The sequence below is a fragment of the Xenopus laevis genome, chromosome 1S, assembly GCF_017654675.1.
Source record: "Xenopus laevis strain J_2021 chromosome 1S, Xenopus_laevis_v10.1, whole genome shotgun sequence".
Lineage (NCBI taxonomy): Eukaryota > Metazoa > Chordata > Amphibia > Anura > Pipidae > Xenopus > Xenopus laevis.
The window spans coordinates 2,825,486-2,969,664 of record NC_054372.1 but is presented as its reverse complement, the minus strand read 5'-3'; the positions used below and the strand labels follow the sequence as shown (position 1 = coordinate 2,969,664).

Sequence of the window (144,179 nt, the reverse complement as noted above, 5' to 3'; positions counted from 1 at the left end):
GGCGCCAAGAGGAAGCTCAGTGGGAGGCGCTGCCTTATAAGGTCGTTCCTGTGAACAAGCGCGCATGCGCACTGCGCGATGACGTCACCCCCCCGTTCTTGCGCCTGCGCAACAACGCCAGGCGCCAAGACGCCAGGTGCAAACACGCTGGCGAATTTTCGCCACTGTTTAGAAAGGGGAAATCCCCCTCCCAGTCAGTAGCGCTTTCGCTACTTGCTTCAGCGCTGCTCAAAATAGGGGCCGACATTCCCCCATTGTCAGAGCCCATGTGCTGGACAAAAAACAGCTGTGTTAGAGTTAGTATAGGTAAATCTAAAGCTGTGTTAGAGTTAACAATGAATAACAATGGATCATTGCATACATGAATTAAAAACTTTGCTAATGCTGTGGATACATGTCTTTCACTTCTGTTGATGGATCTCATCATTATCCCCCATCCATCTTCCCAGATCTCCCTCAAAGCCTCCCCTCCCCCCTCAGCCAGTCATATACCAGAGTGACAGGGTTAAACTTTAACTCCTTCCTAACCATCTCCAGCCCATCTTGCCACAATCCCTGGGATATTGTGGTCTAAATGATGTTTATTAGTGCTTGAATGTTATTATTTACTATTTATTGAAATGGAAATCATATTCTCAAAATAAACTCTAGTTATTTTAGTGTTTTCATGGGATGGGGGTGTTTACTGAAGCGCATGTTTCTGCTTCTTTGCTGTCAAAACCAACAGTCTTGTCTTGCTTTATGGCATGGGTTGTAGATAAACTCTAGTCTTACAAGGCAATAAAATATATGGCAGATATTGACAGTTTTATACACTTTGCTCCCTGCCTGGTAAGTTCTAAATGACCCCTCAGTTCTTTAATCATCTGCTACATTGGTTCATGAGTGAGAACTAAGAGTGCAGAGAATCTAAACAGCCAAACAGAAACTGCATTCAATAACAATTACATGTATACATAACTAAATAAACCATTTAACATTGTAGATTTGCTTGGAACAATATTTCTTAAATAGACAAACTTATTTGGGGTGGGGGATCCCCTAAATGTACATTTTGTGGTGGCTGTGTGGTTTGTTTCCGTTTTTCTCGTGCCATTTCTGCACTACAATGATTTATACTGAAGATAAATAAGTCACTAAAACCTGGAGCAATTCTTTAGCACAGTCGCACCATATGGCTCAATTCTCCTTGCACTACATATGGCTTCATTATATTATCCCATAATTCTCCATATTTATCTTGTTTGTCTGTTAAAGGGACACTGACAGAACATGGCAGCACTCGCACATACATTTGTTGTGAGAATGTGTTCAGGAGACAGAATCACTCAGTATAAATTGTATCACAGGGGAGAAAAGCACAAGGTTTCAGCAACAAATAAAATTGGCCTTAAACAACCTGCTGATTTGGCCCCTTCAGACCAAGTTGGTAGATGATCCCCAATGGGCCTGACCAACTGATATCTGCCTGAAAAGTGACCAAATATAAATGGAGCAGGTTTGAAAATTCCATCAGCTCATTGATGTGGTCCCCAACCAATGTGCCCAGTGGTGAAAACTGGATATTACTGGGCCCCAAATGGTTTTTCAGGCCCCCAAAATGTCTAGAGGTTGAACTATTTTACCAATATTTATTGAAATCACAGGGCCCCTTTACATTCTGGGCCCCCTGCAGCCACAGGGTCTGTTTCCTCTATAGTTACGCCCCTAAATGTGCCCCAGTAGATAATCCAGTTGTTGACCCTAGGACCAACAATGAGGTGAGCTTCATTTGACCTACAATAAGGGTGGCCAATCTGTGCCCAGACTGCTCATTTGTCTACCTTGCCAAATAAAGGAATCAAGCTGTGTCACATAAACCTGGTCCTGGGCTGTACATAGAGATAACAACTCCCTTGAACTAAGCACAATTCAGCAGGAACAGCCCCTAAGTTTGCTCATAGTCTGAACAGAGAGATCCCATAAAACTATGGCAGCATAGGTATTCCCTGTACTAAGCACAATTCAGCAGGAACAGTCCCTAAGTTTGCTCATAGTCTGTACAGAGAGATCCCATAAAACTATGGTACATAGGTATTCCCTGTACTAAGCACAATTCAGCAGGAACAGTCCCTAAGTTTGCTCATAGTCTGTACAGAGAGATCCCATAAAACTATGGCAGCATAGGTATTCCCTGTACTAAGCACAATTCAGCAGGAACAGTCCCTAAGTTTGCTCATAGTCTGTACAGAGAGATCCCATAAAACTATGGCAGCATAGGTATTCCCTGTACTAAGCACAATTCAGCAGGAACAGTCCCTAAGTTTGCTCATAGTCTGTACAGAGAGATCCCATAAAACTATGGCAGCATAGGTATTCCCTGTACTAAGCACAATTCAGCAGGAACAGTCCCTAAGTTTGCTCATAGTCTGAACAGAGAGATCCCATAAAACTATGGCAGCATAGGTATTCCCTGTACTAAGCACAATTCAGCAGGAACAGTCCCTAAATTTGCTCATAGTCTGTACAGAGAGATCCCATAATACTATGGCAGCATGGATTTGTCTGTGTCAAATGCAGCATATACTATTTTAGTGCATCTGGCACCTATTTCATTGTATGTGGCACAGGCAACCTGTTACTACTGTGCAAATAGTGCAATTAAAAGGTAATGAATACCCCCCTGTACATTGAGTAGCCAAAGGGCTACTGGTGCACTTACAAGTGCCTGTGGGGATCAGCCTATGGGATATGTTACATGGCCTGTATGAGCAGGTTATTACTTTCCCCATTTTACCAGGGAGCAGTTTGGGTCTGAATTACGCACAGGAGACGACCACTGGTTTCAATGGAGTGTGTATTTCATTGTCACACTGCATCTGGCGCAATAGGAAAACAGTCTCTGTTTATGAAGTTAAACTTCAAATCCCTCATGAGCTCAGTTCCTTCTGACAGGGCCAATAATAATTAACTTCACCAGCCGACCAGACGTGATTAATGTTATGTTCAGGGGCAGATATACAGCCAGAGAGGTACAGAGAAGCAATGGGCTTAATTCATATGTCATTCTACCTCGTCTAAACCAACAATCCATATCATTACTATGGGCCGCTAAATGGGGACAATTCAAACTTTCTGTCCCAGCCATTGTGGTACATGAGAGAGAAGAGGCCACATTAAATCACCTCCTTTTCTATGCTGGAAGCAGATGCTCACCATGTATTATGGCTCCAGGGGCAAAATCACATAGAAAATGTGAAGCATTTCCAGCTGTTTAACACAGGCCTGTAGCCCAGAAGACAAATCCTTATACCAGACTCCTGTACTAGGTAAAGCCCAGGGGAGAATCCCTTATACAGGAGACATACTAATCATCATCAGTGATATGCTGCTGTGCATGTGATCTGCATATAAAATAGACATCACTTTTTCGAAGACTACAGTAAAAAAAGTGAATTCCAGTGTCCAAATTACCTTGAAAACTGGTAGAATATTTGCTTGGTTTTCATTGGCTGCCACTGAAGACTGTCCGTAGGTGCTGGGAGTTGCCTTTGAATCCCATTGGCTGGATGATAAATAGGACAAGAACTAAACAGCAGTCAAATCAAGGCTATTGGGCTGTTATCTGGTTATCTTGTCAAAAGCAAAGAATAAATTAGTATTAAACTAATGCAAGGCAATTGATAACTTCTTTTTTAGATCGCTTTTTTACTTCCCCTTAAATTTCATAGTTAACGTTATTAAACTCAAGTGCAGATATGTGAATATTATCTAGGGAATGTGTCAGAATGACTCATGATCTTTAATTTAATATACCATGGTACTTTGGGGCAAATCAAACAGAGACAGCTTTTTCTTCTACGTATATTTTCTGTTGATGGATCTCATATTTATCCTCCATCCATCTTCCTACACCCTCAAAGCACCCCCCACCCAGTACAGACAGTCATGTACCAGAGTGACAGGGTTAAACTTTAACTCCTTCCTATCCATCTCCAGCCCATCTTGCCACAATCCCTGTTCTGAAGGCCCATGCAGAGACTGGGTAAATATTTAACTCATATACAGTAATGGGATACAATTCCTACATATTCCCTGTGTTCTACACCCCAGTGACAGGGACACTCATTAATCAGCGTCTCCTCAATGAGGAGCAAATAGTTTTGTGGCTGATATAAAAGAAATAGAAGTTGCCACCAGTCAATATGCCCCCAGTCTGTTGTGTCAGTTTCTCATTACAATTTTGTGTGAGTCTGTGTGTCCCCCCGTGTTGTTTGTGTACAGCTCTGGGGATCGGGCAATTATCTCATTAGTAATAGTCGGTACTTAATGACTCTGTACAATGCAAATGATGTGTATTTGTCTTTAATGTACATTGTTCAGAGGTGCCGTTGCCATGAGGCAAGTTCAGAAACTCATCTCAGGTGCCAGTGGCCCAAAGTTACCAGTAGGTTAGCCACCTTGTCTGGAAAAAAAAACGGCCTTCCTATATTTTTATGATTTTCCACTATAAATAAAATTGACAACAAGAAACATTTTTACCGGCCAGGCCTATAAAATACTGACCATGTAGCAACCCTAGTTAGCAGGGGAGGCAACTCCTGGTAACTTTAAAGCTGGCCATAGATGCAACGATCCAATCGTATCAATCCTCAAATCCTCAAATTGTCTGGCGGAGATCGGCCGTTTGGTCGATGGGACAAGTTTAAAGATTTCAGTCGGCTGCTGATAATATCTCTGTGTGTATTGCCGATCTGATAATATCAGCGGGAGACTGTCACCAGCTTTTGTCGGACATAACTTTCGTGCGATTCTTTTACTACTTTATTTGATCTGAATGGTTAGTGGCAGGTCTGGAGATGGGAAAGTCCGATCGTTCGAGGATTCAAATAATCGGATCTTTGCGTCTATGACCAGCTCAAGAGACAAATCAGTGGTGATTAAACTGGAAATTCGTCTCTTCCAGTGCAGAGAGAGCAACTGTCCCACCTGGCCCCGCTCCTGCACAAAAAGTGGGGCACGGAATTGTAGGATCTGAAATCTCAGATACAAACTAAAAGAAATACTTCAGACTGCAAGCTATAAGGCAAACACACGATGCATAGCAATAAGCTCTGCTAAAGTTCTCTTAGAAATGCATTTTTGCAAGCCACTCCCACTTACCCATCATTCTATGTGTCACTAGGGTTGCCACCTTTTTAAAAAAATTTTACCGGCTGCTGGGGGGCGGGGACAGAAAGGGGCGGGCCGTGATGTCAAAAGGGGCGGGCTGTGACGTCAAAAGGGGCGGGGCCACACCGCGGACGCTTGAAGAAGTGAAGAAAAGGTAAGTTCCAGGGGATTGGGGGCAGGCCGAGGGCTCCTTTTAATTGTATTACAAATTTACCGGCAGCTACATTGCCGGTAAATTTGTAATACCGGCCCCGGCCTTGGCAGGTATTTTACCGGCTAGGTAAACAGAATCCGAATTATATCTGTGCTCACATATACATGCTAGGTTCCAGCAGCCAATGAATGGGCAGAGCTTTGCCATTTCCCCTCACACTACTTCCTGTTACAGATGGGACCTGCATTATTTCCTGTCAGGTGATCTGCACACAGAACATCACAAAATGGTGGCTTGCGAAGAAAAAAGACATTAAAGGGCAATATTTACTAATAGTTATGTCAATTTCAGTTGTCAGTTATTAGGATTTAACTTATTCATTCAGAATGTTCTAATTTAGTCAGGGAAGGCAAAACACACTTAGATACTAAGGAAGGCCTCATATCAGCTGCTAGTTACAGGCCCCTCCCAACTACCCATCATCCAGTGTGTGTGTCACATGGTACAACTGCACTAGTGAAGTTCAAAATAAGGAAGTTGATAATAATGGTGAGAGGGAGTGAGAGGGTCTGTGTGTGAGTGTACATATATAATACAATATAAAACACCATACAAACCATATTCAGTGTATAGTGAAAGGCCCGCGCATCTAGTGGTAGAAATGGAGTAGAAAATGTCACGTTCAGTCAGTGAATACCCACCATGGCTGCAGGTCAGTACAATGGTACAATGATACAATGATACAATGATACAATGGTATTGTCCAACCAGATGAGAAGTAAAGGTGGCCATACACAGGCACATTTAAGCTGTCGATATTGGTCCTTTAGACTGATTCAGCAGTTTATCTGCCCACAAATGGGAGCGTTCTGACGGCCCTCCCTGATCGATATCTGGCCAAAAATCAGACTGATATTGATCTGGCAGATTTGATTTTCCTTTGCGATCGAGGACTGGATTGGCTGGTATATGTTGTCCTCATTGTGTTGCACGCATTGCCATCATTGTAATTCAATTGTTTGACCCCAGGGCCGAACAACCAGATTAGCCCAGTATCGCCCCTGCCTTTGGTGGGCATATTGGGGAAAGATCTGCTCATTTGGTGACCTCTCCAATCTTCTAATGTATGGCCACCTTTACATGAAGAAGGCTAGTGGGGAAGATCTGTGCCAGATTCTCCTTGCCTTTCCAGCTGCTCCATCTACCTCCCATGATCCCTCTAGTTCCCATTCTGGCCTCACAGCCTGCACCCTGGCACGGGGCCTCCACACCACTCTGGTTCTGTAACTGATGCCCACAGAGCTAATATGTGCACCAACTAGCCGCCAGGCACCTGGGAAGCTGGAGCAATAAGTCCAGGAGGTCCAACCTGCACCAACATCCAGCTGATGATGAACCACATGCCCCAGTAGCTCCTGAGAACCTATTTACTGGGCGTCTAGGGATTCCTTTTTGTCTAACTTTTCCAATTAGAATGTAAGCTCTTATCTCAGGAATCTTGTCATCTTGTTTTTTTTTTATATCCTATACATTCAAATGGGCTTATAACTGCCATTAGGACTTATTATATCGTATGTCAGATTTTCAGGCAGCAAGTACAGCAGGTTATACACCCACAAGTACTGATGGATTGAGGTTTTGGTGGGTAGGACTGGTGTGTGTGGATCTAGTGGATCTTTCTCCTAATTAGCAGGACTCACCCACTGCAACATCTCTGACAATGTCACTGACATGACAAATGTTTAACTCCCCAGAGGAACAGGCAGTTCTCTCCTCACTTGTCTGTCTGCCCCTGACACAGTAAATATTTAACAACACCAGACACAGTCAATCCCAGGGATATAAATATAAACAGCAACACAAGCCTGTACTTCCATATGGGAGCAGGAAGGGCAGTACATTGTGTTTACAGGATTTATTCAGTGTATCACTTGGTCAGAGACTGGCACCTTACACAACTGTTGGACATCTCCCACTCTCTGTGTGATGCAAAATTTTAAAGGTCACCTGAACTCCCAATAGCTGTACAGATTTAAGATTTTATTAGTCATTCCACTGTAATTTATTGTAAGGAAAATAAATTCCTGCAAAAATTCCAACCTTTTCCAGCTTTCATAAATTGCACTGCTGCAGAGTGACACCATATATATATATATACTGTAAATATATTGTATGTGGGAGTATGGCAGGACTGATAGGCAGACAACAGTCTGTAATTGCAGATGGAGAAACTGAGCAGCCAGTAGAAGGACTGGGGTCTCCTTGCACTCACTTCATTTTTCTTTTAGGCAAATATATTTTACATAGATCTGTAACTCGGCAGAAAGATAATGGGGCTCTGGCAAATGATCGATTATTATGGGGGGTATAACAGTAGCATGCGCAGTATTCTGTATGGAAAGTACTGACGGTCAGTGGAAGGTTGTGCACTGAAGTGATTCAACATCTCAAAAACTAATGTCACTTCCTAAACTGGCAAAGTGCATGGGGATGATATTTTGGAAACACCATGGGAAAGCAAAGTATTTTAATAATATAGTAAAAAAAAGTCTAATTTCTCTAATAATGGATCCCATCATTATCCCCAATCGTCTTCCCAGCCCTCACTCACAGCCGCCCCCCATACCCAATACATAAATTCATGTACCAGAGTGACAGGGTTAAACTTTAACTCCTTCCTAACCATCTCCAGCCCATCTTGCCACAATCCCTGTTCTGAAGGCCCATGCAGAGACTGGGTAAATATTTAACTCATATACAGTAATGGGATACAATTCCTACATATTCCCTGTGTTCTACACCCCAGTGACAGGGACACTCATTAATCAGCGTCTCCTCAATGAGGAGGAAATGTTTTTTGTTTCAGGTCAGCAGCCAGAAATCTGTTTCCAGATTCCAAAATGACTTTGCACTATTCACTAGTATTATGTATAATCACCAAAATACATGGTACAGGTATGGAATGCACTATCCGGTGTGGAGAGAGAGAGAGATGTGGAAACGGAACAACCCCAGGACTCCTATCATCAGAGACACATACCCGCAGAGGAACAGATGACCAAAGAGGTAAAAAAATGTGGGTATTAACCTATCCTCTTACGAATTGTTGCACACAGAACTATCTTTGCTCAATAGAGGACTGGGGTTCCTACCAACATACCAAGTGAGCGTGGAGGACTGGGAAATAGAATTTCTTAAGCTAGTACGCAAACTGAAACTTGAATTTTTATTCCAAATCTAAAGAGCCAGTTATGGTCAACTAGTTTAATAAACCTAGCCCCTGATGTTACAAATGAATCGATTCAGGCATTTCAACATGTTGTCAGAAATAAAAAAGATGTAAAAAGAGTAAATAATGAAAATTATTCACACAATCTAAGTCGAAATGAACCAACAACCTTAAGAAATTTACAAGCTAATAATAACATTATTATCCGTAAAGCAGATTAAGGGGGGAGCGTTGTGATACTTGATAAAGGAAAATATAATGAGGAAGCACTCAGACAACTGTATACCCCGGGACATTACATGAAAATAGGGTATGGTCTCACTACTGCTGTTAAAAAACAGGTTGATCTGGTAGAAGAAGCATGCTTGAACTCCATTATAGATGATATAGAGAAAGAGTTACTGATCACAGACACCCCGAGAAAACCGACTTGACTTGAAGAAGAAAACCGACTTGACTTGAAGAAGAAAACCAACTTGATTTGAAGAAGAAAACCGACTTGACTTGAAGAAGAAATCCGACTTGACTTGAAGAAGAAATCCGACTTGACTTGAAGAAGAAAACCGACTTGACTTGAAGAAGAAAACCTACTTGACTTGAAGAAGAAATCCGACTTGACTTGAAGAAGAAATCTGACTTGACTTGAAGAAGAAATCCGACTTGACTTGAAGAAGAAATCCGACTTGACTTGAAGAAGAAATCCGACTTGACTTGAAGAAGAAAACCGACTTGACTTGAAGAAGAAATCTGACTTGACTTGAAGAAGAAAACCAACTTGACTTGAAGAAGAAATCCGACTTGACTTGAAGAAGAAATCCGACTTGACTTGAAGAAGAAAACCGACTTGACTTGAAGAAGAAATCCGACTTGACTTGAAGAAGAAATCCGACCTGACTTGAAGAAGAAATCCAACTTCACTTGAAGAAGAAATCCAGCAAAGATATCCTGTAAATAAAGAGACACATTAGTACTACATCAGCAACACTCTGGCACGTCAGACTCCTAACTTGGCTTTAGTGACTTACCTGTTTATCCTGGTTTGTAAATATCCAACATGTTAAGAAGACAGGATGACCAGCATTGAATGCTTGAAGGAGTCTGACTTTGAAGAAATCCAGCAAAGATATCCTGGAAATATTTTCATGCGTTAATAAATATACACTATAGTGTATTAAATATCTGGATGTACACTTTTAAATGCATAATATATCCTATATTTCATTAAATTGTTGTCATATGTATTCCCCTTAGGAAATCATATTAACTCTTTATATATACACACCTGTGCATAAGTAAAACTCCAATGCGCTGCAGCTGTATATACACACGGTGTAGATCATCACTGGCTCGATCCTTTATACCCTTTCCTGCCCAACAGGTCCAGAATACAATGTAGAAACAATTAATATTGTTATTAGGAGGCACATTATGGAAGCCATGCCAAACTGACAGAACATATCTGGTGAGACATGTATTTTAGCCCCTGTACATACAAGGTAAGCCCTTACTTTGTATGTACATGGGCTAAAATAAACAACAAATCACTTATTTCACTCCAATCAATGGGCTGATGGTTTGTCTCTACATTACATTATTATATAGCACTAGATATGTTCTTGGTTTTACAGGGCTGAGAGTATTGACTGTGTGTTATACAAATGAGCACGTGTGTCTGTGTCTGTGTGTTGGTGTTGATGTGTGTGTGTGTCCATAGAGACTGCTGAGCACTAACAAATGCAACACAAAATAGAGTCACACACACAAGTTGCCTTTGAAATAATGATTTGCCCATTTATTTGGCCACAGATTGTGAAAACAAAAAATAAAAATGTTTCCATGTTCACCGTCCTTTCGTCTGACTAAGGGAGTCTTATGGTTTTTATTTATTTCATGTTGTAAGTATTCTATCATGATTTTCCTTCTGGAAGCGGGTCCCAGATATTATTAGGAATTTCAGTGATTCCCTGACCTCATCCGAACAACTACTTCCAGGCCAAGTGCAACGTGTTGATGGAATATACTTTCTCCACCAGCAATTTCTTGGTCCATTGGCAAAATGTCCGATGCTGCTCGTAACTGTCATTGACTTTCATAGCAACCGCCTGTCATTTCATAATTTAATTTCTATGAAGGTCTGAAAACATTTTTATAGAAATGCAACTGCCTAACTGCACCCATGACTATACACATGGAATGTGAAGGGAGGGGGAACACGGGTCATTTTTTAAATTTATAAGTCACCTTCCACCACTGGATACCTATACTGGCATAGTTTTATGCTATTGTATGTACATGCCGTGTTTCATTTTGTAAGCTGTTCCTGCTGAATTGTGCTTAGTACAGGGAATACCTATGCTGCAATAGTTTTATGGGATCTCTCTGTACAGACTATGAGCAAACTTAGGGGTCTGTTCCTGCTGAATTGTGCTTAGTACAGGGAATACCTATGCTGCCATAGTTTTATGGGATCTCTCTGTACAGACTATGAGCAAACTTAGGGGACTGTTCCTGCTGAATTGTGTTTAGTACAGAGAATACCTATGCTGCCATAGTTTTATGGGATCTCTCTGTACAGACTATGAGCAAACTTAGGGACTGTTCCTGCTGAATTGTGCTTAGTACAGGGAATACCTATGCTGCCATAGTTTTATGGGATCTCTCTGTACAGACTATGAGCAAATTTAGGGGACTGTTCATTAGTATAGGGGACATTACTCATTAGTATAGTTTTAGCAATGTGCCAGCTAATTCAGACAAAATAGGTGGATCTCACCACAGCTCAGTGAAGGAAATATGGCTCTGGCTTAGCACAAGTTACTAAGAAATAAAACTCCCCTTTCTCATTATTTCTTCTCTTGTTGTCATGGTAATTTGATTTTAGCTCTGCTATTGCCCATGTTAAATTACTTGTTAATATAAAGACTTTTTTATATTGACTTTATCCTTCCTTCACATTGAACCCACTGAACCCCTCTCCTACTCCAAGTCATACCCTACTTCATGCCAGCCATTTACCCCTCTCCTACTCCAAATCATACTCTATAATTACCCTACTTCTTCCCAAACATGGAACCTTCTCTAGCCTCTACCCTAGGTGCAAGATGGAGACAGTAGTGCAAGATCAAGATACTAGTGCAGGATGAAGACATAGGGGCAAATTTACTAAAGGGCGAAGTGGCTAACGCTAGCGTGACGTCATTTCGTTACTTCGCCGATTTACTAACGGGTGCTGGCGTAAATTTGCTAGCGAAGTGGACCTACTCTAGCGCTTCTTCACACCCTTACGCCAGGCGAAGTTGTGCTATGGCAAAGGGACGTAATTATGCTAATTCACTAACTTGCGCATTTTAATGAACGTTACAAATTAACGGTAGCGCAACTTCGCTACCTTTCATCTCCCTGACTTCAGATTTTAGTGAATTAGCAGCGCCCTGTCGAAGTGCGGCAAAGGCATCGCTAGTTTAATATGATTGAGATATGGCAAGCTTGTTAGTGTAGAAAAATATGGAGGTGATGGGGCATATGGAAACAATATGACTGCCAGGGGCTTATTGGCTCCTAGTGGAGAAATCTGGACCAAGGAGGAAGCTTAGGGGTTCAAGTCCAAGTTTGCAGTATCCAGAGGGGTCAGACGTAAGTGTAGTCAAGTTCAGGCAAGAGCTCAAGAAAGCAGTCAGCAAGAATCATGGTCACGTGGGTCATGGGCAATGCCATCTTGAACGCAGCGCCGCCTGAGACAGAAGCGCTATTGGGTGCTCCTGACAATGAAACGATGGAGACAGTAGGACAAGTTAAAAATAGTAGTGCAAGATTGAGACAGTAGCACGAAAATTATGTCGTAGGACAGGACTTAGACTGTAGGACAAGTCAGTGACAGAATTACAAGGTGGAGACAAGATGGTGACAATAGAGACAGTAGGACAAGACAGAAACAGTAGGGTAAGGTGGAGACAGTAGGGCAAGATAGAGACAGAAGGACAAGATGGAAAGAGTAGGATAAGGTGGTGACAGAAGGACAAAATAGTGATTGTATGGGAAGATGCAGACAGTAGGTCAGGATGGAGACAGAAGGACAATATGGAGACAGAAGGACAAGATGGAGACAGTAGGGCAAGATGGAGACAGTAAGACAAGATGGAGACAGTAGGTCAGGATGGAGACAGAAGGACAATATGGAGACAGAAGGACAAGATTTTTAGGGCCCCAAAATATTTATAAGTTGGCCAATTTTACCAAGATATATTAAAATTGCTAATTAATTAGGGTCTCACTGGGCCACCTACACTCCTGGGCCCCCCTGCAACCGCAGGGTCTGCTTCCTCTATAGTTACGCCCCTGCACAAGAATGATATAGTAGGACAGGATTGAGACCATAGGACAAGTCAGTGACAGCATTACAAGGTGGAGACAGTAGGGCCAGATGGAGACAGAAGAACAAGATGGAGACAATAGGATAAGATGTGGCAGTAGAGCAAGATGGAAAGAGCAGGATAAGGTGGTGACAGTTGGACAAGATGGAGATTGTATGGGAAGGTGGAGGCAGTAAGATGAGATGACAAAACTAGGGCAAGTTAGTCGTATGGTATTACATGGAGATGAATGTGATATTTGTGCCCATAGATTCCATGAAAATGGAAGATATTGCTAAACTTCAGTAACACTGACAGGTGATAGAAACTGCAATTTTTCTTGGAAACAAAAAAGTTTAGTGGGAGTATAATATATTTAATAAGCAGCAGGCTGGTAATTAGATCTGGCATTATTCAGGATTTGAATATTTATATTTATGTGTCTCATTCTGGGAATGGGGGATGGAAAAATACAACTCTGAGCTGTGAAAGGGTTAAAGGGAAATACGCTCCTCTGAATATTTGTATTTACAAGTGTTGGTGGGAGCTACCCTACCCCTTCCCTTACACAGCACTATACAGGGGTTTAGCTTATTATAGAATATTCCTATACAAAGGGTGGGAGCTGGTGCAGTGGATGAGATACAGAATGAAGATTACAGTACCTAGAGCCGAATGCACGTGAGCAGCCGCAGGAATATGTCGCTTCTTAAAATGCACTGTGAAGCGCTAACAACCCAACACACTTTAAATAGAGATTCCTCTAGAAATAGACAACGAGGCAGCCGTCATGTGCATCTGCAGCAACTGAGCCGACAGTTTTCCACTAGTATATCTGGCGCTACATGGGGCCCCTTCTAATGACAGTTTTCCACTAGTATATCTGGCGCTACATGGGGCCCCTTCTAATGACAGTTTTCTGGCCACATCAATAGACTTGTTAATCCTGTTTAATTCAGTAAAGATGGACATAAACTGGCTGACGTGTCCCCTCCAGACCAAGTCAAGATCTTATTGGCCTGTCTATGGGCCTCTTCTGATAACATGCCCCACCCATATCTGGCTAAAAATTGTCAAATTCTTGGTTGGTTTGAAAACGAACTTGGTATCGATTTGGCCCTCCGACCATTGATCTTGATTGGGCCCTAAGCCAATGTTGTGATCATCCTACACATGGGCAGTCAGGGTCTACTGGTTTGGTGACCTTGCCAGACAACCATATGTATTTGTGTATGAACATCAGTACAGCTGAAGGGCCACGGGCAAGACTACTACTTAGATAAGTACATATGTGCTTCTACAAGTGGACTAGAGAGGTGGCCATGTTATGTCAAGTCTTGCAGCCCAATTCTATAGCCGCACCACAGGGAAGCAGCTTGGGGTCATCCACTAAAGCAGAGTCAGTATGGAGAGATGTCTTTAGGCAAGTGATTCCTGCACCCAAATAAGTTTCCAAAGATTTTTACCCAAGACAATCATGAAAACTACCCATGGAGCTGCTCTTGGTTTTCCCCCCAACATTAGATCCTGTACTGTGATGGCAGAAAATACATCTTATATTCAATTTATTCAGCCATCAAGGACAGTCCCAACCAAACTGGGGGTAATGTGAGGGAAAGGAGAGTGCATGACAGTTGCAGGGGAGAAGCTAAAAGGCAGTTATGGAGAAGATAAATGGAGAGCAGATGAGAAATAAAGAAGGGGATAAAAGAGAAAAGGTGGGGGAAAGTGACAATAAACTGGGGACAATGGAAACTTGGATAAGATGAAGACATCAGGAGAAGAGAAGTAAGGGGACAAAACATGGTCCAGGTGGAGTAGACAAGAAATTATAAAATGAAGGCAGAGTAGGAGAAATAGATAAAGGAGGAACATGGAAATGTTTTTTTAGGGGACCTTCACCCCAGCTTGACACTGGACCTTCTATTCTTAATGGTGGTTCTGACATATCAGAAAAGAAAGCAAAGTGTTTCCCATCATTTGCTCCATATTCAGTATTACCTTTCCCAAGGAATAACAATGGTTAACCCCGTTTATTCCACGAGTCTCAGCAAGAGCTTACTAAACGACACCCCGGCATTACACACTGGCGCCTGCATTGGAAGGGCTCCTGTCCCTTTAAGATGCACATACAGTAAGTGTGGAATATGGAATTAGTGGGATCACAGATCGCTCATTATTACACGCAGAGCATTTCTGCTCCAGCAATAGGCTATGACATCAGCAATAGATATAATAGAATAGGCAAATGCAGAGCGGAACAATTAGTCCCCTTATGCCCATTACAAGAGAGCCCCTCTGATTGGACGCTTTCTACTTATCCAGAGATTAGTAATCATGGCTCCCTGCTCGGAGCACTTTAGCTGCAGCTCTTGGGATAATGGTTTCCAGTTCACTTGTATTTCAGGCTTTGTCTTATTTCATTCAGACATGGGGAACCTACACAATAAACTGAGCGGCCCCAATATTGGCTATAAGTCATTTCAGCAGGGCGTGGGCAACGTTTCTCTCCTCAAGAATTCCCTGCACTTTATTCAGAAGCAACAAGATCGTTCATACTCAGTGTTGCTAGGCAGGGGCGTAACTATGGAGGAAGCAGACCCAGGAAGTATAGGGGGCCCCATGAGGCCCTAATTAAAGGGGTGGTTCACCTTTAAGTTAACTTCTAGTATGTTATAGAATGACCAACTCAAACCAACTTTTCAATTGGTCTTCATTATCAAGTTTTTATAGTTTTTTTTTTACTATTTGCCTTTTTCTTCTGACTCTTTCCAGCTTTCAAATGGGGGTCACTGACCCCATCTAAAAACAAATGCTCTGCAAAGCTACAATTTATTTTGTTATTGCTACTTTGTATTATTCATCTTTCTATTAGGGCCCTCTCCTGTTCATATTCCAGTCTCTTATTCAAATCAGTGCATGGTTGCTAAGGTAACGTGAACCCTAGCAACCAGATTTCTGAAATTGCAAACTGGAGAGCTGCTGAATAAAAAGTAGCAAAATAAGTAGAAAACCACAAATAATAAAAAATAAAAACCAATTGCAAATTGTCTCAGAATATCCCTCTCTACATCATACTAACAGTTAACTCAAAGGTGAACAACCCCTTTAATGAGCAATTTCAATATATATTGGTAAAACAGGACAACCTCTGGATATGTTGGGGGCCCTAAAATGTATTTACTGTGGGGCCCAGTAACATCCAGTTACACCACTGGAATGAATGGCCACAAGGTGCTTCCTCTCCCCCAGTGCCCCCCAAGACACCCCAAGACCAGCACTACTTACACATACAATTTTAAAGGAGAGTCGGACTGCCTGTATCACAATGACTTCCACGCAGGCGTGTAACGAAGGAGAAGGGCGCAAAGCATTGTGGGAAGTGGGAGTCTTGGCTGCACCGCTGACTATTGCAACATTATTTAATGGTCATGTAGTCAGAACCATCAGTGCAGACACTAGCGATGAACTGGTAGACGCTGCTTTCAGTGGCATTTACAAATAACTTGTGTAATGAATGTATATAGGGAAGCTGATTAGAATGAAGTTCTCTTTCATTAGACACATTTGTATTTCGTTTTCAATTGCACAGTAACGGGGTTATGTAAGAAAAGGCACTGAGTTTGCCCAGGAGCAGTAACCCGTAGCAACCAATCAGTAGCTAGCTTTCACTGGTCACCTGTTTTAAAGCAAACATCTTATTGGTTGTAACAGGACAGCTTACACGCATCAGCACATTTTTCTTAAAGGAGAACTAAACCCCCTCCTAAAGAGAGTCCTCATCTAACACCCCCTCCCCTTCCTCTCAGCATAGACCAATATTTAAATAATTGTTGCAGAAAGTCGCACAGACCTTCCCATGCAGAGTAGCGCAGCGGAGCTTACGGACGCCATCTTCAGATCCTCTTCTTCCCGTCGGCTATTTATGGAGCCTTTATGTATAGTAAATAGGAAACAGCTCCAACTGCGCATGCATCAAAATGGCGGTCCTTTAGCGAACATATCCGAAGATACTGAAGATGGTACCCTGTAAGCTCCACTGCGCAACTCTGCATGGGGACGTCTGTGCGACTTTCTGCAGCAATTTTTTAAATAGTGGACTATGCAGGGAGGGGGTAAATGGGGGATATTAGATGGGGGACTCTGTTTAGAAGGGTGGGTTAGTTCTCCTTTAAATGCTGTGGTCTTGCTCACTTTGCCTTCATATGATTGTGTTTATTGATTGTACCCTCAATATTCATTCTCTTTGGAAAGTCTCTGATTCCTGTATGAATTACTGTGTATAATACTCCCTACTTTCAGAAATGCACCCCCTTATCTGAACAATTGTAGGCCCTCCAGCAGCCGCCATTATCCAGCACCAGAAGGAGCTCAGTGAGGAGGCAGATTGTATAAATATATAGAGAACTGGTAATACTTGTATGTAAGGGGTGTATACAATGTGCAACACAATTACTAAATCCTAATCAGAAACAAGCACCACTAAATACCAGCAACTCCCCAATTAACTTTTAATCATCCACTTTGTTTTAGGGGGGATTATTTTTACGGGGTGTTCAAGACCAAAGTCCTATCCAACCTTACTAGGAATCCAGGAGATGAAGGGGCAGATTCACCAAAGGGCGAATTGTCGCCAGTGATCGTTTCGCACACATCGCACCACTTCGGCAGGCGCAAATTCGTTACCACTTTGCTAATTTACTGACATGCAAAGGTGCACCCTGGGAGCCGAACACTGGCGACTTTTCTCTAGCGTTACTTCGGCAGTGCGAGCATTTTATAGTGAAGATGCGATATCGTTCATTTGTGCCTGACGAAAAATCGCTAGTGATCTTGCACTTTACAATTTGCATAAAGAACGTAATTTAAAGTTGTACGGACGTCTTTATTATAAATGTTGCTGCTTGAAGTTACCACTTTTTATTACAAGTGTCTGGGGAACCTTAATAAAGACAAGAGAGTTAATATAATGCCCTACACATGAGTCCACTGTAATATAAATGTTCCATATGTTAGAAAAATGTCTGGAGAAAACCGGTCCCCCAAAATAATCTTGTTAGGACTTTTGCAGACAATCCCGCTTCAAAAAAGGAAAAGTTGCCAGCGTTTTTGGAACTTTAATGCATTTTCAGCTCACGGGATATGATGTAAAGCTGCCCATAGATGTAAAGATTTTTAAAAGATCCGATCGTCATCGTGAGACCACGATTTTCTCGAAACGAGAAAAAGACCAATTTGGCAGGAAAACAAAGGGGAGCTGCTTGGCCCTGCAGACATAGATACATTGCACTGGGCCCACAAAGATTTTTTGACCTGGCCGATCAATTTCCTGACAGATGTCGGCCGAAAAATCGTAAGATGTTCGATTGTTTAAATCCCACTAACCACTGGATAATTTCAAAGGATTGGTCGGACTTCCCTAAAATCGCTCGTTCGGCAAAAAGAATCATCGCGTCTATAAGGGGGGTTAAGTGACAGAAGATTGAGGAAGATCTGGCGGCTTTATAGCACTTCATCTGGTCTGAGGTGGTGAAGTCAAGTCCAACGAAAGATGTAACGTTCAGTAAAATCAATGCGGAGTAACAACCTTTCGCCAGAGCGAAAAGTCTCCTGTCGTTAGAGTGCGAACGAATGCTAACGACGTTCTCTTTCGCTAGCGAATTAGCGCCTGCGCTTGTTAGTGAATTGGAGATGTCCCTGCGGTGGTGATTTCTGGCGAATTGTCGCTAGCGTTAACCACTCTGTCCTTTAGTGAATCTGCCCCGAAGTATTTCCACAGGGAACTAGGGTGATTAGCATGAGATCCAGCATCAAGGACACATCGTATAACCTCTAGGCCTATTCTTCTTCCTTTTAGACTCGTTCATTCAAAGACATTTACATTCTTTTTGTGTAATCGTCAATGTTAAAGGGATACTGTCATGGGGAAAAAAATTTTTTTTCAAAATAAATCAGTTAATAGTGCTGCTCCAGCAGAATTCTGCACTGAAATCCATTTCTCAAAAGAGCAAACAGATTTTTTTATATTCAATTTTGAAATCTGACATGGGGCTAGACATATTGTCAATTTCCCAACTGCCCCCGGTCATGTGACTTGTGCCTGCACTTTAGGAGAGAAATGCTTTCTGGCAGGCTGCTGTTTTTCCTTCTCAATGTAACTGAATGTGTCTCAGTGGGACCTGGATTTTACTATTGAGTGCTGTTCTTAGATCTACCAGGCAGCTGTTATCTTGTGTTAGGGAGCTGTTATCTGGTTACCTTCTCATTGGTCTTTTGTTTGGCTGCTGGGGGGGGAGGGAGGGGGTGATATCAGTCCAACTTGCAGTACAGCAGTAAAGAGTGATTGAAGTTTATCAGAGCACAAGTCACATGACCAGGTGCAGCTGGGAAACTGACAAAATGTCTAGCCCCATGTCAGATTTTAAAATTGAATATAAAAAAATCTGTTTGCTCTTTTGAGAAATGGATTTCAGTGCAGAATTCTGCTGGAGCAGCACTATTAACTGATTCATTTTGAAAAAAATGTTTTTTCCCATGACAGTATCCCTTTAAATAGTTTTGTCTGCAGTGGTACTTATGTCCTACAAGCAAGGTTCTCTATGTTTTCAGTGAATGAGAGCTGCAATATTGTTTATCAGGAATTCAACTCCTATTTATCCTCCCCACAAGCAAGAGTATAAAACTCACCCCATTCATTCAGTTGTGCTTTCCTTTGTCAATGCCTCAAGTCAGAGTTGGATAAAGCATTAACAGGTTTACTGGGGGGAAAATGAAATTAAAAAGACTTTGTGAATCTGTGTTTACAGTAGGAATTAAGGACTGATCATTGGTATCTGACTAATTTACAAGCTGGGAATTCTATGATCTGTGTTGTGCTGGGGTTTGACAATATAATGGAAGTGGGACAGTTGTGGATCATTTTCCCTCTATATTTCTTGCCTGGTAGCGAGATCCCAACTGAAGTCTATGGGAATCTTGTGAATCAGTGGCCATTGTTATACCCAGGTGCCCTCCTCTTTTATTTGAACCCATATCATACCGGTTGCTATGCCACTGTCTCTTGATTCTCCTTTCATGATAGTGATGAGAATGTGAGTCACCTGAGATACAGATTGTGATCCTTCTATACACAGTAGATAAAAGTAATATCCTCTATGCACAGCATTGACTTCCAGATCAAAAGAAAGGGGTGGGGATACCCAGGAACGTCCTCCCAGTAGGCGTGTACCATCCATATTCTTCTTCAGTAAAGAACTGGCCCCCACCAAGCATGAATAGACTTATAGAATTAATATGGTAATTAGCACAGAACATTTTCTATTTTGGATGCATTGGGGAGATAATGTGTTGTCTTTAATCACTCTGAATGGATTGCTTTGATCTAAGCACCCTAATTGTATCACGGCATGAGAAATGTCTTTTTTCCCAGTAGGTCTTTGAATTGGTTGTATTATAGGTCATATACCTTTATTTGTCATCAACCAAATTATCTTTGATTTATTTTATACACTGACCCAACTACTTTACCAACCACCCCATGACTTATACAGTGACCCAACTACTGTACCAACAACCCCATGACTTATACACTGACCCAACTACTGAACCAACCACCCCATGACTTATACACTGACCCAACTACTGTACCAACCATCCCATGACTTATACACTGACCCAACTACTGTACCAACCATCCCATGACTTATACAGTGACCCAACTTCTGTACCAACCACCCCATGACTTATACAGTGACCCAACTACTGTACCAACCACCCTATGACTTATACACTGACCCAACTACTGTACCAACCACCCCATGACATATACACTGACCCAGCTACTGTACCAACCACCCCATGACCCATGCACTGACCCAACTACTGTACCAACCACCCCATGACTTATACACTGACCCAACTACTGTACCAACCACCCCATGACTTATACAGTGACCCAGCTACTGTACCAACCACCCCATGACTTATACAGTGACCCAAATACTAAACCAACCACCCCATGACTTATACACTGACCCAACTACTGAACCAACCAACCCATGACTTATACACTGACCCAACTACTGTACCAACCACCCCATGACTTATACAGTGACCCAACTTCTGTACCAACCACCCCATGACTTATACACTGACCCAACTACTGTACCAACCACCCCATGACTTACACACTGACCCAACCACTGTACCAATCACCCCATGACTTATACACTGACCCAGCTACTGTACCAACCACCCCATGACTTATACACTGACCCAACTACTGTACCAACCACCCCATGACTTATACACTGACCCAACTACTGTACCAACCACCCTATGACTTATACACTGACCCAACTACTGTACCAACCACCCCATGACTTATACACTGACCCAACTACTGTACCAACCACCCCATGACTTATACACTGACCCAACTACTGTACCAACAACCCCATGACTTACACACTGACCCAACCACTGTACCAATCACCCCATGACTTATACACTGACCCAACTACTGTACCAACCACCCCATGACTTACACACTGACCCAACCACTGTACCAATCACCCCATGACTTATACACTGACCCAGCTACTGTACCAACCACCCCATGACTTATACACTGACCCAACTACTGTACCAACCACCCCATGCCTTATACACTGACCCAACTACTGTACCAATCACCCAATGACTTATACACTGACCCAACTACTGTACCATTCAGTCCATAACTTTTATACTGACCAAGCTACTGTGTAACCAGGCCATGACTTATACACTGAATCAGCTATGGTACCAATCAGTCCCAAATAAACCTGAATCAGCTACAGTATTAATCATCCTGAACATACACACTGACCCAGCTACAGTATCAATCAAACTTACCCACTGACCCACTAGGATAACCAGCAGCCCAATGATACAAACACACAGTATTGAAAAGACACATGTGGATTTGCAGAGCAGAAGAAACTTTATTTATCTGAAAAAATAAAACACTATGTCATGTATTTGAACCAGATTCTTTGTACAAAATAAAGTCATAAATACAAATCAACAACAAAAGCTTAAATACAGTACAAAAATTCCAGGATCCAGTCTGTAAAAAGGAAAAGACAGTCAAGTCGCCACAGCCCTTGTTTGGGCTAATATATGTATATATATGTATGTATGAAAAGCACCCACTGTGTGTGGTAGAAATAAGTCAAACAAGTCCACTCCCAGCAAAGGTGGAAACAAATAAATGTTTTATTCATTTCTTCTTTTTCTTGTGATTTCTGTACAAATAGCAGCAGAGAATAATACACTGGAGACTAGTTCACTAAAGTGCCTGACAACATTGAGTCCGTTTGTAGTACAAAGGCTTCACTTAGCGATGTGACTATTTATATGTACAAATATGTTCAAGGTCCTCTTCTCATTCTTTACTTTATCTCCCGACAGGCTGAGAATAGAGACGCTATAAGCGGAGGTAACAGTATGTATGGAAGTGTGTGTAAATAGCACAGCTAGTGTCAGTAAGAATAGGCAGCTAGTGCTCTAACTAGTGCTCTAACTGTATAGAACGATGCGCTTTAATTCGCATTGAGGCGTCTGGTATCGATCTCACGATTCGGCTCAGGCAGGAGCTGTCCACAGGGCTTGGTGCTGAAACTCCTCAACTCCAACTTGATGGTGCTGGTTCTCTGTACAATAAATGAAGCTGACAGAGTTGCCTTTGGCAAATAGACATGAGATTGAGCCATGCAGGTAACAGCCGAGCCACAAATCAAACCAGCTCCTTCCAAAGAACAAGGGGCTAGCGTGTAGACCAATTGCAGGGGGAGATGTCCCCCAAGGAAAAGGTGTAACCAGAGGTAACCTCGGTTGGGTTGTTTCACAGGGTCCCAAAGGATAAGCCCACAGTGTAGAAGCCAAGACCTTTCAGCTTCTCCTCAGTCCTGACCTTCTGCTTCATGTGGACCTTTCCATGTCGCTTCTTTTCGTCACTCCTGGCAAACCTTCTGCCGCACAAATCGCAGGAGAAGGGTTTTTCCCCCGTGTGAGTGCGGATGTGGGTGGTGAGATGGTCGCTGCGACTGAAATTCCTCAGACAAATCCTACACTGGAAGGGCTTGTGGCCAGTGTGGATCCTCAAGTGCCTGTTGAGCTCGTCCGAGCGCGCAAAGCTCCTAATACAGCTCTCAACTGGGCACGCAAAGGCTTTCTCGTGAGGTTTTGGGCGAAAGCATTTGGCTGGGAACTTGTTTCTCTGGTATTTTTTCCTTGGCTCTACAGAGGGTCCCACCACATGATTAGGGAGCATGTGTCCCTCAGTAGGAGAATGACCCAAAAAGTTAGTGGAGATGAGAGGAGGAGAAGGGTGGTGGATGACCTCCTCTTGGTTTGTTAGTCCAGGTGCTGCCACCGGATTGCCAAACTGGTATTTGAAATCCCCCATGAGTTGAGATTTTAAGTCCATCTTGGTGTCATTGAAATCGCTATGGGAGGTTTGATAACTGTCCAACTGGCAGGTAAAGTCTATGCTGCTGAAATTGGCAGAATCTTCTGATATTTCCGTGGCATGAGGTTGGCAGCAGGCAGACATCATATTCTCAACCTTGGATTCCAGTGGGTGAAAGACTGGATGGGGGTTATTGGACTGGTGGAAAGAGTCCTGCTGGAAAGAGTCCTGCTGGAAAGAGTCCTGCTGGAAAGAGTCCTGCTGGAAGGAGCTAGTGGCAAAGCTTTGGCCAGTCTGAGCCTCCCACTGAGGGCACGGTGAGCTGAAAGAGTCCATAGAGGGAGATATCGGGGAAAATTCCATTTCGTGTTTGTTTGGGACCACTTTGGAGTCAAAAAAGCACTGGGAAGAGGAAGAGCTTCCCAGACTGGGGGAACTGGGGACCTGGTGAATATCCTCAGTGCTGCTGAAGGCAGAGTATAGTTGGTTCTGGTAGGGCTGTTGCACAGAGATTCTCAGATTGGGTTGGGAGTAAAGGTCCATATGGTTCTGAATGGCCTCAGGGACGGAGTAAAGGGACTCCTGCCTGTTTAGCTGCTGAGGAGCCGAGATGGTGGAGATTCCCAGAATTCCAGACATGATGCTGAAGAAAGCTTCTTGGTCTTGAGAATGCTCTGGGTTGGCCTCGATGAAGAAGCTGCCCGAATAATTGAGCGGTAATGGTGGAGAAGGCTGACTGCTGAGGAAGAAGTAATCTGAAGTCTCACCGTTGTCAGCGAAGTCACCTGAAAGCAAAACAGATCTTGGTCACTTACAAGTTTGTTTTTTTGTGATTCCCAACTATTGCCAATCACCACAATGTGTCATATATCCAAATCAGCCCCAACTCCCTCCTAAATGTCATTTATCCAAAACAACCTCAACTCCCTCCTAAATGCCATTTATCCAAAGCAGCCCTAACTGCCAGTTACTCAGCCTTCACAAAAAAGCTGTTTTAGGGAATCCTCAACAGAAGCATTTACACCTCCCCCAAAGGTGCAATTTTATTCAAACCGAAGTACATTACAGTCAATCTATTGCCCTTCAGCTAAATTGACTACAACTCCCAGAGTCCCTGCTTCATGTCTCAAGCTGATCAGTTGCACCATTTATATAATCAGTCCAATTGAATTACAGCAGCATCACAACCTCTGCACATTCTATCCGCTCATTTCCAATTACAAATCTGCAAATCCAGAGGGTCTTTACCTGAGCTGAGTGGGCCACTTGTCTGCTCCTGTTTCCTTTCATTGAGCTGCTGGGGGGCTCCAGAGTCTGTGCTTTGCACCCCTTCTTCTTTCAGCTCGGGGTCCCCCTGGTATTTGGGGTAGAGTGAGTCCTGGCAGGAGAGGTCCATCGTTATTAAGTAGTGAGCAGCTGCTGGACACTGGTTCCTTATAGAAGTGCTAATGGGAAGCCTGTGTGTATATGGGGCTGCGGCTGCTGCTGCTCCTCTCAGTGTCGGTGGGATTGTGTCCATGCTCCATGCACAGCCCCTTATATTTATATTCAGCTGGAGCTGCCTCTGATCTTCCGCCGCCTGGGATCTCTCCATTTCAGGAGTCTCCAGTGATGCTGCGTGATGTAAATGCCCATATATGGACACAGGATGTAGCTTGGGGACACCCAAAAAGGAAATCTCTTATTTTGACGCCTCTTTTGCTCCTTTCGTCTTGTTATTTGGTTTGTTTGAAAAAAAGCTTTAAATAAACGCAGAGCCAGGAAAGTTGTGATTTCTCAGAGTCTGGGGGGAGGAATTACACGCAGCCAGTGGTTGAGGGGGGTTCATTGGCTTCATTAACCCTTTAAAATGAAATACTTGATTCTCAGCTAATCTGTCTGGGGATCAGTGAGTTTAACAAAACATAACGATCAGATTAGGGATATTGCTTTGCATAGTGGGAGTGAGCATCTCCCCTGTCCCCTGTCTATTGGCATGTTCAACCCCCCCAGCACTGCACATTATTAGCTTTGTTATTACAGTCATTTATATTATATTATTATATATTATTATTATTATATACACTGCTGCCTTATTGCTGCTCTGCCTCTGGGTATTGAGTTTATAGTTATTACATGTCCCATGGCACCAGGGACAGGGGTGTTACATTGTTACATGGGTTTTACTATTCATTCTCTCTCTCTCTGTCATCTATCTATCTATTATCTACCTATCTATCTATCTATCTATCTATCTATCTATCTATCTATCCATCCATCTATTATCTATCTATCTATCTATCTATCTATCTATCATCTATCTATCTATCTATCTATCTATCTATCTATCTATCTATCTATCTATCTATCTATCTATCTATCTATCTATCATCTCTCTCTCTCTCTCTCTCTCTCTCTCTATCTCTCTTAATCCATCCCTCCATCCATCCCTCTCTCTCTATCTATCTATCTATCTATCTATCTATCTATCTATCTATCTATCTATCTATCTATCTATTTGTCTGTCTGTCTGTCTGTCTGTCTGTCTCTCTCTCTCTGTCTGTCTTTCTGTCTGTCTCTCTCTCTCTCTCTCTCTCTCTCTCTCTATCTATCTATCTATCTATCTATCTATCTATCTATCTATCTATCTATCTATCTCTCTTTCTATCTCTCCGTCTCAGGGGTGTTACATTGTTACACCGAGTTCCCAAATTCCTCTCTTATTATAATGTTACCCCTCCTCTCATATAATCCATGCTCCGCAGTATCTTGCAGCAGTATTTTTATTATACTAATATTAATATTGGCAGGTCCCATTATTTCCTATGCACTAGTGACTCTGTCTGTAACTCTGCCCCTCTGACTATGTGTTTGGCTTCAGCGTCACCCCTATAACAAGCCACGACCCCCATAAGAAGCTCAGTACAAGGGATGGAACATAACAATCCCGAGTAGATAAACCTCTGGCATATAACTAAGGCTTAATTACCTGCTGAATAACATTGGGTGTCTGTATCTCTTTACTAAACACTGAGGTTTAGATTAATGAGAGTCCTAGTGACTGTGTTTAATGAGAGTCAGACTGGGGTTTATTAGGGACCAGGGAATATTTTGGGGGCAGGAATATGGAGAAGGGAACCCGCCTCCTGTCGTGTGTTTCCAGTGCACTTGTAGCCTTGGTAACGTGAATCCCCACGTGGCTCGGTGTAGGCTGCAGCAGTCACAGCTATTACTTCTATAGCCACAATGTACTGGAATGGCCAATGTTGAAATTGGGCAGTCGCTCCCCCCCCCTCTGTTGAAATACAGTTATAGGTTAGGGCAGAAGCCATTTATCTTGTTGTGTTCCTACATCATTGTCATAAATGTCTCCTTCCAGCTTCCCTCCTGGGCTTCTGGGATTTGTAGTTCAACAACAGACAAATGGTCACAGACTTCTTCTATTGATCTCATGTCTCTGGCTTTGCCCTGATGAGAAACAGAACAACACTAGCAACAGCCTATAATATTATATAATAATATTAAATAATAATATTATATAATATTATCAGCCAGCAGAGTTGTTCCCTCTTGCTTCACTCAGTAGGCCAGTGCTTTGTGGGCTGAGGCAGGGAAATAATAAATGATTTATGTGTAACACGGCACTGTACAATGTGGCATCTGTTTGTTCTATATGTTGTGATTGTGTAACGCATAGGAAAGAATGAAAGTCTGGAGACTGGTCACAACTCTCTATAGAGCTGACAGTTTTGCACGTGTCTCCCATAAATCAGCCACTATTTGCTCTTCATTCAGGAGACGCTGATTAATGAGTGTCCCTGTCACTGGGGTGTAGAACACAGGGAATATGTAGGAATTGTATCCCATTACTGTATATGAGTTAAATATTTACCCAGTCTCTGCATGGGCCTTCAGAACAGGGATTGTGGCAAGATGGGCTGGAGATGGATAGGAAGGAGTTAAAGTTTAACCCTGTCACTCTGGTACATGACTGTCTGTACTGGGTGTGGGGGGCGGCGGCTGTGAGTGAGGGCTGGGAAGACGGATGGGGATAATGATCCATCAACATAATTACCCAATATATTAGATTTGCAACATTTCTGACATGAATATACATACTAGTGATGTGCCAGTCGAAAAAAACTTGTCCCGCTGTTCCTGCTGAATTGTGCTTAGTACAGGGAATACCTATGCTGCCATAGTTTTATGGGATCTCTCTGTACAGACTATGAGCAAACTTAGGGACTGTTCCTGCTGAATTGTGCTTAGTACAGGGAATACCTATGCTGCCATAGTTTTATGGGATCTCTCTGTACAGACTATGAGCAAACTTAGGGGACTGTTCCTGCTGAATTGTGCTTAGTACAGGGAATACCTATGCTGCTATAGTTTTATGGGATCTCTCTGTACAGACTATGAGCAAACTTAGGGGCTGTTCCTGCTGAATTGTGCTTAGTACAGGGAATACCTATGCTGCTATAGTTTTATGGGATCTCTCTGTACAGACTATGAGCAAACTTAGGGGACTGTCCCTGCTGAATTGTGCTTAGTACAGGGAATACCTATGCTGCCATAGTTTTATGGGATCTCTCTGTACAGACTATGAGCAAACTTAGGGGCTGTTCCTGCTGAATTGTGCTTAGTACAGGGAATACCTATGCTGCCATAGTTTTATGGGATCTCTCTGTACAGACTATGAGCAAACTTAGGGGACTGTTCCTGCTGAATTGTGCTTAGTACAGAGGAATACCTATGCTGCCATAGTTTTATGAGATCTCTCTGTACAGACTATGAGCAAACTTAGGGACTGTTCCTGCTGAATTGTGCTTAGTACAGGGGAATCATTACTAAAGGTCAATCCCTATGTTAATGAATTGGTTTATTAACATTACTCCTACCTTTACAATTTCTGTATAGGAATAGGAAACAGAGCATTCCATGATGGAGCAGCATCTCCCTCTACTGGTGGCACAAAATAACTGCCACTGCAAAAGAACAAGTAACATGGCAGCTTCCTGACTTCTTATCACTCATTATTTATATAGCACAATTATATATTGATTATAAAGAATTGGTTATCACTCCCATCAGTCCCAGCAGAACTTACAATCTAAAATCCCAATCACATTCACACACACTATGGTGCTCCATTGTTCTTTCTTTTGCTTTATACTAGTTATAGACATTGTATAAGAGCAATAGTTGCGCAAAGCACAGATCACATAACCCTGATGGATTTACAGCTCTGCTGCCTGGAGACATATGTGAGTGATTTAGCTAGCAGAGTAACAAACTTAAGAAACCTTAGTTGAATCAGAACAAACAAAGCCACAGAATATACGAATATGTGGAATATGACAGAGCACAACTGAAGGTTGTGTAATAATGGGGTTATTAAAGGGGTTGTACACCTTTAAATTAACTTGTAGAGAGGGATATTCTGAGACAATTTGCAATTGTTTTTTTATTTTTTATTTTTGTGTTTTTTGAGTTATTCAGCAGCTCTCCGGTTTGCAATTTCATCCGTCTGGTTGTTAGGATCCAAATTCCCCTAGCAACCATGCACTGATTTGAATAAGAGACTGGAATCTGAATAGGAGAGGGATGAATAGAAAGATGAGTAATACAAAGTAGCAATTATAATAATTGTGTATCCTTACGGGCATTTGTTTTTAGATGGGGTCAGTGACCCCTATTTGAAAGCTGGAAAGAGTCAGAAGAGAAAGTCAAATAATTAATCAATTAAAAAGTTGAAAAAATCGAAAAAGTTGCTTCCAATTCTATAGCATAGAAAAAGTTAAGTAAAAGGTGAACAATATACATATAATAATATTTGCATATCAATAACAGCTGCTTTCATTTAAGGGCTGGTTCACCTTCAAGGTAACTTTTAGTATGTTACAATGGCCAATTCTAAGCATATTTTCAATTGGTCTTCATTATTTTTTTTATATAGTTTTTACATTATTTGCCTTCATCTTCTGATTCTTTCCAGCTTTCAAATGAGGATCACTGGCCCCATCTAAAAAACAAATGCTCAGTAAGGCTACAAATGTATTTTTATTGTTACTTTTTATTCCTCCTCTTTCTATTCAGGCCTCTCCTATTCATATCCCAGTCTCTTATTCACATCAATGCATGGTTGCTAGGGGAATTTGGTCCCTAGCAACCAGATGGCTGAAATTACAAACTGGAGAGCTGCTGAATAAAAAGCTAAACAACTCAAAAAACAGAAGTAATAAAAAATGAAAACCAATTGAAAATGTCTCAGAATATCCCTCTCTACATCATACTAAAAGATAATTGAAAGGTGAACAACCCCTTTAATATAAAAAATAATAAATCCAACTTGGGAATCACTGTGATAAAGAGGCAAAGATTCAGAATCATTGGTCGCTTCTTCTAACCCATTTGTCCCACTGTTCCAACTGTAACATACTAATTCCGTTATTAACCACTCCATTAATAATGAGCCCAGTGCAGAGCATTTCACACCATAGTAAGTAAAGCTTGGTGATATCTGTGGCTCTGTCTGTAATCTCTGCCCTGTGTGTCGTGTGCAGCAGAGTCTTATCAGTTGGACAATACTCAGATCAGTACAGAGATGAATGAGCAACAGGTGAGACAGTGAATTAATTAAGAATGAGCAGCTCTAATATAGAAATGAGTCTTATTCCTCCTCCTCCTTCATTACTCACAGGTCTGGGGGGGGAATAAACCCTCTGACTGTAACTTACTGTGCAAATTGTGTCTAGATGGCAGTTGCTGAGGGGGTGTGACTGCACCAGAGGCCACACCCCTTCGGGGCCCTTTGGTAGTTCGCGAGTGAGTGAATCCGCCTCAAAATCTTTTTGGAGGGGAGGGGGGGAGCCCAGTTGCACGGCCTGTACCCGGACCCCATGGGGGGAGGTTCTATTACTGTGTAGTGTTTCTGATTCCTATTTATCTGTTCTACATGTAATGTAATGTAGTTACACAGTTACATAGTTACATAGTTAATTACATAGTTAAATTGGGTCGAAAAAAGACAAAGTCCATCAAGTCCATCAAGTCCAACCCCTCCAAATGAAAACCCAGCATCCATACACACACCCCTCCCTACTGTCACATAAATGATATATCCCCATATCTATACTAACTATAGAGTTTAGTATCACAATAGCCTTTGTATTATGTCTGTCCAAGAAATCATCCAAGTCCCTCTTATAGTCATTAACTGAATCATCACCCGGCAGTGCATTCCCCAACCTCACTGTCCTCACTGTGATGAACCCCCTACTCTGTTCCTTTAAATGAAACTTCTTTTCCTCTAGTCTGAAGGGGAGGCCTCTGGTACGTGATTCTCTTTATGGGTAAAAAGGTCCCCTGCTATTTGTCTATAATGTCCTCTAATGTACTTGTAAAGTCTAATCATGTCCCCTCGCAAGCGCCTTTTTTCCAGAGAAAACAACCCCAACCTTGTCAGTCTCCCCTCATAATTTAAGTCTTCCGTCCCTCTAACCAATTTAGTTGCACTTAGTCTCTGCACTCTCTCCAGCTCATTTATATCCCTCTTAAGGACTGGAGTCCAAAACTGCCCCCATACTCCAGATGAGGCCTCACCAGGGACCTATAAAGAGACACAATTAGGTTTCATCCCTTGAGTTAATGCCCTTTTTTATACAAGAACTTTATTTGCTTTAGTAGCCACAGAATGACACTGCCCAGAATTAGACAACTTGTTATCTACAAAGACCCCAAGATCCTTCTCATTTAAGGAAACTCCCAACACACTGCCATTTAGTGTATAACTTGCATTTATATTATTTTTGCCAAAGTGCATAACCTGCATTTATCAACATTGAACCTCATTTTCCAGTTTGCTGCCCAGTTTCCCAGTTTAGACAAATCACTGTGCAAAGTGTCAGCATCCTGCATGGAACCTATAGTTCTGCACAATTTAGTATCATCTGCAAAAATAGAAACAGTACTTTCAATGGCCACCTCCAGGTCATTAATAAACAAGTTGAAAAGCAAGGGACCTAGTACAGAGCCCTGCGGTACTCCACTAACAACACTGGTCCAATTAGAAAATGTTCCATTTACCACCACTCTTTGTAGTCTATCTTTTAGCCAGTTCTCTATCCAGGTACAAATACTATGTTCCAGGCCAACATTCCTTCATTTAACCAGTAACCTTCTGTGTGGCACTGTATCAAATGCTTTAGCAAAGTCTGAGTAGATCACATCCACTGCCATCCCAGAGTCAAGGTTCCTGCTCACCTTCTCATAAAAGGCAGTTAAATTAGTCTGGCAAGATCTATGACACCTAAAACCATGCTGGCACAAACTCATATATGTTCTATATGTATGTGTTCTAAATATAAATTATGACTTTGTTGGGCTCCACCTCATGCTTCTATACAATCTTTAGGATCAGGATTACCTGCCTGTACTTATTTACAAGAGTTTCTGCCCCACATTCAAAGCCACTTGCCTTTATTTGTAGAGTTGAGATTTCAGTTCATCAAATAGTGATGAGTTTAGTGGTTAGAAACCAAAACCAGCCATATCCCTGGAGTAGAAGTCCTGTCCCTTTTTGTTTTCCAAATCAGGGGGCCTTGCCAAGAAGAGAAAATAGTACACCTCCTAGAGCAGGATTTGGATTTTTTTTTTTTGCAGAAATCCTACTGTTTAGGGTCAGCTAAAAGCTGAGGAGGGTCTCTCTGGAACAGCAGGAATGGGACACAATAAGAGTTGATTGGGTGGTGGGGCAAGCCAAGGAAAGGGACTACACACTTTATATTTTTTTTTACCGGCATGTACATTGCAGGTACATTTATACTACTAACTCCAGCCCTTTCTGGTGCTTTACTGCCCGGGTGTCAACCCCAGGCCTGTGACAGGGTGAGGGGGCATAAATCAGGGTGACTCCCATAAAATATGGGTGACTTGAAATGTATTGTGAGTACAGCAGACAGGATGTGCAATGCATACATTAGACAGGAAGTGCAGTCAATACAGCAGGCAGAATGTGGAGACAGTTGGACAATGTGAAGACAGCAGGACATGATGAAGACTGTAGGGCAAGATGGAGACAGAAAAGAAACATGGAGACAGTAGGACGTGATTGAGACAGTAGGCCAAGATGGAGACAGTAGGGCAAGATGGAGAGATTAGGACAAGATGGAGACAGTCAGGTAAGATGGAGACAGTAGGGCAAGATGGAGACAACAAAGAAAGATGGAGACAGTAGGACAAGATGAAGACAGTAGGGTAAGATGGAGACAGTAGAACAAGATGAAGACAGTAGGGTAAGATGGAGACAGTAGGGCAAGATATAGACAGTAGGGCAAGATGGAGATATTAGGACAAGATTAGGACACGATTGAGAAAGGACGACTAGATGGAGACAGCAGGACACAATGAAGATAGCAGGGCAAGATGCAAGATGCAGTAGATGAAGATGGAGAAAGTAGGACATGATGGAGACAGTATGGTAAGATTGAAACAATAAGGCAATAAAGAAACAGCAGGACAAGAAGATGACAGCACATCAAGATGCAAAAGTAACTCGTTATGTCTATGCTGTGTAACCTGTGGCCCTTCTAGTAAAGCAACATCAGCCCCATTTTGCTTTATGGCAGGGATTCAAGATGTACCATTAGGGTCAGGGCAATCCCCTCACAAGTTTCTTAACCTTGGGTCCCCGGATGTTGTAGAGCTACATGTCTCAGCATTCTTTAATTTTCATTGTATCTAGAAGAATACCAGGAGGCAAAATCCAACATCATCCAATTGTGACAAAAACTCAACGACACAAAGTTATGGTTTAAATGGAATCAGTAAAAGGGGGCCCTTTAATTATTGGCGTGGGTGTGGCCCAGCCAGGTGTCAGTACTACAGTACCTGATATAAACCTTCTACTTGCTGTTACCTTCAGCCCAATACTTTGCATGTTGTTGTCTCCAGAAAGACTAATGTAATGCCCACAGTTGGCTGCAGCCTGTCTGATGAGTCACCCTCTCCCTGCAACATCTCATCTGCACCCCACAACTCCCTGCTCCCCCCACAACTCCCTGCTGCCCCCACAATCCTCTCTGGGCCGTGGCACACCCAGTCTCATACCAGAGCACCAAGACAAGGGAAGACATCAGCCGCAACCCCTAATATGAGTAAAATCAAAACTTCCACATTGTTTTCATCAAAATTGTCAGATGGCAGATGATGATGATGATGAGTTTCCATGGTGACTAACTAAACGACACAAACATTCTTTTTAGTCCAAGCAAAAAAAAAAAAAAAAACAACCCTAAATTTAGATTATTTCTCTCATTAGCCTATTCAGCATTCATCGTCATTTGTGTTTATCTCCTCGTTGTCACCAAGACAATTAATAAGGGGTCGACCATAACTATAGAGGAGTCAGGCCCTGCCATTGGGTGAGACCCAATATATATATATAAATAGATATAAAGGGCCCAATGGGACACTGACGGATCAACTCTGCATGGGATCAGTCTCCCTGAAAACTGGATGGCATTAAACAAAGTACTTCTGGGGCAAGGTTATGGTCTTACAAGTCACGTGACATAGTAAGTTGTACTACAAATGGGCTTTAAAAGAATATTCAAGTAAATGGTTCAGCCTCTTTGCTTCCTCTAACAAAGCAGCAGTCATGTCCTGCTTTATGGCAGCTGAGATTCTAGCTATCTGTATAACAGAGCATTCTGTCCCAGTGGCTGCACAGATCCTATCTGATCCCCATTGTAAGCAGCAGTCCTGTCCTGCTTTATGGCAGCTGAGATTCTAGCTATCTGTATAACAGAACATTCTGTCCCAGTGGCTGCACAGATCCTATCTGATCCCCATTGTAAGCAGCAGTCCTGTCCTGCTTTATGGCAGCTGAGATTCTAGCTATCTGTATAACAGAACATTCTGTCCCAGTGGCTGCACAGATCCTATCTGATCCCCATTGTAAGCAGCAGTCCTGTCCTGCTTTATGGCAGCTGAGATTCTAGCTATCTGTATAACAGAACATTCTGTCCCAGTGGCTGCACAGATCCCATCTGATCCCCAGTGGAAGCGGTGGTGTATCAGTGAGCTCTGTAAATGTCTGGAACAAGCCCAGGCCCTACTAGGGCTGGTCAGGCTACCAGGAAAACTGAGGCTTTGGGTCCTAGCCATGTGGCTGAAATCTCAAGGCCAAGACTAAGATCCTCATCTGCTGGGACCCCAACAACACCTCGGGGGAAAACCAGCAGTGAGAGTGAGATGGAGGTGGAGAAGTTTGTGGCTGAGAGCAGGAGGCAGAAGCAAAGAAGCGCAGCAGCAGCTGGTGCTCAGGAGGTGGAAGGCCGCAGAGGTGCCCCACAGGGAAGGATCAAACCCCCTGGAGCAGCAAAGACTGAGCTTCTGGTTAAAGTGGATGGAAAGCAAAGTAAAGAAATGCAAGGAAAACAAGGAATGGCTACTGATGAAGGATTAAAGCACAAAGGTATGGAAACACAATCTGTACCTTTAATTGTAAATGAACTGCCAATAGTGAGTGTGGATGTGTCTGGGAAACAACCTGTGTCTGTATCACAAACTGATATTAATGTAAAGAATAAGGAAACTGTGCAGAAGAAATTAAACTTTTGCCAAAATCCCCCCCCCCCCCCCCCCAGAAGTGTTTGACTGGGGCCTGTGAGCAGCAGGGAATCCAGGGCTGTGCTGAGAAACAAGCAGAGGCTCCACTGTGTGAGCTGGAATCAGTTGGCCAGGTGGGGGGAGGAGTCAGGTGCAGCAATTAACCCTCCAGTGTATGTGTTACAGCCGACTTGCCAAGAGACTGAGACCCCAGCTACAGCTGCCAGACCCTGCACTGGTGTTGTACGTAAAGCACAAGAGCCAGTACAGGAGCCCAGTTTATGCAAACTCAGCAAAGCTCATAGACTCTGTGAAGAGAAGGGACTGTCTCTTAAACGTACAGACACAAAAGAACCAAAAATTAAAGGCAAAGTTAAAGAAAACCTTACTGCTGAAAAAGTAGCCGAAGCCTTAAAGGAACTAGCCACCTTGCAAAATAAGAATAAAAAACTGCAGTTGGCAATCAAATCTGTAACTCATGTGTTAGTAATGTCTGAAGGCGACATGAAAGAATTAAATGCAAGGAAGAGAGATGAGTTAAGGGGTGAACTTGCTGATATTGATTTTCAAATAAGTGAGCTGTATAAAGATGTCGGTCCATGGAAAGAGATCTACCAAAATAAACAACGATTTGAAACAATGGGATCTAATATCCGTGGTTCTGTATCAAAGACTGTTCTGCAGAAATCCCACCAAGCAAGTACATCCAATAGCCCCGGCTCATCCGAGAGTGAAACAGAGTTTATCAAACCGTTACCCCCAAAAATGCAAAGGAACAGACGAAAGGTAAACTGGCAAAACATGGCTTTTGATCAGCAAGATGTGGATAATCAGGAAAAGAGCAAATCTGTAATTTGTAATATAATATATAATAATGTAATTAAAACCTTTAAAGTAAATAAACCGAAACAAGATCTGCCAATTGAAAGAACTTTAGAGTTATCATCGGATCAAGATTTTCCAGATTTACCAAAGGATAAAGGCAAACTTAATGTGAAGTCACCATGCAAGTCTGCTTCTGTGAGAAGTGAGAAACAGCGTGAAGGAGTCCTGGAAGCAGGAGAAGAAAGTGGAATGGAAGTTTCAACAAAATCATCTCTAAATGTGAAAGAGAGTGGCGCGATGGAGATCGGCGCAATAGAGAGCGGCACAGTGGAAAGCGACACAATAGAGAGTGGCACAGTGGAGATCAGTGCAATGGAGATCGGCGCAATAGAGATCGGCGCAATGGAGATCGGCGCAATGGAGATCGGCGCAATGGAGATCGGCGCAATGGAGATCGGCGCAATGGAGATCGGCGCAATAGAGATCGGCGCAATGGAGATTGGCGCAATGGAGAGTGGTGCAGTGCAGAGTGGTTTGAATGATGTGATGGGTGAAGGGGTGCAAGGAAGGAGCTGTGAGAGTGAAAGAGTGGAAGTGCAAGTGAATGGGAATGCAGGTAACCCTTCTACTGGGGAATTAGCAGGTAATAGACAAGTTCAGGTGGATCAGGCGGAGGCAGCTTCTGTAGAAGTAGAATCAATCCAAGTAGGTGGTGATAGTGTACAAAGAAACCAAGAAGGTTGTTCCCAGTTCCAGATTTGGCAAGAGCTTGTAAAGTTCTAAAATGTGCACTTTGTAATGCGACAGGCCATGAGGCAGAAAGCTGTGACCGAGTGAGGTGCAATTTGTGTAACAGAATGGGCCATTCCCATAGAAGGTGCCCTGAAGAATATCACAATATTGTCAAGCTGTTCCCTGAGATAGATAGGGAAATGAGAAGGGAAATGCAGCCGGTGGGAGGAGAAAGAGAACAGGAACAGGACACAGAGCCGCCCCTATCACAGGAAGGTGTTTCCAAAAAGCAAAGACCTGTAAATAGTCAGAAAAGAGGAAAGAGGCCAGAAAAGGAGGTAAGAGGGAAGGAAGTTAAGGCTGCAAGTGAAGAGAATGTGGAAGGAGAAGGTTGGAAAATCTATCAAAAGAGAAAAACAAAACAAAAATATGCCTTGATCATCAGCTTGATCCAGGAGAAGGTGGCTCAGAGGTACTTACAGTCTCACTCAATACCGGGAATAAATTCTCAGTGCTGGACATTGAGTCCTGGGGTGATAGGGCAGAAAGGGAAGAACGAGAGGAGTTTGAGAGGTTGGAGAAGGAAGAGGGGACAGAGAATGAGGGAGAGCAAAGAGAGTTGGAGTCTGAGCTTATGGAAATCCAACTGGCTTCAAAAAAGAGAACTAGAGAAGGTGGTGAACAGCCAGTGAGTAAAAAAGGTATAGGAGGCACTGCAGATATTTACCAAAATCCAGTGGAAAGTTTAGCTGGTGGTGCAGATGAGGGACAGTTTCCCTTTGGGCCCCAGGTAAAAAGATATGGAGACAAGGCTGATTCTTCAGCAAAAGAAAGAAGGACTAAAATGTTGCCAAAAGTTCATGATGGTGTAGTCTCCAATTAGATTTCTTGCCTCAAATGTTTGTAGCGTTAAAGTCCAGAGGTCTAGGTTTCTGGCTTTTGAAAGTTTGGCAAACTCAAGCGCAGAGGTGTTTTTCCTTCTGGAGACCCGACTTATTTGTATCATTTATATCTTAGTCTGTGTGAATGCAAAGCTTTGTGTATGGAGAAAGGGAGGAGGGTGGTGGGACGGCCTAATAATTGGAAGTCGGACTTGGGACTTTGTGGTCGGGTTGAACATCTATTTCATGGACAGAAGGACTCTGAGAAAGTTTTGTATGATGGGAAACCAAAAAAATGATTAACTTTTTATGAAAATGGTCTGAATATTTAGTTTCTTTCTGAATTGAAAGTAATATTGTATTTGTTAAGTTTTCACTAATAAAAAAATCCCAATCTGATCCCCGTAGTGAGCAGACGTGTGTGAGCTCTTATGTGTTGAAGTTTCCCCTGGGACCAATAAGGGTCTAGGGGGGGTTGGAAGTCTCCAGTCGTGCAGGAATTATACAACCCTGCAGGATTTTTGGCCTTTCATTTATAGGCTTTATTTTTACCTGATATTTTTTCTCAAAAGTGGAGGAGATGGGGAGAAAAGTTACCTCAGGTGGAGGAAAGCGCTTTGGAGTTGGAAAGAAGGCAACAAAAAATAAAGCTGTTGAAAGAGGAAAGTACCAGTGTGGCCCCTGAGAGTGCAGAGGAAGGAGCCCCTATGGAAGTCAGTCAGAGAGATGCTGAGCCCATTTCTGTGGCTGTTCCTGTGTTGGTTACTGAGCCTCCAGCTGTACAAGGGAATGCAGCCTGCACAGACCTGAGCCCTGATTCACCTGGGAACCTACAACACCTGTGTGGGCCGGGGGAGGTGCACATGGAGACTGCAGTGGAAGGTAAGGAGGAGAGATACCGACAATGCTGAGACTACCGGCCATGTTGAGACTACTCCAGTGTGTGCAGTACCCTGGGTTGCATAGGGGGAAGCACTGGGAGACCAGGCTGGAAGCTGCAGAAGGAGTGAATGGCCAGGGCAGAGAAGCTGGTGCAGGACTGTGAGAAACTGGCTACTGAACTTGCTGAGGGGGCTCTGGAGGAAGGAGAGGTAAGGGCCACACATGGTTATGCTTAAGACTCTGATAATTCTGCTGTTGGCTTGTGTGGAACTGTACGTTGATCCAGAAGTAATAGTAAAGGCTCTCAATGGTATGGAGAGACCGAGGAGCAGGAAAAGAGAGCTGGATAGAGACATTGAGAAAGGACTGAATAAGAGTGCGCAGGATTAAAGTGGTTGCAGCACTGAATAGAGACCTAGAGGTGGTTGAGGAGGAAATAAACAGAACGGTGACTATAATTAAGTCCTGGGAAGAGATCTTTAGTAATAGAGACCGCTTTCAACAAATGAACTTTGCTGAATCTTCCAAAAAATCCTTTGAGTCAATTTAAATGGACTTTGTGCTAAAAGGGAGCAGTGAGTGTGTCGGCAATGCTGGTCCATCCCATAATATTTCTGATGCTGTACACTATAGTGAGGTTGTTATAGATCATGTTCTACCTGTTACATTACCTGTTACACACCCAGATAGTTGTGATACTATACAATCACATGTGGCAGTTACTATGGGGAATGTTGTACATGATACATCCCATAATATGTCTGATGCTTTGCACTCTAGTGTGACTAGTGAGGAGGGAGAGGAGCATGGGGAGAATGAAGGTGCAAAAAAGCAGGTTGTGAATGGGGGCAAAAGCTTCTGGGAGAGGAGGACGTTTTTTACAAGGCAGGAGGGGGGTTTTGTGGACTCCCCAGTATTTAAAAGGCGTAAAATCCAGTGGATGGGGGAGAAGGAGGAAATGGCAGGAAGCAGATACATTTGCAAGAAACTAATTAAAGAATCAATGGGTTTTACTGTGGATAATATCTTTGCCTTTGTCATTATTTGTGATGTGGAATATGAGGTTCGCTTTAAATTGTCTCAAGGTCTGGATAAATTCTGCAGCCTCTATGAGGGGAAAAAGGCCTCCCCTGAGTGGAACGGCTTTAAGGCTTTCCCAGTGTCTAAGCCTGAGGTTAATTATGTGACAATGACCTTTAAGAATGAGTCTGTCCCACCTGAGGACGTCATGGTTTGGCTTGAGAGTCAATTAACTGTCCTGTCCCCTCTCACTCGCTTGTACAATGAGGAAGGTTTCTGGGTGGTGGGTTGGAAGGTGCAAGTCCGGCTGAATGTCCATTATAACGTTACAAACCATTTGCCTAATTCATGTTTCATTGGGAAAGAGAGGGGCGAATGTTTTTATGTGGGGCAACCCAAAGTCTGTGTTAAATGTGGCTCCAAGCAGCATCTGGCAGGGACCTGCTCCCTAAAGTTGTGTGTCATGTGTGTGTCATGTGTGGGGCCACAGGCCATGTCAGTAAGGAGTATGACAAGGTCACGTGTAATCTGTGCATTCGACTTGCTCACACACATAGACAATGCCCAGAGGCTTGGCACAATATTATAAAGAACTGCCCCAATGTGGAAAGAGAATTTCCTCAGTCTGATGGTCAGGAGGAGAGGCAGGGTGATGGACAAAGGGTAAGTGCAGTTCTGCCTTTAAATGAACCACCTGAAGAGAACCTTGTTAGGCATCAGGATCAGACACAGACTGGGGATAAGGAGGGTGGTCCCTGGAAGACAGTTGGCTCAATGTCACAGAAGAGTAAGGAGGAGAGGATAGTACTGAGGCCACACCTGGAAATCTCCAATAGATTTGTTCTCCCAGAGGGGAAGAGTTGGGAGGATTTGACTGATGAGGAGGAACTGAAAAGAATGGAGAAGGAAGAAGGGAGGTTGTGAAGATAAAAAGAAGGAAGAAAAGTAAGATAAAGAAGGTTTCCTCTGCAGTTTCATTCCCAGAAGGGAAAAGGGAGGGGAAAATGCAGGACAAATCTATCCAGGGTAATTCTAAGGCTCCATTAGAAGGAATAACAGAGGAAAAGGGAAAGAAAAGGGAGGGAAGGATAGAGGATGAGGAGGAGTGGGAGTTCTTTGGTGAGGAGGAGATTTTATATCAAATGGATGAAGGATGTTCATCAGGTTTGGGGAAGTTTCAGTATAAGAGGAGTGGGGAGGAAGTTTTGGGGAAACAGCCTAAATCCCCACGGCGCCGTCACTGACCTTCTAAATAATGGTCCAAGACTGTATAATGAATTTAATATCTGAATTTGTATAATAAGCAAATGTAATTGTCTTTTGTTTGTTGTTTATTGATTGTATGTTCTTTCTTGTTATTGATTTTATTATTAATAAAAAAAAAATCCTACCTGATCCCCATTGTAAGTAGCCGAGCCCACAGTAAGCAGCAGTCCTGTCCTGCTTTATTGCAAAGACAATTTGACCAAATGAAAATTGCTGAAAACACATTTCCTCTCATCCTATTTCTGTTACTCTGAGAAAAATATAAGTAAGCAGCCCGTCGGAATGGCAGCCATCAGTGGCGAGTGCGTAACACGTATTTATGTCGCTGGAAGCAATTACGTTGAATTTAATGTGACATACTAAGGGAGTCATACGCTCTTTTCTGCTTTTATTCTGCTCTTATAGTGAGTTATAAAGACGCGCATGGAAGGAGGTGCTGGGAGTCGTAGTTGGGGACTCAGCGCTATTATGTGTCGCACAATGGAGTGCTCTGCACTTAACTTCATTCTCTTCTGTTATTACTTAAATTAGGAAACAATAAGCAGAGATATTCTAAGACTAATTACTGTCAATTTGCTGAGATTTTAAATAAATGTGTCTTCCTCATAATAGAGCCTTTTGTTTGTAAGAGAAGGTCATTAATAAATATTCATTGGGCCTAATTAGCCTCACAATGAAAGCTGTGCATTACTGACTTAGGCAGTGGCATTGGAAGGTATTTAAAGGACAAGTTAAGTCAGTGGGATCATGTCACCCCTACTTCTTTGTGCAGTCAACTGGCCCTATTCATATTTCCTACATCTAAGAGCCCTGTTGTGAGAAACAATGAATAATTAAACATATTAGTGTTGATTTAGTGAAACGGGGTGCTCCCTGTGATTTAGGGTGCTCAGTGTCCCTCCCCTATATAACAGAGGTGTTCCGTATAACACAGCAAGACTGGCAATCTGAAAGTGTGGCAAATACAGAGGGGCTGCTGTACTCTACCATACACTGGTGCTTTATATTGGGACAATGTGGGTCTGTTTGGGACTTTGTGTACAGTGTCATTTTGAATCTCAGTCACAGGGGGTACAGCTGTACCAGGCCTGGGCATAAAGGGGGCCCCCTTGACACCACTGAAGTCCAGAAGAGCAGACGATCCGAAGACCCAAAGCCAAGAAAAGACCCAAAGCCGCGAACGGAGATGAAGCCGTAAAAAGAGCCAAAGCAGCAAAACGGAGCCAAAGCCGTGAAAAGACCTGAAGTTGAAGTCCTGAAGCCGCGAAAAGATCCAAAGCCACAAAAGGAGCCCGAAGCTGAAGCCCAGAAGCAGGAAAAATTCCCCCTAGTGCAAAATCCTTGAGGAGCAGGTGCTCAGCAGTAATTAACCCCACCTGCCACGGGTCACGAGAATCCAATACAAAGTCCAATGACTGCAGCACGCTGTTAGTTGTAGTTCACTTTCAACATTGTGATTTTATTAGCTCATGTGCAGGTAGACAAAAAGGGGGGGCAACGTTTCGGGCCTCACAGGGCCCTTTCTCAAAAGGAGGAAAAAGACTTGAAGCCAGGAAATTAGCCTTTTTTAACTTAAAACGGGTCCTGACCACCAATGGCTTTTTATAACTTGTGTGTGGGGGAGGGAATTACCATTTTTATCTCTAACAAACGGTGCTCCCTGCTGCGTGTCTGTTCTTTATAACCCAGGGTGCTGCGTGTCTGTTCCTTATAACCCAGGGTGCTGCGTGTCTGTTCTTTATAACCCAGGGTGCTGCGTGTCTGTTCCTTATAACCCAGGGTGCTGCGTGTCTGTTCCTTATAACCCAGGGTGCTGCGTGTCTGTTCTTTATAACCCAGGGTGCTGCGTGTCTGTTCCTTATAACCCAGGGTGCTGCGTGTCTGTTCTTTATAACCCAGGGTGCTGCGTGTCTGTTCCTTATAACCCAGGGTGCTGCGTGTCTGTTCCTTATAACCCAGGGTGCTGCGTGTCTGTTCTTTATAACCCAGGGTGCTGCGTGTCTGTTCCTTATAACCCAGGGTGCTGCGTGTCTGTTCTTTATAACCCAGGGTGCTGCGTGTCTGTTCCTTATAACCCAGGGTGCTGCGTGTCTGTTCTTTATAACCCAGGGTGCTGCGTGTCTGTTCTTTATAACCCAGGGTGCTGCGTGTCTGTTCCTTATAACCCAGGGTGCTGCGTGTCTGTTCCTTATAACCCAGGGTGCTGTGTGTCGGTTCTTTATAACCCAGGGTGCTGCGTGTCTGTTCCTTATAACCCAGGGTGCTGCGTGTCTGTTCCTTATAACCCAGGGTGCTGTGTGTCGGTTCTTTATAACCCAGGGTGCTGCGTGTCTGTTCCTTATAACCCAGGGTGCTGCGTGTCTGTTCCTTATAACCCAGGGTGCTGCGTGTCTGTTCCTTATAACCCAGGGTGCTGCGTGTCTGTTCCTTATAACCCAGGGTGCTGCGTGTCTGTTCTTTATAACCCAGGGTGCTGCGTGTCTGTTCCTTATAACCCAGGGTGCTGCGTGTCTGTTCCTTATAACCCAGGGTGCTGTGTGTTGGTTCTTTATAACCCAGGGTGCTGAATGTGGGATGTCAGTACACACCCTATAGCTCAGGAGGCTGGAGAGTCTCTCCTTTATAATTAGGATACTAAACATCAATGGATGAGCTCCGCTACAGTCATAGGTGCAAATACATTTCCATTTCTTGTCTTTAGGTCAGTTGTTTCCAGCCGAGGTGTCAGTCCCACGGGGAGGCCTGTAAACCCTGAATATCCCAAACTGAGACTATTGCTATTGCCTTTCATTTTTTATTATTTGTGGTTCTTGACTTATTTAGCTTTTTATTCAGCAGCTCTCCAGTTTGTAATTCCAGCCATCTGGTTGCTAGGGTCCAAATTCCCCTAGCAACCATGCACTGATTTGAATAAGAGACTGGAATATGAATAGGAGAGGCCTGAATAGAAAGATGAGGAATAAAAAGTAGCAATAACAATACATTTGTAGCCTTACAGAGCATTTGTTTTTAGATGGGGTCAGTGACCCCACTTGAAAGCTGGAAAGAGTCAGAAGAAAAAGGCAAATAATTAAAAAAAATATAAAATAAATAATGAAGACCAATTGAAAAGTTGCTTACAATTAGCCATTCTATAACCCCCCCCTCACTTTAAAACCCAGTGTGAAACCCATAAAGCTCAATAAACCGCAGTCTAATTTGGATCCCACGTTACGGGCCGTATCCCTGGCTGCAATGTTCATCTCTACCTGCAGGTGTCGCTGTGACACACAATGTACGCGCCGATGCGCTGCACTTCCGCTTCTGTCCAGCAGATGTCTCCCGCCTCTCCTCGCGAGCTTCCGCTCCCCGCAGTTCCCGCTCATACTGGCGCGTCCGTAGTAACGCTCTGGGGGCGGAGCCGGAGAGGTGAGTGAGGTGTAGGACGGGGCATGGAGGAGGAGGAGACGGCCGCTTTGGAAACGGAGAAACCGGAGGTACCGGACGGAAGTAGCGTAAGTGGCGGGTGTGCTGCTCTCTAATATGGGCTGTGTGTGAGGGAGACTGTGACTGACTGTGACTTCCGGGGTGTGTCATTGAGGGACAATTCCCTCCCCTAAATCCGGTCTGTGTGTCTATTATACACTGTGTGTGTCTGTAGCGCAGAGCTTGCACTCTAATTGCTCCCTCTGTCTCTTCTAATAAGGGGACTGGCCCAGGGAGCTAACACTCTGCTGTACAGCCTGTCTATATACCAGAGGGGGAGGGGCTTGCACCTCATTTACTGCTGTGTCTCACTAGATTGTAAGCTCCTGGGACCCTTACTGTACTGTCTAAGGGAATCAATATGGCACCTCCTCCTCCCATATGTATAAATACAAATATACAGAGAAGGAATGTTCTGGGCACACAATAAGCTATACCCTCATACTGCACTGTCTAAGGGAATCAATATGGCACCTCCTCCTCCCATATGTATAAATACAAATATACAGAGAAGGAATGTTCTGGGCACACAATAAGCTATACCCTCATACTGTACTGTCTAAGGGAATCCATATGGCACCTCCTCCTCCCATATGTATAAATACAAATATACAGAGAAGGAATGTTCTGGGCACACAATAAGCTATACCCTCATACTGTACTGTCTAAGGGAATCAATATGGCACCTCCTCCTCCCATATGTATAAATACAAATATACAGAGAAGGAATGTTCTGGGCACACAATAAGCTATACCCTCATACTGTACTGTCTAAGGGAATCAATATGGCACCTCCTCCTCCCATATGTATAAATACAAATATACAGAGAAGGAATGTTCTGGGCACACAATAAGCTATACCCTCATACTGTACTGTCTAAGGGAATCAATATGGCACCTCCTCCTCCCATATGTATAAATACAAATATACAGAGAAGGAATGTTCTGGGCACACAATAAGCTATACCCTCATACTGTACTGTCTAAGGGAATCAATATGGCACCTCCTCCTCCCATATGTATAAATACAAATATACAGAGAAGGAATGTTCTGGGCACACCATAAGCTATACCCTCATACTGTACTGTCTAAGGGAATCAATATGGCACCTCCTCCCATATGTATAAATACAAATATACAGAGAAGGAATGTTCTGGGCACACAATAAGCTATACCCTCATACTGTACTGTCTAAGGGAATCAATATGGCACCTCCTCCTCCCATATGTATAAATACAAATATACAGAGAAGGAATGTTCTGGGCACACAATAAGCTATACCCTCATACTGTACTGTCTAAGGGAATCAATATGGCACCTCCTCCTCCCATATGTATAAATACAAATATACAGAGAAGGAATGTTCTGGGCACACAATAAGATATACCCTCATACTGTACTGTCTAAGGGAATCAATATGGCACCTCCTCCTCCCATATGTATAAATACAAATATACAGAGAAGGAATGTTCTGGGCACACAATAAGCTATACCCTCATACTGTACTGTCTAAGGGAATCAATATGGCACCTCCTCCTCCCATATGTATAAATACAAATATACAGAGAAGGAATGTTCTGGGCACACAATAAGCTATACCCTCATACTGTACTGTCTAAGGGAATCAATATGGCACCTCCTCCTCCCATATGTATAAATACAAATATACAGAGAATGAATGTTCTGGGCACACAATAAGCTATACCCTCATACTGTACTGTCTAAGGGAATCAATATGGCACCTCCTCCTCCCATATGTATAAATACAAATATACAGAGAAGGAATGTTCTGGGCACACAATAAGCTATACCCTCATACTGTACTGTCTAAGGGAATCAATATGGCGCCTCCTCCTCCCATATGTATAAATACAAATATACAGAGAAGGAATGTTCTGGGCACACAATAAGCTATACCCTCATACTGTACTGTCTAAGGGAATCAATATGGCACCTCCTCCCATATGTATAAATACAAATATACAGAGAAGGAATGTTCTGGGCACACAATAAGCTATACCCTCATACTGTACTGTCTAAGGGAATCAATATGGCACCTCCTCCTCCCATATGTATAAATACAAATATACAGAGAAGGAATGTTCTGGGCACACAATAAGCTATACCCTCATACTGTACTGTCTAAGGGAATCAATATGGCACCTCCTCCTCCCATATGTATAAATACAAATATACAGAGAAGGAATGTTCTGGGCACACAATAAGCTATACCCTCATACTGTACTGTCTAAGGGAATCAATATGGCACCTCCTCCTCCCATATGTATAAATACAAATATACAGAGAAGGAATGTTCTGGGCACACAATAAGCTATACCCTCATACTGTACTGTCTAAGGGAATCAATATGGCTCCTCCTCCTCCCATATGTATAAATACAAATATACAGAGAAGGAATGTTCTGGGCACACAATAAGCTATACCCTCATACTGTACTGTCTAAGGGAATCAATATGGCGCCTCCTCCTCCCATATGTATAAATACAAATATACAGAGAAGGAATGTTCTGGGCACACAATAAGCTATACCCTCATACTGTACTGTCTAAGGGAATCAATATGGCACCTCCTCCCATATGTATAAATACAAATATACAGAGAAGGAATGTTCTGGGCACACAATAAGCTATACCCTCATACTGTACTGTCTAAGGGAATCAATATGGCACCTCCTCCTCCCATATGTATAAATACAAATATACAGAGAAGGAATGTTCTGGGCACACAATAAGCTATACCCTCATACTGTACTGTCTAAGGGAATCAATATGGCACCTCCTCCTCCCATATGTATAAATACAAATATACAGAGAAGGAATGTTCTGGGCACACAATAAGCTATACCCTCATACTGTACTGTCTAAGGGAATCAATATGGCACCTCCTCCTCCCATATGTATAAATACAAATATACAGAGAAGGAATGTTCTGGGCACACAATAAGCTATACCCTCATACTGTACTGTCTAAGGGAATCAATATGGCTCCTCCTCCTCCCATATGTATAAATACAAATATACAGAGAAGGAATATTCTGGGCACACAATAAGCTATACCCTCATACTGTACTGTCTAAGGGAATCAATATGGCACCTCCTCCTCCCATATGTATAAATACAAATATACAGAGAAGGAATGTTCTGGGCACACAATAAGCTATACCCTCATACTGTACTGTCTAAGGGAATCAATATGGCACCTCCTCCTCCTCCCATATGTATAAATACAAATATACAGAGAAGGAATGTTCTGGGCACACAATAAGCTATACCCTCATACTGTACTGTCTAAGGGAATCAATATGGCTCCTCCTCCTCCCATATGTATAAATACAAATATACAGAGAAGGAATGTTCTGGGCACACAATAAGCTATACCCTCATACTGTACTGTCTAAGGGAATCAATATGGCACCTCCTCCTCCTCCCATATGTATAAATACAAATATACAGAGAAGGAATGTTCTGGGCACACAATAAGCTATACCCTCATACTGTACTGTCTAAGGGAATCAATATGGCACCTCCTCCTCCTCCCATATGTATAAATACAAATATACAGAGAAGGAATGTTCTGGGCACACAATAAGCTATACCCTCATACTGTACTGTCTAAGGGAATCAATATGGCACCTCCTCCTCCCATATGTATAAATACAAATATACAGAGAAGGAATGTTCTGGGCACACAATAAGCTATACCCTCATACTGTACTGTCTAAGGGAATCAATATGGCACCTCCTCCTCCTCCCATATGTATAAATACAAATATACAGAGAAGGAATGTTCTGGGCACACAATAAGCTATACCCTCATACTGTACTGTCTAAGGGAATCAATATGGCTCCTCCTCCTCCCATATGTATAAATACAAATATACAGAGAAGGAATGTTCTGGGCACACAATAAGCTATACCCTCATACTGTACTGTCTAAGGGAATCAATATGGCACCTCCTCCTCCCATATGTATAAATACAAATATACAGAGAAGGAATATTCTGGGCACACAATAAGCTATACCCTCATACTGTACTGTCTAAGGGAATCAATATGGCACCTCCTCCTCCCATATGTATAAATACAAATATACAGAGAAGGAATGTTCTGGGCACACAATAAGCTATACCCTCATACTGTACTGTCTAAGGGAATCAATATGGTACCTCCTCCCATATGTATAAATACAAATATACAGAGAAGGAATGTTCTGGGCACACAATAAGCTATACCCTCATACTGTACTGTCTAAGGGAATCAATATGGCACCTCCCTCCTCCCATATGTATAAATACAAATATACAGAGAAGGAATGTTCTGGGCACACAATAAGCTATACCCTCATACTGTACTGTCTAAGGGAATCAATATGGCACCTCCTCCTCCCATATGTATAAATACAAATATACAGAGAAGGAATGTTCTGGGCACACAATAAGCTATACCCTCATACTGTACTGTCTAAGGGAATCAATATGGTACCTCCTCCTCCCATATGTATAAATACAAATATACAGAGAAGGAATGTTCTGGGCACACAATAAGCTATACCCTCATACTGTACTGTCTAAGGGAATCAATATGGCACCTCCCTCCTCCCATATGTATAAATACAAATATACAGAGAATGAATGTTCTGGGCACACTAAGCTATACCCTCATACTGTACTGTCTAAGGGAATCAATATGGCACCTCCCTCCTCCCATATGTATAAATACAAATATACAGAGAAGGAATGTTCTGGGCACACAATAAGCTATACCCTCATACTGTACTGTCTAAGGGAATCAATATGGCACCTCCTCCTCCCATATGTATAAATACAAATATACAGAGAAGGAATGTTCTGGGCACACAATAAGCTATACCCTCATACTGTACTGTCTAAGGGAATCAATATGGCACCTCCCTCCTCCCATATGTATAAATACAAATATACAGAGAAGGAATGTTCTGGGCACACAATAAGCTATACCCTCATACTGTACTGTCTAAGGGAATCAATATGGCACCTCCTCCTCCCATATTTATAAATACAAATATACAGAGAAGGAATGTTCTGGGCACACAATAAGCCACGGGTCCCCAACCTTTTTTACCGTGAGCTACATTCAAATGTAAAAAGAGTTGGGGAGCAACGCAAGCATGAAAAAGTCCCCTGGGGTGCCAAATGAGGGCTCTGGTTGGCTACTCGGTAGCCCCTAAATGAACTGGCAGTAAACAGCACCATGACAAGGCGGTTCTTCGCACAGTTCCATCTTCCTGTCGAAGGTTGTTTCGGAATTCCATCTGAACCAAGAAATCAACGTTCCGACTTCTGTCCTGCACCGGGAAACCCAAAAGAGGTGGCGTTGCACATCTTGGATCATGTTCAGGCTCTAGAGTTTTCACCTATACAGGGCTCAAGACATTCGCAAGAAAGACTCGCATCAGGGTGCTCCGACTACTTAGCCGACCATCTCCCACTGGATTTAACAAGCCATTGAAAAAACCTATATCACACAGGGTCAGACCCCACTGGATAGACTTACCGCTCATTCCACCAGGGGTTTGAGTATGTCCTGGGCCTTCCGGAACCAAGAATCAGCTGAACAACTCTGCAAGGCAGTTACGGTGACCCCTTTGCTTTCCAAATTCTACCATTTTGATACCTTGCGGCTTCTGACACTCACTTGGCAGCAGGGTGCTTCAAGCCCCAGTGGTTTTCTTCCACCTAACCCTCAGTCTCCCACCCAGGTTTTTAGGGGACAGCTTTGGTACGTCCCCACTGTCCCTGTGTCCCCCAAGCTGACTAGGAGAAGAGGAGATTTTGTGTAGTCCACGTTAAATCTCTTTCTCTTCAGTCACTTGGGGGACACAGGGCTTCCCTCCCTGGACTGAGGCTCTCATTTCTTCCATCAGACACTATACGGTGTTACATGTTAGTAGTTCAAGTTATTCTTCCTGTTGACTTTGATACAAACTGAGGCTTAGGCTCCGCCTGCTGGGGGTATAGCCAGTGGAGGAGGAGCCAGCTTCTTTTTATTGTTGTGTCCTGCCTCCTAGTGGCATTAGCTATACCCCACTGTCCCTGTGTCCCCCAAGTGACTGAAGAGAGAGAGATTTAACGGTGAGTACACAAAATCTGCTTATATAGTCATTAATGTATTCCTCTTGCCTCTGTTTCTCTATTCAGCTAATTGCCACCACACCTCCAATTTCACACTTTTGTCTCGTGGAAGAAGACGTGAGTCAGAGCAGCAGCCCTGGAACCCACATCTCCAGTACCAGCGGCATTTCTCTGGGGGAAGCCATCCGGCAGTCTGCCAGTAAGGTAGGGCCCCCCATCAAGGCAACTTATACACACTGTGTGGCCCCTGTATCTGATAGAGATAAGTAATCACCTGCAGCGCCTTCCACTCATCCCTTCATTCTACGCTAATTTGCTAGAATATTGTATAGTATAGCACGAGAGTTGTGTTTTAATGGTTAAAGGGGAAGTACACCTTCAAACTCATTGTTTTCTAGACCTCTATCCAAACAGGTAGCACTCATTTAATCTATAGCTCCCACTTTCTTGCCGACTCCTCTGTGGTTGCCATCGCAGTGACACAGGTGAAGTACTGTGGGCTACCAAAGGCTTATGCCTGTGTGCAGACATACTATTAAGAAGTAGTGGTGATCGTATCTGTCCCGTTCTGCTTCGCTGAAAAAACTCTGAAAAAAATTCGCTAAACAGCAAAGGACTTGAGAAACGCATCGAAGCCAATGGGCCGTCAAAAGCGATTTTGACACCAGACAATTTTGACGCGAGTGACAGTTTTTATATGCGCAACTCTTTTGTCCAAATGCATTAAAGTTAATGAGCGTCAAAATAACGACAGTGATTTTTTTCCACTGTGAATTTTCGCCCATCACTATTCAAAAGCCTTTCAGCCTATTGATGAGGTTTTGTGTTTTCCTCCTGGAGCTTCAGGGCTTCTTATCAGAGTCACTTACTGCATTCATCATGCACAGAGAAATGATCAGGTTTGACTGCTTCTCAATGGGGGGGGGGGTGATGTTTTAGAATTAGGGGTCCATCTAGTTGGGCAGATTCATGAGTGCAATGATCTGTTCATAGGGAGGGAGGAAAGGGTGAATATCCAGTATGTTTCTTGGGGTACACTTACCAAAAATAACAGGGGGTCCAGGTGCTCATGCCCCAGACCTTCAGCTTGGAGAGGCAATTTGGCAATGAAATGTTTAGTTGTAGGCTGGCACAAAACCGGACTTCACTCCATAAACGTGATGCAATAAAAAAGTAGTTTTATTTTAACAAATGAGAATCATCTCGAGCAGTAGCCTTACGCGTTTCGTGCCTTATGGGCACTTAGTCATAGGCTGAAGTTGTTCTGTACAATCAGTGATATTTAAATAAAAATGAACCAATGGAAAGTGTGCTTGGGGCAGCCAATCAGATTAAGTAATACAAAATGCCTAAAGCACGAAACGCATAAGGCTACTGCTTGAGATGTTTCTCTTTTGTTAAATAAAACTACCTTTTTATTGCATCAAGTTTTGTGCCAGCCTACAACTAAACATATCAGTGCAGATTCATGACTCAGGCTGGAGGTAGAAGAGACGCCACTCTGAATATAGGTGTTTTTTTGAGAAGAAGATCCGGAAATCACAGGCAAGAGGTAAATTTTACAAATACATGGCTAAAAGCCTATTCATTAATTGCAGAGCGGCACAAATAATCTTTCCCTAATGAGCCTATTTTTGTATGTGTGTGTGTATATTTTATGCCAAACAAAGCTGGCAGCGGATGGTGTTTTCTTTAGCACAGGCAGCCGCTCATCATAGAAATGTGTTTTTCAGCTAAAACGGTTATGTCATGAGCGTAGGGATACAAAAGCCTGGGCAGGAACCCTTCTGTTCTCCGACGCTCTAATAAGATGATAAAAATAGCGCATTGACTGCAGTCTCGCATGCTGGAGCAAAGAGCCGGCGCAAGGGTGACAATCTGACTACACTATTTGCTATGTCCTTCACTACACAAATACACACGGGCCATTTCCAGAGGCTGAAAGATTTCAAATGGGTGGAAGGCGGAATCGTAATTGAAACAATAGCCTCCGCTCAGGTTTGTATAATGACAGTGTAAAGGGTTTATTTGAATGGAAAAATAATCATCTAATTCACGCAAGTTACTGACATCAGCGCAGACCTGGAACACAAGTGAAGTGCTCTCAGGATTTGTATAATCCTATTACTCTGGCCCGACACACTCGTGTTTGTGTACTTTTTGTCCTATTCTCCCCCTCTACTCTTAGCTTCCCAGTTTGCCTCGGCCGAGTATTCGTGCCCTGCTGGCTGTAGGATTTAAAGCACTCAAGGTTTCTTTTTTTCGTTTTGGAAATCGTAATTAATTGTATTGTGACAGGCTGGCGTGAATTACACTTTGCTTCTCCTAAACCGTTATTACGTATGTATCCTGACGGTCCCACTGACGCACTACTCGCTTGGGGATTTACTGTACTTAATGCACTGGCGTTAGTAATTTATTCCAAATGTTCATGGTTCTGTCATATTTTCTTAATTTCCTAATATGGCATGTTTTTCCTCTAACCCAACGTGTGTCTTTAGCCATATTATATTAGTGGCCTACGCAGGTATGTGTCTGTCCTTTGTGTTACATGGGTAGGCACATTTATTAAAGTTTGAATTCCAAATTCACTTAGAACTCTATTAAATTTGAATTTATTTTGAAATTCAACCGGGGGGTTATTTATAAAAAAAAAAATTGAATATCTAAAACTCAGACCATTTTTACCGACTTTAAAACTTGAATTGAATTTGACTAAACTCAATTCGAGTTTTTTCTCAGAAAAAAACTCGAAAGTCAGGAAGGCTACTAATGTCCAAATTGGTCCCTGGACCCATTGACTTATACATGAACTTGGCAGGTTTTAAAGTTGAATTTGAGTTCTTAAAGGGCCAGAGTTTGATAAATCTCAAAACTTGAATTCAAATTAGAACTCAAATCGATTTTGGATAATTCACTAGTTGAATTTGACAGTTTTGACCATGAAAAAATTAAGAATTTTAATTCGACCCTTAATAAATCTGCCCCATAGTATCTGGATGTCGAAGGAATTACACCTTTGTCTAATAAACTCTTATTCTGAAGAACCTTGTCTTGGAGTCTTGTTAAATAATAAGGTTTTGGTAAGTACTAAATTACCAACAATTTGGGAACATGTTGCTCCAGGAGCCATTTCCTTAGCACCACACAAGCAGATGATGTGCATTTGGATTGGCTGATCCGAATGCTTGTTTTCTCAGTGGACAGAACAAACTTATATCAAGAGGTGCAGGAGGGAGGGTCAGACATTTGTCACATACTCAGGGGAGGCTGGACTGGCTGAACTATCAGAATATACCGTAGTGAGAATGGGTTGCAAGGCAAGAGTGAAAGTGGACCCTAGAAAGATAGGGGTCTCTCAAATGTGGCAATGGGATGGGGTACCCATCTCTGAGGAACACTGGTGGGGGGTGGGCGTATGTTACAGCAATTTAAGAACTATTTGCTTTGGAAATCATGGACACTGCATTCTCTGGGCTAAGTAGGAGATGGTCCCAGACAATGGCAAACAGCATTCTGCACATATTAGAACAGCATGGCTCCATAGTGAAAGAATCCAGGTAATTCACTGACCTGCTTCAGTCTAGACCTGACATCCATTAATAAAATGTAACAAAGGAGGCCCAGGCATAGTGTAGCAGCTAAAATCCTATATCAGGTAAGAATGGGACACTGTTTTACACCTACAGCAATTGGTGTCATCAGTTCCCAAACATGAGTTGTTAAAGGGGCTGTCTGCCTTTAAAAAGAGGAAGTCCAATAATTCAAAAACTATGCAAAAAAAAATAAATGATGAAAACCAATTACACAGTTACTAGGAGCAGGTCATTCTGTAACATTCTAAAAATTAATTTAAAGTTGAACCACCCCTTTAAGAGAAGAGCTGGGGCAACACAGTGGGTAATAATGCCCACTGTCCAACTATTTTGAAATGTGATGGTGGCATCAAATTCAAAACAAGCGTATATTTTTCAGAAGACAATAACGTTTTCAACATTTGATGTGTTGTCTTTGTACTATTTGCAATTAAATATAGGATTTAAGCCCCAAATGTAATCGTGATCAAGGTACTTATAAGCATGTATTCTGGGACTGTCCTGAAATACAGAGATTCTGGGGGGAGATAATGCAGTTTGCTGGCACTAAACTTGGACTTCCTAATGTGTGTTCGCCGGAACTTTGCTTACTGGGAATAACAGAAGGATTGGATCTGGGCTCCAGTGAACGAATATGCTTATTACAACTGGTACATTTTGCAAAAAAAGCCATCCTGATGAACTGGAAGGCGACCGCACCTCCATCTCTACGCTTCTGGAAAAAACTGATCAATAATGTCCTCCCCAGCCAAAAGCTAACCTACCAAGCAAGAGGTTGCCCAGGTAAATTTGGGAAAATTTGGAACGCCTGGTTGGGTGCAGATCGGACACCTTGAATCACTTGCCTTTGCTTTACAGTAGGCATCATGGGACTATGCTTGCAGGGAGTGATGACCTTAGGCCTCTGAGTGTACAAGGATAAATGACGACCGCAGTGCTTACTATAATAAAGGATTGTTTATTTTGGATTGTTCACACAAACAGATCTGCTGAATATGAGACCCATCCCTTCTTTTCTCTTCCTTCACTCTCTTCTTCTCTTTTCTCTTTTTTCTCTCTTCGGTGACTTCCGAAGTCTGGTCTCTATTGGGACCTTTCCTCTTCTTTTCTCTGTTAATGGATGTTTAAATTCAATAAAGAAAATCTTTTAAAAAAAAAAAAAAAATATAGGATTTAAATTATGTGTTTAAGTTTTTATACATCAGATCACTGTAGATTTTGTATTCTTTGCATTACAACTATACAACATGCTGTATTAATCAGTTCAACTCACAGTGCAGCAATTGTGTATTTACAGGGTATGGAGTCCTGGTACCAGCTGCCAGCTGAGGAGGATGCCAGTAGCTTTATGCCGCCATTTAACGAGACAGGGGCTTTCGCCAACCAGACGGAGTTCCCCACGATAGAGGAAGGAACTTTACATTCAGAACCAGATGAGACAAAAGGACTTACTCTGGGCAACATGCACTCATTACGGTTTGGTAAGGAAACTAAATAGGGAGCCATTTCATTTTGGAACTGTAACAAACTCTGTTCTTTAATGAAAATGACACCCAGTCTTGCCTGTGTATATTTAAATAGGGGATTCACAGCTTGTCATTGTGGTTCTGACTCTGGACTCTTTCCATGGGTAGTTACAGTGGAAAGGTTCAAATGAGGCTAATGCTAAAAGGCCCAGATTATAGCACAGGTGGATTTACATGTTTTCATTTTGAAAGTCACTACCATAACATATTATGCTATAATAAGCTTCTCACCTAAAGTGTGTTAGGGTATGTAGGTATATTTCAGTGTTAGCTAAAGAGGGCTGTATAACTTACATAAACCGTTTCAAAATATTATCCAAGAGTGTTTACCATTTACCTGTATAATCTTTTAGTCTATATATTTCAAGTTACAAAGGAGTTCTATAGCATAAATGTTTAAACCTAAGGAAACCCGCACAATTAGAGGCCCATTTATCAAAGGTCAAATTTTTTTTTAATTAGAATATACTCAATTCAACTGGGAGGTTATTTAAGAAAAAAATAGAATGGCTAAAATTTGATTGAATGCCACTCTGCTATTGACTTGTACATGAACTCAGCAGGTTTTAGGTGGAGAATATTCTAATTAGGACTGTTTTCATGGTCGAGGTGTGATAAATCTCACATTTGAATTGACATTCGAATAGGGGGGTTAAAATTTCAATGTCTGAATTTTCACACTCGAAAATTCGAATTTACTATTCAACCCTTGATAAATCTACCCCCTTAGAGTTGTCATGTCATTCCAATAGACCTAGATTTATAGAAAGCTCATGCTCAGGGATGCTATTGGCTACTGTGATCAGGGGCCCCACTGTAACAAGGCTTGATTCATGTGTCATAAAAGAGCCAATCTCATCCTTAAAGGGATACTGTCATGAGAAAAGTGCTACTCCAGCAGAATTCTGCACTGAAATCCAATTCTCAAAAGAGCAAACAGATTTTTTTATATTCAATTTTGAAATCTGACATGGGGCTAGACATATTGTCAGTTTCCCAGCTGCCCCAGTCATGTGACTTGTGCCTGCACTTTAGGATGGAACTACTTTCTGGCAGGCTGTTATTTCTCTTACTTAATGTAACTGAATCAGTCTCAGTGGGACTTTTACTATTGAGTGCTGTTCTTAAGCTGGCCAAAGACGCAAAGACTTCCCCATCTCCCAACCTGCCACTAACCATTCCGATCAAATAAAGTACAATAGAACAAATCTGCCAATGTTTTACCCCTGACAGCAATCGTACAAAAGTTATGTCCGACCAAAGCTAGTGACAGTCTCCCTCTGAAAATCGTACGATTGGCAATATATGCAGAGATATTATCAACAGCCGACAGAAATATTTTAACTTGTTTAACCGATCGACCAAATGACCGATCTCTGCCGGACGAAAAATGTCGGGACTCTCCACATATGGTCCGAAAATCGTACGAATTCTCGATTCGCATGATCAGATCTTTGCGTCTATTGCCAGCTTAAGATCTACCAGGGAACTGTTATCTTGTGTAAGGGATCTGGTTACCTTCCCATTGTTCTTGTGTTTGGCTGCTGGGAGGGGGGGGAAAGGAGGGGGTGATATCACTCCAACTTGCAGTAAAGAGTGACTGAAGTTTATCAGAGCACAAGTCACATGACTGGGAGCAGCTGGGAAACTGACAATATGTCTAGCCCCATGTCAGATTTCAAAAAATTGAATATAAAAAAAATCTGTTTACTCTTTTGAAAAATGAATTTCAGTGCAAAATTCTGCTGGAGCAGCACTATTAACTGATTCATTTTGAAAAAAAACTTGTTTTCCCATGACAGTATACCCTTTTAATTTATTTTCCAACTATAGAGAGTCGGCCAATATCAACAGCAGGTGGTTCTGTTTTTTAAATTCCTTATATGAGCAGTTGACAAACGCCTAAAATCTTGAGAACAAATAACAAATAAACTGCAAAAGTGGTTAGAAGAGCTTTCAGAGCCATTTTACATTCATTCCTTTTTGAGGTGTCTTTTCCAGTTCGTATATGACTTCTGTTGTAAGTATGGAGCAGTGTAAGGCATCAATGAGAGCTCAGTGCAGTTCCTACATTAGGTCTGTGTTTCTGTGCACAGTTCTGTGAGCACTTTTGACTTCGAACAAGTTGACTGGGTGTGCAGTACAGCCCCACATTTTGTACTTTAATATTTATTCAAGGGAAAGGATTTACATAGTAACATAGTAAGTAAGGTCGAAAAAAGACACATGTCCGTCGAGTTCAACCTTTTTTCTTTTTTTCTTTTTTTTTATTAACTACCTATCTGCCAGTTGATCCAGAAAAAACCCATCTGAAGCCTCTCCAATTTGCCTTACAGGGGGAAAAATTCCTTCCTGACTCCAAAATGGCAATGGGACCAGTCCCTGGATCAACTTGGACTATGAGCTATTTCCCATAACCCTGTATTCCTTTACTTGCTAAAAAGCTATCCAACCCCTTCTTAAAGCTATCTAATGTATCAGCCTGTACCCCTGATTCACTTCCCAGCTCTCCCTGTAACATTCCTTTCCCTCCTCTAATCTCATTGGCTCCCTCCTGTCTGCTGGGAGGAGCTACTGGTGAATAAAGCATCAGACCCTTCCTTATACCTATCTAATGTATCAGCCTGTACCACTGATTCACTTCCCAGCTCTCCCTGTAACACCCCTTTCCCTCCTCTAATCTCATTGGCTCCCTCCTGTCTGCTGGGAGGAGCTACTGGTGAATAAAGCATCCGACCCTTCCTTATACCTATCTAATGTATCAGCCTGTACCACTGATTTGTGTTGTTAACCAATGCCACTTTATTTTACTGTTCTCAGAGACCCAGGACAGCCGCCTTTCTCCTTGTCTCCCACTTCTGATTTCTACCTCCACTCAGGGGCACAAGATTTTTGATGATACCCTGTACCAGCAGACTGAATTGGATTTTGCACCTTTGAGGTATGGAGCAGATAAACTTTTTTGGAAAAAATTATCATTGTAAAATCTAAACACACAAAGGAAGATTTTAGGTTTTTCCACATTATCCCATTTATATGTTCATGTGTCCTTTGCACTTTTTTTTTGGTTTCACATTTCAATTGACATTTTATTTAGACAGTATATCAATTTAGGTCGCTCAGAGTTCTCTAAAATATATAGAAACATGTCCTGAAGGGTTAATATTTGACTTTTACCAGTAATGTATCTTTGGCAAATGTATTATAGGTTAATGCTTTAGTTCTGATCTGGCTAAACTGTCAGCTAGTCTGTTACATTATTAAATAATGACAGGTGGTTTTGTCAGGGATTCATTTATTCTGATAGGCACTAATGGTTAATGTTGGAAGTAGATTTGTACTGGATTGCTTTGCATGTGTGGCTGAATATATTTATTATTTGTGTTTGTAGTGCTTCCCTTGATATATCTGAATTTCCTGGGCATACATCAAAGTCCCTGCTAATAAGCGATGCAGAAACGCTGACAGCCAAAGAGGTTTCAGAGGATGTAGTTGGTGAGAACACTACACTGACCAAGAATCCTCTCCCTTTTAGCACTGAAGGAGACCATGACTTCACAAACCTGCATGTTCTATCACAACACCCATTGCCTTCTACCCAGGAAGATGTTGATTTTGTTCAGTGGTCTCACACTATTTCTAACAACACAAAATCTGAACCCTTGCAAGCAGCCTCCTATAATAAGCAACCTGCTTCTCCCTTAGAGAATCTGGACATGGTGTTCAGCCAAGAAGATGGTTCTTTCTTGGATAGTAGCATTCCAGCTCCTGTGTTACTGGAGCTTTTAGAGAAGGAAGTTGGTATATTGGGAAGCAGCGAAGTATCTTCTACAAATAGCTCTTCTGAAAATGTCTCAAACAAAATAGCAGGAATCAGGTATACACCTCAAGATCTACATTTAGGGGAGCAAATGTACTACAATTCTCAACCTCAAGGGCTTGATGACTCAGAGAAAATATCTGAACAATATCTTGTTGAGGGTGAAACCTTTCAAGATTCCAGCGAAATAGATTTTAATATTGAAACCTTAAAAGATGATGAAAGCCTACATCCAAATAAAAACAGATTCCATCATTCTGGAATAACTTTACGCCTGTCTAAAGGGCCATCTTCTGTGCCCGGAAAAGATGATCTTCATAAACAGCTTTGTGATGAAATTCAGAAACGGTACAAAGAGAGAATGTTATTGAAATCAACTGCGGGTCCAGGTGAGAAGGGGGCCACACACGATATATCTTCTCTGACGAAAGCCTCCACAGATCTGAACAAAAATGACACTGTAGTGGAAGTGCAGTCAAGCGTCACCCCAGATGAGCTGACTGTTTTCTCTCGCTGTAGCATTGAGAGGGGGCACAAAGATTCTGAGATTTCACCAACTGTAAACCCAACAGTAGAGGACAGCTCATTCATTGGGCGACTGGCTTATCCTATCTCTCAGTCCACTCCCGGAACATTTACAGGGATAACTGTCAGAAACAAGCTCACTGACAGACTGATGCAAATTAAAGCCAAACTTACAGGGTCTAACATGTATTTAACAGAGGAACCCCTTAGTAACACCTCTACAGCACCTGTATTCACAAAGCCGCAGTCTTTGCAGAGTAGCCAGGATTATGCTGAGAGCAACGATTCTCAAACGTCCCTGTCCCCAGATAGGCGCAGGATTCAGTCACTCCCAAGTCTTAACTACATTGAAAAGGTTGGGTCTTGGAACACCAACCAGTCCTTTGATGCTTTAGTTCTTCGTGGCTTGACAGGCATATCCCCTAAAAAGAAAGCCTATCATGCAGTGGCAGACTCCTTAAACCGCATGCTGTCCAAGCAATCAGACAGTACTTTGCCAAAAAGCAGACCTTTTACCTTGTCTCGGGGAACGGGGTCCATGAATAACTTGACTGCCACCGAGACTGAGCATTCTGGCAACCCTCAACTTATTAGGTCCCAGTCTTGTACTACTGTACCAACGAGAAGCACAGAAAGTGCAGACACTGATACTCAAGGTGCAGTGGTCATATCAGTGAAACAGGGCAGCGGCAGGGTCGCTGAATCAAATGATGTGCAGAAAGTTGGTTCTTACAATTTAGTTCCTCTGGATTCTTCTCTGGTTTACAAATCTCTAGAGCAGCCTGTTGATAATAAAGAGACTACTGAAAAGCCAAGCAGCGGTCAAGAAAGAACCTCTCAAACACAGCAGCTGAAAGGAGATGTTGGTAGCAGCACCATGGCAATGGATCGCTTCAGCGATGTTTCTCCAGATAATGAATTCTTAAGTAGTTCATGTTCGAGTGGTCACACAAACCAGATGCATTCGCTGACTAGTTTAGAAGTAGACAATTTTGTCCCTCTTTGGCAACCGTCTGTTAAAACACCAGAGGAGCTAAAAGAAATCAACATTGAAGAAAGGATACCGGTAAATACCATTCCTTGTTATTATTATGTAATTATTAACAGAAATGGTGCTGTCATTTATTTCTTACAATGTAAAAGTCACATGTTATTGCCTTGAGTTTAGCTCTTGTTCTACTGCACGCTCCCAGTTGGAGTTGATTTTTTGGGGAGGCATACAGTAATTCCTGAAATCAAAATGAATTAAAACTTTTTTGATATGGTTATGGCTAGTTATGCTGCAGGGCTGTTAATTATGATGAAAAGTTAGTAGTATATGGTGTTTTTTCTGTACATTGCAGACTTATCTCCGCAACCTTGGCATAGACCAGTCGCCCTCCACCATACTAACACCCTTTGCTCCAAAAGGACCAATTAGAGAACATGAGTTTTCACCTTCTGAACTGAGGACAATAAAAGGGTCGACAGCCACTCCAAACAGAAGCATGCGTTTTTCGGAAGGTAATTTGTTCTCCCGTGTGGTTCCTGAATGGTTTTGTAGGCATGTGGGTGACATAAAGGCTCAGTGATTATCACTACTGTAATGCTGAGATCCAACCCTTTGTTTTCTTCTGAACAACTTAAATGTTGTTTACTCTTATTATATCTTTTGTCTGAATATAACTTATGTTTCATACTCACATTTATTTCTGTCTTTATAAAATATAATTTGTAATGAACTTGTTTGGTTTAGGAGGCTCTCAGAGTGAAGCTGACATCTCTCAATCCAGCGTCTATTCGACTGCATCTACAACAAGTGTGTCGATTCCCATGGGATCAGATGCTGGTCTGGATTCTCCTTTGCCAGCTGAAATGTTCTCCCAGTTTAGCTCAAGATCTACTGGGGATAGACCAGTTAGCAAGTATGATATGACCAAACGTTTTGGAGAAGATAATGAGAATCTTCAGTCTGGTCTGAAGGAAGTAGCCGTAGGGATACTGGCCAGTGAGTTTCAGGCTGTGGATATCGGTGCAGCTCCACCTTTATCCATGGAGCACCAAGGTGGCATGGAAAATGCTGAGTCGTTAAATATGGTTAAGCAACTCCTTGATCACTTTAAATGTAAAACTATTAGTCCGGATCAGCATTTCTCCAATACATCTGACATTGAAGCTACAGATTTCTTAGGCATGGCATCAGTATCTGTGACTCCTTTGCAGAAGCCAGCCTCGGCAGCTTCTATTGGCTCGGTAGCCGGGATCCCCATGCAGAATCCAGCCTTAGACGATTCATTCAGCTCAGTAGCAGGGATCCCTATGCAGAATCCAGCCTCAGCAGATTCATTCAGCTCAGTATCTGGGATCCCCATGCAGAAGCCAGCCTCAGCAGATTCATTCAGCTCAGTATCTGGGATCCCCATGCAGAAGCCAGCCTCAGCAGATTCATTCAGCTCAGTATCTGGGATCCCCATGCAGAACCCAGCCTCAGCAGATTCATTCAGCTCAGTATCTGGGATCCCCTTGCAGAAACCAGCCTCAGCAGATTCTTTCAGCTCAGTATCTGGGATCCTCTTGCAGAAGCCACCCATGGCAGATTCATTCAGCTGGGTAGCAGGGATCCCCATGCAGAAGCCAGCCTCAGCAGATTCATTCAGCTCAGTATCTGGGATCCCCATGCAGAAGCCAGCCTCGGCAGATTCATTCAGCTCAGTATCTGGGATCCCCATGCAGAAGCCAGCCTCAGCAGATTCATTCAGCTCAGTATCTGGGATCCCCATGCAGAATCCAGCCTCAGCAGATTTATTCAGCTCAGTAGCAGGGATCCCCATGCAGAAGCCAGCCTCAGCAGATTCTTTCGGCTCAGTATCTGGGATCCCCATGCAGAAGCCAGTCTCAGCAGATTCTTTCAACTCAGTATCTGGGATCCCTTTGCAGAAGCCAGCCTCAGAAGATAATTTCAGCTTAGTATCTGGGATCTCCACGCAGAAGCTAGCCTCAGCAGATTCTTTCAACTCAGTATCTGGGATCCCTTTGCAGAAGCCAACCTCAGCAGATTATTTCAACTCAGTATCTGGGATCCCCTTGCAGAAGCCAGCCTCGGCAGATTCATTCAGCTCAGTATCTGGGATCCCCATGCAGAAGCCAGCCTCAGCAGATTCATTCAGCTCAGTATCTGGGATCCCCATGCAGAATCCAGCCTCAGCAGATTTATTCAGCTCAGTAGCAGGGATCCCCATGCAGAAGCCAGTCTCAGCAGATTCTTTCAACTCAGTATCTGGGATCCCTTTGCAGAAGCCAGCCTCAGAAGATAATTTCAGCTTAGTATCTGGGATCTCCACGCAGAAGCTAGCCTCAGCAGATTCTTTCAACTCAGTATCTGGGATCCCTTTGCAGAAGCCAACCTCAGCAGATTATTTCAACTCAGTATCTGGGATCCCCTTGCAGAAGCCAGCCTCAGCAGATTCATTCAGCTCAGTAGCAGGGATCCCCATGCTGAAGCCAGCGTTTCCAGATTCATTTGGACTGCCATCAGTATCTGGGATCCCTTTGCAGATTTTGGCCTCAGCAGATCCATTCGGCTCAGCATCAGTATCTGGAAACCCCTTGCAGAAGCCTGCCTCTGCAGTTTCATTTAACTTGGGGTCCATATCTGGTATCCCTTTGCAAAATTCAGCTTTGGATTCTGTAAATGATTCTTTTGTTGGTGCAAAGACTTTGAATGAGATACGCAAACTGCTGGCAGAAGCTGACACTGTTGGTTTGAATGAGTCCGGTAATAGCTACGCGGCTTCTCAGGTTAAAGGCATTTCTGGCTCTTCTTCACCAATGTGGCTGAAATCAGGTGACTCCATAGCTTCTGCTGCATTGGAAAGCAGGTTTACAAACCTGAAAGATGATCGATTGCCAGAGCTATCATGGGATGCCTCTCGAAACAGCAGCCTTAAATTTGACAAAGATTCACAAGTAAATGTGGGTTGGGATGATTCTCTAGCCAGCACTGACCAATTTAAATATAGCATTGATTTGGAAAACAAAATAGAAGGCCTAAACCAAAGCATTCCACAGTTAAAACAAGAAAGTCTTTATGAGAGATCTGAGCCTGAAGGTGAAGTGATGACTGTTAATAAGGTGCAATTTTATTCTCCCTTTCGTGATGGCACAAGAAACAATAAAGCCAGCACCAGTTCTGGAGCCACTGAATGCAACTCAGGCCTTCCTCGAAATGTTACAAGTGTCATAGGAGGTTTGGAAAAAGCACTGGCCATGGCTGCTCTGTCCTATGGACGAGTAACAGAGGAGGTGACAGAAAGTGATGACAGCACCGCTGACTCTCTAGCTGGACGAGTGAAAAGTCTGCTAAAGAAAGATGCACCATTGATGCACACAACACAGACCAGTAGTGATGGGGGTGAGACAAGAACACGCGGTGAGTGCTGTGTACATTTATATTGAGCTTGCAAATCTTATTTTCCAACATGAATCTAGTCTTTTTTAGTAGTTATGTTCCTCTGCTGGTCTTTTCCCCATAATCAGGTGTGTGACGGATCTGATGAAGCTGCACAGGGTTTCTCACTTGTGGTGTTCTCTAAGGACAATGGGGTAGTAGTTAAGAGTAGTTCAGTGCAATTTAATTCTACCTATAGGAATCAGTACAGTTATAAGCTCCCCGTCTGGCTTTTTAGATTGGGACCAAGCTCCTTCCCCTGGCTGTGGGTAAGAGAGCAGGCCAGGAACAGCAGGTATAGTTTGTATACCTTAGCTTTTTTGTAAGCCCTTTCTTGACTGCAGTTGGACAAGTTACCAAGTTTTACCAAATTTCTAAGCAAAGGTCACTGAGCACCATGTATTGGCCTTTGTTTCTTGTTATCCTTGCTGCTACCATTTTATATGAAAGTGCTCTGTAATAACAAGTGCCTTCTGTCTTGCAAAACTCTTTTCATGTGGCCATTGCCAACTGGTAGGGGCATCGGTGTTAGAGAAGGGTTCAGAACATGACTGGCTTTTTGGATTTGTTATTCATGACATTTGTGCATTTCATGTGTTTTTATCAGAATGTCTCTCTGTCCACAGCTTCTGTGCAGCTGAAACTGGCCAATCGTTCTTCCATTACAGAGACAATCCTAAATGAGGAGGATAGGAGACGTATAGAACAGATTAAGAGAGAGTTAATGGAGGGGGCAAAGGAATCACAGCTGGAGCAGGTGAGTGTTACAAGAAGAGCACAACCATCTCACTCACTCTCACACAACCAGAGGTAACAGCTTTCCCACATTTTAACATTTGGAATCTGAATCCTGCTGAAAAGGCCCAATCCTGGCCGAATCCCGAACCAAATCTTGGATTCGGTGCATCCTTACCATAAGATTCATTTCTGTCTGTGTTACCATATGGGAATGTTGTCTTGGATATTGATCATTGTAACTGGAACAATATTTATTTTGGAGAACCTTGGTCTCCTGATGTTCCATCAGCCAGTGGACTACCATACTCTAGGTTAATGGGTTAGTGGGTTAATGGGTAGGGTTTAAGATTTCAATTAATTGGGTACAATAATAGCCAGTATCAGTTGGTGTATAGTCAAAATGACTCTCCAACAAAAAAGTGGAAAAGGTGGACTTTCCTAATTGCCCCCCATCTAGTATCTTTTGTGGTAGGTGGATATTCTCTTATTGATCACACACACCAGCTAGATCATCAAATGAATTGTAGTTCTTGTAACGGATGTGTTTAACTCAATAACAGGGTTAAAGTAATGCTGGGTTCTGTAGCTGGAGACCAGTCTTAAGAAACCAAGAGGTTTGCTTTGCTTTCCTTCCAATGCTGTTGCTCCAGCTATAGTCAGGTGATCCCCCCGGTGGCCAATAAAAGGGCAACCATGTTTGGGAGTTTTACTTTGAACGCAACAAGTAAGTTGCAGGTAAAACATAGTCCCTTTGTAAAATGTATAGCAATAGAATTCTTAAAGGGATACTATCATGGGGATTTTTTTCAAAATGTATCAGTTAATAGTGTTGCTCCAGCAGATTTCTGCACTGCAATCCATTTCTCAAAAGAGCAAACAGATTTTTTTATATTTAATTTTGAAATCTGACATGGGGCTAGACATATTGTCAGCTTCCCAGCTGCCCCCAGTCATGTGACTTGTGCTCTGATAAACTTCAGTCACTCTTTACTGCTGTACTGCAAGTTGGAGTGATATCACCCCCTCCCTTTCCCAGCAGCCTAACAACAGAACAATGGGAAGGCAACCAGATAACAGTTCACTGGTAGATCTAAGAACAGCATTCAATAGTAAAATCCAGGTCTCACAGAGACACATTCAGTTACACTAGTAGCAGAAACAACAGCCTGCCAGAAAGCAGTTCCATTCTAAAGTGCTGGCTCTTTCTGAAAGCACATGATCAGGCAAAATGACCTGAGATGCAGCTACACACCAATATTACAACTGATATACACTTGCTGGTTCAGGAATGAAATTTTATATGGTAGAGTGGATTATTTGCAGCGTCATTTAGAAATAAAAAGTGCACCATTGAAAGCATGACAGAATCCCTTTAATGAATCAGATGAAAGTTGAGCGTAGGCTGGCCAGACCAGGGATGACTTTGACGTAGTTCTTCAGCTTAAATATATTGCAATATATGGGCAAACTATACCTGTATTGTTTAAAGGAGAAGGAAAGGCAAACCATAAATAGCCTTCTAACTAAAGTCTTTTGCACATAGAACTTACCGACAATTTTCAAACTGTTCTCCCTGGTCTGATGTATAAGCAGCTACCCTCTCGAAAGACTGCAGTGTGTGACTCGGGTGACATCACACTTTTTACAGGCACCTTCCGCTCTGCTGCTTGAGGCGCATTAGGCATAATTTAGTTGTAGTGCGCATGTCCTCGGGCGCTGCCTTTCTCCCAATGATGATGATGATGACGCGCATGCAGATAAGGCTATGCGCGCGTCATCATGGACCATTATGCGCACCCCCCCACCCAATCAAATGAGAAACGTCTTGGGAACTATGGAGACTGGGAATCTCCTTACTAATAGTAACGGTGCTTACTAATGAGCGATACGTCAGTGGTGACTCGCTCCGGGGTCAGCTCGTTTTTTTTTTTTTGTACATGTCCAATAAGAAGAAAGAGGTAAAGCAAGCCTTTACTAACATGGCGCCTGCCTGACTAAATAAGCGAAGTGCACAAGGACATGGATTCTTCGAGATTTGACTGGCCTATGTGCATTTATTCCATAGCGTTTCAGGAGGTCTTGGGGAGTACAATACAAGGAGAAAGGTATTGATTTTTGCCTTTCCTTTTCCTTTAAACGGTAAGGCATTTTTAGTAGCTTTAGGCACAAAATGTTTTTAATGTCCTTAATATATTAATAATGGGTTGAGTGCAGAGGACCTCTTGTATTTGTCCTTCCATTGCTGTGCCTGCCTTGCTAAGCCTATAAATATGGAAATGTTACTTTCTGTGCTGATCCTGGTAACAGTATTATCATTCTTCCAACACAGTCTGCTCCCAAAGGGCTAAGGAGAGGTGAGTTTACCTTCTGAGCTGTTGGCATGGTTTTCTGGTGAATAGAATTCTGTACAATGGTGACCTGACTATTGCCATAAACTTTCATGCCTGGACATGCCAGAGGCACTGGCCCTCTTGTACTGGCATCATCTAACGAATGTTCCCATTACCAGCAGGATTCTTGACCCTTTTATGTTTCTTCTTACACAGTAAGTTGGTGAGAGCCAAGGGCAGTCATGCTAAGCAACAGGGAATTTATGGGGAAAGTTAAAATAGGCAAATACTTTTAGTTCTAGCAAGTTATTTGTATTATTTTTCATTAAATCACACTGACATGCTTACACCAATTGCTTGTCATTTACCAGTTAGGGTAAAGGTATAAATATTTTAGCAAATAAAAACAACTCCGTAATTTGTGCAGGTCAGTTGTTGGCTCTTGAGAAATGTTTGATGTGTTGTTCTTCTTCGTGTGGAATGGTTTCTTTGCAAACAGCTCTAATCACAACTAGCATCCAAGCAGCAGTCGCTAGTTGCTGTTTAAAAGCCAGAATCTGATTGGTTGCTATGGGTTACTAGACCAGGGCAAACGCTGAGACTTATTTTCTTTTTGTCTCTGCTTTTTTCCTGTTATCAGGCTCAGAGCCAAAAACCTTTTCTGGCATCTCCTTCACTTTACTTCTTGCATGCAAATGTTGTGTTTAAAGTCCATGGTTTTCAGTGACGTTCCTCCACCTAGATAGTTATTTACTTTGCAGAGCATTACTGTGTAATAAACTGTAATCTTTGTAGACAGAGTGTGTGTGCAATGAGTGAAGGATTTGCTTTCTTGGGCAGTGCCTCTGTATAACCAATCAAAGGCAGCCTTTCCTGGGCAGAGGATTTGTATAAACAGCCAAGGGCAGTTGTTCCTATACAAGGCATGTGTGGAACCAATCAAGGGCAGCCTTTGCTGGGCAGGGGGGTGTGTATAACAAATCAAGAGCAGCCCTTACTGGACAGGGGGATGTGTATAACCAATCAAGGGCAGCTTTTCCTGGGCAGGGGGTGTGTATAACCAATCAAGGGCAGCTTTTCCTGGGCAGGGGAATATGTATAACCAATCAAGGGCAGTCTTTCCTGGGCAGGGGTGTGTGTATAAGCAATCAAGAGCAGCCCTTACTGGACAGGGGGATGTGTATAACCAATCAAGAGCAGCCCTTACTGGACAGGGGGATGTGTATAACCAATCAAGAGCAGACCTTACTGGACAGGGGGATGTGTATAACCAATCAAGAGCAGCCCTTACTGGACAGGGGGATGTGTATAACCAATCAAGGACAGCTTTTACTGGGCAGGGGGATGTGTATAACCAATCAAGAGCAGCCTTTCCTGGGCAGGGGGTTGTGTATAACCAATCAAGGGCAGCCTTTCCTTTGCAGGGGGGTGTGTATGACCAATCAAGGGCAGCCTTTTCTGGGCAGGGGGATGTGTAAAACCAATCAAGGGCAGCCTTTGCTGGGCAGGGGGATGTGTATAACCAATCAAGGGCAGCATTTGCCCATGATTAAGTACCCCTTGGGTAGGAAACGTGTAGGGCCAATGGAGATGTGACATTTTTAAGTTCAACTAATAAATACAGTTTTTTACCTTTTTTTTTTTTTTACACAATTTTTGGCACTGTGGATTCCTTGAGTGCTGGATAGCCCTGTTTTACTTCTTTACAGCGGTTTATAACCAATCAAGGACAGCCTTTCCTTAACAAGGGGAGGGTTTAACCAGTGAAGGACAGCCTTTCCTGAGCAGTGGGTGTGTATATAACCAATCAAGGGCAGCCGTTCCTGTACTGAGGTGCGTAACCAGTAAAGGTTAGTTGTTACCATGCCAAGGGTAAGACATTTCAGTAACAATGAGCTATTTCAGGCAGCAGCAGCTTCAGCTACAAAGCAGCACATACTTGGCCTTGGCACTGCGAGCAGGAAGCTTTATTTATATCCCTTATCTTTATTGATTTTTTTTTTTGCATTCACACTGCGGCTTGAAAGCAGTATTTTTATAGCACCTGAAACCTACATAAAGCACAAAGCTTCCCTGAATGCCTGGAGCAACAGTAACAAGACAATTGTGCTTCCGTATGAGTCTAAAGATAATGCAGCGGAGACTAAACATCTATTCAGGCTGATGGGCACGATGTGCAGGGAGGGGCTCATTACTGGAGAACTCAGAACTAGGCAGAAATCTGCATCGGAAATCATTCCGCTCTAGTCCTTTTATATTCTCCGTACTCTAAATATGCCCCCCATATATAGTCCCATTTCAGTATGAGCTATATCCCATTTTTCTAGCATCCCATATACAGGTCCGGACTGAGAATTAAAATAGGCCCTGGCATTTCAGGTACACAGAGGCCCAAACAGCTCCCCACCAGCCCACTAAATACTGACTTTCAATGGGACCTTATAGCAGCCCCTCTGGCATTTGCCAGAACCCACAGATTGCCAGTCCAGGACTGCCCATAAAGTCATCATAGAAGGTTAAAGAAACATACACACAAAATAAGGTGGCAGTGTAATAAGGGGCACTAAGTTTGTTCCAGGTCTAGTAACCAATGGCAACCAATCAGCAGTCAACATTTACTGCTCTGTTTTTTTGAAATCAAACATATTGCTGTGGTACTATACTGCAGCCAACTTTATGGCTGTTGTTACATTCTCCTATAAATATAGGTCATTGGTTGACTAGATGCACTGGAGCCGACCTCAAGTACTTTTAACTGACCATTAATTTTTCCAGTTTTATCCCCATGTGAGTAAATACTGTTTGTACTTGCAGAATGCCTCCCATGTGAATGCTGACAGGATGGCATGTGACCTATGGCTGAAGTCAGAACCGTTTTATTTATGCCCGACTCCATCACCTGACCTCAGTCAAAGCAATCCGAGGACACAGCCTGAGGTGATCGAAAACACTCTGGAACAGTTGGCGCCGTTTACAGCTACTGGAACATTCTACAAAGGGAATGGTGAAACGTCTGTGAAAGAGAAGTCTGGCCTGTTGGGAGAGTTCATTGTGCCACTGCAGCTGACAGATTTGCACTGTACAGAAGCCACACAGGGGAAATTGAGCCAGCAGGAGGCTCCTGTTAGTCCAAAGTCAAGTCTGGAATTCTCCAAGCCGGTAAAATCCATTACCTTTTCATCACACAAACGCAGCTCCCCTCTTTCCCTTTCCTCCAGTTCAGAAAGGGGGTCTCCCGCAGAAATTTCCTCTGCTGTGCAAGCACGCACTTATGATGGGGCTGATCCTAATAAATTGACCCCCACTGCAACAGCCGAGTGGATCTCAGACAACTGCACAGCTGTACTGGATGCCCAACATACACCCGTCTCCCAGCTGGAACATAGACATTGGCAACAGAGTCCCAGCCCTGACTCATCAGAATGCGGCCATCATGCACAGAGCAGTTTTGCACTAAGCACTGAGAATGAGAGCAGCCCTGAACATCCAGGCAACATTATATCTCTGGCACCAGAAATCACTACCCACAGCCTCCCTGATTTCATTCAGGTTGTTCCTCTGTCTGTTTCCTTAAATCAGAGCTTCCATTCAGGCCATGCAGATAGACAACGTCCAGATTTTACAGAAGAGAATGATGAGAGAGTCCATTTCTCTGCAGAGCCTTTAACTCCATCCAGTTCCAGTCCAACTGCTTCATCTCCAGCTAGAAAAGCCATATCTTGTGTTCATGTTCAAATCTCCCCCAAACAGGAGGACTGCAAGAAACTTGATTTTGGGCCGAAGCTCTCCAGTGGCTCTGCATGGGTTAATGACGTGGCTAATGGCAAGCTCCAGTCAGAGGAACCTGATCTCTCCGCATCACGTGCTACAAACTTGCAGGGGAAGGAGGGGGCATTAATAAAACAAGATTGTGTTGATGAAGAACTGATATCATCTTCCCCACAGTTTCACACAAAGCCAAGTGGCAGTGGCATTCAATTACTTGCGAGTACCCTCACTACACCAGAGAGAGCAGCAACTGTGCAGTTCAGCCGCATTCCCTCACATGATGCAACCACACAGATAACCACGGAGAGCCCAGCCATAACAACCTTCTCTGCAGAGATCTTTATTGACAGTAGAGAGAAGGATATAATATCCACGTCAGATGTAACGGCCAGAACGACTCCATATTGTGCGCATCTCTCCCCTGCGACTGGTAAGTATAGCTCACTGTGCAGTTACATAAGATTCAGTCTGCACATAGAGATTGTTGCCCTTAGACAGTACAGTATGAGGGTACAGATTAGTACTTGCATTGAACTTGTTACTCTTTACTATTCTATACTTTGGAATGATCTCACCTAATTTTTATTTTTTCTGTAGATCAACCTTTGCTCGTGCCTTATAGACCTCATGGGAGTCCTGAGTTTTACTATGTTCCCTATACTGATGGATTATCCAGGTTCTCTCCTGTCAGCACCATAGAGAGCTCCCACACAGGTACAATGATCAGTAGTGCAACTGAGCCTTTGGCTCATTATCCTTTAACTCATTTTAGAATAAAAAAATTAATGTTTAATAGTTTTCCAGTTGAAAAGGTTTTCAAAGAGCAAACTTTGTCTGTACTTCCATACTGTCTGTATTTCCCTAGCAGTCTCCACCTTCTCTTTATTGTTAGGCTCCAATGATGCAGTTTCCCCCAAATTTCCAGTGGAAGTCCTGGGCTCAGGCACAGACCGCCTGCCTGATTCAGCAATGGTGTGGCATAAGGAAGGCATCTACAGCAAAGGCCCCAGCCCCAAACTAGCTTGGGAAGGAAGCACAGCACCACATAAGGCAACTGCTTTGGGTGAGCAGAACCTTCTTGCAAAGCTTGTATTATTTCTGCAGTCCAGACCTCTGTGTGTTTTCAGATCTGTACATGGTGTGTAGCTATAAAATAACAACTCTAATTACTGGCTCTGCTCAAATCAAGTGTGCCTAGTGTAATATACAGAGTACAGATAAAGTCAGTGGGTACCCAGCATTTATTTAGCTTCTCATACATTGCCCAGAGTTCATGGACCCCAGTATTGGTAATTCTCTTTTAATGACTGGCAATAGTCTTTACCCAACTCTTTACCTGGGCAACAACACGGAAGATTACCCTAATGGGCTTAAGACAAATGGGCCCAAGTTTTACTCCCAACTGTTGATGTAAATATCTTGTTAAAACAAATGACTTTCATTATTGCTTAGCGCTCCTAACAGCTGCTTGTATTTTATAGAGACTTCACCAAGAAGGTCGGCTGTGCGACATGCACTGGAGAAAGAGTCAGAGCATCAGATGGGTTCATATGGTAAAGCACCTTATACTGCTCTTACACAAAGAGACTTGCATCATGAACTTAGTTCCAGGTTAGATCGTGAGCGAGAAAGACCTTTCCTTTTTTCCAGCCAGACTGAGGAAAATGTATTCTTCCCCTTAAAGCCAGAAATAGATTTCAGCAGAGAACAGCAATGTGATGACGCCACCAGCCTGAGGCGAAACAATCCAGCTGAAAGTTCTGTGCTAAGAAAAACTAAAAGTCTTTTTGCTCCTTTTTCCAAGAGTTTTCAGAGCCCAGAAGTCACTGGGAGGAGATCAGAGTCTGGGCAGGTCTCTGCATATACACTTGACGGCAATTCTATCAGTGATAATGGTGAGCATTCCCTTACTAGTGCTCGCTACATTTCTGATGGACATAAACAATTGCACAAGTCCCAGTCGAATTTGAATCAGAGTGATGTCTCCCAGCAGAGCTTGGATGATCTCTGGGCTCGTTACACAAACAGGAAAAAGCTTCAGCAGTCGGTAACCATGAACAATCATGAGCTTTCTCTGATGGAGAGGCTACATCGCCTGGCCAGGCTGTTTCACAATTCCTCCTCTCAACTCTCAGCAAAGGATGAGCCACTTCCTGACCCAGAGCAAAGCAAGAACCATGTGAAAGAGAGAATCTGGGAAGACAGTGGCAGAAAAGCAGAAAGATGGAATGTCAAGAAGCATTCTGGAATGAACCTGAGTGTAAGGAAAGGATATTCACTGAATGAGATGGAGGTTATGGATCCAGCTGATAAGACATCTGTAGGCTTAGACTTCTACCCACTGCTCCGTAACAACAAATCAGACAGCACTCCTTCCGAAACAGAAATGGCAACGCAAACAGGCAGTGAGGTGGCGACACAGACATCCGAATCGAGCTCTGTAGCCACTCTCACAGTATCCAGCTCTATATCTACCATAGACACAGCGCGCCTTATAAACGCCTTTGGTCCTGAAAGAGTCTGTCCCTCATCCCGGCTCTTCCACTTGTATAACGCCATCGACCTTCAGAAGAGACGCTCGGAAGAAAACAAAGGAATGCACAGCAGAACAGACACTGGGGAAGTTTACCGAAGCTCACATAAGGTAAGGCTCCATCATCTGATTCTTGATAGTGAGTTTTCTAATTTCATCTTTCTAAATCTGTTGAAATTACATTATGTTCCCTAGCCTTTCAATAATGCCCCCTCTTTTCACATACCCTTGTTATGCTGAACCTATGCTTTGTTGTGGTCCTGGCCAAATGGTGATTAATCATTGTGCTTTCTATTTTATTATTGTTAAAATTATTATTACTATTATTAAAGACCCCAGACTCTGCATCTTCTGTCTCCACGTCTGAAAAATCTTGGCAACCAAGACCAGCCCTCAAAAGCAAAAAGAGCAGCAAATACTTGAACAAAGGTGTCCAGGCAGGTGAGTTCTTTTTCACTCTAATTCACTTCTTTTCTATCCCTGAAATTGCACATTTATATGTTAGTGTCTCTGTAATGCTCGGTTTTCATTCCTGCAGGAAATCTGGAAATTGTGAATAGTGCTACAAAGAAAAACACAAGGGATGTTGGCACAGTTTTTCCATCACCGAGAGGGTATGCCCATAAACCTCACACCCAGGGACACATCCAGAGGGAAGAGCGTTCCTGGTGCAGCAATGCCTTTACTCAGCAAAGTGGGAGGAACAGACAGGGCACAGCACAAGGTTTGTTCCTTTTGGCCCAGGATTGTCATAATATGATGTCATAACTTTATTTTTCATTAGATATTATTATACTGGCAACTCCCCTGTATGTGTCTCCCCTGTCTGTATCTCCCCTGTCTGTATCTCCCCTGTGCGTCTCCCCGTGCGTGTCTCCCCTGTATGTATCTCCCCTGTATGTGTCTATTAGCCACCCATCCTTTCATTGAGGAACTTTATTTCTTGCTGGTATAAAGACTTGCCCCAAGGTGGGCAGCCTTCAGCACAATTCCATGAGCTAGAAAAAGGAAAATATTTAATTTGTATTTATGGTATTCTGTAGGTGGAGCTTGGTTTTGCTTTGCGTGATTATTGATAGGAGCCCACATTCTAATTAAACAGTGCCCTCTGCTGGCAACATAATAAACTGGTAGAAGGAAATATTATAAGAAATCATATATATAATCTATATCTTTATATAGTGCTACTTAACTTTACAGCCCATTACACTGAATTAATGCTTTACACAGGGGGTTTAAGGAATATTTGGAATCATTCTTTACTATGTGTCCATTTATATAGAAATTGCACATGGAACCCACCAAACTGTACTATTCAACCACTGTTACATTAACAACCCCTGTTTAAGATAAAGTACCACTGTACTGTCGGTAATAGATATATTGACCTGGAATGCACCGGTGTTTGTTAGGGCAGATGATTTGTTGTGTAACTGCTGTATAAGGGGGAAAACCTTGCAGAACTACTTCTACCTTTCATTCTGCAGACATTTTATGTAACACAAGGTATTTGATTGGTATTTTCCTGCAGGGCTGAGTTGGTTTGTTCCAGCTGAGAACTTGAAATCCGACTCGAGAAAAGAGAATAGGTCTGACATCAAGAAAGCCCCCAGTGCAAGTTGGTACGAGCCTATGACCAATACAAAGCCCTGGAGGGAGCCCCTGAGAGAGAAGAACATGGAGGAACAGTTCCTGAAAAGAGTCCATGGTCAACTGAACAGATCCCACTTGGATCCCCCTGAGAACAAGGTGCTGAAGCCATTTTCCAAAGTTACTCTACAGGTGAGCACTTGCACATGGAGTTAAGCAGTCTCTGTTTATTTACACAGGGTTAACTCTGCTGCTGAACCTTTTTTATCCAAAGTGCCAGTCACAGGCCTGAAAGTGAGGAGAACACGTCATAAAACTCATTGGCCACTTATTGAGATTCAAAGTATGTGTGCAGGGTACTGATCTCTCCCCCTGCTGGAGCAGTAGCACCAAAAGAGAGTGGATTGCATACTTGACAGAAATAGTGGCTTCCCACATCCTAGGATGATTGCAGAGCTGAGGGAAACCCGGTGTACACATTCCCTCTACTAAGCTTTTTAAGGAGGCAGGGACCCTTTCTCTGGGGTTGGGTATGGTAGTAACTCCATTACTAATGTCAGATACCACTGGTTAGTACAGGAAGCTGTGGATTCTATACACAGACACACACAATGTAAAACTGATTAATACAGTGCCCACTTGCTCACTGGAAATGTCACATTCAGGAATCTCTGAAGTCTCACCGACCCGATTTCATATTCCGCTCTCGGGAGCGAGTGAAGCGTTTGCACCTTTTAGCCGAGGAGCGCAGGCTACAGACGGTGTTCCAGAGTGAAAGAGAGAAGCTTTTCAATCAACCAGTGAAAACCAGCAAGTGGGAGACAGAGCAACAGCTGCAAGGTGAGATTTAATGCTGGGTCAAACATTGTCCTTATCCTGCCATTAATGAGTCATTAGACTTCATAGGAGAAGCCACTGCACATTTGTATAATGTCTTTCACTATAGGCCTCTTTATTTCTAAATTAATCCAGAATCACCCCAGTTACCTGGCTTTATAGCTGTGGCCAAGGCAAACAGAAATGGAGTAGGAAGAACAGCTATGTAGAGTTGGGCAAGTCAATGCAAATTCCCCCTTTCTCTTGCCTAGATTGGGGGACACAGGCACCACGGGGATGAAGATCCTGTTGCTTGGAGAAAGGACACTGTAAGGTTTAAGTGGCTCCTCCTCCTCCTGCTCTGGGCTTCACCCCCGCCTACCTCCTCAAGCCTCAGTTTTCTTTTAGTGTCCTCAGAAGGAGGATGGACACTTCATGGCTGGGAGCAATGGTACAGATTTAAGTATCATGCCACTACTGGGGGTCAGTGTTTCTCTTCCAGAACCCCTCCAGCCAAGGACTTCTGATCTGAAGATGCTCTATAGCCTTCCCGCTCTACGGAGGCTGCAGGCTGGGGAGCTCCCCCCCACACTACCCTGGGCAACTGGTTCCCGCTCTCCGGAGGCCGCACCAGTAGCCACAACAGAGGGTATACCTTTTATTGAGCATTCATCTGACCATGGGAAAGAGAACAGTCCAGAAACTGCATTTACAGAGGACCCTTGCTCTATAACTGGGAAGATCCTTTGCAGGGAAAATTGGACTCACTTCTTTTTTCCTCACCAGTTGGGGAAGCAATTACAGTGAATTTAATCTCTTGATGCTTCTTTACAGCCGCCTGTTTTCCGTTTGTAAAATGCACAATTGTTCAGGCAGAAATATTCCGTTTATGGCGGGTCCCAGGCAAAATACCTTCTTTGAGGTCTGATCAATTATCAACTGTTTATGACTACAACTCCCAGCATTTCCTGTGTTGTAGTTTAACAGTGATTGATTGTTTGACAGCCCTGATATAAAGTGTTACTGATAACTCCTGCCTTACTGCACTGTCTGTCTTGTAACTGCAGGTTCTTCTCAGGGAAGAGATGACTCTGTGCAGTTGCTTTCCTGCTGCCTACAACTTGTATATTGTTTTCATCTCCATTGAGCTTTGTTCTGGGGCCTGTATAGCTCTCCCTCTTTCTCTGTTATATTCCTCTGCTCCTTACACCAACCCATAGGCCTAGTTCATGTTATGTTTGTATTGTTACATGACCGGTTCTGTCCATACTGTAAATGAAAACCTGTGTGTGGGGCTGAATAGAATAATGGCTGCTCAGAAGATTCACATGTTGGGATATTGTTTCAGTTGGAATAGAGAGATTTCCCATTCTAGAACCCGTTGCTTTCCTGGGTGTTGGGGGATGTAAGTGGAGTTAAATTCTCTTCACCTGAGAGGTCCGAAATAAGTGGCACAATATAAGTTTAGCTGTTTTGGGTACTAGTGTGTGGGAGTTTGTTTCATTATGTTGCATTATGTAGCTGATCCACAATAACCTGAACAATTTCTGTAGACTACAGGTTAAACCAGAAAAACAGAATGATCCCTAAGAAAGAAATGGTCCAGCACTCCAAAAGGTCAGTTCATTTCCCAATTGTATTTTATTTTTGCATTTAATTTGTTTACTGCTCTTATCCCCTGCATCTCCTGCACTGCCTGTCCTTGTGCTCAGACATAAGATAGAAATATATAATGTATCAGCATTCAATAAACCCATGTGGACCAGTCGTATTATACTGAGCGCTAAAGAGAAGTTATACTGAAGTCCTTGGAGAGAGTCTTTCTGGTACTTATTGTTACTGTTTGTTCCCAGGATTTATGAGCAGCTCCCGGAAGTGAAGAAAAGACGAGAGGAAGAGAAGAGGAGACAGGAATATCAATCCTATCGGCTGAAGGCTCAGCACTTCCAAAAGGTTTATTTTTTGCATTTCTCACACTAAGCAGTAGTATATATTCTTCCGTTTAATTAATAGATTTCATACCCTTACTGTAGTGATCTCCAACCAGTGGCATCAAAGCAGGTGCTTTCTTTTTAATTCCAGGCTTAGAGGCAAGTTTTGTTGTATAAAAACCAGGTGAACTGCCAAACAAAACCTCCTGTAGCTGCCAGGCCACATAATAGGGGCTACTAAATAACCAATTACAGTCCTTATATGGCACCCCTTGGAACTTTTTTCATGCTTGTGTTGCTCCCCAACAATGTGCTTGTGTATAAAAAAGGTTGAGGACCCCTGATTTACTGGGTACTGACCCGTCACCAATCATTAGCATGCTCACTCTCTCCCCTCAATAGCAATCATTTCACAAAGGGATTGGTTAAAAGCAGTTTGAATGTTGGCACCTCATCCCTTTCTTATATTCACTTTACAGAAAGTCACAAACCATGTGTTGGGAAAGAAAACCCCCTGGAACTGACGGAAGCACCCTGCCTTACAAATGACCTTCCCTTTATAGCCAGTAAAAAGCACAAACCCCTTCCAGCTGTCGTGTTATCTCTGTGTCTGTTTCTCTAAATTCCCAGCATTTTATGAGATGTACTTTCCACCCTATTTATTATTGTGTGTGTGTAAATATATGTGATAAGCTCTATTTTCTATATATTTATAAGAGACGTAATTTATTTTTTAGTTTTCTACCTGCAGCAACGGAATGAGGCTACTATAATAATGTCATTTGCTTAATAAATTCAAATAGTTTCTGCCTATTGTCACTTTGTTTTACAGTGCAGTTGGAGGGATTAATAGTCTGTCACTCATGCCGTGGGTGGGACTAGAACACTGTGATGGCAGCTCACTGGGGCAGGGAGATCTACAGGATGGGCCCTCCTTGTCTTGTAATTTGGTGTGAAATTACTGAATTTCTACCCATTACAACTTAATACAGGACACATTGTGATGGGATTCCTAGAGTTTTGTAGGAATGATCATAAAGTGTTTGCTTAAGGGACAACCCATCATAAAATGAACCGTGTTTATAAGAAATGCCCAAATTAATTCACCTTGTTAACTTTCCTCTGCCCAAGTCCCTTTCTATTACTGCTGCTAAACTCTCAGTATTGTTGAACAGGGGCTGAGTTCGGAGCTGACTTGATTCAGACAAACACCCCTGGGTAAGTGTACATCTTGCATGGTGCACCCAGCCCAATATATAGATTGTTATAGTTCTCTTTATGGCACAAAACATTTTATTGGAAGAGCAGTTGCAGAAGATCAAAGCCTTTATTTAAGTGTATATTGCTCTTAGAACGACTAACATAAGCATTATCTGCTGGGAATCATTTGCTCAAACACCATCTTCTCCCGCCCGACAGAGTAAATCATTGCGCAGCTTCTGCCGGACTGACCCATTATCCCACCAGACAGAAAGTTGCACCCCCTGTGGAATTTGCCCCTGATACCCCAGGAGACATGAAATCACATGCGGGTTCCTCCGTCGTACTCCTCTTGATCCACCATCAGATTATAGTAGGTAACTCCTTGCCAGGTGCCCTGGATGGTAGCCTTTGAGCCACTGTCGGTGATGACTTCTGCGCGGTATGGAACTTCTACAGTGGCTTTCTGGACCGAGGCGACAACGTGTAATTCTTTTCCAGCTTTTATTTGGAAGCTTTTGTGCAGGGAGAATGTAATCTGGGAAAAACAGAGGCACATTAGGATTTGTCAACTTGGTGTGGCAGCCAATCACATCCATGGGTTCATATTAACAGTTTACCTGTCTCTCGTTGGTGTCTGTGAAGTTCCAGTAATGTGGGGTGCTCTTATCAATGGATACCTTCTCCCCTCCTGTAGCAATAAACGGGATTCCATCTGTAAACCTGACGTCACCCTCATATTGTGCTCCAGTACTGAGCCTAAACGCGCTCTTCTCTTCCATGGTTTGATCCAATCTAATATAGAAAGAAAGCAGGTTGAACATTTACTACATTGACTACTACATTTTATTATTGAGTCCCTCTACCCAACACTCATGCTGTGAGTCACTGAAATGTATTCCCTACAGTGATCGGCTGATTCCAGCATGTGCACTAAAATCATGTTAGGCTGAGGAAGCACAGTAATCAACCCTCTATATGAGAAAAATACACTTTTATGTATTAATAATTTTAATGCATAGGTACAAAGCCAGTTGGTAAGCCTATGACTAAGGGAAGGTGTTCCCGAAACGCATAAGGCCTATGTATTTCTGCAGTACCCAGCAATAAAAACCTGTTTTTTACCGGAGTGCCGTCCTCCTGTTCGTGTATCTACAAAGCCAGTAGCAAGTGGGCAGTCAGCTCTTAATCATCATTAGGAAAGCATGGAAGGAAAGAAAATATTTGGCACGCTACTCACGTGAATGTGCGGTTTAGTTGATCGCTGCCCTCCCGGTTGTCATAGATTTCTTTCTTCAGAAGTTCCCTGCTCTGCTCCGTTATTTCTCCTGATTCTGGGAAGAACTGGAAACTCTGGATTTTTTGTACAACAGACCCTGTAGTGAAGGCAAGTAGACTGAACCTGTTATAGCTGCTGCCCATCCGTTTGGCATTACCCAGATAACTGACACATGGGTTCTGTGGGGCCCTCCCACTGTAAATAAACCCATTTCTCTTATCAATGGCCCACAGGTTTCCATCTGGGCTAAAGCTAATGAAATGGGTGAGGACGAGCCAACCACCTCTCCCGACTGTGGTACTGGAGGAAAGCCATCTGTCATTTGCCCCTGTCGGTGGAGATCTCCTGACAAGGCAGTCGTTACTGGTAACTGCGTACAGAATGCCTCTTGGGTCAAAAAACAGAGCTTCAAAATTGTTCCAGCCGAAGTTCCCGATTTTGGTAGCTGTTCTTCTCCAGGACTGACATTGATTGGTTGGTGGTGGGCCCCTATAAAGCTCCCCGCTGAAGGTGACTGCATAGAGGAGCCCATTGGGGTGGAAGAATAGAAATTTGAATTGGTTCCAACCACATCTCCCAACCCGGGTGGCACATCTAAACCAGTCCTGGGTTGCAGAAGATTGCATATTCCCTACGTAGAGTTCTCCGCCCCGGACAGCATAGAGTCTTCGATTAGGACTGAATGCAATGAGTCTGACGTTGCTTATTTTTCCAAGATGTCGCGCTCTGCACTCATAGTTATCCATGATGGATCTGGGTGGGGCCCCAGCTATGGCAGTGAAATCATTTTTCACTGCATACAGAATGGTCGCTGAAATGCAAACACAGTTTGTAAGTCTGAGTCAAATCCAGAGCCCCCTACTATTTCCAACTCATCAGTCTTTTCCCCGTCCCTCCTCCCACTTGTCACACTTACTGGACTTCAGACTTCAGTCCAACTGGAATCTGCTCTCTCTTATCAATACAACTGACCAGCACCCTCCAAGAACAACCAGGAACAAGGTAGTATAGAGAATAAGATCTCATTGCCTGGTTAGTACAGTGGGATATTGGATTTCCCATTTCCCAGGGAAAAGTTCCTGTCTGACCATGTGAAAGACAAAACCCCAGATGAAATTAGCATTAAGGGATGTTTGAGGTTTTGTGTAGACAGAATTGGGAGGATGGGTAGATCCAATGGTGTTTAAAATCAATTGATTGTAAACAGTATAAACTTGGGTCTAACCAGACCTATATAATAAGTTTTATATAAACCTATACAATAAGCTTGGCCACTATCTCATAGTTACAAATGAGCAGTTTTGTGTCACTGTCAGTGCAGATGCGGGAGCAAACAAACCCCTCAAAGTAACTGGACTTACCCCATGTGTCTGAACGTTGATCTAGATCTTCATTACTAGAACATGAACCAACAAGGCACAGAATGAAGAAAAAACCTGTGGTCACCAGAGCGCTCCCTAGGGGGAAAAATTAAATTATTACATAATTTAAAGGGCTGAAATAGCAGGGATCATCAGGTATATCAGGGTAAGTAAGATAAGATGGAGATGATAATGGGACAGGAGGGCAAAATGGAGACAGTAGAATCAGGAGACAACAGTAGAACATGTTGATGGTACAGAAAGACTGCAAAAGTAGGGTAAAATTACAACAATGTCACAAGATGGAGACAGTTGGAAAAGAATACCGTAAGCCAAGATATCAGGTACAGGCGATGGAGAGAGAAGCATAAATGGAGATCGTAGAATAATGCCATTAAAGGAACAGTAACACCAAAAACTGAAAGTGTTTTAAAGTAATGAAAATATCATGTAGTGTTGCCCTGCACTGATAAATCTGATGTGTTTGCTTCAGAAACACTACTATAGTTCATATAAACAAGCTGCTGAGTATCAATGGCGGAAATTGAAAAATGGCTATATGGCACAGGATAAATAATGGATAACAGATAACACCATTATGTTCTACAGAGCTTATCTGCAGGGTAACACTGCATTATATATATTTATTACTTGCATTATGTTACTGGTCCTTTAAGACAAGATGATAAAAGTAATGTGAAATGGCAACAAACACTACAGTAACATGGCAAGTTTAAGGCAACATTACAACACAGCAAGGAATAGACAGTAGAACTGGATGCGTTTAGTAGGGCAAGTAATGCAAAACTGTGATGAAGAGAGTAAAGCAAGATGGTGGCAGTAGAGCAAAATTGAGACAGTAGTGCAAACAATAGGACAATATATAGATAGTAAGGCATCAATCACATAAGGTAAAGTTGTGACTGGATGGAAACAATAAGGTAAGATGGAGAGAGAGTAAGACAAGATGGAGACAGTAGGACAAGGTGGAAACAGAGGGGAATGATGGAGAGAGTAGGACAGGATAGAGACAGTAGAGCAAGATGGAGGCAGAAGGGCAATGTGAAGACAGTAGGGCAATATGGAGAGAGTAGGACAAGTTAAAGACAGTAGGATGAAATGCATAGAGACAGTAGGGCAAGGTGAAGACAGCAGGACAGTAGGGAAAGGAGGTGGCGGTAGGACAAGTTAAAGACAGTACGGCAAGATGGAAACAGTAGGATAACATGGTGACCATAGGGCAGGATAGAAATAGTAGGGCAAAATGGAGAGAGTAGGACAGGATAAAGACAGAGCCTATGAATAAGTGCTGGATAAGCATGAAATACATTAGAAATAAATATGGGCTATTTAAATATATGTAAGCTGTGCAATAGTTATATATTGATATAGTCAGTACAAACTAGAGTCTTATAAGAGTGGGACTTTATGTGGTCAGTATGTGAATCCTACCTGTAGAATAAAGACAGTAGGACAAGATGAAGAGAGTAGGGCAAGATAGAGACGGTAGGATAAGATGGTAATAGTAGTGAGACAGTTGAAAAAGGTGTAGACAATAGGACAAGATGGAGACTGTAGGGCAGGATGGAGAGTAGTGCAAGATGAAGTCAGTAGGGCAAGATGAAGTCAGTAGGGCAACAAGGAAACATTATGGCAAGATGGAGACAGTAGGACAAGATGGAGACAGTAGGACAAGATGGAGACAGTAGGACAGGATGGAGACAGTAGGGCAAGTTGGGGACAGTAGGGTAAAGTTTTGACAGGATGGAGACCTTAATGCAAGGTGGGACAGTAGGAAAAGGTGGAGAGAGCAGAACAGGATCAAGTTAGCTGAGCAAGGTTGCGACAGGAGGGCCTTGAATAACACCTAAGGGTCCAGCAATTCCTACAATTATCTCAGTTGAATGATGATGTAAGTACCCTAATTTTGAGCGATTGTTTGATTGTTTAGTGCTCCTTTAATATGACTGTACAGAATTTCTACTGATTTTCTTTTTATGTTTTGAATTATTTCTCTTTTCATCTTGACATTTTGAACAGCTCTTACTTCACCATCTGAATAAATAGTCAGTAGCCTGAGCCTTGCCCCGGAAATTACTCTGTGCATGTTGTGGTGTCATGTTATTCCTTTTCTTTCTACCTATCCATTTGTCTTTCTGTCATTCAGCCCACAACCTGGTTGATAAGGGTAAGTGTCGCCCTAGAAACCAGACAATCAATTTCCTGACTTGAGAGAAAGGGTATTAGTAAAATAATTAATGAAAACCAATGGTAAATTATTATATATGAACATCCTCTACATTATGCTGAAAGTTCATTTTAAGGTGAACTTCCCCTTTACAATACTAAGACACGTATAGCAGTGTATCTCCCCTTCCACAACCTCCCTGCCAGGGAACTTATAGAGCTAAAGTAAGTGATGTGTCATCATTACCTGCCATGGTGAAGCGAGCAGCGAATCACAGTATCCTGGGCTGGTGGTTCTGACAGTAATTGGCTTCTTCCTTCCACTGAGTACAAAGCCCTGTCCTGGTTGCCCTTTTATCTGCTCACACTTTCTCTTTATCTTCTCATCACAGGAAGGGATTGACCAATCACAGGGTGTGGAGCAGTAGAATTGTGTGAGGACACACCGCACCCTGTGTCTGTGCCAAGCTAATGTGGTCTTGCCCTTAAAAGCTCCTAACAGCCACTTATAGCCGAGAGTGGACTTTTCTCCTGATCTTCTCCTTGGGGGCACCTGGAGGCAAAGGACATGTAGAACATTAGGGGTCCCATGAACAATATTAAACACCCATGAATGTACAATGCGTGGCTCTCTGGTATCAAAACACAAATGTGGAGTCTAAAACTTTATCTAATTCCCCCCTGGGATGAAGAACGGCAATGCCCTGCCTGGAAGGTAAGAGATCAAGGGAGTATGGGCTTCAAGACCCTTGGAATTACAATTTGGACTGTGGCAATCTGGTGGCCTTCACATGGTAGAGTCTGGAGCTTTAATAAAGTCAGTCCAAGAGACTTTTGGGAAGGAGGAAAGTAATAAACGCAAATTTACTCCAGGCATCATAACCCATAGCACCCAGACAGATGGTTCTCTTCAAACAGAGTAGACCAGGGAATGCTGGCCACTGCATGGTTGCTATTTGTTGCTTGACCTGGATCAATCTTTGACTCTGTGATCACATTTCCCTAATGGGGCATCTTCTCCAGTCTTGTTCCCCAGCAGAACAATACAATGGTGAAATGGTAAAGCCCCTGGCATAATAAAGTACAGCACTGGCAATTCTTGGAAAGGGCAAATTTTGAAACTCATGTACTCTTTTATAGAAGTTCTTGGTGAGCATTGAGCATTGCAAGTACTAGAGAGTCACAGGTTGGCTAAGTCTGAAATAGTACCAATATCTTGTCCTGTTGTCTCTGGCTCTCCTGCTGTCACCATGTCATACTGTGTCATCACCACTTTGCCAACTCCATCTTTTGTAACTGTCCCCATCTTATCCTATTAAATGTACCCATCTTGTCCTATTGCCTCTCGCTACCCAGACTGTCCCCATCTTGCCCTACTGTCTCTCTCTATCCATACTTTCCCCATCTTGCCCTACTGTCTCTATCCATACTGTCCCCATCTTGTCCTACTGTCTCTTTCTATCCATACTGTCCCCATCTTGTCCTACTGACTCTCTTTACCCATACTGTCCCCATCTTGTCCTACTGACTCTCTCTACCTTTACTGTCTCCATCTTGTCCTACAGACTCTCTCTACCTTTACAGTCCCCATCTTGCCCTACTGACTCTCTCTACCTTTACTGTCCCCATCTTGTCCTACTGACTCTCTCTACCTTTACTGTCCCCGTCTTGCCCTACTGACTCTCTCTACCTTTACTGCCCCCATCTTGCCCTACTGACTCTCTCTACCTTTACTGTCCTCATCTTGCCCTACTGACTCTCTTTACCCCTACTGTCTCCATCTTGCCCTACTGACTCTCTCTACCTTTACTGTCCCCATCTTGTCCTACTGACTCTCTACCTTTACTGTCCCCATCTTGCCCTACTGACTCTCTCTACCCATACTCTCTCCATCTTGCCCTACTGACTCTACCTTTACTGTCCCATCTTGCCCTACTGACTCTCTCTACCCATATTGTCCCTATCTTGCCCTACTGACTCTCTCTACCTTTACTGCCCCCATCTTGCCCTACTGACTCTACCTTTACTGTCCCCATCTTGTCCTACTGACTCTCTCTACCTTTACTGTCCCCATCTTGCCTGACTGACTCTCTCTACCTTTACTGTCTCCATCTTGTCCTACTGACTCTCTCTGCCTTTACTGTCCCCATCTTGCCCTTCTGACTCTCTCTACCCATACTCTCTCCATCTAGCCCTACTGGCTCTACCTTTACTGTCCCCATCTTGTCCTACTGACTCTCTCTCTACCTTTACTGTCCCCATCTTGCCCTACTGACTCTACCTTTACTGTCCCCATCTTGCCCTACTGACTCTCTCTACCCATATTGTCCCTATCTTGCCCTACTGACTCTCTTTACCCATACTGTCTCCATCTTGCCCTACTGACTCTCTCTACCTTTACTGCCCCCATCTTGCCCTACTGACTCTACCTTTACTGTCCCCATCTTGTCCTACTGACTCTACCTTTACTGTCCCCATCTTGCCCGACTGACTCTCTCTACCTTTACTGTCTCCATCTTGTCCTACTGACTCTCTCTACCATTACTGTCCCCATCTTGCCCTTCTGACTCTCTCTACCCATACTCTCTTCATCTTGCCCTACTGACTCTACCTTTACTGTCCCCATCTTGCCCTACTGACTCTCTCTACCCATATTGTCCCTATCTTGCCCTACTGACTCTCTCTACCTTTACTGCCCCCATCTTGCCCTACTGACTCTACCTTTACTGTCCCCATCTTGTCCTACTGACTCTCTCTACCTTTACTGTCCCCATCTTGCCCTACTGACTCTCTCTACCTTTACTGTCTCCATCTTGTCCTACTGACTCTCTCTGCCTTTACTGTCCCCATCTTGCCCTTCTGACTCTCTCTACCCATACTCTCTCCATCTTGCCCTACTGACTCTACCTTTACTGTCCCCATCTTGTCCTACTGACTCTCTCTCTACCTTTACTGTCCCCATCTTGCCCTACTGACTCTCTCTACCTTTACTGTCCCCATCTTGCCCTACTGACTCTACCTTTACTGTCCCCATCTTGCCCTACTGACTCTCTCTACCCATATTGTCCCTATCTTGCCCTACTGACTCTCTTTACCCATACTGTCTCCATCTTGCCCTACTGACTCTCTCTACCTTTACTGCCCCCATCTTGCCCTACTGACTCTACCTTTACTGTCCCCATCTTGTCCTACTGACTCTCTCTACCTTTACTGTCTCCATCTTGTCCTACTGACTCTCTCTACCATTACTGTCCCCATCTTGCCCTACAGACTCTGCCTTTACTGTCCCCATCTTGCCCGACTGACTCTCTCTACCTTTACTGTCTCCATCTTGTCCTACTGACTCTCTCTACCATTACTGTCCCCATCTTGCCCTTCTGACTCTCTCTACCCATACTCTCTTCATCTTGCCCTACTGACTCTACCTTTACTGTCCCCATCTTGCCCTACTGACTCTACCTTTACTGTCCCCATCTTGTCCTACTGACTCTCTCTACCTTTACTGTCCCCATCTTGCCCTACTGACTCTCTCTACCTTTACTGCCTCCATCTTGCCCTACTGACTTTCTCTACCCATACTCTCTCCATCTTGCCCTACTGACTCTACCTTTACTGTCCCCATCTTGCCCTACTGACTCTCTCTATCTTTACTGCCTCCATCTTGCCCTACTGACTCTCTCTACCCATACTCTCTCCATCTTGCCCTACTGACTCTCTCTACCTTTACTGTCCCCATCTTGCCCTACTGACTCTCTCTACCTTTACTGTCTCCATCTTGCCCTTCTGACTCTCTTTACCCATACTGTCCCCATCTTGCCCTACTGAGTCTCTCTACCCATACTGTTCCATCTTGCCCTACTGACTCTCTCTACCCATACTCTCTCCATCTTGCCCTACTGACTCTACCTTTACTGTCCCCATCTTGTCTTACTGACTCTCTCTACCTTTACTGTCTCCATCTTGTCCTACTGACTCTCTCTACCTTTACTGTCCCCATCTTGCCCTACTGACTCTCTCTACCTTTACTGCCCCCATCTTGCCCTACTGAGTCTCTCTACCCATACTGTTCCATCTTGCCCTACTGACTCTCTCTACCTTTACTGTCCCCATGTTGTCCTACTGACTCTCTACCCATACTGTTCCCATCTTGCACCAATCCATCTATCTACTCATACTGTCCTCATCTTCCCCCAATCCATCTATCTACCCATACTGTCCCCATCCTGCCCTAATACCTCTATCTACCCATACTGTCCCCATCTTGCCCTATTGACTCTCTTTACCCATACTGTCTCCATCTTGCCATACTGACTCTCTCTACCTTTACTGCCCCCATCTTGTCCTACTGACTCTACCTTTACTGTACCCATCTTGTCCTACTGACTCTCTCTACCCATACTCTCTCCATCTTGCCCTACTGACTCTACCTTTACTGTCCCCATCTTGCCCTATTGACTCTCTTTACCCATACTGTCTGCATCTTGTCCTACTGACTCTCTCTACCTTTACTGTCCCCATCTTGCCCTACTGACTCTACCTTTACTGTACCCATCTTGTCCTACTGACTCTCTCTACCTTTACTGTCTCCATCTTATCCTACTGACTCTCTCTACCCATATTGTCCCTATTTTGCCCTACTGACTCTCTCTACCCATACTCTCTCCATCTTGCCCTACAGACTCTACCTTTACTGTCCCCATCTTGCCCTATTGACTCTCTCTACCTTTACTGACCCCATCTTGTCCTACTGACTCTCTACCCATACTGTCCCCATCTTGCCCCAATCCATCTATCTACCAATATGGCCCCCATCTTACCCTAATACCTCTATCTACCCATATTGTCCCTACCCTGCCTTAAGACCTCTCCCTACCCATACTGCCCAACTTTTCCTATTGACTCTCTCTACCCATACTGTCTCCATCTGGCCCTAATCCATCTATCTACCCATCTACCTATCATCTGCTCCTAATGCAAATATCTACCCATACTTTTCCCCTTCTTGCCCTAATACTGTATATATTCATGGTGGGTGCTTGATATCTATTTGATCTGTGAAGTGAATGATGGGGGTAAAAATACAGCAAATATTTTCAAACGTTTTGGTTTCAATTTTGCAAGTAATTTCTGCCTAATATGGGCAAAACAAGGGGCCAGATATCTTCCAACGTTTGCTCTGTTACATTGTCACCCCATGTTCTCATTTGTACCCACCCCTGCCTGAGGCTTTTTTCTCTTCCCAGAACTTTCATATACAAGTGGTTTGTGCCCCTCTATGGCCTATGTGCCTTTTATTTAAATGCTCCCTTTCAATTAAAAATGCCACAAAGGTCATTGTGGGGAGTCGGGTACAAAGCAGAATTATGTGCATGTTCAGTTTATGGTTTGTGGTCAGGTATTTCTCTATGTTCCTGGCAGAGCTGTAGCAATATCATTATCAACCCCCTCCCTCTGCGCTACTACAGATACTTTGCCTTGATTAGATAACGAGCATTGGGTGCAATAACGACTCCCCTGCGCAATCCCACCCTCCTCTCACTTACTGTACTGCACTTCTGTATATGTCGCCTACTTGCAGCCAATCAATGGGTTTGTGATTGAGGCCCTGTGAGTGTGGGGGGTCTATTAAACAATGCTGCACATAAACCACACATTGAAATATTCAGATATTCTACTATTGTTACTCCTTGAAGCTACAGCCCATGTAGAACTATGGCCCCTTAGTTCATTCCAAGCCTTCTCCATCTTCTGTCCTCCTCCGTTAGCCATGATCTCATCTGTCCCATCTGCTGGGATTCTAACATAATGCTCTCGTGGTCCAGGTATCACAGGTTTCTGCTGATCCTACGACAGTAGAGGATGAGCAGTTTAGTTTGTTGAAGGCTTTTTTGCAGAATTAAGGAGCCCCAGTTATCTGCCTCATTCTGTTATTGATTTCTTACGTTGGTACCATTTGTAGTCACTGACCCAGGATACGGGTCAATCTGTCACTGCTCACAACTTTCTCCATTCTGCTGAGCAGCACCACCTTCTCTATTCTGCCCCTGTCTATGGTATTAGTGTGTAGCCCATCTTCTACACCATCTCTCTCTGTTCTCACCTTCCAGCCTTGGAGACATCTGTAGCCTCTCAGTATTGTGCCCAAGATTCTGTGCCACCAGGGTTATTGGCATCTTTCTCTTTCATGTCTTCAGGGCCACATTGAATAACAGTTACATTGTCCATTTTGGGTACAAAAGACCAAAGGCCATCAAGTTTAACCCCCTTCAAACATATTTGTCTTTATAGACATGCGTTATTCATACCACCAAGCAACACCGTTGAGTAAGGCAGCAGCCTCCCGAATAGATTGCTGGAAACCTCTGAAGATCACAAAGAGATTACAGGAACAGGATCTTTTAAATCTTCATCCTCTGAAGAGGAATTCACAGCAAATAAGAAATAGAAAAGGCGTCATATCCTAAGGGCACTTCCTCAGACTCGGGTAAGAGTTCCTCAGACAACTCTCCTGAGGGACAAAAAGTCTTGTTTGAGACAGAAAAGTAAGGGGAAAAGAATTTTGGACCCATTTGGGACTTGAGTTATTTTTAACAATATGATAAAAGCCGTCATTCCTCCGTATACTTGAGGCTGTTGCTTCTGGCTCTGAGCCCTTCACAAATTTATGAGGTGGACTTAGAATGGGAAAATACTATAACGTAGATCTGAATTGTAACCAGAGTTATTTAATGCCTGGTGGGGACTAAACAATAAAACGGTACTATATGATTTTACTAAGTATGTGTTTCGCTCTTCTTTAATGAAAGTAGATGGTTTAAAGAAATCACATTGGACATACAAGCAATGTTGGCTACAGAGTCAGACCTTGATCAATTCCGGGTACAGCAACTAATAATCCAGTCCTTGCGCAATGTACAATTCAAAATTGCAGATGCAGTAGGTCCATTGTTACTCATCCTGAATAAAGAAGGACAAGAATCCACAAAAAACTCATTCCTTGCAACGGCCAGAGCTGTGTTAATGATAGGCCAAGAGTTCAACCATGTTAAACCATGTAAGAAGAGCTCGTTGGTTCTGCCATCATTGAAGGGGTCCCATACGACAAAATTTGTTGGGGCCCCAGGCCCTGCACCAGACCCCACCCTCCCCACTGGTGGCCAGGACCCCGCTTACAAGTTAAAAAAATTGGTGACCAGGGACCCCCACAAGTTAAAATAAAGCTTTGGTGGCCAGCCCCCCCCCCAGAAAAAAAAAGCACATTTTTGTCATGGCACCCCCATAAAAGTTATAAAAAAAACATTGGTGGCCAGGGGTCCCCATAAATTAAAAAAAAGACCATTGGTGCGACTTAGTGTAACTTACCTTTCAAGTTTTCTTATCTTCTTCAGTGGCTCCAGCAGCTTCTGCTCCTTTCTGTGGCTTTTGCTCACTCAGCGGCTTCTGTTCCCTTTGTAACTTTGTGGATTTAAGGGGGGCCCAGATAATCCAGGAAGCACAATGGTCCCCTTAACACTGAAAAGAAACTGGACCCAGGACAACTGTACCACCTGTGCCCCCCTGATATCAGCCCTGGACCTTGCTCCAGCTTTTATTAAAGAGGGGAAATCATGTTATAAGACTGGAAAAGACCTTCTTTCAACAACAAAATACCCTTTTCTGGAGATGGGGGTGTCCTGACAGAGCTATGGGTGTCCCAAGAATCCTCATAGAGCTTTAAAAGACTTTCTTTGGCCAAAAAGCCCAGTCCACTGGACAAACAACCGACCCAAAGTGGTCTTCAAGTTACAGGAAAATGGTTCCAGGTAAACAAAGTTTTGTAAATTCCCATTTAGAAATGTTACAGCTTTGGCAAATAACAAACCCAGACCAATGGGTTTTAAACAGAATAAAGAGGAGGAAAGGGAAATCTCAGATCGGTGCAGTTCTATAGAAAAGCCTATGTTTGACCGAACCTTTTACAGTTCAGCTGGATCTCTTTCCATTTCCCAAGGCAGATGGTTCTGTTAAAATATCAAAAAAAAACAGAAGGTTTTTTAAAGGGGAACTATTACAAAAAAGAAAATTGAATATTAGCTTCATCATACTGAAATAAGAAACTTTATAATAAAACCTAAATATAATCAAATAAATATTCTGTACTGTCTCTGAAATAATCAAGTTTATCTTCACTATCCCTCTCTCAGCATCTGTTTCTCTTCATTCTGTCTTCATGCAGCAGTTGGGTGTCAGATATTCACTGACAGTTACATCCAATATATCTTATAGGGGGCTCCTTTTGCCTAGAAGATGTATTAGAGCTCACTCTATTAAACTCACCAGACATCATGTCTCTCTACATGCAGGATTTGTGCAAAAGGCAGTTATTTTGTTACATTTTGTTTGTACTGGAATCAGTTATTTGAGTGAGCTCTAATTCATCTGCTAGGCAAAAGTCCTGTCCTGGTTGGGTATCAGTGGAATACCCACAAAGCGGTTGGGTTTTGGGAAGTTCACGTGTGACCCATCTGGGTAACACCCCGCTAAAGTGCAGGACTGATTCCCTCCCCTGTGGTGTAGGCAGAGTGACATCATTTCTGGTCTGTGGTGACATCACTTTTGGTTTCACAGGTTCCCAGGTTGGAAGGTAAGTTAACTCTATAGAGCTTGGGTCGGGTAGCAGTCAGGTCAGGCAGGGGCTTGTGTTTGGTGGCGGGTGAAGGTTGGCTTTGGGGTCAGCAAGTCTGGGTTGGGCACAGGTCCTTCCAAATGCAGGACTCTATGACATGCCATATACATTCCCAGAGAGCTAAACAAATAAGCTGAAGCTTTATCACTTCAAAAAATAAAGTCTCACTAAAAAAAATAGAATCAGAACGAGGAGAAAGATCAGTAGATTTCTTTGCATTTTAGACATCAGCTTAAACAACAGCTTAACCTGGACAAGCAAAGCATGGAGACTGGATGCACTTAACTTGGACAGGCTTAACCTATTTTTCCCCCTCCATCTATTCTCCCAAATGTTTTCTAACAAATGGAGGGAGTCCTGGTGTATCCAGTTTGGCCAAGCAAACCATGGTTTCCACTAATACAACCCCTAATTTCAGGCAAGAAAGTTCCTTTGGGGTTCACATAGAACTGTTTTCAGGGTACCCAGGAGAAGCTGAAGAACCTACCAACACTGATGTGGATTGCAGCTCCAGTTTCTTATACCAGAACCCATGAAACAGTCTACCGTAAAACTACTAACCCTTTTCCTTAGATCTAGAACATGTTAAAATAAATAAGACTTGGACGTACCCTCAGACTCACATGTAGATTTCCCTCACTCGCCATTAGATGTTTTAGCATTTAAGTTTCAACTAGGGATGCACCGAATCCACTATTTTGGATGTGGCTGAACCCCCAAATCCTTCACAAAAGATTCGGCTGAATACCTAACTGGATCTAAATTTTCATAGGAGTGGGAAGGGGAAAACATTTTTTACTTTCTTGTGTTGTGACAAAAAGTTATGCAGTTTCCCTCCCCGTCCCTATGATTTGGTTCAGCTGGGCAGAAATATTTGGCCGAATCCAAATCCTGATGAAAATGGCTGAATACTGGTCAAATCCCGAACCGAATCCTGGATTTGGTGCATCCCTAGTTTCATCAAGGAGCAGGTACTAATACTCTAAAAATCATACGGCACTAAATGTCTTAATTCCACAGGCAATAAATGTTACTAAGATTAATCAGAGGGGCTGGTGTATCAAGACCAGTTGGCCTAAATATGATAATAATTGGGACACAGAACCTCTATGTTAATATCAATCTACGATAGAGAATGTGGAATTAAGAAGCTTTAGCAAGTCTCTTGGCATTAGCTGGAGCAGCAAGAGGAGCTGAACTCCATTTATTCACATTGCCCATAGCCATCTTCAACCCCAGCTGGTTAGCACATTAGCCTTAAGGGTAGAACAAAAACTCTAATTGATGAATCATTTCCAGTTGAAATTAATTTAAGAGATCCTTAATCCATCCTTATTACTATTATTATTATTGTTAACATGTATTTTTAGAGTGCCAATATGTGCATTGTATCAGCTTTGTCCAACTACTTAGAAAAATCTAGGGAAGTGAGAGGTGATACATCACTCGTCAGGGATAGGTAGGGCCACTGAAACGGAGGTGGGAAGATGAGAAAAGGACAGGATCAGGGTCATGAGGGTGAAGAGTCAGGAACAGGACTGGAGTGTAGAGAACTTGATGGAATGAAGCAGATGGAAGATAAAAACAGGACAGGAGGAGAACAATGGCAAGGAACGGAGCAGACAGACTGGACGGTGCAGGTCTAGAATCAAATCAGGACTAGACAGGACAGACTGGAGCAGGACCAGGATAGAAACCAGGCAAGGCCAGAGCAGGGAACCAGAGCTAGAGTCCATGTCTCAATGCTCAGTGTAGACCAATGCTCTGTGTAGGCACTGGTGGTGAGTAGGGCTCGTTTTATTTAGGGCAGTGTCATTCCTGATTGGCTGACCCAAAGCCAGCAATTAGTCTGCTGCTGGGAATAGACTCAAAAGGCCAACTGAGAGGTAAAGCACAAACCTTCTAGCTGCTCACCTGGTCCAATGGTTACATTGTAAAGACAGAAACCCAAAGGTCCCTGGTGCAAATCCCAGCAGAAGCCTACATTACTCATGACAACAAGAAATCTTTTTCATTCTGCTAAAATAAATACAATTAGCGTGTGGATCGTGTGTACTATGAGCCAGACCTCAAGTAATGCTACATACTCAAAGGGCCTAAGATCTGCTACAACTTCAAAAGCCGCATCAAAGGGTCTATCACTGCACATTCTACTCAAAGCAGCTCGATGGTCTTCTCGGAGGACATTTTCTAGATAATAGAGAACAGGACAGGCTCAATGTTCTACATACAACCACCAGGTGAGCTATTCTGCCCCAAAGCTGTTGCTAAGTGACATCCTCCTGAGGAACAAAGAGGAGTTTGCAGGAACCTATCATCTGCCAAATCCATTAGTTCTAGGGACCTGTCTACAGCGACCATCCCACCCACCCAAGTTGACTGGTGGATTTAAATAATCATCACAAAAATATTACTTATTTTACTATATTTTATTATATCCAAATATCTTTCCTTCTCTCTACAGAATTCAACAAACCAGCAAAGGTGGACAATGTAGAAGATATTTCATTTGAAAAAGATTATCTTTCATCTGCAGTTTTATCTCATTAACAAATGACAAAATATCTCAGAGCAATTACAGTTATCAGATGTCAGTAATAGGGAGACATTTGTTACAATTGCAAACGTCTTACTACAAAGATTCTCTCCTTATCTCTTACTCTCAGGAGACCTTATCAGTTCTTAAACAATCCATGTTACAATAAAGCAACGATAAAAACTTAACTGACAGAATGTGTTTCCTCAGACGTATTTCTTGAAGATCAAGACAAATGTGAAAAAAATTAATAATAATAAAAATAATATTAAAAAGAAATATACGAAAGGAAAACCATCACCAATCTGTTCTTTCCAGAACCTTCAGAGGATTCAGAGCGATTTATTCGGGAGGCCAAAACCCAACAATTGACCTATTTGCCCATCATTATTGCCTAGAACAAAAGGACTTTGCAGATCATAAATTCCTGTAAGTCCCTCTTTATTATTCATACAGACATAGTAACATAGTAAGTGAGGTTGAAAAAAGACACACGTCCATCAAGTTGAACCTTAAGTCTATATATAACCTGCCTAACTGTCAGTTGATCCAGAGGAAGACAAAAAACCCATCTGAAGTCTCTCCAATTTGCCTCAGAGGGGGAAAAATTCCTTCCTGACTCCAAAATGGCAATGGGACCAGTCCCTGGATCAACTTGTACTATGAGCTATCTCCCATATCCCTGTATTCCCTCACTTGCTAAACACCATCCAACCCCTTCTTATACCTATCTAATGTATCAGCCTGTACCCCTGATTCACTTCCCAGCTCTCCCTGTAACACCCCTTTCCCTCCTCTAATCTCATTGGCTCCCTCCTGTCTGCTGGGAGGAGCTACTGGTGAATAAAGCATCCGACCCTTCCTTGTATCTATCTAATGTATCAGCCTGTACCACTGATTCAGGGAGACAATTCCACATCTTCACAGCTCTCACTGTAACAAACCCCTTCCCAATATTTAGGCGGAACCTCTTTTCTTCTAATCGGAATGGGTGACCTTGTGTCAGCTGGAAAGACTTACTGGTAAATAAATCATTAGAGAGATTATTATATGATCCTCTTATATATTTATACATAGTTATCATATCTCCCCTTAAGCGCCTCTTCTCCAGAGTGAACATCCCCAATTTGGCCAGTCTTTCCTCATAGCTAAGATTTTCCCTTTACCAGCTTAGTTGCCCTTCTCTGTCCCCTCTCTAATACAATAATGTCCTGTTTGAGTGATGGAGACCAAAACTGTAGGGCATATTCTAGATGGGGCCTTACCAGTGCTCTATACAGTGGGACCCCCTCCTCCCGTGACTCTCTGCCCCATTTAATACAAGTCAAGACCTTATTTGCCCTTGATGCTGCTGACTGGCATTACTTGCTACAGACAAGTTTATTATCTACAAGGACTCCAAGCTCCGTCTCCATTATGGATTTGCCTAGTGCAGTCCCATTAAGGGTATAAGTGGATATTGTTACATCCCAGGTGCAGGACTTTACATTTATCAACATTGAATCTCATTTGCCACTTAGCTGCCCAGATTGCCAGTTAGTCAAGATCCTGTTGCAAGTGCCACATCCTGGATGGAATTAATTGGGCTGATAGTTTTGTCTCATCTGCAAACACTGATACATTACTTACAATCCCCTCCCCTAAGTCATTAATGAACAAGTTAAATAAAAGTGGCCCCAATACTGAGCCCTGGGGGACCCCACTAAGAACCTTACTCCAAGTAGAGAATGTCCCACTAACAACCACCCTCTGTACCCGATCCTGTAGCCAGTTTCCTATCCATGTGCAAACGACTACATTAAGCCCAACAGACCTTAGTTTAGAAAGCAGTCGTTTGTGGGGCACAGTATCAAACGCTTTGGTAAAATCCAAATAGATCACATAAAAAGTAAAAATAAAGTGCCACACTCACACTAATCCACTGTTTGAAGTGTTGGATGCAGGCTGTAATCCTCTCTGCAGAGGTTGAATCCACACAAAAATAATTGCAGCAGCAGCACTCCTATCCTTGATTTAGACTTTTATTGTGCAAAAACACGGCAACGTTTCAGGCTATACCAGCCCTTTATCAAGCCCTTATCAATTATTTTCATCCAAATAGATCACATCTACTGCCCCCCACTGTCCAGCATCTTACTTACCTCATCATAAAATGCAATCAAATTAGTCTGACATGACCTATCCTTCATAAAGCCATGCTGATTGTTGCTCATAATGCCATTCACTAGGACAAAATTCTTAATGTGATCCCTTAACAAGCCTTCAAATAATTTGCCCACCACAGATGTCAGACTTACTGGCCTATAATTGCCAGGCTGAGATCGCAATCCCTTTTTAAATATTGGAATAACATCAGCTTTTCTCCAATCCATAGGCACCATACCAGATGACAGTGAATCTGAGAAAATCAGAAATAAGGGCTGGTCTAAAACTGAACTAAGCTCTCTTTTGCCCAGTCAAAATCTCTACCCAGAGGGATTCTACACCCTCACCAGTGGCAGCTATTGTTATTTCTTTAGCGCATGGCTTTAATTCAGGCTTTTCATACAAACACACTCCTCCACCCGCTATTTAATCCCCCTGTCCCTCCTAGTTTTTAGCACATGCAGTGTCAGACTGGAGGGTCCAAGGCCCACTGGGGCTTCCAACACGGTGTCCCCACCACCCCCCTCTGGGCCCCACTGCCCCAGCCACAACCCCATTTAGACCCCCTGTGCTGCCGCTCATACATGTTCTCTCAATGTGGACAGTGAGGAAGAAGATCAGGGGGCAGCAGGGGCCCAAACAGGCAGAGAACAGAAGCAGGTCTGGAGACTACAAGGACTGGGCCCACCGGGTTTTTACCTGTATCCCACCCTGAGCTCATACAATGATCTGCCGCCCCATCAGGGCAGATTTGTTTAGCCCATTCCCTCTCTATGTTATTCCTCTTCTCTTTAAACCTACGCATTGACCTAATACACATTATGTCTGTATTGTTATTATTATTATTATTATTATTATTATTATTATTATTATTGTTATTATTATTATTATTAGTATTATTATTGTTATTATTATTATTATGTCTGTATAGTTATTATTATTATTGTTGTTGTTGTTGTTATTGTTGTTATTGTTGTTATTATTATTATTATATCTGTATTGTTATTATTATTATTATTATTGTTATTATTATTATTATTATTGTTGTTGTTGTTGTTGTTATTATTATTATTATGTCTGTATTATTATTGTTATTGTTATTATTATTATTATTATTATTATGTCTGTATTGTTACATGGGAGGTTCTGTCCGTTCTGGTTCATAAATGGAAATTCTTCCTCTGAACTTAAAGGAATAAAGTGTCTGTGTTGGGCTCAGTGGGGCTGAATAGAATAATGGCTGCTCAGAAGATTCACATGTTGGGATATTGTTTCAGTTGGAATAGAGAGATTTCCCATTCTAGAACCTGCTCCTTTCCTGGGTGTTGGGGGATATAATTACATTTTAAATTGCTTATTAATTTGCTTTTCTCTTGTCTCTCTGGTGTCCCACCCTCGGTATTCTGCTCTACACAGTCTCCTGCCCTTGTGCTCAGTTATAAGATAAATATATTTGTATATAATACACAAAAGCCATGAATATCCTGTAAATTATATCCTTATAAACGGTGAGTTCTGATGTCATCAGTTATAAACGGTGAGTTCTGATGTCATTTCTGTCACATGACTCACTGAAACTTGTGTATTATAATAAATAAAGTAGCCCCAGTTGTAAAATATGAGGATATTAGAAGTGGACCAGTGGTTAATACTTGTATTATACTGAGCGCTAACGAGAAGTTATACTGAAGTCCTTGGGGCTGGAGAGAGTCTTTCTGGTACTTATTGTTACTGTTTGTTCCCAGGATTTATGAGCAGCTCCCGGAAGTGAAGAAAAGACGAGAGGAAGAGAAGAGGAAACGGGAGAATCAGTCCTATCGACTTGTGCAGACAAATAATATCGGGACATATTTCCTGTTAAATAATAAAAGCAGGGGCAGCGTCTGTAGCAGAGGTTTATGGTACAAATTAACCTGCAGAATCTCCCGTTCGTTTCTCTAATGTTTGTGGCACTAGGACCCCTAAAGGAGAACTAAACCCAAACAAACAATTAGACTAGAAAGGCAACACCTTCTTTTTTGAGACAATTGTATGAAAATGAACAGGCACAGGGGGTGAGGGATGTTGGGGCTCAGGGAGGGGGTAAGAGGGTTATTTGGGGGCCAGGGGGTGGTGGGGGCCCCAAGGCAGCAGCCCCCCAGTCCGACGCTGGCTGGGAGTTAATCTTGTTTGTGCCCCCTTTGCCTCCAGGATCAGGAAATTGTATATTTTGAGTTAGGTATTTTGATCTGTTATCTGGACCCGTTATCCATAAAGCTCCTAATTACGGAACTCAATAGACTCAATTTTAATTAAATAATTCAAGTTTTAAAAAAACTGATTTCCTACTAATAATGATTTTCTAGTAGACTTAAGGTAGGAAGATCCAAATTACAGAAAAATCAGTTATCCAGAAAACCCCAGGTCCCGAGCATTCTGGATAACTGGTCCCGCACCTGTATAGGTTTTCCATGTTTTTCCCTTTTATTGTATATTAATATTGTTATATTGTCATATTTTACTGTATATTCACTGTTATAACTTTTATAATATAAATTAAAAAACATTGATTAAGTTTTGTCCTTGATGTTCTGAGTAAATAAATGTGTGCTTTAACCCTCTGCGTGCTGAGTGGAAACGCTGGGCTGTTTCTATGTGTGTTAACCCTTTGTTGGCTGTGCAACCGTGTGTGTTAGTTGTGTAACAGATTGAGGTGGCAGCAAGGTTTGTGGCTATTGTGGGTGTCGGTTGAAGTTTGGGGTGCTGTGCGTTAGTCTAACCTGTGGGCAGGGGGGAGTCAGACCCATCACAATAATATACAAATATATTAAATATTCACTTCGATTAATTACTGAGTTTTCCCTTAAATCTCCAAAATGCTTCGCACGCATTTATAAACTGGTCCATGAAAGTTGCACAAAATAAATAATTTGAGCAAACAGCTTAAAAAAACTAGAAGGAATATTGGGTGGAATTAGAAGACTCGTAGGGGAGGGATTGATAGTCTGTCACTCATGCAGTGGGCGTAGGATTTTATTCGGACACCCCGTATTTAGAAGGTCCGTCTGGGCAAAACCTTCCTGTTTGAATTTTCCAAATGAGGACTTCGAAAATAATGGCATGACAATCAGCCAATTGCTGATCACCACATCACAAGTCCCGCCCCAGATGTCACCAATCCTGCCTCTGTCGCCACTTGCTCCACCCCCTGTCTGTTTTCCAGCCCCAGAAATGGTGGCAACCCTAAATGGGTGGGATTACAACACTGTGATGGGGGTTGAGGGATCTACACGATGGGATCTTCCTGGTGTGAAATGACTGAATTTCTACCCAGTATCACTAAATACAAAGCAAATGTAGACGGGATGTAGAATCTCAGCCTTGTAGGAATGACCATCATAAAGCTTAAAGGACAACCCAACATGAAATGAAACCTAATCCATTAGAACAGACCAGACTAATCCATCTCTTTCATTTTCCTCCGTCCCAAGTCCCTTTCTATTCTGCTGCAAAACTGTCAGTATTGGGACTTGATTGAGATCATGAAGAGCTTCCATGGTGCTCCAGTAGAAGACATACACCCCGCCCAATAGACAGACAGTTCTCTTGATCAAACAAATCATTTTATTGGAAGAGCAGCTGCAGAGGAACAAAGCATTTATTTAACTGTATATTGCCTTAGAATGAATAGCATAAGCATTATTTGCTCAAACACCATCTTCTCCCGCCCGACAGAGTAAATCATTGCGCAGCTTCTGCCGGACTGACCCATTATCCCACCAGACAGAAAGTTGCACCCCCTGTGGGATTTGCCCCTGATACCCCAGGAGACATGAAATCACATGCGGGTTCCTCCGTCGTACTCCTCTTGATCCACCATCAGATTATAGTAGGTAACTCCTTGCCAGGTGCCCTGGATGGTAGCCTTGGAGCCACAGTCGGTGATGACTTCTGCGCGGTATGGAACTTCTACAGTGGCTTTCTGGACCGAGGCGACAACGTGTAATTCTTTTCCAGCTTTTATTTGGAAGCTTTTGTGCAGGGAGAATGTAATCTGGGAAAAACAGAGGCACGTGTGGAATTATCATGCAAGTTGACTGTCGGCCAATCACATTCATAGGTGTCACTAGCAATCAGATTAATTCTTCTCAAAATATAACTAATTTTGGGGAACTGGAGGCAAAACTCTCATTTGCCTAGATTGTATTATGGTGAAAATGTGCCGTGGGGCAACGTGGTTAGTACAGTGACTGTAGACAAACTGAAGTGATGGATTCTGGGATTTGAAGTCCTTAAGCAGCTGTGCACCACCCACTATGGAAAGGAAATGGAGCTCGTGGTTGCATGACACTGTGAGCCTAAGGGGAGTGTGTAAATGGTTTTAATGAGCATCACTGTTTCATTTCTGTAGAATCAGATATTTATTTTTGGACTTTCTGGACTTTCAGACATTGTTCATGCACCTTTTCTACATAAGCCCATCTGAATGAATTCATGTTAAAAGGGGCTTTTCCCTTTAAGTTAAACTCCCAGCATCCTTAGCAAGCTGGCACAGAAGCTAATATATGCAGATCAATTATCTTCGTACCTGTCTTTCATTGGTATCTGTGAAGTTCCAGTAATGGGGGATGCTCTTATTGATGGAAACCTTCTCCTCTCCTGTTGGGATATACGGGATTCCATCTGTAAACATGGCGTCTCCTCCAAGTTCTAATTCAGTAGTGAGCCGAAATGCGCTCTTCTCTTGCATGGTCTGATCCAATCTAACACAAAAAGAGATCAGGCTGAATTTATTACATGCATTTACCCATAAGACTGGTATCTCTGCTCTGATTGGCAGACAGCATGGTTGTCTTGGGGAAGAACAGTGATGAACCATTTCTATAGGCTTGGCTCGCTACTCACATGAATGTGCTGTTCAGTTGCTCGTTGCCCTCCAGGTTGTCATAGATTTCTTTCTTCAGAAGTTCCCTGTTCTGCTCCGTTATTTGTCCTGATTCTGGGAAGAACTGGAAATTCTGGATTTTTTGTACAATGTAACCTCTAGTGAAGGCCAGTAATCTATAGATATTATAGCTCCAGCCTAACCATTGGGCATTGGCCACATAACTGACACATGGATTCTGTGGGGCCCTCCCTCTGTAAATATACCCATTTCTCTTATTGACGGCCCACAGGTTTCCATCTGGGCTGAAGCCAATGAAGTGGGTGAGAACGCGCCAACCACCTCTCCCGACTGTGGTACTGGAGGAAAGCCATCTGTCATTTGCCCCTGTCGGTGGAGATCTCCTGACAAGGCGGTCGTCACTGGTAACCGCGTACAGAATGCCTCTTGGGTCAAAAAACAGAGCATCGAAATGCTGCCAACCGCAATTTCCAATTTTTGTAGCAATTTTCCTTCTCCAGGACTGACATTGATTGGTTGGTGGTGGGCCCCTATAAAGCTCCCCGCTGAAGGTGACTGCATAGAGGACCCCATTGGGGTGGAAGAATATAAATTTAAATCTGTTCCAACCACATCTTCCAATCCTGGTGGCAGATCTAAACCAGTCCTGTTTTGCACATGATCGCATATTGCCCACGTAGAGTTCTGCACCCCGGACAGCATAGAGTCTTCCATTAGGACTGAACGCAATGAGTCTGACGTTGTTAAGTTTCCCGAGGTGCCGGGCCCTTCCATCATAGCTATCCAAGCGATACCTGGGTGGGGCCCCAGCTCTGGCAGTGAAATGTTTTCCAATTGCAAACAAAATGGTCCCTGAAATGCAAACACAGTTTTTTAAAAAATAAATAAAAGTATTTTCATTAAACACTGGACCTCATACTCTTTCCTACTGATTAGTCTTGTCCCTGTCCCTTCTCTTTCTGATCAGACTTAATGGACCTCAAGCCTCAGTCCAAATGGGCCCTGTTCTCTCTAACACTCATCAGTGTAACTGGCCAACACCCTCCAAGTACTTGGCACATTCAATGAATCCCAACTAGACTAATTATTATGGTCTGGGAGCCCAGTTATAATAATAAGTATGTGCTAAGCCTATTTATAATGATGAGTAGGTTGGAGGTTGGGACCAAGTCCTTCTGATAAGCAAAATGGATTAGAACAGTGCCCCACGCTCCCTCCCACTGATCAATACACGACCATTCCATGTGCTGATCCGCAGAAGAAGATCAACAAGAAGATGTTTGTCATATTAATAATTGCACATTACACCAGGCCCTGACCCTGTTAGAGCAAGTCATGAGTATAAAGTACAGACCATGAGAACTCAGTAGAGGGTAGGTATCATGTATTCAGAAGAGGGTTTCTAAGAGAGCAGAAGACAAGGAAGCAGAGCTGACCGGCACTCCAACGGATCCACAGGACCAGAGATATTCAGTTAAAAAATATTATTTTTATTAGTAGAAAAATTAAAAATATATCTGCATCTCCATCCACCCTACGCGTTTCGCACCTTTTGGGGTGCTTAGTCATGGGCTCACGAGAAGACCCCATGGTGTTCAAATCAGTTGGATGAAAACATCTCATAGCAACCCATTGCTCATTAGAGCAGTTTGATATCACTGGCAGTGCAGATTGGGGGGGGGCAAACAGAACCCCTAAAGTAACTGGACTTACCGCATGTGTCTGATCGTTGATCTAGTTCTTCACTGCTAGAACATGAACCCACAAGGCACAGAATGAAAAAGAAACCTACAATAGCAGGTGCGCTCTCTAGAGGAACAAAATAGAAGAAAGCATTACTTTAAGAGGGTTTCTATCAGGTCATTGAGTTGGACTCACACAATAAATAACGATGGCACAATAGAGAAGGACAAGAGAGAAGTAAGAGATAAGAAGGCTGACAGTAAGGTAAACTGGTGACACAACAGCAATATCAGGAACCGTAGGATGAGAAGTCAACAGTAGAACAAAAAGACAAGTATGGTTAGACTATGGTTAAATGTCAATACTGGGTCAAGATGAAGATAGGACAAGATGGAGATGGAAACAACCAGGGCTGTTTCTTGTTAGGGAGATGCCTTCAATGCCGTCCCTCTTGCCCCCCATCGCTGACCAGTAACCAATCAGAGACTTGAGGGGGTGGGGCACATGGGTCATAACTGTTGCTTTTGAATCTGAGCTGAATGTTGAGGATCAATTACAAACTCACTGAACAATTATGTCCCATGTGGGCCTCCCTTATAGTCACTGACTAACTCAGAGTTAGAGAGCTGAAAAGCAGGAAGTAGTGTTCTGGCTATTATGTTACACATCCAGTCACTCCAGCCTTTATACATTACATTTTTGGCTAACTAACTATATTAGAAACATTTTTTATTTTGCACAGCCTGTCTATTTACCCAGTTTTTATTTTTATACTGAACTATTCCTTTAAAAGTGAAACTGCAACCATGGGGCAAGATGGTAAGAGTAGGGTAAACTTTCTTCAATATGTAACAAGTGAGGCAAAACACAGATAGTTGGGTGAGATGGAGACAACAGGATAGGACTGAGACTGTAAGGCAAGATGAAGACAGTAGACCAGATGGAGACCATAGGGTACAATTGAGGCAGTAGAGCAAGATGAAGACAATAGGGAAAGATGGAGACAGTAGGGCAAGATGGAGACAGTAGGGCAAGATGGAGACAGTAGGGAAAGATGGAGACAGTAGGGCAAGATGGAGACAGTAGGGAAAGATGGAGACAGTAGGGAAAGATGGAGACAGTAGGGCAAGATGAAGTCAGTAGGGCAAGATGGAGACCATAGGGTAAAATAGAGGCAGTAGAGCAACATGGAGACAGTGGGGCAAAATGGAGACAATAGGACAAGATGGAAACAGTAGGGAAAGATGGAGACAATAGGACATGATGGAAACAGTAGTGCAAGATGGAGACAATAGGGCAAGATGAGACAGTAGGACATGCTAGAGACAGTATAGCAAGATAGAGACAGTAGGGCAAGATGGAGACAGTAGTGCAAGATGGAGACAGTAGGGTCAAATGGAGGCAGTAGAGCAAGGTGGAGACAGTAGTACAAGATGGAGATAGTAGTAAAAGATGATGACGGAAGGGGAAGATGGAGACAGTAGGATAAGATGAAGACAGTCGGGTCAAATGGAGGCAGCAGAGCAAGGTGGCAACAGTAGCACAAAGGGCAGACAGTAGTACAAGATGGAGACAGTAGGGCAAGATGGAGACAGTAAGACAAGATGGAGACAGTAAGACAAGATGGAGACAGTAGTACAAGATTGAGGCAGTAGGACAAGATGAAGACAGTAGCACAAGATGGAGACAGTAGTACAAGATGGAGACAGTAGGACAAGATGGAGACAGTAGTACAAGATGGAGACAGTAGCACAAGATGGAGACAGTAGTACAAGATGGAGACAGTAAGACAAGATAGAGACAGTAGGGAAAGACAGTGAACATAGGGCAAGATGGAAACAGAAACAGAGGGGGCTGATGGAGATAGTGGAGAAGTAAAGAAGACAATAGGACAAGATGGACACACTAGGGTAAAGTGGGCAACAGTTGGGGCAAGATGGAGACACTAAGTCAAGATGGAGACAGTAAGTCAAGATGGAGACAGTTACACATATTAGTGCAACCCACCCTTCAAGGCTAAAGTGGTTATTACAGTACAAACCTTGCGCAAACCAGCAACCGAGAAGTTGGATTTTGTCCTTGAACAACAGCTGATGGGCCAACAATACCAAAAAGCATCTCATTTGATATGATCATGTGACGGCCTTGACAATACATATCTATAATTCTGAGTGATCTTTTAGTAAATCGTTCGTATGGCAGAATTGCAATTGGTCTTCATGCATGAATGATTTCTATTTCTTAAGGTTGCCATACATGGGCAGATATATGTTGCCAATTCAGGTCCTTTAGACTGATTCTGCAGCTTATCTGCCAGTGTATGGGACATTCCAACATCCCCCCCCAACCACTATCTGGACAAAAATTGGACAGATCTCGATCCGGCAGGTTGGATTTTCAGCCTGTTTGAGGACCTTATCAGCTAACTGATGCTGCCCTTGTCCTGACTGCTGGTATTTAAGTCATTGAAATCCAGTCATTTGGCTCTACGATTGGATTACAATGACCACAAAAGCTCACAATCTAAATAAAAGCTTGTATAGACACCAAGCCAATGGTTTCAGGGGGTCAGATCACCCTTGCCCTGACAATTGCTCTGTGTGTTAACTCTCAAGAGTGTATTATTTTGATATAATACACAAAAGCCATGAATATCCTGTAAATTATATCCTTATAAACGGTGAGTAGTGATGTCATCAGTTATAAACGGTGAGTAGTGATGTCATTTCTGTCACATGATTTACTAAAATTTGTGTATTATAATAAATAAAGTTCCCCAGTTGTAAAATATGAGGATATTAGAAGTTACCTCGGAGTTCCATGACCTGTATAAAAACACTCGGCCTTCGGCCTCGTACTTTTATATGGTCATGAAACTCCTCGGTAACTTATAATATCCTTATATTTTACAAGAGGGGCTACTTTATTCACTATTTATCATTCTATCTATCCAGCCCCTCTACTGTTCATCTATCAGCTGTCATTCCAGCCACTGCCTGGTTGGTAGGGTAAGTTGGGCCCTAGCAACCAGATAACAGGTTCATTTCCTGGCTGGAGAGATAAACCATTGAAACAAATACATTATTCATAAAGACCAATGGCAAAATGTCATGAATTAACATTACCTACATCATTCTGGAAGTTCATTTTAAGGTAATATTCCCCTCTAAGATAAAGAGATATATAGCAGCCGTATCACAGTGTATCTACTGTATAACAGATAAATATTCCACCACCCCTACACCCCCGTGAGGAAATAGTAAGTGATGTGTCATTACCTGCCATGGTGAAGCGAGCAGCCAATCACCTCAGTCTCCTGGGCTGGTTGGCTTCTTCCTTCCACGGAGTACAAAGCCCTGTCCTGGTTGCCCTTTTATCTGCTCACACTTTCTCTTTATCTTCTCATCACAGGAAGGGATTGACCAATCACAGGGTGTGGAGCAGTAGAATCATGTGAGGACACAAGTGAAACTGTTGCGTCAATACCTGTAGGGTTCCACTATAATGTCCACTATAATGTCACCTTCCAAGCCATTGAGTGTCTGAGCCAAGCTAATGTGGTTTTGCATTTAAAAGCCCCTCACAGCTGCTTATACCTAAGAATGGACTTGTCTCCTGATCTTCTCCTTGGGGGGCATCTGAAGTCCAGCGGTTACTTATCTCCACAGCTGCCATCAAGTACAGTATAAGGAGAACTGAAGGTTTATATTGTATAAGTCTCCTGCATGTCATACTGTAGCAGTTGTTCTGGATGTTCATGGATGGATCAGCCTGTAGAGCACATAGTGCATTAGGGGTCCCAGTTTCATCACAAACAGAATTAAACACTTCTTTCCAGGACCCCCGGAATGTGTGGCTCTGAAAACACAAATGTAGAGTCTAAAACTTTTTCTAATTCCCCCCTGGGATGAAGAATGGCATTGCCCTGTCTGGAAGGTAAGAGATCAGGGGAGCAGAGTATGGGCTGCAAGACCCTTGGAATTACCAGTTGGTTGGTCTGAACATGGCGTATGAATGTATTATATATTTGTATTTCTATAGTGCTTCTTATGTACCCAGCGCTGAACAGCAGAACAATACATTCCCACAACAAACAGAGTAGAATAGGAAAAGCTGCCCGCTGAGTAGTTGCTATTGGTTACTAGACCTGGAGCAAACTTTGACTCTGTTATTGCATTTGCCTGATGGAGCTTTTCTCCCAGTTTTGTTCCCGGTAAAACAAGAGCCAGAAGAACATGACAAAGGCTGCAAACATGATAAAGGATTCTTGGAAAGAGCAAATAAATTAGTTACATAGTTAATATGGGTTGAAAAAAGTCCATCAAGTCCAACCCCTCCAAATGAAAACCCAGCCCCATATACACCCCCCTCCCTACTGTCACATAAATTCTATATACCCATATCTATACTAACTATAGAGTTTAGTATCACAATAGCCTTTGTATTATGTCTGTCCAAGAAATCCTCCAAGTCCCTCTTATAGTCATTAACTGAATCATCACCCGGCAGTGCATTCCCCAACCTCACTGTCCTCACTGTGATGAACCCCCTACTCTGTTCCTTTAAATGAAACTTCTTTTCCTCTAGTCTGAAGGGGAGGCCTCTGGTACGTGATTCTCTTTATGGGTAAAAAGGTCCCCTGCTATTTGTCTATAATGTCCTCTAATGTACTTGTAAAGTCTAATCATGTCCCCTCACAAGCGCCTTTTTTCCCCCAGAGAAAACAACCCCAACCTTGTCAGTCTCCCCTCATAATTTAACTCTTCCCTCCCTCTAACCAGTTTAGTTGCACTTAGTCTCTGCACTCTCTCCAGCTCATTTATATCCCTCTTAAGGACTGGAGTCCAAAACTGCCCCCATACTCCAGATGAGGCCTCACCAGGGACCTATAAAGAGACACAATTAGGTTTCATCCCTTGAGTTAATGCCCTTTTTTATACAAGAACTTTATTTGCTTTAGTAGCCACAGAATGACACTGCCCAGAATTAGACAACTTGTTATCTACAAAGACCCCAAGATCCTTCTCATTTAAGGAAACTCCCAACACACTGCCATTTAGTGTATAACTTGCATTTATATTATTTTTGTCAAAGTGCATAACCTGCATTTACCAACATTGAACCTCATTTTCCAGTTTGCTGCCCAGTTTTCCAGTTTAGACAAATCACTGTGCAAAGTGGCAGCATCCTGCATGGAACCTATAGTTCTGCACAATTTAGTCTCATCTGCACAAATAGAACCAGTACTTTCAATGGCCACCTCCAGGTCATTAATAAACAAGTTGAAAAGCAAGGGACCTAGTACAGAGCCCTGCGGTACTCCACTAACAACACTGGTCCAATTAGAAAATGTTCCATTTACCACCACTCTTTGTAGTCTATCTTTTAGCCAGTTCTCTATCCAGGTACAAATACTATGTTCCAGGCCAACATTCCTTCATTTAACCAGTAACCTTCTGTGTGGCACTGTATCAAATGCTTTAGCAAATTCTAAGTAAATCACATCCACTGATATCCTAGAATCAAGGTCTCTGCTCACCTTCTCATAAAAAAGAATTGTTAGTCTGGCAAGATCTATTACACATAAAACCATGCTGGAACAACCTCATAGTATACTACGTTTTTACTTTTTTACTATGTGCAGTGATGCCAAGTATCTTATCCCTTAAAACCCCTTCATACCACTGACATCAAATTAACTGGCCTATAGTCTACCCAAGCTTCCCATAAATCTCAAGTTCACCCCCAACCACTCCTCCAACCATTCTTTCCCCTAGCACAGTGGACCCCCTTCCATTGAGGTGCAAACCGTCACAACTGTATAGGATGTACCCCAAGGAAAAAATCAACCCAAACCCTTCCTTCCTACACCAAGACTTGAGCCAGGCATTTAGCTCCCTAAGCTCCCGCTGTTTTCCTAAACTTGCAGGTGGCACAGGCAAAATTTCAGAAAAAATAACATTGGAAGACTTTTCCTTGATCTTAGAGCCTAGATCCCTGAACTCACTCTTTAAGGACTTCCATCTACCATTTACAGTATTTTGTCATTAGTACTGATATGCCCAGCCCCACCCAACAATTTGTCTACCCAATCAACCACATGCTGAACCCTGGCACCAGGCAGACAGCAAACTGTTTGGTTATAGCGATCTGGATGACAAATTCCCCTATCCACTTTCCTAATAATTGAGTCCCCTACAACCACAATCTGCTTAGACTCTACTCTCCTCCCCACCACTACTAGAGAGGCTGCTCTCCCGGCTGTTAGAGAGATCAACCCCATCTGGAATTGGCAATCCAGAGTTCACACTCCCATCTTCCTCACACAATCTGGCAAATCTGTTGTGATGTATGAACCCCGCCATTTTCCTTTTGCCCACATTAGATTGCCCAGCTAACTGCCTCATCATGGCCTCCTCTGAAGATTGTCAATCAACCGCAGTGTTGCAATTTCTTGCTCTAGTGACTCCTACTCCAGCCTCCAAAGTGAAGTGGCAATTTGCTAACAACCGCCACAGAGATAAGCAGTTTGAAACTCTTGCTCCAACTCTGTATACATGAGGCAAACTTTGCACTGGGTCAGACCTTCAATCTTGATAGCAATAATTATCACAGTTAGAGGTCAAAAAACAGAAACAGAAAACTTAAAATATATAGTGAATAAAGTACCCCCTCTTGTAAAATATAAGGATATTATAAGTTACCGAGGAGTTTCATGACCATATAAAAGTACGAGGCCGAAGGCCGAGTGTTTTTATACAGGTAATGGAACTCCGAGGTAACTTATAATACCCTCATATTCTGCAACTGGGGGAACTTTATTTATTATAATACACAAGTTTTAGGGAGTCATGTGACAGAAATGACATCAGAACTCACCGTTTATAACTGATGACATCAGAACTCACCATTTATAAGGATATAATTTACAGGATATTCATGGCTTTTGTGTATTATATACAAATATACCTTATTTCAACCTTCTTTAGTTTGAAACTCCTGTGCTTGTAACTCTACTTATAGAACTCCCACTTAAACTCCTATATATGTAACTCTACTTATAGAGCTCCCACTTAAACTTCTGTGTTTATAACTCCACTTATAGGTCTCCCACCAAACTCCTGTGTTTGTAATTCCACTTATAGAGCTCCCACTTAAAATCCTGTGTTTATAACTCCACTTACAGAGCTCCCACTGAAACCCCTGTTTCTAACTCCACTTATAGAGCTCACACTTAAACTCCTTTGTTTGTAACTCCACTTATGGATCTCCCACTTAAACTCCTGTGTTTGTAACTCCACTTATAGAGCTCCCACTTAAACTCCTGTTTTGTAAATCCACTTATAGGGGCAAATTCACTATGCGCTGAAGCGCCTAACGCTAGCGTCAATTCGCTAGCGTTGGTCATTTCCGTTACTTCGCAAATTCACTAACGAACGCTGGCGTAAGACGGAGCTCTATAAGTGGAATTACAAACACATGAGTTTAAGTGGGAGCTCTATAAGTGGAGTTACAAAAACAGGAGTTGACATGGAAGCTCTATGCAAATTCACTAAGATTCGTATAGTTAAGTTGCCATGAGTCAGGAAATGTAGGGGGGAAGGAGGGGAGCCCCAAAAAGATTTTCGATCTTTTTCAGCCTATCACCCATAATGTAGAAAACACGCCAGCGTGTTTTGGGACTTAGAAAAAATTTTGCCTTTTTTTGAAACAATCCCTATCTACTCTATTGCGCTTCGCCTGGTCTGAGGTGGCGAAGGAAGTCTAGCGTAAAAGGTAGCGTTCAGTACACTGCGCAAGTTATTGAATTTGCGTAGTTACGTCGCTAGCGAAACTTCGCCAGGCGTAAGGGTGCGAAGTAACACTAGCGAAACTACGCCAGCGTTCGTTAGTGAATTTGCGCAGTAACGAAAATGACAAACGCTAGCGAAGTAACGCTAGCGTTCGGCGCTTCGGCGCTTAGTGAATTTGCCCCTAAAACTCTCAGTCAGGGAACTGCTGGGAATGAACAGACTGTGAAAATTTTCTTGAAATACTTTGCAAAAGATCCGCTTGTTGCACCTGCCCTGAAACTGGTCAGTTACTTAAAGGATCCAATCCCTGTGCTGGTTTCTTGCCAGTGACTCTACAATTTGAATCAAATATCTGACTTTTACATTGTGAATAAGGGAACTGCTATACTTGGAAGGGATCTCTTTGCTGCATTAAACCTACAATTAGTTGATGGTCTCATTACTACAGCACCAGTGCCTGACACACAGCCAGTGTCTAAAGTTTCACCACAAAGTAACACTTCACTGGGCTGTGCAAAGAACATTGTACACAAGAGACCAGAGTAAAACCAGTACCATTCCCTGATCCAGCATGGGAAAAACTTGCTATTGATATTGTCGGTCGTTTTACAGATGCTCCTATAGTCTGTAGATTTGCTATAGCCTTGATAGACTATTACAGTAAATGGCCTGAAATTGCATTTGTTTCTCATATAACATCAGCTACAGTAATACCATTTCTGTCTACAGTCTTCAGCAGAGAAGGTAATCCAAAGGAGTTAATATCAGACAACGGACCACAGTTTGTCTCATCTGAGTTTGAATCCTTTCTGAGAGAGAGGAATATTGTGCATAGGAAATCTTCAGTGTATTACCCACAAGCAAATGGAGAAATCGAGCGATTCAACAGAAGTCTGAAAGAAGCACTACAGACAGCAAATCTTACTGGGAAATCTTGGAAAGTATTTACAACAGAGTTCCTACAGAACTACAGAGCAACGCGCCATGCAACAACCAAATCATCTCCAGCTGAATTATTACATGGCAGACAGATGCGCACTAAGTTACATGTTGCAGACATCAAACTTCCACTAAATACTGTGCCTACAAAATCATCTACTGCTGACATTGTGAAACGTCACCAAGCCAAATGCAAAGCTTATACAGACAGAAAACGTGGTGCCAGAGAAGTGCACTTTCAGCCTGGATCTTTAGTCAGAATTTAGAAACCAGGAATACTGAAACAAGGACAATCTAAATTTACTACACCACTTGAAGTGAGACGCCAGCGAGGACCATACACATATGAACTGTCTGATGGACGCATATAGAATGCAAGTCGCCTTGCTCCTGTTAGATATGACTTTGGAGAAGCTCCATTTGATGAAGGACATTTTCCTACTCCTGATGTCAACTGCAATAGGCCTGAAGAAAGTGAACCTATAAGGCGAACTGAGAGAATCACAAAACTACCTGCATGGACCAAGGACTTTGTAATGTGAAGAATGTATGATATTGTTTTAAAATGCATACTGTTTAATTGTTGCTGTTTATTATAGTTGTCCAAATGCTTTCCTACTATAGGGGGAATATGTGGTGTTTATACAAATGGCCTGTAGATGTCACTGTGCCCAGACTTATACTGTACATACTTGTCAGCTTAAAAGTGAAAGTTACTGTTGTGTAATGGCTGCATGAGAGCCTGCTAATAAAGCACTGTTATACTCTACTCATCAACTCAACTTTATGATCATAACTTTGTAACTAAAAACCCCTGTTTTGTAAACTTACTTTTGAGACAGGGGCCCAGGGAATGTGCTTTAAAACTAGCACTTCCTTTATACTTAAATATACTATTACTTAGCCTTTAGAGTGCTTCCACACCCCTATTTTGTACATTGTATTGTTGCCAGAAGCTGTGGCTGAGCTTCATGTGGTTTTTTAATAGCACCCCATATCCCCCCTTAAACTAATGGAGCCCTATACTTTTAAAAATGAAATTCCTCTCCCTTAAAAGCCGCATTCTGGCGGGGGAGGATAGATCCTTTTCACTGAAACCAAGGTTATACTCTACTCATCCTAGGCTACCCTAAACATAACAGCTAACCCGCTAGCACCCGCCTTCTGTGATCATGTCACAAAAGGGTCAGTATCATAGAAACAATTTAAGGCTCCAGAAATCATTTAACCCATCTGGAGTTTGGGTATTTGGCCTTTTGATCCATTTATCTTCAGCCTATAACAACGTTTTGTGTCTATCACCACCTCTTTTATCAGCAGCAACCTAAGCTCTATAGGGCTGTTGGTAAACATAATATTTCCTCGATGTTCATGAATTCTTCTTTTGGCCCCTCTTTTGGTCTGGCCAACACAGCCCATAGCACAGGGGCATTTCAGTAAATACACAACATACATTAAATTACAGGCATCCCCTATTAATGTTAATCTCATGACCCTTGTGGAGTGGTTAATCTTTGAACAGTTGATGATTGAGGAGCAGCAATTGCCCCCTAGACAAGCGTTCCTCCCATACTTGGGTTTGCCCATAAATTTTTGTTTCTGTGCCTCATATCAGAGCGGCAGAGCATCTCTTTTAATCTACGGCCCCATTTATAGCAGAACAAAGGTGGCTATGTGAACGTGAATCTGCCTGTCTGATTGGATTAATTAACTGATTTTAATCACTTTTTTCATTTTGCCACTATGTTGGTTAAATGTGGATACAAAATGTATTCTGATGATATTTTTAGCCAATAGGCAATCATGCTGGAGATGTTCAACCTCCTTATTTGTCAGTTCAGCTCTGTATCCATAAAGTGCATTGTAAGAACAATAGTGGCCTCTATAAAACTTACAGGCCTAGACAATATTATTTTCGCTCTCCACTCACTTTGCCTCAAGCAGCAGCAGCCAGTTACTGGGGGGGGGGCAGCAAAAAGTTGCCTCATGTAACTTTAAGAGTTGAATTTCTGGGTTATAACCTGCTAGTGCTAATGTAGAGAGGGCTATTGCTCTCATTGCACTAGTGATGTGCCCCCCCCCATTGACTTGGCCAGACGCTAGTGGGGGGGGCAATAATGGATTGCCCCTTGGGTACTGCACGTTTTCAGGGCCACCCACCCTCTCCAGAGCCCATCCACTCCACTGATGGCCAGGGCAGCCCGTACAAGTTAAAAGAAATCATTGGTGGCCAGGGCCCCTTACAAGTTAAAGGAACCATTAGTGGACAGCCCCCCCATGTTGAAAAATAAACCATTGGTGGCCAGGGAATAGCTACTGTTGGTGGCCAGGTATTCAGTGGGACTTACCTTTACATTTCTACATTTCATCCTCTTCAGTGAGCAGTTTTCTACCTTCTTTTCAGGCTTCTTCATTCTTCTCCATTGCAGTTTTCTTTGTTTTTTCTGTCACTGCCTCTTCGTTCTTTTCCTGAGCTTCTTCTACAGCAGAGCTGGGCCCCCCCTTAGAACTAGAATCCACCGGGCCCTGGGTCATAGTCACCCCCGTGCCCCCCTGATGGAGTCCCTGCACATTTTACTTTAGGATTATGAAAGCTGTTGGCAGGCAAAAGATTATTAATTTCTATAGATTTCCTATAGAGGCCAGTGTGTAAATTACCCTTATTTATTCTAAACTTAACATTGAGAAAATGAAGTTCGCTAATGAGTAAATTGAGTCGTTTTGTGGCTCGTATTGGCCTCCCTCATTGTGTTTTCAAATTGTTAAGTGGGGCCATTCCGAAGCAGGAGGATCTCATCCACAAATCTACTATAGATCTGCAGTAGGGGGTCTTTGTCCAAAAAGAAATCTTTTTCCAAGTAGTTCACAGATAGCAAACGAGGGTGCGACTGTAGAGCCCACTGATGTCCCAATAGTATTTGTTCTCAAATGTAAAGTCATTCTCAAATGTAAACTCATTCTTGGCCACAAACATATTAAGTTGATCAAGGATAAAGAAAATCTTCTGATTGGTCTCTAATAAAACCATGACTATATATGTGAGACTGTAGGATGAACTCTGGTGGGAGTGTCTGTGGGGGGGAGATCTGTCCCTAAGGCTCACAGTCATTTTTATTACTTCATTTTGTAAAAAACGCTCAACAAAAACCGACAATGGTTCCAGTACTGACCCGACAGCTGAAACTATAGGAAAGTGGTAAATCTTTTTTCTTATTTAGGCCTCACAGTGTATGGGGCCCCTATGCAGTACTACGTTGTTTTGTGCCCCTTATTTTATATATTCGTGGTGTCTGTGTGATATTGATTCCTACTTTCCAACTAGTTTCCTTATTTAGGCAAAACAAATGACTCAATATCGACCAACTTTCAGTCTATTGGGCTAAAATGACGCCATGTAGTGACGCGTCTCCCATTTCTCTAGTCCAGAACTGCCAGTGTGTTATTACGCCAGTTGCTTGTGCCCCATTATGCCCAATGTGTCTTTTTTATTTAAAGGGGCTGTTTGCCTTTAAATTAAATGTTAGTATGATGTAGAGAGGGATATTCTGAGACAATTTGCAATTGGTTTTCATTTTTTATTATTTGTGGTTTTTGAATTTATTAGTTTTTTATGGAGCAGCTCTCCAGTTTGCAAACACCTCTTTAATACAAAACAAAGCAGAATTATGTTCATGTTCAGTTTATGGTTTGTGGTCAGGTATTTCTCTATGTTCCTGGCAGAGCTGTAGCAATATCATTATCAACCCCCTCCCTCTGCGCTACTACAGATACTTTGCCTTGATTAGATAACGAGCATTGGGTGCAATAACGACTCCCCTGCGCAATCCCACCCTCCTCTCACTTACTGTACTGCACTCCTGTATATGTCGCCTACTTGCAGCCAATCAATGGGTTTGTGATTGAGGCCCTGTGAGTGTGGGGGGTCTATTAAACAATGCTGCACATAAACCTGCAGAGGGCGCTGTGTGTGCTGGGGGCAAATATAACAAGTTTAAGGGGGATTTCAGGCTGAGTACATTCCACTTGTATTTACCCATGTGGAACTTTATCATGTGATGGTTCAAATAGAAAAGGCTGCTAGTTTGTGTAAAGTAATGATAATGGGGTAATTAGCCAGATATTGACTGGAGCAACAGTACTGCCAGATCAGTTAATGGGAACAAGTTTATAAACTGTTACATGACAATTTTATGGCACAGGTTGTTGAGGAGCCAACCAGAAAAAATGCTATTGTGGATCTCTAATGAGCCAGAACTTATAGCAAATGTGCAAGTCATTGAACCCCTGGGTAATAGTGACCATAATGTTATATCCAGTGTCGGACTGGCCCGGCGGGACACCGGGAAAAAACCCGGTGGGCCCCGAACCTCGTGGGCCCCCGCCGGGCCAGACCCCCGTACATATAGAAATTTTCGCAAAAAAAAAAGTTTTCGCCAATGCGCATCGCCGCTCGCGCATGCGCACGAGAAGTGCCGATCGCGCATGCGCATGGCGGTGTTCTAGCGGCCGAACTCGGTGCGGCGCAGTAGGGGGCAGGGGGCCCTGGACCAGCAGTCCCGGTGGGCCCCGGGCCCCCCAGTCCGACCCTGGTTATATCATTTAATGTCTGGTGCAAAAACAAATATATACTGGGGCAACAACAACCATGAAGTTCAGAAAAGCTAATTTTAGTGCCTTGAGGGCTGCCCTACAGAGTATTGATTGGGGCATTAAGTTTTCAAGTCTTCAAGGTGGGCAATATCAGGCTGATCCGATTATGGGCCCTAGGGCCCAACGATTGGATCATAATGAAAGCAATAGGGGTGGACGATCGCGGGACCGCATCAACAAACAGATGTGGCCGCCATCAGATGGACTTTTTACCCCTGCCCGATCAACATGTGCCCGACTCTCAGCCAGATATCATTCGGGGAAGCCCATCAGAGGGCTCAACCCACGGGCCAATAAGCTGCCAACTTGGTCTGTTTGCAGCTTTTATCGGCCTGTGTATGGCCACCTATAGACTTGGCTCTACATATTATACTGGGCTGCTCTCTTTCCCCTGGTCAGGTAGGGACACAGCTTGGACCCGACTGAAAGGACTGATAAAGCAAAGGAGACTTAAATTCCTAAATGTGGCACATAGCGCTGAGCAAAGCCTGGCACTGTATGATTGGGCACAGTGTGCTGGGCAGTAGTACATTATCCATCAGCTTTAGGGGTTCAGTAACTGCACTAAATATATATGTAATGTATAAGGAGCTCAAGAGTCTCACTGACCCCTCGTCCTTCTCTGTAGTCAGATCCAAGCTCTTCTCAGGGGAAAGAGAACAGCCCAGGAGTCAGACTAGACTTATTATTCACCTTCTCAGCCAACACAAATATCCAATGTCAGACTGGACTGTTGGGATCCCGGGAGCTTTCCTGGTGGGCTCTCACCTTATTGGGCCCTAGAATGGATTTTCTATTTAGGTATGAGACAACCACATGGTCTAAATGTTTTCTGTTATATATAATTTCATTCATTGTTTCTTGTCTCTCAACATGTTTACTATGCCTTGTATATTTTCCCTAATATGTAAATACCTTCAAGCCATGGGATGGGGATTTTTGGAGGAGCTTTAGGATTAGTCCAGCCTACCTTTTTCCCATTGACCCCCTTCTCCTTGTTCGTTGTACTATGTGATCAGCCTATGACTAAATGTCCCCTGGTGACACAAAACGCGTCAGGCTTTTTAAAAGAATTATTTTGGAAAATAAATGTGTATTTTTTTTTTAAACATCTAAGGGGGTTGTTCACCTTTTTCCAACTACTTTCTATTTTCTATGACTGTGACTGTTTTTTCCTGAATCCCTGAGTTTAACATAGTAACAAAGTAACTTAGTTTGAAAAAAGACACACGTCCATCAAGTTCAACCTTTTAACTTTTTTTAACCTGCTTAACTGCCAGTTGATAAAGAGGAAGCAAAAAATCCCCATCTGAAGTCTCTCCAATTTGACTCAGAGGGGGGAAAATTCCTTCCTGACTCCAAAATGGAAATGGGACCAGTCCCTGGATCAACTTGTACTATGAGCTATCTCCCATATCCCTGTATTCCCTCACTTGCTAAACACCATCCAACCCCTTCTTATACCTATCTAATGTATCAGCCTGTACCCCTGATTCACTTCCCAGCTCTCCCTGTAACACCCCTTTCCCTCCTCTAATCTCATTGGCTCCCTCCTGTCTGCTGGGAGGAGCTACTGGTGAATAAAGCATCCGACCCTTCCTTGTACCTATCTAATGTATCAGCCTGTACCCCTGATTCACTTCCCAGCTCTCCCTGTAACACCCCTTTCCCTCCTCTAATCTCATTGGCTCCCTCCTGTCTGCTGGGAGGAGCTACTGGTGAATAAAGCATCCGACCCTTCCTTGTACCTATCTAATGTATCAGCCTGTACCACTGATTCACTTCCCAGCTCTCCCTGTAACACCCCTTTCCCTCCTCTAATCTCATTGGCTCCCTCCTGTCTGCTGGGAGGAGCTACTGGTGAATAAAGCATCCGACCCTTCCTTATACCTATCTAATGTATCAGCCTGTACCCCTGATTCACTTCCCAGCTCTCCCTGTAACACCCCTTTCCCTCCTCTAATCTCATTGGCTCCCTCCTGTCTGCTGGGAGGAGCTACTGGTGAATAAAGCATCCGACCCTTCCTTGTACCTATCTAATGTATCAGCCTGTACCACTGATTCACTTCCCAGCTCTCCCTGTAACACCCCTTTCCCTCCTCTAATCTCATTGGCTCCCTCCTGTCTGCTGGGAGGAGCTACTGGTGAATAAAGCATCCGACCCTTCCTTGTACCTATCTAATGTATCAGCCTGTGCCACTGATTCAGGGAGACAATTCCACATCTTCACAGCTCTCACTGTAACAAACCCCTTCCCAATATTTAGCTGGAACCTCTTTTCTTCTAATCGGAATGGGTGACCTTGTGTCAGCTGGAAAGACCTACTGGTAAATAAATCATTAGAGAGATTATTATATGTTCCCCTTATATATTTATACATAGTTATCATATCACCCCTTAAGCGCCTCTTCTCCAGAGTGAACATCCCCAATTTGGCCAGTCTTTCGTCATAGCTAAGATTTTTCCCTTTACCAGCTTAGTTGCCCTTCTCTGTCCCCTCTCTAATACAATAATGTCCTGTTTGAGTGATGGAGACCAAAACTGTAGGGCATATTCTAGATGGGGCCTTACCAGTGCTCTATACAGTGGGACCCCCTCCTCCCGTGACTCTCTGCCCCATTTAATACAAGTCAAGACCTTATTTGCCCTTGATGCTGCTGACTGGCATTGCTTGCTACAGACAAGTTTATTATCTACAAGGACTCCAAGCTCCGTCTCCATTATGGATTTGCCTAGTGCAGTCCCATTAAGGGTATAAGTGGATATTGTTACATCCCAGGTGCAGGACTTTACATTTATCAACATTGAATCTCATTTGCCACTTAGCTGCCCAGATTGCCAGTTAGTCAAGATCCTGTTGCAAGTGCCACATCCTGGATGGAATTAATTGGGCTGATAGTTTTGTGTCATCTGCAAACACTGATACATTACTTACAATCCCCTCCCCTAAGTCATTAATGAACAAGTTAAATAAAAGTGGACCCAATACTGAGCCCTCGGGGACCCCACTAAGAACCTTACTCCAAGTAGAGAATTTCCCATTAACAACCACCCTCTGTACCCGATCCTGTAGCCAGTTTCCTATCCATGTGCAAACGACTTCATTAAGCCCAACAGACCTTAGTTTAGAAAGCAGTCGTTTGTGGGGCACAGTATCAAACGCTTTGGCAAAATCCAAATAGATCACATAAAAAGTAAAAATAAAGTGCCACACTCACACTAATCCACTGTTTGAAGCGTCAGGTGCAGGCTGTAATCCTCTCTGCAGAGGTTGAATCCACAGGAAAATAATTGCAGCGGCAGCACTCCTATCCTTGATTTAGACTTTTATTTGTGCAAAAACACGGCAACGTTTCAGGCTATACCAGCCCTTATCAATTATTTTCATCCAAATAGATCACATCTACTGCCCCCCTACTGTCCAGCATCTTACTTACTTCACCATAAAAATCAATCAAATTCGTCTGACATGACCTATCCTTCATAAAGCCATGCTGATTGTTGCTCATAATGTCATTCATTAGGACAAAATTTTGAATGTGATCCCTTAACAAGCCTTCAAATAATTTGCCCACCACAGATGTCAAGCTTACTGGCCTATAATTGCCAGGCTGAGATCGTAATCCCTTTTTAAATATTGGAATAACATCAGCTTTTCTCCAATCCATAGGCACCATACCAGATGAAAGTGAATCTGAGAAAATCAGAAATAAGGGCTGGTCTAAAACTGAACTAAGCTCTCTTAGAACCCGGGGGTGTATGCCATCAGGCCCTGGAGTCTTGTTTACATTAATTTGTATTAAAGCTTTATGAAACATATCCTGAGTCAGTCACTGACTAGATTGAGCTGAGCCATTAGTGCAGTTATAAAGTGAGCCTGGGAACTCACACTCCTCTATTGTATACACTGAAGAAAAGAACTGATTTAGCACATTTGCCTTTTCTGTATCTGTTACAACCATACTGGTACCATTATTTAATGGAGCAACACTCTCAACCTGCATCTTTTTACTATTAATATATTTAATAAACTTTTTAGGGTTAGTCTTTGACTCCGCTGCAATGCGCTCCTCATTTTCTTTCTTTGCCTTCCGGATTGCTGATTTACAACATTTATTACAGTGTTTATATTCATTAAATGCAGCTTCTGTCCCTACAGATTTGTAGTTATTAAATGCCTTTCTCTTCTTTCCCATTAACATCTTTACCTCTGTATTTAGCCACACAGGATGATTCTTAGAGCTTCTACATTTACAGTAACAGTTTATAAACTTAAGTTTCATTCCAGGCAACTGTTAGACTTGATACAATAGTTACTAATACTCCAGAGATGCTGCTGAGAAATGGATCAACTCAATGTTGTAAAATTGTAACAGTTCAGAGTCTGCACCTGAATTACTGAGCTTCAGACTCAAACACCAGATACACAAACATTACACTTTAAACTTTGATTTTGGAAAAACTGTAAAAGATAATCAAGGGAAAGTAATTGAAAAAAGTCTTTATTTCTGGGGAACAATCTGAAAGCAACTGAACTGAAAAAAGTGTTTGGAAGGTGAACGAGCCCTTTAACACTTCTGATGTTGAACTACATACATTGCAGGCTACATTGATACTTTCCTCTGCTGAAGGTCTGGCCATGTGCACTAGGTCCCACCATGTTCAGGGGTAAGTTTTGGGTAAGTATTTGAACCCCACAACTACTGGTTGGTCTGTTAGTGACTCCCTGCAGAGCTTGAACACTTTTCTATCATTTCCAGGTTCGGCTGGTGATTCACTTAGTGGCAGCAGTGAAGAAGAGAGGAAAGAGTTAGTGTAGGAGGGTGACATGGGGTCAGGGAAATAAGAATAAATGTATTGGCACAGATGAGCAGGACAATCCATTCTATTACACATTCTATTACACAGCTGGGGCCCAGTTGATTTGAGGGCCCCCTTCCCTGCGCACACACACAAGCACCGGATCACTGGGGAGCTGTGCAGCTAAAATGTTGCCCCTAGAGAGAAACCTGTGCCTCACCACAAATCTGGGCCTGACCAGGAAAAAACCCAGTGGGATCTCCAACACTCACAAGCCCCACCAGCCCAAATCCACTCCAACTGTCAGAGCTGCTTCCTTCCTGGTCTCACCCAAACCCGGCCACAGCTTGAATCAGTGCACAGAAAGTATACACATGGGGGGTGTAAGGGCAGAGAGAGTGGGATTTGCCCCAGGTAGCTGGGGTGGGGGAACCATGCGGCAGCCCCGGTGAGACCACAACCCTCCAGTCCAACAATGTCCTCTCCAATTTGCCTCAGATGGGCAGAAATGTTCTAAAAGGCTCCAGAAGGGACAAATATCTCACTATATCTGTATATATCTGTATATATCTTTCTATATCTGTCTCTATCTCTCTATATCTCTATATATCTGTATATATCTCTCTCTATATCTGTATATATCTCTCTATATCTGTATACAGTATTTATCTCTATATCTGTATATATCTCTCTATATCTCTATATATATCTCTATATCTCTATATATCTGTATATATCTCTCTATATCTGTATATATCTCTCTATATCTCTATATATCTCTCTATATCTCTATATATCTGTATATATCTCTCTATATCTGTATTTATCTCTCTATATCTGTATATATATCTCTCTATATCTCTATATATCTCTCTATATCTCTATATATCTCTCTATATCTCTATATATCTCTCTATATCTCTATATATCTCTCTATATATCTCTCTATATCTGTAAATACTGTATCTCTCTATATCTGTATATATCTCTCTATATCTCTATATATTTGTATATATATATCTCTCTATATCTGTCTGTATCTGTCTTTATCTGTATATTTCTCTCTATATCTGCATATATCTGTCTATTATATGTCTATATCAGTCTAATTCTGTAGCAGGACTAGAGGGGGTGAATTGCCACAGCTCACACTACATACAGAGGGGCAGTACTGGGCACATGGGGGCTGATTAGGGGGTAAAAGAAGTTAGGGGAGATGGAGATGGGGCGAGAGAGCAGCTTATCATTCACAATCCCATATAATTATCAGACGGATCCATCTGTTATCTACACTCGCAATGGCCCGGGGTGGTGTAATGTCCCTCTGTTCTGATATATCTCATAACCGCACTCTTCTATCTCCCACATCTCCCCTCCAACTGCTCTCTCAATGGGATGTCCTCACTCTCCATGTTTAACCCTTCACTCAATGGGCAACCCTACTCTTCTTGTTTAACCCTTTACTCTATGGGCAACCCCCCTCTCCATGTTTAACCCTTTACTCTATGGGCAACCCTCCTCTTCTTGTTTAACCCTTTACTGGATGGTTGCATCCATTTCTCCAAACTGTCAGCCCCTCGTTCTCAGTTTAACTCTTTGCAGAACTGTATCTGTATAAGAGACATGGCAGGTAGGAGAAACCAAGAAGCAGGAGAAACAGAGGAGAGGGGGCTTTGCTTGGCCTCACAGTGTCACTTCCAATGTTGCCTTTAGCTTTATATAAACAGCACAATGACAAGAAATCCTGTATCATCAAATCTGCCTGAAAACTGGAATGTAGAGCCCCCTGCAGCAGGTAAAGCCTGACGTGGGTTATTGGAATCTGTCGCTAAACACAATGGGGGTATATTTATCAAAGAGAGAAGTTAGAGATCCCCCCCCAATCCTCTAGAGTGAAATCCCCCCACTCTCCATTCATTTCTATGGGATTTTGAAAGGTGTATTTATCGAACTTTAACTTTCACCCATTGATAAACAATCTTTTATAAGTCCCATAGAAATGAATGGAGAGTGGTGGGATTTCACTCTAGAGGATTTGGGGGATCTCTAACGTCTCTCTTTGATAAATATCCCCCATTAATGATGTGTTTGTGGGGCTTCAGACTTCCCTAGTCATGCAGTGCCCTGTCTCCTCCAGCAGGTGGAGCGTGTGCTCAGAATTCTGTCAAACTCACTATTGGCTGTGGGGCCCAGTACATTTAGCAGATCCAGTACAATATAACATACTAAGCACATAAAATATCGATTTTCAGGGCTCCAACAATAACAACGCCCTATAGCATTACCACAGCTGTCCCATGATGACTGTCCTGTCAGTGCCATTTATCACTATTATACATGAGTAACTGATACTATGGGGCACAACTAAAGTGGAAGCAGACCCTGTGGTTGCAGGGGGGCCCAGCAGGTATAACGGTAGGGTTGCCACCTGGCTGGTAAAAACGTTGCTTGATGCCAATGTTATTTATGGGAAAACCCCACAAAAATATATGTATTTTCTTCTAGAAAAGGTGGCAACCCAATATAGGGGCCCCATGATGCCCTAATTCATTTATAATTTCAATATTGGTGAAACAGGTCAACCTCTAGACATTTAGTGGGCCAGATAAATAATTAGCTGTGGGGACCAGTAATATGTTGTTCTGCCACTGGCTATAGCTGTTATGCTCCAGCTGAATCCTAATGTATTGCCATGTGCCCTGCCCCCAGTGCAACACAAAGACTTCTGTCCATAGGGCCACGTTTATCTGTAGGATAAATCCCCCAGTTCCACCAGGAATTATACTGTGGGGTCAGGAGCTTTCTAAAGGCCTAGGGACCATGGAGTTAGATCACAGGCCAATGGAAAGATATTACTGGCCCATTGCAAAGGGCAGGGGGTGCCAGCAGGCAAGATGGCATGGACTTTAGGGAGGGTGTGCAGTTCATGTTAAAACCTAAATTGCTTTCTGAGAAATAAATCAATGATAAAGGGATCCTTTCATGGGAAAACATGTTTTTTTCTCAAAAGAGCAAACAGATTTTTTTATATTCAATTTTGAAATCTGACATGGGGCTGGACATATTGTCAATTTCCCTGCTGCCCCCAGTCATGTGACTCAACCATAGGTGAAATGGTTAATATTTGTAAGAAAAAAATTAAAACAAATTTATAACACCCACCACATAACTTCACATCTATTGTTTTTATATTATTTCAACAGCAAAAAAACATTATTCTTTTATTAGCTCTGTATAAGGTCACATTATTGCACTCTGCAATTATCAGTGTTTCACATACAGGAGAGAAATAGATGGTTCATTTTAATCAAAAGTAGGGATGCACCGAATCCAGGATTCGGTTCGGGATTCGGCCAGGATTCTGCCTTTTTCAGCAGGATTCGGATTCGGCCAAATCCTTCTGCCCAGCCGAACCGAATCCAAATCCTAATTTGCATATGCAAATTAGGGGCGGAGAGGGAAATCGTGACTTTTTCTCAGAAAACAAGGAAGTAAAAAATGGTTTCCCCTTCCCACCCCTATATTTGCATATGCAAATTAGGGTTCGGATTTGGTTCGGTATTCGGACAAATTTCCAACTCATAGATCCAACGTAATTCCTTCTGTAACAACAATCTATCTGTCTTGCCTCCACGGATACCTAGGTTAACCTTTTCAATGCCAAACATTTTGAAACTACTTAGATTTCCATCATGTGTTTTATTAAAATGTTTGGCCACAGAACTCTTCTGAGATTTACGTCTAGGGGCACATTTACTATTGGTCGAATATCGAGGGTTGATTAACCCTCAATATTCAAACTTTGAAGTAAAATCCTTCGACTTTGAATATCGAAGTCGAAGGATTTACCTAATTTCGTTCGAAGGGTTTTAATCCATTGATCGAACGATTTTCCTTCGATCCAAAAAGCAAGGAAAGCTTATGGGGACCTTCCCCATAGGCTAACATTGGTGCTCAGTAGGTTTTAGGTGGCGAAGTAGGTAGTTGAAGTTTTTTTTAAAGAGACAGTACTTCAACTATCGAATGGTCGAATAGTCTAACGATTTTTAGTTCGAATTGTTCGATTCAAAGTCGATGGTCGAAGTGGCCAAAAAAAAAAAACGTCATCATCATTCACATCAAGAAGTTTTATTGGGGGGGGATATTATAGTGACTGGGGAGGGCATTTATTGATACTCAGTCCTGTCATGTTGCACAGCAGGGGGTGGAGCTCTGTGAGCAGTGTGGGTGTGGCAGGATGGGCCCTTGTTATGGGCATTACAGTGTGTATATCTATAGTATATTGTGAGTAGGTGTGAATTCTCTCACCTATTGTCCTGCCAAGCAGCAGCGCTCTACAATAGACCTTCATGAGACACTCTCATCTAATTAAACAGCTCACTGAAATCAATGTGCCATGTTTAACAAATTAGATTTTTAACATATAGCCAGTGATTAATCCTTATTGGTGTGATGTTATGGGTATAATTATATAAGTCTGGAGAGAGCTTCATAGATTTGCAGTAGTAGAGCAGGGCAGATAAGGAAGATGAGTTAGGGCAGAACAAACACAACCACTGAATTTGTAATATCCAGAAAGGATCACTATTCAGATGTCTGTATCCAGACCCAGACTGGCAATCTGTAGATTCTGGCTAATGCCAGAGGGGCTAGAGCAAGATGCCATAGTCACTCACTATTTATTGGGCTTATGGGGGGCAGTTTGGGCCTCTGTGTATATGAAATGACAGGTCTTATTTGAATTTCAGTTTGGGCCTGTCTGTAGGAAGGAATGATAGATTATATGGGATAAACAGAATACAGGTCTGTATGTGTTGAGAGAATGGAATTTATATTTCATGGCCACTAGGTGGATATTGCACTTCATTATAAAGTTATTATACCATGTACAGAACCTGTATATGTGCTTAACTATATATATATATATTTAAGCACATATACAGGGTCTGTACGTGTTGTGCCGGCATTTCTAGTTCTATATATATATATATATATATAATACACAAAAGCCATGAATATCCTGTAAATTATATCCTTATAAACGGTGAGTAGTGATGTCATCAGTTATAAACGGTGAGTAGTGATGTCATTTCTGTCACATGACTCACTAAAATTTGTGTATTATAATAAATAAAGTACCCCCAGTTGTAAAATATGAGGAGATTAGAAGTTACCTCGGAGTTCCATGACCTGTATAAAAACACTCGGCCTTCGGCCTCGTACTTTTATATGGTCATGAAACTCCTCGGTAACTTATAATATCCTTATATTTTACAAGAGGGGCTACTTTATTCACTATATATATACACACACACACACTATATATACACACAGAAACCAGTCACATGCTGCACCCCTCAGAGAAATACATTATCAGGGCCAATGGATTCCCCATTCAGATAATGAGAGGGGTGATGGTTAACCCACGAGTGCCAGGGGGAGGCGCAGTACAAAGCATCAGGACTGTGGAAAGACATTTTGTGCTACTGCTACTGAAAAATGCCTTACCCTTTAAACAGGGATTGTTTGTCCATATATTACAATATATTTAAGCTGAACAACTACATCAAAGTCATCCCATATCTGGCCAGTCCTACACTTAATTTTATCTGATTCATTAAGAATTCTATTGCTTCATTATACATTTTACAAAGGGACTAAGTTTTACCTGCAACTTACTTGCTGCTTTCAAAGTAAAACTCATAGATATATATATATATATTATCAATAAAGAAAAGAGTCCGCACTCATGGGTCTTTGTGATACAAAAGAAACTTTTTAGTGTTTATTCGACGTTTCAGCTCCTAAACGCGAGCCGTCCTCAGGAAGAAACAACCAGCACACAAACACACACATATTTATACACCAAGGCAAGCACCTTTATTTAGTTTGGGGCTACAGCCTTTGTGCATTGCTCGGAGCCCACTCTCCTCTCCCCCAGTCTCTAATAAGTGTATCTGTGTGTCACGTTGAGGGTTTTGCTGTTTACTTGATGTTTTCTTGATGTTCTTTTGTAACTGAGAGGGGCAATAACCCAGGCACTGAGGCCTTTACATGTGTATCCAAACCAGACAGGGAATCCACAAGTCCCAGCTCCCCAGACACTGAGAAGCAGAAGCTGATTGGTTTGCTAATGACTCTCATTGTTAGTAATTAGGCCTCAGTCCCACTGGGAGGAACATTCTCAATAACAAAAGTTCTACCTGAGGGGCCTGGGAGAGGACAGAGGTGGGAAGTGACAGCCCAATCAGGGGCATTCATGCATATTGCACCTCATTACTGGCCACTTGGGGTGGAAAAGGGGCCACATTTATACATGAGAACAAGTAGTCAAGGAAGTTGTCATGAGAAAGAAAGAGACTGATGTTCTTCTGCTTAGGAATAAAATTAGAAACCTTTCTCACATCTTTCCATCAGCCTCTTTCTTTCTCCTGACAACTTCCTTACACAACCGTTACAGCAGAGCTCAAGAACCGCTCAATTCACGATCATAGGTACAAAACAACAATCTTTATTTCCATATTCGATTTACAAGAGACAGCGTCTGAGGTTTGATGCGTTTCGTGCACACTTTCTCAGCGTCCCACGGGCAACGTTCCGCTTAGTGAAGGACTCGGGCGGCGCCACCCAGGTCAAAGCGCTGACTTGATAAGGGTCGTATCAGTTGTATATCGCATGTATGGGGGAGACAATGCACAGCAGGATCATTCTAAAGTTTGAGAGCAGCATCTGGGGCCATAGGCACCCGGACCATTGGTTGGTAATGGTGAGTGGCCCCTAGCAGATAAATATATATATATATATAGATACATATATATATATACACACATATCGTGTTTGTACACTCAAGTCAGATCATATACAATTCGACAATAAGGGTAAGGCCACACTAAGCGATAGCGCGGCGATTTGACTCGCCGCGACTATTCGCCGCGACTTTTAATCCTCAATCGCTGGCGAAACTTTGACGCTGGCGTCTATGGGGAATCGCTGCGTAAAAACACACGCGGCGATCTTTTTTCTATTGTCGCTCGAAATCGCCTCGCTAGGCGATTTCGAGCGACTATAGAAAAAAGATCGCCGCGTGTGTTTTTACGCTGGCGATTTTGCGCGATTTCCCATAGACGCCAGCGCCAAAGTTTCGCCAGCGATTGAGGATTAAAAGTCGCGGCGAATAGTCGCGGCGAGTCAAATCGCCGCGCTATCGCTTAGTGTGGCCTTACCCTAAGAGTATAGCGCTGGAAACGTTTGTTTGTTTGTTCAGGATTAGTATCACAACTTCCTTGACTACTTGCTGGTCAGACTGGTGGGAAACTGACCAGCAGGTGGCGCTGTTGTAACTAAATTCATTCATATTAACAGTACATGTATCCCTTAATATCTTGGAATAAAAACAGAATTAATAATGAATGTACATTGCAAAAGTGCTTAGAATAGCCCCCTCATCAGTTTTACATTTTTACAGTTCCCCTTTAATCTTATCTGGCTCATTGTTTAGATCGTAAGCACTGGGGGCTGTGTGTATGTTTATAGTAGGGCACACAGGATTATTCAGGGTTTTATTGTGGGTGTGGTGTGTAAATATTAGGGCACACATATACACAATATTATTCTGGGGGTTAGTGTGTGGGTATATTAAGGTACACAGAGTTATTCTGGGGGCTGTGTGTGTATATTAGGGTACACAGGGTTATTATGGGGTTCCGTGTATATATTAGGGCACATAGCGTTATTATGGGGGCTCAGACACAGGTGCATATAGTAGGGCACCGAGAAGTGAGAAAAGTCACAACACATGTATTTTATGTAAAATAGAAAAAAATCTTTATATAAAAAAGAAGATCCAATAAATAAATTACAGTAACAAACAGTGTGTGCAGCAGTATAAATAATACATTAATGTAGAGAAAGTCATCAAATCATTATCCTGAGCGCTGGTACACTCACATGCCCCCGACATACACAAACTATATACACACACACTATATATACACACAGAAACCAGTCACATGCTGCACCCCTCGGTGAAATACAGTATTGGGGCCAACAGATTCCCCATTCAGATAATGAGAGGGGTGATGGTGGTTAACCCACGAGTGCCAGGGGGAGGCGCAGTACAAAGCATCAGGACTGTGGAAATTACAGTTACTATAAATATTAAGGCAAAAAGTACATTTGGATTTTCAAACAGGATGATTATCAGCAGCACCCAACATTTGGTCAGAGGCAAAGAGACTGCCAGTACAGGCTGGGGCACCCCAGTCTTAACACCCACCCGTCTCACAAAGCCATTGGATTGTCCATGCGGTATCACCATTCCTATTCCCCAGTCCCACCAGTCCAATATCCAATATTCCCAAGTGCTGGCTCAGTGCCTTTTAAGGTGTTCCAGTAATGAAAGGGTTAAAGAGTTTATGGAGAAGTTAACCCTACCATCTCTGCCCACAGAAATGACCAGTCACTAAGTATTTGGCTTAGTCCAATGCCATCTTCTTGACTATAGTGCTCTTTATTGGGGATGGAGCTACCCATGATGCTCAGCAAGTTCACCTAATTTATGTTCATTAGGCTCCTACAGTTCCACATCCAGATCATCCTCCTCAGTCTCCCTGCTGTCGTCAGTGTGATCTGAGCTGTCTGCAGGGATCACCCCAAATTGGGACAGCTTAGCTTTCTTCTGCTCCAGACTCTGCTTCCTCCACTTGATGCGTCGGTTCTGGAACCAAACTTTCACCTGCAGGAGATAAAGAAGAGATGATTGAGTTACAGGGAAATGAGAGAGTTGCAAGAAACAGGGACTGGCTTAATATGTGTTCAATACTTCCAGTGTGATTTGTCCCATAGAAATCAATGAACCCAATTTCTGTTGTGTGGAGCAGCTCCCCATAATAAAGGGCCATAATCCTGCACCACCTACCGGACAAATTATACTTATTGTGCTCCCTGCACCCAATCATAAGCAACACTTCTCTAAAATCGTTTCTACTACTTTGCACACATTACGTTGAGAGTTGCCCCAGAAGCTTGCGCTCACCTGTGTTTCTGTGAGGTTGAGTGTAGATGCCAGGTCCACCCTTTCAGTGCCAACCATGTATTGCTGTTTGAGAAACTCCTTCTCCAGCTTCTCCAGCTGCTCTGGGGTGAACACTGTGCGGATTCTCTTCATCTTGCAGGGTCCTGTCCTCCACGAGAGGGGGTTCATGGCACCATTTGGGCAGTGGGAGAATGGCAATACTAGGGAGAGACACAAGGGGGCAGTATAAGAACAGTGTAATAGCAAACAATTGTAGAGACCTTTTAATGGTCACATATTATTCACAACTAAGCTGGGAGAACTATGGGAGCCAATAGGAATAATTATGTTACATATACATATATATATTATATATATATATATGGACTGGGGCCACAGGACAGATCCCCACACAATGGAAACATAAGAATACAGAGAGAATTTCTATCATTACTCACCTCTCTCTTTACAGGTAGGGTCTGGGCACAGACATTCTCCCCTGGGCATCCTCATTGGCTGCTGTTGTGCCATGTTGGGGTAGCCCACTGTGGGTTTGATGAGCCACACGGGTGGGTAGGGCATCATTCCATATGAGTAGCGGTAGGGCATAGATGGGGGAGAAGGGGGCTGCCAGCTGGGCATCTCCATGGATAGTTTGGAGGCAGGTCTGTCTGTTCTGGAGAGGATGGAGTCAATGTTGAAGGAAGCCTTTGGGGTCCTGGGCAACTCCATGGCTAGTGGCATGGCTGGGTGCTGTGCCAGGTGGTGGCCAAATGCAGGGAAGACTGGGCTGTGTAACATGTTTCCTCTGGGGGTGCAGGAGACTAGTCCAAGATCTCTCTGGGGGTGCAGGAGACTAGTCCAAGATCTCTCTGGGGGTGCAGGAGACTAGTCCAAGATCTCTCTGGGGGTGCAGGAGACTAGTCCAAGGTCTCTCTGGTGGTAGTAGGTGAGTTGCTTTGCCTGTGGCTGGTCAATGACTGACTTGGGACAGGGAGTCTGGCTATATATGGGCCTCTGGGGGCTCACAAATGCTAATCCCCTATTAGTATGCAAATAAGGACAGAACATGGCCACGCCCCCTCCCCTCTCTCTACAAACACAACTCAACTCTCTGCCTGCAGGGGGGGAGGAAGTGATTCTTCTTACCCCCCCTCCCAATCAGAGCCCAGGAAGGGCTTTCTTTTAACCCATTCAGGCACCCAGATTTACTAACAACCCACAGGTGAGACCCCCCCATGTTATCAAAGAAACACAACAACCACCACTATCCACAAATAACCCACATTAATAGTAATAATAGCCACAATATGCACAAAACTCATCTCACATTAATAGTAATAATAGCAGCCACAATAATAGTAATAATAGGCACAATATCCACAAATAACCCATATTAATAGTAATAATAGCAGCCACAATATCCACAAATAATTCATCTCACATTAATAGTAACAATATCCACAAATAATTCATCCACTAGAAATAAAATCATTGTTTCGTTTTCAGACATTTCAACTTCGCTTTGGGGTCAACACAGTCTTCAAAATAAAGTCACATTTTCTTCTATTTAACCTGTGCCGCTAATAGAATAATAGATAGAAATATGTAACTGGTGTAGAAAATCGTTTGGCAACGGGTAATTATTCAATATTTGGCAGAACGTAGTTATTAAATTAAAATTATTATTATTATTATCCAATGACCCAACTATATGTCGTCACGTCTTTGTATTATTAATTGTCTAACAATTAAACGTAATTAATTTAATGATCATTATCCTATTCCTATATGTCGGCTAATTGTGGGATCCTTCCTTCCCATTGGGAATAGGAATGGGATTTAGTTTGTATGTTGGAGACAAAACACACACCGAATATGAGATATTGGTTTAAATAATTACATATTCGCTGACAATGAATCTCTATGCTATTTCAGTGTTTGATCCTGTCCAACCCACAACAGTAGCTATTTTTTTTTTTAGATTATTAACTGATCCCAGACATAGGAATTTTAGGGATACCCGAAACAAAACGAATTCCAGTGAGATTTATTTGTATTAATCAAATACTGTTACATTATTATTGTTATTATTATTGTGATTATTATTAGCAGTAGTTAGTATTCGGCACTTCTGTCTTCGATTTACTCAAACGAAAACCGATAAAGACTTTTCTTTGTATACAATTTTTATTTATTTATTTTCGTTAGAATAAACCCAAAGCCTACAATGTATATCGGACTAAAATCTGTATTATTATATTTGTAGAGATTGGTCACAAACGGATTCAGCTGCTTTACATCTGTAAATCATATTTGGTTGTAGATTATCAATTGTGTTACAGAGAGGATTAAAAGAAACGTTGAAGTTTCAGGCCACTGTAATTACAATTAGCTTTGTTCCCTTTATTCATTTTGTCGCTAAATGCCCCGAATTAATGGAAATATATCTCATCGGGTCCCTTTAATGTGTGGCCCTTGTGTGTTTAAATAAAGAGTCCCACTCGCAGTGATACTGGAGCCCCACTTCACACCAGACAATTACGTGTTAATCTTCCCCTAAATCTTTCATCCCTCCAACAAGAAAAAGGGATTATTGGATAAAAAAGTGTTAAAAGAACATTTTTATTTGATCCTTCTCTTCCTTACTGGTATCTATTTAATTCATTTTTAATAATGTCCCCCTTAATTCCTCTGCTCGTTAATGTGCCCCAATATTTGCAGCGAATTATTCGAAATTAAATCCAAAACGAAATCAACTTTAATTCTTAGTTTTTTTTTCTTCAGGAATCGTTGTCTGTGATTCTGCAACGAATACAATTTAATTTGGACTCACAGGCTTTATTTTTGGCTCATAAAGAATTAAGTGAAAATACATATTTTGGGGAGAGGGTTTTTATGTAAATAATTTCATTGATGGAGGTGAATTTAAACATTGTTTGTCAATGTTAAGTTTTTCAGCAAGATCTGTAAAAAAATAAAGTTTAACCCCAATTCTGCCCGCTAATTATTTAATTATAAGCGAAAGGCGCAATCAGTGCTAATATGTGAGATATTCCTGTTATTAGAGTAAGTGATACATTGTAGATTGAAGTTCTTAGATCATTTCATGTTTAATGATAATTAATACAGTTTGAGTGTTATTTTGAGTTATATTTCAAACTTCTCTTTGTAGTTTATTTCATGGCCTCTCCTGTTCATCAGCAAATACAGCTGCAGATAACCGGGAATAACTGATTTATTTAGTGTATGAATGATTTTCACTGGTTTATCTAGGGATCCTGTAAGTACAATTACATGTTAAAGGGACAGTAAGACGAGGAGATAATGTATTTGTTATACAGTAATTGCATTGTAGCAGCACTTGCAGCGTTTCCCAGTCCCACATGCAGTTGTGTGCAACAAAGGGTTAAAGGTGGGCGGGGCGTGGGATTCCCAGTTGCAGACATGGGAAGGGGCGGGGACAGAAAACATTACAGATCAGTGTCACTTGTCACAGAGACCCCCAGTCCTCTCACTTCTCGGTGCGACTTTTCCCAAGTCGTTACCAGCCAGTGAAATTCTGCAGCTTTTTAAGTGAAAACATTAGCAAAGTACACACAACTAATGGGATACAAAGTGACCCATTAACTTAATCATTAATAGTAGATAGGGGTGGTCTGGGGGGCTGCCATAGATTAGGGGTTTAACCCCCCCACGAATCTAGCATTCTAAGGGTTAACTTCGGCCTGTCCTGTTAGACACTGGCCCTTTAAGAACTACTAGTCAATAAGAAAGCTCACTATATCCCACTCTATATCCCACTGTATAGCCCACTCTATATCCCACCCTATATCCCACTCTATATCCCACTGTATAGCCCACTCTATAGCCACTCTATATTCCACTCTATATCCCACTCTACATCCCACCCTATATCCCACTCTATATCCCACGCTATATCTCACTCTATAGCCCACTCTATAGCCCACTCTGTAGCCCACTATAGCCCACTCTATATCCAACTGTATAGTCCACTCTATATCATACTCTATATCCCACTGTATAGTCCACTCTATAACCCACTATATCACACTCTATATCCCACTCTATAGCCCACTCTAACTAATCCCACTATATCCTACTCTATATCCCACTGTATAGCCCACTGTATATCCCACTGTATATCCCACTGTAACTAATCCCAAAGTTGGGAAGAGGGGCTATGTAGTATATTCTGGGAAATGCTGGAAGTGAGGAATATCACATACATGAGAATATAATGTTAGAGGGGTCTCACTGTAGTATGTTTGCAATCAGTTTGTTGCCAATAAATGGCAAGGACTTATTAGGGGCCCCTGGCCCTGGGAGTGAGGGGAGGAACCTTATTAAAGCTTTGGTGCTTTATTCACATTGTAAGGAGATGAAAGTGAGGGGCCTCAGCCAGCAGATGTCATTGTGTGAGCAGAGAATGGGCTTCTCCTAGGGATACAATGGGCCTCAATCACTTCAAACAGATCTAATAGATGTTAATGACTCCTCTATGGACTGGGACTGGGCAAAGGGACTGGGCTCAGGGTGCCTCTCTCTCTCTCTCTCTCTCTCTCTCTCTCTCTCTCTCTCTCTCTCTCTCTCTTGCTTGGGCTCAGCAGAGGCTTCTGGGATTCCCTGCTGGGACTCTGCTTGTCTGGGACATTTCACAGCTACTCCCAAGGCTCCATCAATGGGCCCCATTAACATTTGCCTTGTTACAGGGGGGACATAGGAAATGGCTCTGCAGGGTTGAGTAAACTTGCAGCAGGGAGGGGGCGGGGCTAATGTGGGGTCCTGATGATGAAGGGGATCTGACACATGGACCCTCATAATAACCCCCTTTTTATAAAAGGTCTAGGGTTCTGTTACATTGTATCAGTAACTCCACGATATGACCCATCTGATTGATACAATATATTCCCTGATAGTACAGACTGACAGTATCTGCTGTGCCTGGTCTATATGTTACACTATCTCTGCCATAGGGATATATATATATATATATATATAATCATGATCCTCTCTGTCCCTCATGCTGCATTGGAACTATATTAAAGGGGAAGTGAGACTGACTCTAATATCTATAACTAGAGATGTCGCGAACTGTTCGCCGGCGAACTTGTTCGCGCGAACATCGGGTGTTCGCGCTCGCCGGAAGTTCGCGAACGTCGCGCGACGTTCGCCATTTTGGGTTCGCCATTGTTGGCGCTTTTTTTTGCCCTCTCACCCCAGACCAGCAGGTACATGGCAGCCAATCAGGAAGCTCTCCCCTGGACCACTCCCCTTCCCTATAAAAACCGAAGCCCTGCAGCGTTTTTTCACTCTGCCTGTGTGTGCTGAAGAGATAGTGTAGGGAGAGAGCTGCTGCCTGTTAGTGATTTCAGGGACAGTTGAAAGTTTGCTGGCTAGTAATCGTTTTGATACTGCTCTGTTATTGGAGGGACAGAAGTCTGCAGGGGTTTGAGGGACATTTAAGCTTAGGTAGCTTTGCTGGCTAGTAATCTACCTTCTACTGCAGTGCTCTGTATGTAGCTGCAGTGGGCAGCTGTCCTGCTTCTGATCTCATCTGCTGACTGCTGCAATAACAGTAGTCCTTGTAAGGACTGCTTTTATTTATTTTTTTGTTGTTTTACTACTACTACTACTACTACTATAAGAGCCCAGTGCTATTAGTCTAGCAGTGTTGGGGAGTGGGACTGGTGTGCTAATCTGCTGCTCCTAGTAGTTCAGCAGCACCAACTTTAATTTTTTTTTTTAATATTCATTTTTTTTTTATTTTACTTTTTTTTATTTTACTACCGCTGTAGTAGTGTATAAGTTGACCTTTTAGGCATTATTTGCCCTGTAGGCATTATTTGCACACTGTTTTCTTCAACCCGCCATCTAGCTGTGTGACCTTGTTCACATTCTAAATATCCATAATATTACCGTCTCCAGAAAAAACACCGGAGTGACTTTTTTCAAGCAGCCATAATATATTTTACGTAATCCGTATCCACCGCTGTAGTAGTGTATACGTTGACCTTGTAGGCATTATTTGCACAGTGTTTTCTTCAACCCGCCATCTAACTATCATCTGTCCCTGAAATCACTAACAGCTCTCTCCCTACACTATCTCTTCCAAGCACACACAGGCAGATTTTTCAGATACATTTTTGCCCTTGATCCCCCTCTGGCATGCCACTGTCCAGGTCGTCGCACCCTTTAAACAACTTTAAAATCATTTTTCTGGCCAGAAATGTCTTTTCTAGATGTTAAAGTTCGCCTTCCCATTGAAGTCTATGGGGTTCGCGAACCGTTCGCGAACCGCTCGCATTTTTGCGCAAGTTCGCGAATATGTTCGCGAACTTTTTTTCCGACGTTCGCTACATCCCTATCTATAACTACTTAAGGATTTACCCGTCACAAAATGGAATATCTTGGAGCTTTACACATTGTGTTCACGTCACTTTGCACATGGAATTATCTTTATACTCTAAGGCTCTTACTCACGAGCGAATTAAGCAACGCTCCCCTGCGTTCCGTTTTTCTGCGTTTATCCGCAGGGGAGCGCAGGAATAGACGCATTACATTTTTTCCAATGGGGCTGTACTCACACAGGCGTGTGTAGGCGCCAAACGCAGGTTGAGATGCAACATGCTGCATTTTTCGTGGGTTCGGCGCCTACACGCGCCTGTGTGATAATAAATATAATTATGCTCTATGACAGATTGAGGGGCACATGTAAGGAGATACAGGAGATACTGTCCCATATATAATTAAAAAAGATTCTTAAGGGGCACTGTGGGGTGACACACCCTTGGGTGCCAATACTAACATTTCCCATCCATGTGGGGGAGCCGGTGATAACCACAAGAGCTTCACTTTACCAGGAGGAGTACACTCAGTACATATCCTGATTAACCCTTTCTCAGCTGGGGGTTTCAGCCTGTAGGGGGTCAGCCTTTGGCTCTGGCAGATGAGAGGGGACACAATTAATAAAAAAATCCGTTTCCTTTTAACTTGTCCCCTTGTAAGTGTTTGTGTAAGGAGCTTAGAGGACAAGGAGTCTATTGTGGCTTTGATGTCCCACTAAATCCCATATAATCACATAGACGTATCAGTCCTGCCAGGGAATGGGGGATTTCAACCTAATTTAACCCTTTCTGTCGAAGTCCCCTTTACAGTAAAATGAAATAATAGAGAGAATGTTGTTCCAAGGTAATCTACTGCAACAGGCGTTTGTTCCCTGGTTCTTGCTTGTATTAAGACCCTCGAGCTTTCAGATTAGGAGCCACGTGTCACAATCCATAGCAACCAGAGAATCTCCACTGCTGCTATGGGAAAGGGCCCAGGATCCCACCTTTACCCAGGCTGCTGGAGTAGAGGAACACATGGGGACTTGGGAGGACAAGTTACACCCCTATAAAGATAGAGCATTCAAACATAAATAATTAAATAAAAATAAAGAGGACCAACTGCAACTGCCTCATAGTATGACTACATTATTGCGCATGAGTACATCACACCAATAGAAGATGTGCCTGTAATTAGAACCTAAAGCAGGGCAATGTGAATATTTTGGCACATTTAACCACTGACTCAACACCTTAAGGCTAATTTACTACAATAGGTGCTAAATTGCATTAGTGCTGTTACCCATAGCAACTGAACAGAAATCACATTTGATCAACCTACTGCAAAGAAGAAAATGACAGCACGACAGGGTCAAAATGGCCAATAAAGGTACCAGTCATCTCAGGCTTAATTTAAATAAAAGATGGTGGAGGCCACTATTGAACTGCAACTCTCCTGCCAACTGCCTACCGAGATCACTCTGTGATACAAGGGATGCCATCATTCTATATACAGATTCTGCAATATATACACATGTAATGGCCAATGGGATGAAATTGCCCAAAGTGCCCGGCAATATAGTCCCACAATTCCATGCACCTATATGTCAGTTGTGTTTGTATGATGAAGGGATTCAAACTCTGGAAGCATTAGTGCAGCCCCAGACATTAGAAGTGTTTACTTTGTAACATTCTTTATATATATTTGGCTTGCAAGCCCAGAGGCCCCAGAGTGAGTGTTTATGGATAAATATGTGGGGCAGTGTTCCGCCAGGCTCAGGTTATTTATTGTATGTTATCCCTGCAGTAAGATAATGCATCCTAATAAGGAGCCTTTGTGCCTCCCAGCAGGGGCTTTGTACCTGCACTTATTGTGCCACTTTCTCAGGTGGGAATTTTCTTCAGGTTGTACCTAATGGGAACTGCAGGGGGTTAAAGAGCCAGTAGGGCAGGTCCCATATTTACCTGACAATGGCAGAAGAGGAGGGATTCTTTTCAGTGTCTGGAGAGTGCAGCAAAGTGTGGATTCACTGTCTGGTTTGGGAGAGAAGTGGCCCACTATCCTAATAGACAGCCGGCAATGGCCCCGGGGGAGTAGGCTCAAGGGCCCCTTGTGCTGTGTTTGGGAAACAGGCTCCTTTGTATGAAAAGATTGTTACTAAATACAGATTCCTCTAATAAACTCAGGGAATGAGTAACCATAATACACTGACACAGGACCAATACTCTTCTACTCATTCCCTCATTGTACAGCACAACAGCACAGATCTGTAGATTTAGCCATTTATAGATAAACAGAACAACTTGTTGCAATTTAGAGGGATTGGGTGACAGCACCGGGCTCTTGCAGGTAATTCCCTTAAAGGTGGCCACACACGGGCAGATTAATGCTGCCGATATCGATCCTTTATGTGTGGGGGCTCCAGATGGGTCCTCCGATCGATATCAGGCCAAAAATCAGCCAGATATCAATTGGTCAAGTTTGATTTTTTCCTGCGACCCGTCGGAGCCCATTCGTAGTATTGTAATCCGATCGTTCGGCCCCAGGGGCGAACATTCGGATTCATCTGATATCGCCCAGCCGTTAGTTGGCATATCGGGTTAAGATCCGCTCGCTTGACGACCTTGCCAAACGAGCGGATCTTATTGTGTATGGCCAACTTTACTGTATGTTTTGCACTTTGCACCTTGCCCCACTGCTGGTTGCATCTGGTAGCTGAATGAGTGGGAGGTGCGCAGCCTATCTCCATAGTTTATGTGTCATTCAGAATGTGTATGTTGGGGGGTCCCAGGGAACCCATAGAACATAGCAAGGGGAAAATGAGCTCAAGATGAAACAGTATGGCAGCTTCTGCACAATAAGCCATACACAGCACTGTCTATATATAGATAAACAATGGAAAATAAAGATTTGCGTGTGAGGGGGGGTGACTTTAACCCCCCAAATGCTTATTCTCTGTATCATTTTATTATATTTTTGCCTTGTGTGAGTGTTGTGCAAAGGATTGTGGGACAAGCGGAGTGATAGACAATGGCCTGGGGTGTGCGGATCTACAGTGTATTGTACAATGGTGTGAATCTTCTCACCTATTATTCTCCTGTTCCCTATCATCAAAATAAAGTTTTATTTGTGCCTGAAAACAATGTGTTATATTTAGCAAATTAGAGGAAGAAGTCATTGATTTAAAGGATCACTATCCCTTAAAAATCAAGAACTTGCACCTTGATCAGAATTTTCATGAATCATTTATGTTTGTTTAATCACATACTTAATTTGTAGTGTGGTTGATGCACAGCAAAAACACAACTTCCAAGTTTTGTCACAAGTTCTGAACCTGTAAGAGATAGTCAACCCCTGTGAGCTGTAAATCCTGCCCAGGCAATAACAACATCTGTTTTGAAGGCTTTATTAGACCACAAGGCACAGGACAGGGGTCCCATTTTAAAGCTCCCCATAGACGCAATGATTCTTCTTGCCGAACGACTGATTTTAGGGAAGTCCGACCAATCCTTTGAAATTATTGTGCGGTTAGTGGGATTCGAATGATCGTACATCTTACGATTTTTTGGTCGACATCTGTCAGGAAATTGATCGGCCAGGTCAAAAAATCTTTATCGATCCCAGTGCAATGTATCTATGTCTGCAGGGCCAAGCAGCTCCCCTTTGTTTTCCTGACAAATTGGTCTTTTTAGTTGATGGTCAATTCGTATGATCGTACGATCGTTCCGAGAAAATCATGGTCTCACGATGAGGATCGGATCTTTTAAAAATCTCAACATCTATGGCCAACTTTAGGGTCACAACAGTAGAAGTGTATAAAAGGTAAAAGTAAAGTTCACTCTTGAGAACCACATTCGATTCAGTGTATTTTATTTAAACACAACATGTTTTGGACAGACATGTCCTTCATCAGGTGCTAGTTGAAGGACATGTCTGTCCGAAACATGTTGTGTTTAAATAAAATACACTGAATCGAATGTGGTTCTCCAGAGTGAACTTTACTTTTACCTTGGATATATTGTGGCTTGGACGGTGCCACTGACTCTGTCGTATAGAACCCTGATACATTTGGAGTGAGGGACCACCTGACAATCAATAGAAGTGTATAGAAGTTTAAAGATCTTTCAGCCACAGAATTCTAGTTGTTTCCATAGCAGAGAATTAGTCATGATCGCTGGTCCTTCCCTATGTCACTTATTGCTTTACAGCCTGGAGAAAATAAGAGAATAAGAGAGTTGTCCATGATTAAGTGTTTGTGAAACACAAAACGCGTAAGGCTACTTCCATGGATGCCAAATAAACTACAGTATTTTGAATTTTTACACATCTGGTGGACAGATTTCTCTTTGAGTTCCTGCTCTACTACAACTGGGCTGATACTACAATTTGTTCCACTCCTTTAGCTGAAGGATCAGGGTGTTGCACCTGGACCTCTTCAGAATCTTGGGGAGTCAATAGTCTGTCACCCTGATTATTTCATCTATGAAGATAGAAGGAGAACAATTCTGGGTATTTCCATATTTCATACAAATTATATTGTACCTTGTCATATTTAGTTTGTCATGTTAGTAGGAGTTAAAGTGCTCCTTTTGGCACAATCTAATGTGGCAATGAAAGTACCAGGAATAACCACAGGACTTTTAAAGGGGTGGTTTACCTTTTAGTATATTATAGAATGGGTAATTCTAGCAACTCTTAAATTAGTCTAAATTATTTAATTTTATAGTTTTAAATTATTTGCCTTCATCTTCGGTTTCCAGCTTTCAAATGGGGGTCACTGTCCCCATCTATAAAACAAATGCTCTGTAAGGCTACACATGTATTGCTATTGCTATTTTTTATTACTCATCTTTCTATTCAGGCCTCTCCTATTCATATTCCAGTCTCTCATTCATGTCAATGCGTGGTTGCTAGGGGAATTTAGACCTTAGCAACCAGATTGCTGAAATTGCAAAATAAGAGTTGATGAATAAAAAGGTAAATAACTCAGAAAACACAAATAATAAAGAATGAAACCCAATGGGAAGTTGTCTCAGAATATCACTCTCTGCATCATACTAAAAGTTAACCCAAAGGTGAACAACCCCTTTAAGCAATGAATGCCATGGGAAGTGCCACATTTGGCTCTCACCCTTGGATTAGCCTAAACCCCACTTCCACAAAATGGCCACAAGGGACATCATAGAGGAAGTAGCCCAGAAGGACCTGTGGTGCTTTGAACATCCCTCTCCCATAGTTTAAATAGGATGTGGGTCAAAAGAGTTACGCATCCTTTCTCTAAAAGACAGTTTATATTGTTTACAGGGGAGTAACTGCAGAGGAAGCAGACCCTGTGGCTGCAGGGGGGGCCCAGGAGGTATAGGGGCCACACAAGTCCCTAAATAATGAGCAATTTGAACATATATTGGTAAAAAAGGACGACCTCTGGTTATGTTGGGGGCCCTAAACTAATTTGCCGTTGGGCCCAGTAACATCTAGTTATGCCACTGATTGTTTATACCAACATACAAACTGGAGAGGGCTCATTATTATATATCACCCAATAGGATGTCTTGTTCGATATAACCCTAATGGGCTATAGCTTTACCTGAAGCCATAGTGATGCTGTGGAAAAATGGAGGATCTAGCACTAGGACAATAAACAGGTACTGATAGTTACAGCACAGTGCCAGGAGGTTGCTGTAAAGTAATACTAGTAGGGTTGGCAACTTTTTTTAAAAGAAATACCAGCTTTTCTTTATTTTTAGGTTTCTACCCTATAAATAACATTAGCATCAAGCATAATTTTTACCATCTAGGCCTGTAAAATTCCAGACAGGTGTCAACTGTAAATGATAGGCATCTGGCACACAGGACATAGAGAAGCACCCTAACCTAGTGATATGTCATTAGACTGGTAACCTCATGCTACCACTGGTGATATCTAATTATTGTCAGTATATGTGAGCAGTATATGTGAAAATCCACCTGTCACCATTAAAACTAATACAGTCTTCAGGTGCTCTCCGTTTGATAATGCCACTGATAGTTTTGCTTGGACAAAGAAACTCTCCCCATAGTGTTATATAAAAAACCCTGTACTTATATCATTGACATTGGGTTGACATTGGTAGACCAGCTTTTGATTACATGCTGCCCTAAAATCATGCCTAATTGTACCGGGACATCACCCTGCTCCCTTGCTATTTACTTTAGGGTATTCCATAAAGCGATGTTGCACTGAAAGCTTTAATGTTAAATTAATTAAGAGATGTAAGGTCACTCCTGCTTGATCTGGCATAAGTACATTCATGATGGGATATAATCCCTACCGTTCATTTTAATTATCTCTCCTCCTTTCTCTGCTTCCATTACTCTCTCTCTGCTGCTGCCTCTGTATTGTGCCCTGTTAATTGGGATGTTAATGAGGCAGAGAGCTTTCACTCCCAGGTTCCCAGACTCTGTTCCCCTCAGGCAACACATCCACAAAGGGATCACAAGTTGCAGGCAGAGGGAAGCCTGATCTCTTTGGGGATGGTTCTGCTGGATTTGTGTTCCCCGGAACAATACAAATATGCTCCTAATTGTTTATCCAGAGGAGGAATGCTGGAACGACAGCCAGTTCCTTCTCTGAGCGGTGTAATCCTGGCAATTTAGTAATCATGCAGGAATGTTCAATGCTGGCTGTCATGGTAGCATGGGCATCTGATCCCTTGCCCTCTTGTCCCTCAATCATTATACAAGCCTGGCACAGAGATCAGTTGCCCCTTCCACATAGTTTTATATCAGATATGCATATGATTACTCAAATGATGTGGTCACTAGAGTCCCCAAAACAATACCCAGTGGTGCTCATTTACTAGCATCGCTCAGTACAGTAACCTGTAGCAACCAACCAGCTTGGTACTTTCATTATTTTAACTGATGCAAACTAATCAAAGATAATTACTGATTGATTGCTATGGGTTACTGTATTAAAGGAGAAGGAAA

General features: G+C 42.7%; 5 protein-coding genes across 12 annotated transcripts; 1 reads left to right on the top strand and 4 right to left on the bottom strand.

Moving 5' to 3' along the window:
• Nucleotides 1-21,847: 21,847 nt before the first annotated feature.
• Nucleotides 21,848-24,872, bottom strand: egr4.S (early growth response 4 S homeolog). Its single transcript, XM_018242946.2, has 2 exons — nucleotides 24,585-24,872; nucleotides 21,848-24,121 (listed from the first exon to the last, which is right to left on the bottom strand). Exons 1-2 carry the CDS (start codon nucleotides 24,853-24,855, stop codon nucleotides 22,770-22,772), a joined length of 1,623 nt encoding a protein of 540 aa, XP_018098435.2. The 5' UTR covers nucleotides 24,856-24,872; the 3' UTR covers nucleotides 21,848-22,769.
• An 18,945-nt stretch (nucleotides 24,873-43,817) lies between these two features.
• Nucleotides 43,818-90,591, top strand: alms1.S (ALMS1, centrosome and basal body associated protein S homeolog). Of its 6 annotated transcripts, XR_005964857.1 has the most exons (20): nucleotides 43,818-44,025; nucleotides 50,194-50,331; nucleotides 55,021-55,204; nucleotides 58,070-58,190; nucleotides 58,641-60,660; nucleotides 60,938-61,097; nucleotides 61,330-64,002; nucleotides 64,647-64,777; nucleotides 69,903-71,286; nucleotides 71,454-71,570; nucleotides 71,749-71,919; nucleotides 72,338-73,500; nucleotides 73,722-73,830; nucleotides 73,928-74,113; nucleotides 74,921-75,171; nucleotides 75,645-75,819; nucleotides 77,349-77,412; nucleotides 77,649-77,748; nucleotides 84,146-84,468; nucleotides 90,042-90,591. XR_005964857.1 is itself a non-coding variant. In XM_041579324.1 (19 exons), the coding sequence occupies exons 1-19, from the start codon at nucleotides 43,963-43,965 to the stop codon at nucleotides 90,075-90,077; spliced, it is 9,246 nt and encodes a 3,081-aa protein (XP_041435258.1). In that variant the 5' UTR covers nucleotides 43,818-43,962; the 3' UTR covers nucleotides 90,078-90,588. The 6 variants fall into 6 exon arrangements, 5 of the variants coding, with proteins under 5 accessions (XP_041435258.1, XP_041435259.1, XP_041435257.1 ...); XM_041579324.1 differs by lacking the exon at nucleotides 84,146-84,468 and having other exon boundaries at nucleotides 90,042-90,588; XM_041579325.1 differs by lacking the exon at nucleotides 90,042-90,591 and having other exon boundaries at nucleotides 84,146-85,153.
• LOC100174801 (uncharacterized) lies at nucleotides 78,997-84,046 on the bottom strand. The gene is given in 5 exon segments (NM_001130946.1): nucleotides 78,997-79,464; nucleotides 79,547-79,721; nucleotides 80,167-81,016; nucleotides 81,567-81,662; nucleotides 84,001-84,046. Coding segments are annotated over 5 exon segments (1,344 nt in total). The 5' UTR covers nucleotides 84,008-84,046; the 3' UTR covers nucleotides 78,997-79,248.
• A 10,091-nt stretch (nucleotides 90,592-100,682) lies between the features above and the next one.
• LOC108704059 lies at nucleotides 100,683-107,063 on the bottom strand. The gene is made up of 5 exons (XM_018240447.2): nucleotides 106,946-107,063; nucleotides 103,698-103,793; nucleotides 101,984-102,836; nucleotides 101,667-101,841; nucleotides 100,683-101,132 (listed from the first exon to the last, which is right to left on the bottom strand). The coding sequence occupies exons 1-5, from the start codon at nucleotides 106,950-106,952 to the stop codon at nucleotides 100,917-100,919; spliced, it is 1,347 nt and encodes a 448-aa protein (XP_018095936.1). The 5' UTR covers nucleotides 106,953-107,063; the 3' UTR covers nucleotides 100,683-100,916.
• A 22,586-nt stretch (nucleotides 107,064-129,649) lies between these two features.
• On the bottom strand, nucleotides 129,650-131,880 carry not.S (notochord homeobox S homeolog). 3 transcript variants are annotated; one of them, XM_041573627.1, is made up of 4 exons: nucleotides 131,763-131,880; nucleotides 131,321-131,698; nucleotides 130,884-131,083; nucleotides 129,650-130,583 (listed from the first exon to the last, which is right to left on the bottom strand). In XM_041573627.1, the coding sequence occupies exons 2-4, from the start codon at nucleotides 131,661-131,663 to the stop codon at nucleotides 130,422-130,424; spliced, it is 705 nt and encodes a 234-aa protein (XP_041429561.1). In that variant the 5' UTR covers nucleotides 131,664-131,698; nucleotides 131,763-131,880; the 3' UTR covers nucleotides 129,650-130,421.
• Nucleotides 131,881-144,179: the final 12,299 nt, after the last annotated feature.

Bases quoted from the DNA above. Each gene is read 5' to 3' on its own strand.
- egr4.S (XM_018242946.2), bottom strand. From the start codon at position 24,855: ATGGACACAATCCCACCGACACTGAGAGGAGCAGCAGCAGCCGCAGCC. The intron at 24,122-24,584 runs GTAAAGACCCTC...TTTTGCTTTCAG, and splicing joins AAGTGGCCCACTCAGCTCAG to GTGACTTCGCTGACAACGGT.
- alms1.S (XM_041579323.1), top strand. From the start codon at position 43,963: ATGGAGGAGGAGGAGACGGCCGCTTTGGAAACGGAGAAACCGGAGGTA. The intron at 58,191-58,640 runs GTATGGAGCAGA...TTGTGTTTGTAG, and splicing joins TTGGATTTTGCACCTTTGAG to TGCTTCCCTTGATATATCTG. The intron at 75,172-75,644 runs GTGAGCACTTGC...TGTCACATTCAG, and splicing joins TTTCCAAAGTTACTCTACAG to GAATCTCTGAAGTCTCACCG.
- LOC108704059 (XM_018240447.2), bottom strand. The intron at 101,842-101,983 runs GTGAGTAGCGAG...TTTTTGTGTTAG, and splicing joins CAACTGAACAGCACATTCAT to ATTGGATCAGACCATGCAAG. The intron at 101,133-101,666 runs GTACGAAGATAA...TGTTTTTCCCAG, and splicing joins CAGATACCAATGAAAGACAG to ATTACATTCTCCCTGCACAA.
- not.S (XM_041573627.1), bottom strand. From the start codon at position 131,663: ATGTTACACAGCCCAGTCTTCCCTGCATTTGGCCACCACCTGGCACAG. The intron at 131,084-131,320 runs GTGAGTAATGAT...GTCTCTCCCTAG, and splicing joins CCCTACCTGTAAAGAGAGAG to TATTGCCATTCTCCCACTGC. The intron at 130,584-130,883 runs GTGAGCGCAAGC...TATCTCCTGCAG, and splicing joins TCAACCTCACAGAAACACAG to GTGAAAGTTTGGTTCCAGAA.